This window comes from Urtica dioica, chromosome 9, assembly GCF_054948205.1.
Source record: "Urtica dioica subsp. dioica isolate 48M chromosome 9, U.dioica_male_clone48M_v1_H2, whole genome shotgun sequence".
NCBI lineage: Eukaryota > Viridiplantae > Streptophyta > Magnoliopsida > Rosales > Urticaceae > Urtica > Urtica dioica.
This window is the reverse complement of record NC_142764.1, coordinates 14,947,137-15,091,315: the sequence shown is the minus strand read 5'-3', so window position 1 is coordinate 15,091,315 and position 144,179 is coordinate 14,947,137. Positions and strand designations below refer to the sequence as shown.

The window sequence follows — 144,179 nt, the reverse complement described above, 5'->3', positions numbered from 1 at the left end:
TACCTTAATTATTCAGGCTTTCAATGTGAACGACTAAATTACGTTTTTTTTAAACAAACACGTCTATTTGTAAATAAACAAATAAGTATTGCATACATATAACTATTTGTAAAAGGGTGACATAGCTATATAGTCAATAACTAAAGTTATGAATTTGCAAAATAGTCAATGTTTATTTTAGTGAAATAGCCAAAATGTGTAGTAAGTTGGTTTCAAAAATATTTTTTGAACCCAAGATTAATTTTTTTGAAAGTGATAATTTGCTTATAATAATAGTAAAAATATTTAATCTTGGCTGTCAAAAAAATTTTGAAAACGTAAATTTGACTATTTTACTGAAAAGTTGAAACTTTGACTATTTTGCTAATCAATAAGTTTCATATGGCTATTTTGTACAAATTTTCCTTTGTAAATATACAAACAAATAAAAAAACATTAGAAAAACACTTGTTATTCTTGTTTTTTTTAATAAATAAAAACTTTTAAAAACTATTTTCACTAGGACAAATATAGTCATCCGGTGCGACACCTCAAAAGTCGCACATAATAGTTTATTAGGTGCGACTTTAGGGGCGACAAATTCGCACCTAAAAGTCCGTCGCTAAAGGCATTTCGCACCTAATATGAATACCTTTAGGTGCGACACTTTCAGATGCGACATGCGCACCTAATATCCAAGCTGTTTTGCTGCCAAAAATCTTGAAATTGGCGGGTGATTTCGTATCGGGTGTGAATTTTTAGTAGCGTTTCAAAACATATTTGAAAATATAAATATGACTATTGGTAAGAAAATAAAACCCGCAAACTATTTTAAGAAAACAAATTAATCTATAAACTATATTCGATTTAGTTTTTTTAATAAGTAAATAACTTTGTAAAAACTATTTTTGAAATAAATTCGAAGATAATTATTTGTAAGAAAACAAACCAGTTTCGATGAACGCTAAAATAATTTGAAACCAATAATGACTTTTGCCTCTAGAGTTAGAAATGGGAAAGAAGAAAACTAATTTGAAAATAACCAGTGAAGGCTGAAATAATTTGAAATGGGGAAGATTAAAGCAAGTCGACATGTAATTAATTAAAAAAAAAATACATTAAAAGGGATATAAATGAACGTTGAAATATAACTGATATTTTTGAAAATTGATAAAATAAATCGCATATTTCGATTAAACAAATGGGATACTGTTAATTTTTTCCTGATTTTAAGTGGTTAGTCTTAAATGTCTATATTAAAGAAGAAATTTCGGTTAACTGAGGTTAACCTATAACCGAAATATTAGGTTAACGGTTAATTGTTAACCTAAAAAAAATTCTCTCAATTAACCGAAGTTAACCGAAATAGCACTTAACTTGTATTGTAAAAGTCAACAATGACGGCTGTCTTGTAAACCACCGTATAGCTTCACAAAACTGTGTCACAAAGGCTTTATAATTATATCATATTTTTAATAAATTTATGAAAAAATTCGGTTAACCTCAATTAATTGATAATTTACTCGGTTAAAATTAACCGAACGGTTAATTTTAACCGAAAATTCGGTTATAATTAGTTGTTCAATTAATTTTAACCGGTTAATTTCAATTAAAAATTAAATAAAAAAGAATTGATTAACCGAAATTTCTTCAATAGTCTATATATAAGAATAATGTGACAACTGATTAGTATTTAAAAATATTATTCCTTATTAAAATCTTCTGATAGCAAATAAAATATGCAGCAGTATAAAATATGTCTATTTCTTATAAAATCAGGACGAGTATTAATTACTTTTAAAAATAGAAAGTCAACTATTTTTTTTCAGAAAAAAATAAAACAAAACGAAAAAAATAATAGGAGGACCAAAAAGTAATTCGTTTTAATAAAAATTGTTTAAATAATTCAGATTGGCTAGTTATTCAAAAATATGTAACCTATAGCTATTTCTTGATTGAAATTCTATTTACACGCTGTTAAGGTGTCGCAAACAATGTAAAGTTGATGTATGTGATAACCTGAATTGAATATGGATAAATAAATAGATAATATGTAAACGAAATGAAACAAGATGTGTGTTGATGTCGATTTCAACAATTTCAAATTATAGTATGATATATATATTTGATCTATTTTAAATATGAGTTTCAGAAGACGTCGTATAAGAAACAATTCAGAAATAAAAAGGAATGTAATAAAAGTAGGCAAAGAATAAGTTTTATTAATTACGAAATTGGATTACAAATGCACGAAGTGCCGAGCTCTAGCAGGCGAACTCAACACTAAAAGCAATGTAATAATAATAGTTGAGAGATAAAATCGTAAGCTTTTGCTAAAAATCGACGTCTGATCTTTTATTTATAGACGAGGCAGGGCTTCTTCGCTGAAGACACGTATTCATTGATCTGTCCTCCTCGTCGGGGTTGACCTCGTCTCAGATCCGATCTTCGCGACGTGATCGTCTCTTTGACTGACCGATTCTTCTGGTCAGGTGGACGTGGTCGAGCTTGAAAGTGTGATTGGGCTTGGGTCAATCTGTCGAAGTCGAACTGGGCTCAGGATTGATCCCGTGAATCGATCTACCAGGGATATTGGGCTTTGGTCGGGCTAAAGCCCAACCAAGAGAAATGTTTTTAATAATTGATTTTTTTTACCCCCACAATCAGCCCCCGAATATTTTGAAAATATTTATCGCGGAGAATTCGAACCGCCTCAAATTTATGGAGGGAAATCAAATATTTTGTGACACGTGGCATCATGTGGAGGCGCGTTTCTTCACACGTGGCACGATATGATTGCACTTCATAAGTCGAAGTCGAAGAGTCGCGAGCGTCTGTTGATATCTTTGAAGATATTAAGGGAATATTTTCGATTTGATTCGGTTTATTTTCGAAATCATTAGATTTTTACGGGATTTGGTTAAACATAAAGTGTATAAATAAGCGCGCCGAAGAGTCACTCCATTTCATTTATATTCTCGTCATTTGCGGTAAAAGGTAATTCTCTCTTCTTTTCTCTCTTACTTCGAACTCGAGTTTTCTCTCTAAGTTCCTTGAATTTGTTTAGACTTCGGCTATTTCTTATCATTAGTTCGGCTAGCGAACACAAACGGGGTTATGGCTTCGAGGTTCCTTTGAGTTATCTCAATATGTTTAGAGTGCTTATGGCTTCGAGGTTCCGTTGTGTTAGCGACAGCCCCATTGTTATCACAATAAAGAGTCATGGGTTCGTCGACGTTTGGAACGACTTCCAAATACTTTTGGAATTTTCTAAGGCATACAGCCTCTTTGGATGCTTCGCAAGCAGCCACATATTCTGCTTCCATTGTGGAGTCAGCAATGCAAGATTGCTTGATACTCCTCCACACAACAGATCCACCATTCAGGATGAACACAGATCCTGAAGTGGATTTCCTGGAATCCTTATCCGCCTGAAAGTCGGAGTCGGTATATCCCGTCATAGTCAGGTCAATACTTGAATATGTAAGCATCAGGTTCTTAGTTCTCCGAAGATACTTAAGAACATGTTTAACAGCAATCCAGTGCTTGGTTCCAGAGTTGGACTGAAAACGGCTTACTACGCCAACTTCAAAACAAATATCTAGTCTAGTACAAAGCATAGCATACATGAGACTTCCTACGGCTGAGGCGTAAGGAATTTTTCTCATGACCTCAATCTCTTGTGCAGTCTTGGGAGACTGGTCCTTAGAGAGTGAGACCCCATGCCTAAAGGGTGTTTGGCCCTTCTTGGAGTCTTGCATTGAGAAGCGATCCATCACCTTATCAATATAAGATGCTTGAGAGAGCGACAAATTCCGGTTCTTCCGATCTCGAAAGATTTGGATCCCCAGAATGTATGCGACTTCTCCTAGATCCTTTATATCGAATTGCTTTGCCAGCCAAATCTTAACCTCAGATAACTTACCCACGTCATTACCTATGAGTAATATATCATCGACATATAGTACCAGAAACACAACTTTGTCTTCATGTATTAACTTGTAAACACAAGGCTCATCTACTGACTGCTCAAAACAGAAGCTTTTTACAGTTTCATCGAATCTAATATTCCATGACCTAGATGCTTGCTTTAATCCATAAATGGACTAAAGCAACTTACAAACCTTGGTCTCTTGACCTTCTTCCATGAAACCGTCTGGTTGAGCCATATAAATGCGCTCTGATAGGTGCGTTAATCACGCGTAAACTCCTATCTCCCGAGCTTAAATCCAACGAGTTCTCAAGGGTTTTTATTATCTCTAGAGTGTTTTTGATGGATTTTCAGGTCTATATGGGTTCTACTAGTATTTAGAGTCTCAATATGGAAGAATAAGCTAATCGGAGTCAAAACGGAGCGAAAACGAAGAAAAGAAGCGAAGAAAGCACTTTTCCCAACTCCGCGCGCCGCGAGGTCCATTTCACGCGCTGCGCGGAGTGGGAATTCTGAAGCAAAAGCCACAGAGTCTTACGCGCGAACCGCGCGGAAGCGAAATGGAGGACCGTGCGGCGCACAGGGTGAAGCGCGCGGCGCGCAGTCATCCTAACAGACTTCGTGAACTTCAATTTTATTAGCAATTCTCAGCCATTGGATGAGATTTGAAGGCTTAGATTGCTCCGAAAACAAGCCCATTCATCCTTAAAAAGACAAATCTATTCAGAAGAAGGCATGCATGGAGGAGATAATTTAGAATCTATCAAGAACATCTTTTATTTGTTCCTTAGTTTTTCATTATTTTTCCAAAAAATTTCCAGACTTGTTCATACTTTGTAGCTCAAATTTGAAGACAAGGATTGAGTTGCTGAGTTCTACCATTGCTACGACTTTAAAACAGTGTTCTATTCTCTATCTCTATCTCTTACTTTTTTTAATTCAAGTATGACGTCTTTTGTTTCATTGTTCTTGTGTTCATCTTTGTGTTTGTTTATGGTCATAGTTATTAATAAGAACTAGCCTCATGTAGGGCTATGGTGTAGCGGGTTCATTACGATGTAGGATTCACGATATTAGAATTGTTAGGTTGTTGTTTTTCTCATCACTTTTGCTTAATCCATAACTATGCTTAATGCTTGTATGAATGTCATGAACTCATGCTTGTTTTATGTTCAACTCTAATGCTTGAGAAAGATTAGGTTGTTGTGTTTTTGTGTGGATTACTAGAATTCATTCCTAGGCTAGATATAGCTAGGTTGTTCTAGACTCGTGAGAATACTCTTGTTTTTATGCTAGCCGTGCTTGTTAGGAGTTGAGATCGAAAGATGATATTCCGGTATCGGTTTAGGTTGTTAGAAGCTTGAGAGAGATCTATCAATTCGATTAAAGTGAGTATGAGTAGTGAAAAGTGTGAATCTCAATAGCTTGTTTCTTTTCTTAAATCAGCGAATCCAAGTTGTTTTGTGAACCCGTGAACCATAGTCCTTCCCTTTATCCAATAGAATTTTTGTGCATCTAGTTATTTAATTTTGTGACATGTTAGTAAAATTTTGTGACCACAATCCAATCAACTATATTTAGTTCTATATTAGCTTGTGATTATCGGATTCCTTATTTAGCTAATCCTCGAGGGATCGACTCGTTCTTACGATTTATTACTATTGCGACCACGTGCACTTGCGTGTGCAAGAAAATTCGCAACAAGTTTTTGGCGCCGTTGCCGGGGATTAGTTTTAAATTGCAATTCGAATCATAAGCTTTTATTTGAACTTTCTTTTATTTTTGTTTTCTCATCTATTTTCGTGATTACTTGTGAAGGTGTATGCGAAAATACGGTGAATCAAGCCTCCTACCGATCGATCCCGAAATCGAAAAGACGTGCAAACGAAACCAGAAGGAAAAACAACAAAGGATCGAGGGAGCAACAATGGCCGAGGAACGACCTCTTCTCGACTACGTCCTACCTACCACAAATGGGTATCGTGCGGCCGTTGTTAGTCCAGCCATTGAGAACCGGGGCTTCGAAATCAAAACCGGGATGATCAACATGATTCAACAAAACCAATTCGCTGGAGGCCCTACCGAAGATCCGAACGAGCACCTCGCCAACTTCAACGAGCTATGCGGCACATTCCACATCCAGAACATAAGCGTCGATGCAATCCGACTCCGCTTGTTCTCATTTTCCCTTCGCGACCGAGCGAAGATTTGGCTGCAATCCTTTCCCGCCGACTCCATCACCACTTGGGAGGAACTTTGTGCTAAATTCGTTGCAAAGTTCTTCCCATTCGAGAAGACAGCCCGTTTGAAGAATGCGATCCACAGTTTCGGGCAATGGGAGGGGGAGTCCTTGCATGAGGCGTGGGCACGCTTTAAAGAAATGATGAGGAAATGCCCTCACCATGGGATAGCCTTGACGGACCTACTACAAACATTTTACTATGGTCTCCTCACCTCGACAAAGACCTTAGTTAACACCGCTGCGAGAGGCACGATGCTAACTAAGACGCCATCGGAATTCCATGACTTACTTGAAGAATTGGCGCGTTCCAACGATCAATGCCCGGTAGAGAGAAGACTCATGAAGCCCGGTCCCGCGACCGCACACGCTACCACAACCGGAGACAAATCAGAAGAGTTGAAAGAAGTGCTAGCACAAATGGCGGAGCTTAACAAACAGCTCAAGGAGATGAAAATGGCAGCCAAGGTCACACAAGCCGTACCAGAGACATGTTTTTTGTGTAATGGGGCTCACTTCACCGACGATTGCCCTCAAGCCAATGACGTACATGCCGAGCAAGCCAACTACGTCAACAACTACAATAACCGGGGCCAATATCACAACGCCAACAACAACTACAACAATGGAGGTCGAAACAACAATTACAACAATCAAGGATGGAGAGGACCTCAACAACAACAACAACAAGGGTTCGAGGACAATCGACCTTCACCGGCGTACCACAACCCAAATCAAGGGCATCCACAACAACAACGGGGGTTCCAACCTCAACAACAACCAATTCAGCCCACACCCAAGATCGAGCCAAATGACATGTTCCTAGCATTCATGAATAGGACAACGGAAATCATGCAAAATCAAGAAACCGCGCTCCAAAATCAAATGGCGTTGATCCGGAACATTGAAACACAAGTGGGTCAAATTGCTCAAGCTCAAAGCAATAGACCACAAGGGAACCTTCCAAGCAACACCAACGTCAACCCGAAGGACCAATGCAACGCAATCACTCTTCGCAGCGGGTTAGTTCTTGAGAACTCAAACAAGGGGAAGGAAAAAGAAGGAGACGATGCATCATCATCAACACCACCACAGCCCATGCCTACCTCCTCGACTCCCTTGCACGCCCCCGTGCCATTTCCTCAACGGCTCAAGAACAACAAGCTCGACGAGCAATTCGGGCGGTTTGTTGAGATGCTCAAACAACTTTGAGTCAACATTCCGTTCGCCGACGCCATCGTACAAATGCCGAGCTATGCGAAGTTCATGAAAGACATCCTCTCCAATAGGCGCCGAATCGACGATTGTAGCACAATCACACTTTCCGAGGAGTGCAGTGCTATAATCCAAAGAAAGCTTCCACCAAAAATGAAAGATCCGAGAAGTTTCACCGTACCATGCGCCATAGGGGACCTCTACTTCGAAAAGGCGTTGTGTGATTTAGGAGCTAGCATCAACCTCATGCCATTCTCCATCTTTCAAAAGCTTGGCATCGGAGAAGTGAAATCCACGCGAGTGACACTCCAAATGGCGGACCAATCCATCAAATACCCAAGATGCATCATTGAAGACGTCCTTGTCAAGGTGGATAAGTTCATCTTCCCCGCTGATTTCGTGGTGCTAGACATGGAGGAAGACACAAATATCCCTATCATATTGGGAATGCCATTCCTAGCTACCGGAGGAGCCTTAATCGATGTCCAAAAAGGTGAACTCAAGTTAAGGGTGCAAGATGAGGAAGTCGTCTTCAAAACCATGAAATACTCGAAAGAAAGCGACGATATATTCCGGGTCGATTTTTGTGATGCGGTCATTGACGACCATTCTTGCCGCTCAGATGAGCCCCTTGAGGTATGTCTTCTTAACTCGTGTGATTCCGCTAACGAAATCATTACTTGTGCAACCTTAGAATACGCGAATTACATGGATGGGTTCGAACCCAATAGAAGGAAGTATTTCGAGGAGCTAGGAGAAAGCCCGAAGCCACGCAAACCATCCATGGAGGAGCCTCCGGAGATCGAGCTCAAGGAGCTGCCTTCTCACCTCCGCTTCGCCTTCCTTGGAGCTGAGAAGACTCTCCCGGTCATCATATCCGACCACCTCACCGGCGAGCAAGAAGACAAGTTGTTGCGAGTGTTGCGATCCCATATGCCGGCAATTGGATGGACTCTTTCCGACATTAAAGGAATTATTCCATCTTTTTGCACGTATCGCATCCTCATGGAAGACAACTCTCATCCCTCCATTGAACATCAACGAAGGCTCAACCCGGCAATGAAGGAGGTGGTGCGCAGAGAGATATTGAAGTGGCTCGATGCCGGATTAATCTACCCAATCTCCGACAGCTCGTGGGTTAGCCCGGTCCAATGCGTTCCAAAGAGTAGTGGAATGACGGTGATTCGAAACGACAACAACGAACTTATCTCGACTCGCACCGTCACCGACTTCCTAATATGCATGGACTACCGTAAGCTCAACACCGCCACCCGGAAAGATCACTTTCCTCTACCCTTCATCGACCAAATGCTTGACCGCCTTACCGGCCACGAATACTATTGCTTCCTCGACAGCTACTCCGGATACAACCAAATCGCCATCTCCCCCGAAGATCATGAGAAGACAACATTCACGTGTCCTTACGGCACATTTGCTTTCCGGCGAATACCCTTCGGCCTATGCAATGCACCGGCCACTTTCCAAAGGTGCATGATGGCCATCTTCTCCGATATGGTTGAGCGCACTATAGAGGTATTCATGGACGAATTCTCTATTTTCGGTGCTACTTACGACGTTTGCCTCGAGAATTTGTCTAAGGTGTTAGATCGGTGCGTGGAAGCCAACCTCGTGCTCAATTGGGAGAAATGCCATTTCATGGTAAAAGAAGCGATTGTTCTAGGCCATCGGGTCTCAGCACAAGGGCTGGAAGTAGACCGAGCAAAGATTTCCACGATCGAGAAACTACCTCCACCAATCTCGGTCAAAGGTGTGCGGAGCTTTTTGGGGCATGCGGGCTTCTACCGGAGATTCATCAAAGACTTCTCGAAAATAACAAAACCTCTTTGTGGTCTCCTCGAGAAGGACGCAAAGTTCATCTTCACCAACGAGTGCATGAAGGCATTCATCACGCTCAAGAACAAGTTGAGCACCGCCCCGGTGATTGTGGCACCAGATTGGAGCGAGCCGTTCGAGATGATGACCGATGCGAGCGATTTTGCCGTAGGTGCGGTTCTTGGGCAGCGAAGAGGAAGAGCCTTCCACACAATCTACTACGCAAGCCGAACCCTCAACGATGCCCAAATCAACTACACCACCACCGAGAAGGAGCTCCTTGCGATGGTCTTTGCCTTTGACAAATTCCGACCTTATGTCATTGGCAACAAGACCATCGTCTACACCGATCATGCGGCGATCCGACACTTGATGGCGAAGAAAGATGCAAAGCCGCGGCTCATTCGATGGATTCTTCTCCTCCAAGAATTCGACGTGGAGATCAAAGACAAGAAAGGGACGGAAAATCTCGTAGCCGACCACCTCTCACGCCTAGAAGACCTCACCCACATCCACGACCAAAAGGTGCCTATCGACGACAATTTCCGAGACGAAAAATTGCTAGCAGTGGAGAAGGTGGCAACACCATGGTACTCCGACATCATCAACTTCTTGGTGAGCAACAAGATGCCTCCAGACTATAACCATCACCAGAAGAAGAAATTCCTCTCCGACGTTCGACGATACTATTGGGAAGAGCCAATCCTTTACCGGCAGTGCGCGGATTCAATAGTCCGCCGATGCGTGCCCGACGACGAGATGCTCTCCATACTCAAGCATTGTCATTCTCTAGAGTGTGGATGACATTTCGAGCACAATTGCACAGCGGCTAAGGTGCTTCAAAGTGGCTTCTTTAGGCCGAACCTCTTCCGAGATTGCCGTAATTTCGTCATGTCATGCAACCGATGCCAACGGACGGGAAACATCTCGAACCGGAATGAGATGCCATTGAAGAACATAATGGAGATAAAGCCGTTCGATGTTTGGGGGATAGACTTCATGGGTCCGTTCCCACCCTCCTATGGAAACAAGTACATCCTTCTCGCGGTAGATTACGTGTCCAAATGGGTGGAAGCAAAGGCTACTCCAACAAGCGACGGGAAAGAAATGCTCCGCTTCCTCAAGCACAACATCTTCACACGCCATGGCACACCGCGAGCATGTTGGAATCGATCTAGGGTTTAAGAAAATAATTAACGCTTCGGTAAGCGGCGGAATTTTAAAAAATTTCTTTTACAAGTAAAACAGTTTTTACTAACCTAGACAAGTGCAAGTACATGTAATTAAAAACTAATATGAGCTAGAAGTTTACTAACCTTTCTTGAAGCTTGAACTTTGAAGAAGCTTTTGGAAAGTTTGCAACGCTCGTCTCCCCTCGCAGCACGTCTCTCTTTCTTTCCTCGGCACCTCGAGCAACCACGAAAGTTTCTATCACTAAATCACTCGAAATAAAGGAATTAGTGAGTGGGCACTTTTAAACACTACGACTTAAGAACGAGTCTTGAAGTCGCAGAGCTAAACACTAGGTCGAGTGAGGACCTAGGTGCCAAAACAAGAAAAATCGAAAATAAACTAGAGAGAGAGAAAGGAGTTTCGGCCACAATGTCTAGAGAGAGAGTCTCTCAATCTCTAACTTGTGTGGAATGAGAAAAATGGGAAGAATGAGGCTCCTATTTATAGGAGAGGTCTCACCTTCAATAAGGTAGTTTCCTCTTCTATAGAATATCACATATTCATGAGCCAATTTCCCTTTTTCCTTCATGAGGTGCATGGCCAAGACATATCAAGTAAGTCCTTGGATTTGTTTCCTCTTTTGTTTGCTTCTCCCTTGACCATATTTGGGCGCCCACCTTGTGCATCCATATGCAAATTTGTTTCCTCTTTTTCTTTTGGCAAGTATCTTGATACATTTATGCACAAAATATTCTCTCCTCCTATGGGTATGTTGGGCGCCTATCTCATTCAAGAAAGGCCTTCTAGAAGTTTTTCCACTTGTTCATGACAACATGAAAAAGGCCCATTAAGAATTTAAAATTCTTATGAAATGAAATTAATTCACAAGGCCCAATGATCAAGTCACGGCCGAGTGATGCATGTCATCAAATGACCTTGTCAAAAAATTTATTGACATTCATTTCATCATATGTCTCAAAAGACAAAAATACCCTTTTGACAATTTTCGTTCTTGTTTTGACTTAGCTTCCAATTTAACTATTCCTATCGATGTGATTCGTGACAGTGACCTCATGGACCCAAATAAACAAAGCTTGAGCTAAACACTTGGACTCAAAAGTTCACAAACCTTTTTCCAAGTTTAGCTTAATGCCAACTGACTCCACTAAAGAGCTGACACTGAAAATCTCTCGGTTCAAATGAATTTTCTACTCAAGAATTCGACCTAATTATGATGAGCGGATCCACTGAATATTATCTATGTTTACCCTTCATGAATGTCATCAGCTAGTCGGGATTTACTAAATTACCATTTTACCCTTCTAGCTGTTATTTCCTCAACTCCTTTGTCGCTTGTGAATAAGTTAGAAACAATGTATTGACGAGGAGCTAACAAGTCACATTGTTTCATCCAAAAGAGTCAGGATTCAATTTGGACACTGGCCAGTTCATTTATTCACACTCCAAGGAACAAAGCATGAGGTGACATACATTGCATTTCAGCAATCTTGTACATGAATTCCATATCTATGAGAACTTCACAAAGTTACTCATGACATTCTCACAACTTAGTACTTCACCAATAGGCCCTGTTCGGAATCACATAGTGAGTCCGAACTCTGACTTTCTCAAATGAGAATACTAAGCTGTGAAATGGCATGTCTCATTTCAGGATTAAGGTAAGCATGATGCAATTCATACGTAGTGACTTCGAGACATAAGAGGTTAAATGGTTTGTTCTTATCTTGTCTCTAGAAGTGCACTGGTCAATTCAGTACATTCGGAAGATACCTAGAAGAACTATAGAGTCTCCAACTCTCAATGCCTCATAACCAGACATCATAGATTCTTCTAACAATCATACTGAGGTCAATAGTCCTTTAACCCTTAGATTGCGAATATATCGTTTTAAGCAAACTACGAAGAGTTTGTTCATGCAAATCTACATTTGTCTCTTCGTAAGTTGTTAAGTTTGTTTATGGACTAAAAGACTAAGGTTTTATCATAAAGCTTCAAACAAAGAAAGAATGAATGAACGTTTCAACTTTATTAATAAAGAATAAGCAATTACAAGCAAGAGTCTTCGTAAGACTATATGACATTAAATGTACATAAATAGACACTACTACTCTTCTTGTGGGCACCATTGACAACAAACTCCCACTTGACTCAAAGAAGATGTGTGTAGTCTTTCATGCCTAATCCCTCACGATGTTGGTCGAAGACCTTGTTCGCTAGGGCCTTGGTGAATGGATCTGCGAGGTTGTCCACCGTTGAGATCTTCTTCACTTCCACGTCTCCGCGCTGCACGATCTCTCGAATCAAATGGTATTTCCTCTCAATATGCTTAGAGCGCTTATGGCTTCTAGGTTCCTTTGAGTTAGCGACAGCCCCACTATTATCACAATAAAGGGTCATGGGCTCGTCGACGTTTGGAATAACTTCCAAATACTTAAGGAATTTTCTAAGCCATACAACTTCTTTGGATGCTTCACAAGCAGCCACATATTCTGCTTCCATTGTGGAGTCAGCAATGCAAGATTGCTTAATACTTCTCCACACAACAGCTCCACCATTAAGGATGAACACAGATCCCGAAGTGGATTTCCTGGAATCCTTATCCGCTTGAAAATCGGAGTCGGTATATCCCGTCATAGTCAGGTCAGTACCTGAGTATGTAAGCATCAAATTCCTAGTTCTTCGAAGATACTTAAAAACATGCTTAACAGCAATCCAGTGCTCGGGTCCAGGGTTGGATTGGAAACGGCTAACTACGCCAACGGCGAAACAGATGTCAGGTCTAGTGCAAAGCATAGCATACATAAGGCTTCCTACGGCAGAGGCGTAAGGAATCTTCCTCATGTCTTCAATCTCTTGTGCAGTCTTGGGAGACTGGTCCTTAGAGAGTGAAACTCCATGCCTAAAGGGTGTTTGACCCTTCTTGGAGTCTTGCATCGAGAAGCGATCCATTACCTTATCAATATAAGATGCTTGAGAGAGCGACAGTGTCCGGTTTTTCCTATCTTGAAAGATTTGGATCCCCAGAATGCACGCGGCTTCTCCTAGATCCATCATATCGAATTTATTTGCCAGCCAGACCTTAACCTCAGATAACTTACCCACGTCATTACCAATGAGTAGTATATCATCGACATATAGTACCAGAAACACAACTTTGCCTTCGTGTATTAACTTGTAAACACAAGGCTCATCTATTGACTGTTCAAAGCCGAAGCTTTTCACAGTTTCATCGAATCTGTTATTCCATGACCTAGATGCTTGCTTTAATCCATAAATGGACTTAAGCAACTCACAAACCTTGGTCTCTTGACCTTCTTCCATGAAACCGTCTGGTTGAGCCATGTAAATGCGCTCGTCAAGATTGCCATTCAGAAAGGTTGTCTTGACATCCATTTGCCAGATCTCATAGTCGAGAGCTGCAGCTATGGATAGGAGTATGCGGATGGATTTAAGCATCGCGACTGGCGAGAAGGTTTCTTCATAGTCAATCCCTTCTTGTTGGGTATAACCCTTCGCCACAAGTCGTGCTTTGAACGTCTCGACGTTCCCATCAGGACCCATTTTCTTCTTGTATATCCACTTACACCCTACGGGTTTAATCCCTTCAGGAAGGTCTACAAGTTTCCAGACATTGTTGACATACATCGAGTGCATTTCAACTTTCATGGCGTCAAGCCAAAGGTTTGATTCAGAACAAGCCATTGCTTGGCTATAGGAAACAGGATCATCCATGTCAGAGACGGCTACAAGAGAGTCTCCATAAGACATGTACCTGTCAGGCTTTTGAGTAGCCCTCCCACTACGTCGAAGTACTACTTTACGAGATTCTGATGAGTTAGGTTGTGTTTCAGTTGGGGTAAGAACAGTTCTTACAGATGAGGTAGAATCTTCCTCACCCAACTTTTCTTCAAGCACAATTTTGCTTCTAGGTTTCGCATCCTTCATGAAGTCCTCCTCGAGGAAACGAGCATTCGTGCTAACGAAAGTCTTATCATCCTCGGGACTATAGAAAATGAAACCTTTAGTTTCCTTTGGATATCCAACAAACATGCACAATTCTGACCTACTAGCCAACTTGCTAGTCTTTTGCCTAAGCACATGTGCAGGGCAACCCCAAATTCGAATGTGGCCCAAACTAACTTTACGGCCAGTCCATCGTTCATAAGGAGTACCAGGAACCGTTTTGGACGGAACTTGGTTCAGAATATAAGCGGCTGTTTCGAGGGCATATCCCCAAAAGGAAAGAGGGAGTGATGAGTAACTCATCATTGATCTAACCATCTCCATAAGAGTTCGGTTTCTTCTCTTTGACACTCCGTTTTGTTGAGGGTGTGCCAGGTGCGGTAAGCTGAGAAGCGATACCTTCTTCTTTAAGAAAGTCATCAAACTCTCCAGACATATACTCACCACCTCGATCAGATCGAAGTGTTTTGATCACTTTGCCAGTTTGCTTTTCCACTAAAGCCCTAAAGACCTTAAATACGTTAAAGGTCTCGGATTTGTGTTTGAGCAAATAGACAAACCCATATCGTGAGTAATCATCGGTGAAGGTAACGAAGTATTCGTATCCTCCACGTGCCTGTTGGCTGAGCGGACCACATACATCAGAATGTACTAGCTCCAGCAACTTAGTGGCTCTTCGACCCTTATCGGAGAAAGGTCGCTTAGTCATTTTTCCTTCTATGCAGGTTTCACAAGTAGGTAGTGAACCTATTGCAGAGGCTTGGAGTGGACCATCCCTCACAAGTCTCTTAATCCTATCTAGACTGATATGACCAAGTCTTAAGTGCCAAAGGTATATTGATTTTGTTAGATCAGAGGATTCAGAAAGTTTGATCCTCTTTGGCTCCCTAATTAGATCGTTATCTATTTCGGTGTCTAAAAGAGAATGTTGAGTGAGATAGATGTAAAAAAGACCATTCTTCATACATGCATCAGTGACAAAAGAATTAGAAAAAGAAATACGAATTTCATTCTTTATAAACTTTAAACAATAATCTTGCTCGAAAAGTTGAGCAACAGATATTAGGTTTTTCCCAAAGGAAGGAACATAATAAACATTATTCAAATTTAAAGTTCGATCTCCAAAAGATAACGTCACGGATCCCACAGCCTTCGCAGACACCACGCTTCCATCACCCCACTTGAAGCAGAAGTCGCCATCCTCTAAGCTTTTGCTTTTCCTAAAACCAGTCAAGGAGCAGCAAATATGGTTAGTAGCAGCGGAGTCAATAATCCACGATGATACATTATCAGCTACTAAACAAGCTTCAGTAACAAGTATAATACCTTTTACTTTAGTCTTGAGGTAGGCAGGACAGTTCCTACGCCAGTGACCAGGCTCATTGCAGTGGTGGCACTTGTCTTTAGACTTGTCCACCTTCGGAGCCTTTGGCGCTTTCTTCTTCGTTTGAACCTTAGGTTGGTTCTTCTTCTCGGCATTGCGAGGTCTCTTCTTAGATCCAGAGGTGGAGGCAGTAGCATGTACTTCTCCTTGAGCCCTCTTTTTCTTAGTGAGTGCCTCAGCGGTTTGAAGTTCCTTCATGAGCTCGGTAACAGTGTACTCTAGCTTGTTCATGGAATAATTCAACTTGAAGGTATCAAAGGTTTCGGGGAGAGTTTCCAAGATCATATCTATTTTAGTCTCCCCATCAATCTCAGATACAAGGATCTCCATCTCGTTGAGATAGCTAATGATCAGCATCATATGATCTCTAACGGGAGTTCCAGCCTTCATACGACAGTTCATGAATTGTTGGACCGCTTGTTGCCTAGCTTGACGTCCTTGCCCTCCAAACATCTCATGGAGATTGTAGAGCATATCGGTGGCAGTTTCATAATCACGATATTGTTGTTTCAACACATTGTTCATCGATGCCAAAATATAGCATCTCGCAATCTCATCGGATCGAAGCCAGGCCGCCAAGGCGTCTTTCTCCTCTTGCGTCGAATCATCATTCGTTTGAGGACAGGGGGTAGTGAGAACCCATTTGTGCTTGTCGATAGTAAGGACTATATCGAGGTTACGTTTCCAGTCGACGTAATTGTCGCCTTCGAGTTTATTCGAGGAAAGAATGGTTGAGAGAGGGTTGAGAGACATATTGCCTATAAAAGTTGAAACAAGATTATGATTAGTCTTTGGTTTAGGATTTAAGTTTTATTAAGACTTTTATAAAATCCAAAATGTGTTATAAACCAAACGATAATTTACTCCCTCAAGAGAAGGCCGCAAAAAATCTCCTTTTATAAGTAAATGACATATCATTAATGCTAAGCCAAGATGTCAATACATCTATTTTGACTAGCCACCTTTTAAATTGGTTTGATCACTCACATCCTTTCGCAGAGCCTCAAGGGAGGATTACTAGGGATTGAGCCTAAGTGTGCAACCAACCACTTAGTCCAAAAGGTCAACTTTGAAAAACAATCCCCCAAGGGGAGGCCTTGCCATCATCGTCTCACTCTCGGACGTAGCTCATTGAGCAATGATCGAAGCAATAACGCCTTGGAGTACTCCAATTTAAGTGAGGGTCGCAAGAACGGCTCTTAGTCCCACGTTAATTGCTTCTTTCATTAGTGTTGGGGATTGTGGGTTACAAACAACAAATATAACCCTCCCACTTAGTTTTTGGAGTTGGTTCATCGACTCTTATAAGTTCGGAAACAAATTTCCTAGTTAGAGAGCGACAGAGCGGACAACTAGAAGAGAATCCTAGATCGACATGTTCAGAGTAGTATTAGTGCATAAAGGCACAAGGTACATACTCGATCTTTTCCTATTTTCTATTTCGGGAAAGTGCATGAGGGAAATGTGAACTTCAACTCACTCGAACACTTGAAAGTTTGAGATTACACATCTTTTTATTTTTCGGCTTGTCTACAAAGAGACCTCCCACTCAAATTTTCAAGAGCATATAGATTTTGAACATATGTGATATAGATATAGTTTTGAAAACATTTTGAAAACTTATTTGATTTGGATGACAAAATATTTTCAAGTTTGAAAGTGAAAACGGTTTTTCAAAATTCAAACTAGTTTTGTAAAAACTCAATTTCAATTAAACTTTCAAAAATCAAAACTTTTTAATCTTACACATCATGTTTTTAATCATATGAAAAACATTTTTGCTCGAGAAAATTTTCTCATTAGAGTTCTATATAACTCATGGTAGTGGGGTTTGAAAATCCGGATTTCTAAAAAACTGGAGTTTCAGACAGCCGCGCACCTCGGAGTAAAATCGTCATATCTGGCGGCTCCGATGCCCTTTTCCGCCGAAACCGGTGGCATTGGACAGAGGACAGACAGAGATTTAATTTGATTTAAGAATCATTAAATTTCGATTTCTGAGCAGAGAGTTATGCCACTTTTAATGCGGGTTTACTCCAGCTCGAAGAAAAATAAATAATTAAAGCTTGGTCCTTTTTAAGTGCGAAAAGGAATCGAGTGTAACGGAACGTTTTATGAAGGTTGTTAATGCTTTTATTTGTGTTTTATTAGCAAGGTAATAACAAGGCATAAAATAAATAACAACAAGCATAAAACGATTCAAGTAAAAATAAGAAACTAGCAAGATAACAAAACTTGTCACAAAATTTTACTCGAAATTTCTCAAACCTTTAAAACACGTTTTTCAATATAAAAAATTAAAAACTTTTAGAACTGATTCTAATGTGTTTTAAAAACATCCCAAAATCATAGAAAAACAACATGGTTTTTAATTTAAAGGCAAGAGCAATAAATTAAAAAAAAATCGAAGATAACAATTCTAACTTGTCACAAAATTAGTAAACTTTCGAAAACGATTTTCAAGCTCATAATTTTAAATACAAGTACATGCTAATCTTTGACCATAGCTCTGATACCATTTGTTGGAATCGATCAAGGGTTTAAGAAAATAATTAACGCTTCGGTAAGCGGCGGAATTTTAAAAATTTTCTTTTACAAGTAAAACAGTTTTTACTAACCTAGACAAGTGCAAGTACATGTAATTAAAAACTAATATGAGCTAGAAGTTTACTAACCCTTCTTGAAGCTTGAACTTTGAAGAAGCTTTTGGAAAGTTTGCATGTTCGTCTCCCCTCGCAGCACGTCTCTCTTTCTTTCCTCGGCATCTCGAGCAACCACGAAAGTTTCTATCACTAAATCACTCGAAATAAAGGAATTAGTGAGTGGGCACTTTTAAACACTACGACTTAAGAACGAGTCTTGAAGTCGCAGAGCTAAACACTAGGTTGAGTGAGGACCTAGGTGGCAAAACAAGAAAAATCGAAAATAAACTAGAGAGAGAGAGAGAGAGGAGTTTCGGCCACAATGTCTAGAGAGAGACTCTCAATCTCTAACTTGTGTGGAATGAGAAAAATGAGAAGAATGAGGCTCCTATTTATAGGAGAGGTCTCACCTTCAATAAGGTAGTTTCCTCTTCTATAGAATATCACATATTCATGAGCCAATTTCCCTTTTTCCTTCATGAGGTGCACGGCCAAGACATATCAAGTAAGTCCTTGGATTTGTTTCCTCTTTTGTTTACTTCTCCCTTGACCATATTTGGGCGCCCACCTTGTGCATCCATATGCAAATTTGTTTCCTCTTTTTATTTTGGCAAGTATCTTGATACATTTATGCACAAAATATTCTCTCCTCCTATGGGTATGTTGGGCGCCTATCTCATTCAAGAAAGGCCTTCTAGAAGCTTTTCCACTTGTTCATGACAACATGAAAAATGCCCATTAAGAATTTTCAATAAAATTCTTATGAAATGAAATTAATTCACAAGGCCCAATGATCAAGTCATGGCCGAGTGATGTCAAAAAATTTATTGACATTCATTTCATCATATGTCTCAAAAGACAAAAATACCCTTTTGACAATTTTCGTTCTTGTTTTGACTTAGCTTCCAATTTAACTATTCCTATCGATGTGATTCGTGACAGTGACCTCATGGACCCAAATGAACAAAGCTTGAGCTAAACACTTGGACTCAAAAGTTCACAAACCTTTTCCAAGTTTAGCTTAATGCCAACTGACTCCACTAAAGAGCTGACACTGAAAATCTCTCGGTTCAAATGAATTTATTTTCTACTCAAGAATTCGACCTAATTATGATGAGCGGATCCACTGAATATCATATATGTTTACCCTTCATGAATGTCATCAGCTAGTCGGGATTTACTAAATTACCATTTTACCATTCTAGCTGTTATTTCCTCAACTCCTTTGTCGCTTGTGAATAAGTTAGAAACAATGTATTGACGAGGAGCTAACAAGTCACATTGTTTCATCCAAAAGAGTCAGGACTCAATTTGGACACTGGCCAGTTCATTTATTCACACTCCAAGGAACAAAGCATGAGGTGACATACATTGCATTTCAGCAATCTTGTACATGAATTCCATATCTATGAGAACTTCACAAAGTTACTCATGAAATTCTCACAACTTAGTACTTCACCAATAGGCCCTGTTCGGAATCACATAGTGAGTCCGAACACTGACTTTCTCAAATGAGAATACTAAGCTGTGAAATGGCATGTCTCATTTTAGGATTAAGGTAAGCATGATGCAATTCATACGTAGTGACTTCGAGACATAAGAGGTTAAATGGTTTGTTCTTATCTTGTCTCTAGAAGTGCACTGGTCAATTCAGTACCTTCGGAAGATACCTAGAAGAACTATAGAGTCTCCAACTCTCAATGCCTCATAACCAGACATCATAGATTCTTCTAACAATCATACTGAGGTCAATAGTCCTTTGACCCTTAGATTGCGAATATATCGTTTTAAGCAAACTACGAAGAGTTTGTTCATGCAAATCTACATTTGTCTCTTCGTAAGTTGTTAAGTTTGTTTATGGACTAAAAGACTAAGGTTTTATCATAAAGCTTCAAACAAAGAAAGAATGAATGAACGTTTCAACTTTATTAATAAAGAATAAGCAATTACAAGCAAGAGTCTTCGTAAGACTATATGACATCAAATGTACATAAATAGACACTACTACTCTTCTTGTGGGCACCATTGACAACAGAGCAATCATAAGTGACGGAGGCTCCCACTTTTGCAATCGTCAATTCGCTGCGCTAGACTACCAGAAATTTGGCCTCTAACTACTGCCGAACGTTGTAGTCATTTTAAATCCACTACAGTTTACTGACTATCATCTATTGCACTGGAGTCTTATCTCTTTGATTATGACTCCTGTGTTTGGCTGTAGTGTATCTGTTTTATAAGACTGTAGTTAAAATATATAACTACATTGTTTAGATGTAGTCTTACTAGTGGCATATATAAATACTACATCGTTATGCTGTAGTTCTATAGAACTCAATTACATAAGATAAAAAAACTACAGTTTTAACAAGTAGTCTTAATGGAGTCAATTAGACAGACTACTGCGTTTTTGTGGCATCTATTGCACTGGAGTCTTATCTCTTTGCCTATGACTCCAGTCTTTTCTTTGAAGACTACATTGTTTAGCTGTAGTATATATTTATGAAATTATATTTTTACAATATAGACTACATCTTATTTCTGTAGAGAATTTTTTTAATAAAAATATATATTTAAATACATTTATAATATATAAATATCCAAAAAACACATTATAATAATATCCAAAAAACTCATATTTCATTCAATCAATAATAAATATCATTTACATAAATATGGCATTACATAAATATCAATAATCAATAATAATATCCAAGACCTTTGTATGTTCTCTGCGAGACATAATCAAACTCAGATCAAAATCCCTGAATCAATCCCAGGAAAAAAAAAACGGTATCAAAAGACTTGTACCAATTTCATAATTCAGCAAAATACTCACTCAACTTTGCCAATTGTTGATAGCGTTTAGCTAGTGAGTCTCGGTTGTTGTCGTGGATGAAGTCCTTTGAGGAGTAGACCTCCAGATCGCCGGACCTCATGATTGAACAAGTCGATTATATGTGTTCTGCCATTGTCATTGGTGAAAATATGAAGCCAACAAATACCACTCAAATAAAACAAAAAATTCATAACCGTTAGTTGCTTCAATCAACTTCAAGTGCTAATGTATCTGCCTTGAACCTTGGCTTGTCTTGAACCTTCACACTGTTATTAAAGAGCTAATGTATCTGCAAAATTTAATATACTCAGTCACATGAAAAAATAATTAAACAAAACGCAATAAAGTTTCAGCCTCAAGACATCTCGCCGAGCCGTTGACTTGTCGTTGGCACTGAACAGCCCCTATTTGCCTCGTCGCTGAACCCGAACAGCCCTCGCTGCTCGCCCGCGACTCGCCGGAACCGTCCTCGCTGCATCCTCGTACCTGCGGTACGAGCTCGGAGAGGCATGCAGCACCAACAAGAGAGCATGGTTAGATTAAAAATTGAACCGAGAATACCCAAGTTTCTCGATTCGAAATCCATTCCAGAACAAAGCATTCAGAAATCGAACACTCATCCGATCCTAACACGTCCCACACTCAGCAACAACAACAACAACAACCAGAGCCAAGTTCAAAACAAGTAAATTTTCTAAAAAAAAAACCTACGTTATTCACATCTTAACGAGTCTCCGACTCATCTAAAAACACCACAAAGTCAAATCCGATCATACACATATCAATGCCACACCAAAAACAGAGCAAAAATCCATACAACACACTTCAAAGCCAAGCAATTCCCTACAAATCCGGAACCCCCAAAATCAGCCCAAATTCGTCCATAATTCCAATCAAGCAATAAAGCATGTAATCATCCAATTAATTACTTAAAATCTGAGTCCTAAACATCAATGGACTTATTCAAGCATCACAACATGAAAACCCCCAATTCTTCTCTTCCAAATTTCGGCCAAACTATCCATAAAATCTGAAAACCCTAACTTAAATAATTTCAGCTCACTACAAGCACAAACCGAGTCCAAACACAAGCAACCCACGACATCAACCAAATGAACTCAAAAACCCCTAATTGGAAAACCTAGAAATCGGACTAGAAGCAAAGAAAATGAGCGAAATTCCTACCTTGCTGCTGAACAAACACACGTGATTCTAAGCTTCCTCTACCTCAGATCCGTGCTCAAATCCTTGCAAAGAAAACACGGTCGTAGCCACGCGACTTTCAGAACGCTGGCCGTATAAAAGTCGGGAAAAGAACACATACTATGTTGTCATTTCATTTGGCTTACAAGTTTTGATGAAAGCATGCCGAGAGTAAAAAAAGAATATAATTAAGTTGCAGATTAAGCTGATGCTGACCTGCAATATATGAAAGTACTCTACTTATCGCCTAATATGCTCATTAATAAAAAATTCATGGAGACAGTTACCTTTTGGGAGGGAAGGATAGACTCTGCGGAGACTAGAGATCTAGGCAAGAGAATTGATTAGATCGTTGACAAGTAAGGCGTTTTGCGACGAAGGAACTTGAGATTTATTTGTAGAATCTAGATAATGTCAGCAACACGGAATAAGCAGAGAATGAGAGAAATAAAATTTATGGAATAAACCACTACTTGTTTACTTGAAATGAAGAGGAGCACAATCCTTCACTTTAAAAAAATACAATCCTGGTACATTATCTTGGTCAGAATTTAACACCAATAAAACAACTCAACATACTAAGAAAAAGACCATAATTGCCTACTTAATATATATGAAAGTAAGACGAAATCAAACTGAGAAAACACAATAGCATTACTTGATATCAGAATTCAATCCCAATCTTAGACCTAAAAGCACGGCCAAAAATATGATATTCCAAGTTACAAAAATCAGACAAACAGAGGTCAGAAGCGAGAGAAAAACCACAGTGAATCCAATATCCAAACAATCAGCCAAAGTACGAGAATCATCATCACACATAGATCAACACTCTAGAATCCTAATACCTCAAAAAGCCCTAAATCAATTTGAAATTCAAATCCATAGACCTTGAATGATGTCCTTTACCTTGAATGATGTCCAGCGACCTTGAATCTTCTCCGGCGAGAACCCTCTATTTTTCAGCCGACCTATTCCTTGCACACGTCAAATGTAAGAGACTAAATCAAATCCCAATTCACATAAAATCTGAAATTGACCAAGCAAAAACACCAATTCAATTCTCAAAACCAAGACCCAAAAATCAATTAACAGGTTCAAGCTAAACAACATAGAAAAAACCCAATTTCTTTACAAATTTTTGGCCAAAAAATCAATTAAAATTCAGGAATCCTAACTCAAAGAATTTCAGATCAAGAACAACAACAAACCGAGCCCAATCCAATCCATATACCACGGAAAATCACAGAACAAGCAAGAGAAATAAAAAAACGCCTAATTTCTAAACCTAAATCGAACTAAAAGAAAGAAGAAATTTTCAAATAGAAACTCCTACCTCTTATTCATGAACGAACCACAGAAATTTCTAGCGACAAATTCGAGAAAAAGAATGAAGAGGAATACTCGAGGCCTGGAGATACAAATAGAGAAGGAGAGAGGCTAACCTAGAAAATCGAGGTTGAAGGTCTTGGTCGGCGGTGGTGGAGAGGTCGCGCACGGATAACGAAGATGAAAAAGAAGCATCGAGGTCGAAGGTGAAGAAGGTAGAAGCCGTGGTGAAAGTCGTCGTGGATCGGTGGTGGTCGAGGAAGAGCTAAGCGACGGCGAGTGAGAGGCGTCGAACTTTTTTTTGAAGTCTGTCTCCGAGTAATATTTGAGGGAGATAGAAAGTATATGTGTGAATATTAGAGTACTTCTAATACTTAGTGGTTTTTACTTTATTTTCATATTGGTGGGAATATGAAAATTTCCAATACTTAATCTAATTTGTGAGTGGGAAATTTCCCTCCCACACTCAAATAGTAAAAAAATTTTAATTTTTTATATTTTAAGTATTACAACTCCTTTTTTACCTTTGATTGTAGTGTAAATGTGCCAAAATTTTGTGGGAAATTTCCCTCCATTTAAAAATGGTGAAATTTTGATCATTTTTCATTTTTTGAGTATTACCACTACTTTTTTATATTAGCTGTAGAGAAAAATAGACCATTATCTACAGCTTTGTATTCGACTGGAGTCTAATATAGACCTAAAAAAAGGTGACCGTAGTCTGTATTCAAAGACTCCATTAAAAGGCTAAACTGGAGTTTTAAAAAAACTGTAGTTGTATCCCATATTTCTGGTAGTGCGCGCTCTTTACAAAATATAGTGTCACTCACCGGAAGGCATTGGCGTATCACCCTCAATCCAACGGTCAAGCCGAAGTCTCTAACCGCGAGATAAAGAAGATATTAGAGAAGACGGTGGGAAGCTCGCGCAAGGATTGGGCTCAAAGCTCGACGATGCTCTATGGGCGTACCGAACATTCTTCAAAACTCCCATCGGTATGTCTCCTTACAAACTAGTCTATGGCATGGCGTGCCATCTTCCGGTAGAGCTCGAGCATAGAGCGTTATGGGCGATGAAGTTTCTCAACTTTGACCACGAGGCAGCCGGGAAACAAAGACTCCTTGAACTCAACGAACTCGACGAGTTCCGACACGAAGCATTCGAGAACGCGAGAATCTACAAGGAGAAGACGAAGGCATGGCACGACAAACATATCGTGTCAAAAGAGATCAACCCGGGACAACAAGTCCTCCTATACAACTCCCGGTTGAGACTCTTTCTTGGAAAGCTCAAGTCAAAGTCCGGACCGTTCACTATCACGAAAACATTCACATCCGGCATGTACGAGCTCGAGAGTGCAAGTGGCGAGAGATTCATGGTGAATGGGCAGCGAGTGAAGGCATACTATGGCGGCGTGTTTGACAACGAGAGAACGGTGGCGTACCTTGACATCATCGCATGAGAAAATCGGTACACCGTCAAGCTATTGACGTTAACTAAAGCGCTTCGCGGGAGGCAACCCGTGTTTTCTTTCATTGCATTATGTTGATTTAACTTTGTTAAGATTTTCTTTAATTTATTTGTTTATATAAAAAAAAAAAAACAAGCCCAGCGAATTTTTCCAGAGTGTTATGCGCGGTCCGCGCGCTCAAAAAATTTTGGACCGCGCGGCGCGAGGCCCATTTCGCGCGCCGCGAGGTCCAAAAATTTTGACGCGTCAAAGTCCAGAGTCTAACGCGCGGACCGCGCGAAACCTGTTTTTTTGGACCGCGCGCTCCCGAAAACACTCTTTTAAAAAAAACGTGAAAAATCTTTCCCCCTCATTTCTTCTCCGAAAATTTTCTCAACCCTAACCCATTTTCTCTCCAAATCTCAAAATTTTCTCGAAATCAAACACAAATTTAGAGAGCTAATCACGTGTATATCACATCATATTCAACAAATTTGTGTTTCTCTCCTTGATTTCACCCTCATTCCTCCATTCATCTCCATGAATTACAAGGTAAGATTTCTAAATTCGAATTTTTTTTTGGAGAATTCATGTTGCTTGGACGTTCTAGGGTGTTTGTGATGCATGTTAGGTTGTGGAAATGCCATTTGGGTGTTCATAATTTAAGTATTTTGTTGAAATTGGCATCCACACTAGGTATTCGATGAAATACCCGAGTGAAAATCCTTGCACGAAAATAGACATTTGAGATGTGATTTTTGAAATTTGTGTTTGAGGGGGGGGTAGATAAGTTCTTGATATAACCATTAGCTCCGACACCGTTCACTTATTACATGCCTATTTGTGTAGATGCACCGAGCGTCATCATCGCGTACTCAACCCAAGAGAGTCCGTCGAACGGGAGTCGCACTACCTCGACAATCGACATTGCTCGAGGGTGCGGGAGAAGTGTGGGACGTCATCTCCAAAAAGGGATTGATTCCCGAGCGCACCCTAGAGCCCACTCGACAATGCGGAGACATGGTGGCTCAAATCGAGGCTCTTGGGTGGGGAAATTTGTGCAACATCACTACTCCGGCCTCACCGAAACTTGTACGGGAATTCTACTCCAATCTCTCGGTGACGGAAGGCAATGTAGTTCGGGTCCGGAACGTGAGCGTCAACATCTCGCCGGCCGCTCTCAACGCATATCTCGGCATCTCGGAACCCGAGAATGAAGACTACATCAACCTCACGATCCAACCGCAATGGGAAGAGGGGATCCGTTTGCTTGCATACGCCCGTGCCACATACAAGACGAAGACCGTGCACGGGCAACTAGTCCCAAGCTTCCTCCCGATCTCGAGTATCAACCGCTTCGCCAAGGCGTGGAAATACTTCATTTTTGCCTCAATTCTCCCAAACTTGCGGCCACACCAACTCGACCATCAACGACTAGCTCTATTGGCGTGCATCGTTACGGGAAAAAGGATCAACATCGGGAGGCTCCTACGAGAAAGATTTTTGTTCTGCGCGAGACGTGACACCGATGTCACGCTTGGCCACGGCGGGCTAATCATGCAACTCTTCCTCGACGCCAAGCTCAAAATTCCAAACTCCGAGCAACGTGCACCGCTTGGAACCCCGATCAATGAGGAGAAGATTATGAAGCTTCCGCAATGGAAGCATGGGCAAGCACACCCACGCGGCTGGGGATTTACCGACGTCCCGGAACGCTATCAAGTGGGCCCCAACGCCTCTATCTTTGACGAGCCCGATGTCGAGCAGCCACCGCCACCGGGCCGAGCCGAAGGACCACCGGCGGGGAACCAAGATCTAATGGCCATGATGAACAACTTTGCGCAACAATTGGGCCGCATCGACGACAATGTGCTCACCCTCGGTAACCGGACCAACGTGCTTGGGAGCTTCCTCAACGATTTCGGGAGCGCGAACGGGAGCGGGACGACTTTCATCGAAGTGTCTACAACCAATGGACATCTCACCAACACCAATAATACGCCCCCCCCCCCCCCTCCCGATGTAAGTACCGGTGTCTATCCCGATGTCCCCGTCTATCCGGCCTACTCACAACGCCTCATGGAGCCATATCTTTTCTATCCTCGATGGGAGCCAAGCCAATACGTTCCTCCCGAAGCCGACGATGACAACAATGACAACGATGACGAGGACGAAGAGTATGACGTGAACGAGTAGAGGAGTTCGACCACCCCCGCAAGGTATGTACTTTTCTCCCACTCTATTTACATTGAGGGCAATGTGTGTTCTAAGTTTGGGGGGGGGGGAAGTTTTTCTTGTCTTGCGGGGTGTGTTTGTACATAAATCGGATAGTTTAAATTTTTTTTTTCTTTGTGTGGTTTCTAGTAGAATTTATGCTCAATTGCCAATGATTCACTTGTGATAGCCAATGATATTAAAATCTTCAATCATAGATAGTGAAAATAGACCCATGTGCTACCTTGTGTGAAAGAAGTTAAGTGAGCTATGTTGTTGCCAAAACTAGTCCTAAATTTTGTATGTCTCGAAGCTTAGGAAACCTTGACGAGTAGTCTAGCCAATCGTTTGAACGAAAACACCAAACACACTAGAACCCTCTCTGATCTCTAATCAAAGCGAAATTAAGTGCACATTGATCTAGCGAGGATGATTTAGGCATTAGGTATAGCCCGTCAAGCCAAAAAGCCAACCCATGTTTGTTTATCCTTTAGAACCCACTCACAAAAGGCCAAACACTATCCATTCTCGATACTTAGTCAGAAAAAAAAGGCCAAGCCGATAATTTGAATATCTCACAAAGAACCCCATTGACTTTAGCGACTCTTGAGTGACATGAGTGAATTTTTTCTATTTTATGACATGTTCTCCGACTAGTCTCTATGTGTTTTATAGTCCGTTAGACACCACGCCGGTCATTAGTTATTTTTAATTCTATTGTTATATACCGAAAAAAGGGAAAAAGAAAAAGAAAAATATATCTAAAAAAAAGGTGTTATGTTGGCGTGGTGTTCTATGTCTTTAGAGACTTGTCGTTTGTTTATGTTGAGTCGAAGTTTGGGGGGGGGGGGGGGGGGGGGGAAGCAAGGGAAATAAAAACACTAAGTAAAACGTTCTCGTTTGGCGGAATTTGATGCCAAGAACGTAGGGATGGGTGAGTGAGTGAGCTTCATGAGAGGGTTGTATTTTTGGGTGAGATTTGAGTCGCTAAAGTTAATGTTCAAGCCACTAAAATTTCCTTTCCATACCTTTGACCTTACCTTGAACACTACAAGCCTTTTAAGACCTAATTGACGAGCTAGAAATGAGGTGTGCACATTAGTAGAGAGAAGAGAGAAGATGGGGCATATGGTTGTGTCAAATTGAAACTAATTCCTATTCTTTGTCGATTTTGTGTTCTCTTGATGACGGTTGGAAAGACTATGAGACTAGGATTCCGAAAGTTCACGAGATTGTAAGCATTGTAAAAGAGGTCTAAGGTGATATGAGCTCACGAGATTGCTTTTATATTTGGTAGTCGGTTTAAAAACTTGAAAATGTGGGTTTTCATGTCTATATAATTTGAGTTGAGGCATTGACAAGTGGTTGAGGCAAAAATTTTTAGCATTAAAATTCTATCCACATAGTTCATCTTTCTTTCTTTATCTTTTGACTTGTGTGCGTTTCATTTTCTTTTGTTACTTGAGGACAAGTCACGGTTTAAGTTTGAGGGAATTTGATAGGTGCGTTAATCACGCGTAAACTCCTATCTCCCGAGCTTAAATCCAACGAGTTCTCAAGGGTTTTTATTATCTCTAGAGTGTTTTTGATGGATTTTCAGGTCTATATGGGTTCTACTAGTATTTAGAGTCTCAATATGGAAGAATAAGCTAATCGGAGTCAAAACGGAGAGAAAACGAAGAAAAGAAGCGAAGAAAGCACTTTTCCCAACTCCGCGCGCCGCGAGGTCCATTTCGCGCGCCCCGCGGAGTGGGAATTCTGAAGCAAAAGCCACAGAGTCTTACGCGCGAACCGCGCGGAAACGAAATGGAGGACCGCCCGGCGCGCGGTCATCCTGACAGACTTCGTGAACTTCAATTTTTTTAGCAATTCTCAGCCATTGGATTAGATTTGAATGCTTAGATTGCTCCGAAAACAAGCCCATTCAACCTTAAAAAGACAAATCTATTCAAAAGAAGGCATGCATGGAAGAGATAATTTAGAATCTATCAAGAACATCTTTTCTTTTTTCCTTAGTTTTTCATTATTTTTCCAAAAAATTTCCAGACTTGTTCATACTTTGTAGCTCAAATTTGAAGACAAGGATTGAGTTGCTGAGTTCTACCATTGCAACGACTTTAAAACAGTGTTCTATTCTCTATCTCTATCTCTTACTTTTTTTAATTCAAGTATGACGTCTTTTGTTTCATTGTTCTTGTGTTCATCATTGTGTTTATTTATGGTCATAGTTATTAATAAGAACTAGCCTCATGTAGGGCTATGGTGTAGCGGGTTCATTACAATGTAGGATTCACGATATTAGAATTGTTAGGTTGTTGTTTTTCTCATCACTTTTGCTTAATCCATAACTATGCTTAATGCTTGTATGAATGTCATGAACTCATGCTTGTTTTATGTTCAACTCTAATGCTTGAGAAAGATTAGGTTGTTGTGTTTTTGTCTGGATTACTAGAATTCATTCCTAGGCTAGATATAGCTAGGTTGTTCTAGACTCGTGAGAATACTCTTGTTTTTATGCTAGCCGTGCTTGTTAGGAGTTGAGATCGAAAGATGATATTCCGGTATCGGTTTATGTTGTTAGATGCTTGAGAGAGATCTATCAATTCGATTAAAGTGAGTATGAGTAGTGAAAAATGTGAATCTCAATAGCTTGTTTCTTTTCTTAATTCAGCGAATCCAAGTTGTTTTGTGAACCCGTGAACCATAGTCCTTCCCTTTATCCAATAGAATTTTTGTGCATCTAGTTATTTAATTTTGTGACATGTTAGTAAAATTTTGTGACAACAATCCAATCAACTATATTTAGTTCTATATTAGCTTGTGATTATCGGATTCCTTATCTAGCTAATCCTCGAGGGATCGACTCGTTCTTACGATTTATTACTATTGCGACCACGTGCACTTCCGTGTGCGAGAAAATTCGCAACACGCTCGTCAAGATTTCCATTTAGAAAGGCATTCTTAACATCCATATGCCAGATCTCATAGTCGAGAGCTGAAGCAATGGATAGAAGTATGCGGATTGATTCAAGCATCGCGACTGGCGAGAATGTATCCTCATAGTCAATACCTTCCTTTTAGGTATAACCCTTAGCCACTTATCGTGCTTTGAACGTCTCAACGTTCCCATCCGAACCCATTTTCTTCTTATATATCCACTTACACCCTACAGGTTTAATCCCTTCGGGAAGGTCTACAAGTTTCCAGACTTTGTTGACGTACATCGAGTGCATTTCAACTTTCATGGCGTCAAGCCAAAGGTTTGATTCAGAACCAGCCATGGCATGGCTGTAGGAAACAGGGTCATCCATGTCAAAGACGGCAACAAGAGTATCTTCGTAAGACATGTACCTGTCAGGCTTTTGAGAAGCCCTCCCACTACGTCGAAGTACTACCTGTCAAGATTCCGATGAATTAGGTTGTGTTTCAGTTGGGGTGATAACAGTTCTTACAGATGAGGTAGAAGCATCATCACCCAACTTTTCTTCAAGCACAATTTTGCTTCTAGGTTTTACATCTCTTATAAAGTCTTCCGCAAAGAAACGAGCGTTCGTGCTCACAAACGTTTTGTTGTAATCGGGACTATAGAATGTGAAACCTTTGGTTTCCTTCGGATATCCAACAAACATGCATAATTCTGATCTACTAGCCAACTTGCTAGTCTTTTGCCTTAGCACATGTGCAGGGCAACCCTAAATTCGGATGTGGCCTAGATTTACTTTAAGGCAACTCTATCGTTCATAAGGAGTACCAAGAACTGTTTTAGACGGAACTTGGTTCAGAATGTAAGCTGCTGTTTCGAGGGCATATCCCCAAAAGGAAATAGGGAGTGATGAGTAACTCATCATTGATCTAACCATCTCCATCAGAGTTCGGTTCCTTTTCTCTGACACTCTGTTTTGTTGAGGTGTACAAGGTGCTGTAAGCTGAGAAGCGATACCTTCTTCTTTAAGAAAGTCATCAAACTCTCCAGACATATACTCACCACCTCGATCGGATCGAAGGGGTTTGATCTGTTTTCCAGTTTTCTTTTCCACTAAAGCCCGAAAGACCTTAAATACGTCAAAGGTCTCAGATTTGTGTTCGAGAAGATAGACAAAACTGTATCGTGAGTAATCATCGGTGAAGGTAACGAAGTATTCGTATTCTCCCTGTGCCTGTGTACTGAGCGGACCACATATATTAGAATGTATGAGTTGTAACAACTCAGTGGCACTTCGACCCTTAGCAGAGAAAGGTCGTTTAGTCATTTTTCTTCTATACAAGATTCACAAGTAGGCAATGAACCTATTGCAGAGGCTTAGAGTGGACCGTCCCTCACAAGTCTCTTAATCCTGTCTAGACTTATATGACCAAGTCTTAAGTGTCAGAGATATGTTGATTTTATTAGATTGGAGGAATAAGAAAGTTTGATCCTCTTTGGCTCCCTAACTAGATCATTATCTATTTCAGTGTCTAAGAGCTAAGGTTGCGTGGGATAAATGTAAAAAAGAGCATTCTTCATACATGCATTGGTGACGAAAGAATTATTGGAAAGAGAAATTCTAATTCCACTCTTAATAAACTTCAAACAATAATTTTGCTCAAGAAGTCGAGCAACAAATATTAAGCTTTTCTCGAAGGAAGGAACGAAATAAATATTATTTAAATTTAAAGTACTGTCTTTAAAAGACAGCATCACAGATCCCACAGCCTTCGCCGACACCGAGCTCCCATCACCCCATCTGAAGGAGAAGTCACCTTTCTCTAAGCTTTTGCTTTTCCTAAAACTAGTCAAGAAGCAGCAAATATGATTAGTAACAGCGGAGTCAAGAATCGACGTTGATTCATTATCAGCTACTAAGCATGCTTCGGTAACAAGTACAATACCTTTACCCTTAGCTTTGAGGTAGGCAGGACAGTTCATACGCCAGTGTCCGGGTTCATTGCAGTGGTGGCAGTTATCTTTCGACTTGTTCACCTTAACTGCCTGGGGCTTCTTCTTCTGAACCTTAGGTTGGTTCTTATTCTCGGCCTTGCGAGGTCTCTTTTTAGATCCAGAGGTGGAGGCTCTATGCTCAGTAGCATGTACCTCTCCATGAGTCCTTCTTTTCTCGGTGAGACCTTCAGCAGTGTAAAGCTCCTTCATAAGGTCGGTAATAGTGTACTCTAGCTTGTTCATGGAGTAGTTCAACTTGAATGTATCAAAAGATTCGGGGAGAGTTTCCAAGATCATATCTATTTTGGTCTCCTCATCGATTTCCGATCCTAGGATTCCCATCTCATTCAAGTAAATAATGATCAGCATCATATGGTCCCTGACAGAAGTCCCAGCCTTCATGCGACAGTTCATAAACTATCAGACTACTTGCTGTCTGGCCTGACCCCATTGCCCTCCAAACATCTCATGGAGATTGTAGAGCATGTCGGTGGCAGTATCTCTGTCACGATATTGCTGTTGCAGCACATTGTTCATCGATGCCAAAATATAGCATCTCGCAATCTCATCGGAGCGGAGCCAGGCCGCCAAGGCGTCGTTGTCCTCTTGAGACGAATCATTATACGTTTGAGGACACGGGGTAGTGAGTACTCATTTGTGCTTGTCCACGGTAAGGACTATGTCGAGGTTATGTTTCCAGTCTACGTAGTTCTCGCCTTCGAGTTTGTTTGAGGAAAAGATGGTTGAGAGAGGGTTGAGAGACATTTTCTAAAAAGAGTTGAAACAAGTTTATGATTAGTCTTTTGGTTTAGGATTTTAAGTTTGTTCAAGTTTTTAGGATGAACAAAACAGAGAAAAATCCAACGGTGTTATGAACGAAATGACATTTTACTCCTTCGAGGGAAGGCCGCAAAAAGTCGCCTTTCATAAGTAAATGACTCATCATTAATGCATAGCCAAGATGTCAATACATCGATCTTGACTAGCCACCTTGTAAAAAACGTTTGATCGCAGGGCCTCGAGGGAGATTACTAGGGATAGAGTCTAAGTGTGTAACCAATCACTTAGTCCAAGATGTCAACTTTGAGAAATAATCCGCCGAGGGGAGGCCATGTCTTCATCGTCTCACTCTCGGACGTAGCTCTTCAAGCAATGATCAGAGCAAAGCACCGCTGAGTACTCTTATTTAAGAGAGAGCCACGAGGGTGACTCTTAGTCTGGAGGCACTAGCATTTTTCATTAGTGTTGGGGATCGTGGGTTGTAAACAACAAGTATAACCCTCCCACTTAGTTTTTAGAGTTGGCACATCTTCTCTTATAAGTTTGGAAACGCATTTCCCAGTGTATAGAGAGATATAGTGGAATTCTAGAAATTGAATCTTAGATCGACATGTTTATAGGAAGAGCAGTGTTAGTGCATAATGGCACAAGTTACATACTCATACATTTTCCTATATTTTCTACTAGGGAAAGTGCATGAGGGAAGTGTGAACTTCTAACTCATTCAAACACTTGAAGTTTGAGATTACACATCTTCTTGCATCTTTTCGACTAGTCTACGAGGAGACCTCCCACTTAATTTTTCAAGAGCAATAAATTTTGAACATAAGTGATATAGATATAGTTTTGAAAATATTTTGAAAACATATTTGATTTGGATGACAAAACATTTTCAAGTTTGAAAGTGAAAAACCATTTTTCAAAATTCAAACTAGTTTTTTATAAAATCTCAATTTCAAGTAAATATTCAAAAATCAAAACTATTAAATCTTACACATTATGTTTGAAAAAACATTTTTGCCCAAGGAAATCTTTTCATTTGAGTTATAGAACTCTTGTAATGGGAGCCGGGATTCATAATTCAAAAATTAAATTTTCAAGAAATCATTGAATCACGGGCAGCGAACACCTCGGAGTAAAAATGCCATAAACGGTGACTCCGATGTACAATTGAGCTAATTCTAACTGTTTTGGAAAGTAGACTCACATACCTTTAATTTGGTTGAAGAACCATTCAAATCCAAGTTCCGAGCAGAAAGATACGTCCCTTTTACAGTAGGGATTTTTTTTAAGCTCAAGGAAAACTTGACAGAAATTCGGTCGGGACTTAAGTGTAAAAGATTTAAGTGTAACGAAACGTTTTATTGTGTTGTTAAGTCTTATTGATGTGTTCTATTAAAAAGGTAATAGTATAGCTCAAAAGAAAATAACAACAAACATAAAACAAACGAGTAAATAAATAAAGCAAGCAATACAATATTACTACTTCATAAATTTACCCAAAATTCTCAAACTTCTCAAAACACGATTTTGATTATGCAAAAATTAAAACCTTTTCGAACTGATTCTAATGTGTTTTAATAGCATCCCTTTAGTGTTGAAAATTAACATGCATTTTAATTTAAATGCCTGAGCAATTAATTAAAATCTAAAAACAATTCTTGGAAACTCATTACCCGGGTAAAATTAAGAAAACAATTTTCATACTCATAGTTGAAATTAAATTACATGCACATGCTTAAACTTTGACCATAGCTCTGATACCATTTGTTGGAATCGATCTAGGATTAAGAATAATTTATCTCTTCTTGCAAGCGGCGGAATATAAAAAATTCTTTAAAACATGTAAAACGATTTTACCTCATAGACAAAGTGCATGAGCATATAATTTAATATAAAAAACTATAAAGAGTTTTTACTCGGTACCAACCTTGTTAGAAGCTTGAACGTTGAGAAGCCTTTGGAAAGGTTGAAACGCCCACTTGACTTGTCTCCTTCGCGTCTTCTTGAATCCGAGTAACCACGATAGTTTCTACCACTAGAGTCTTTAAGTTTATCAAGGATTTAGTGTGTGTGCACTATTAAACACAATGACTCAAGAACTAGTCTTAGAGACAAAGAGCTAATACCAAACACTAGGTCTAATGAGGACCTAGGTGCCCGATTTGTATCTGCCCGAACCTCGCCCCTTGGAACCTAAGTACGGGCAGGAAGACGCCCGGCCTACCCCGAAGACACGATCGCGCGAGCAGCTCTTAGAGCTCATGAAACCTCACTCTGATGACCAGAGTGCACCACCGCGCCTCTTTCGACCTGTCCACTTTGCCCATGGGCACCCCCATTTATCGGAGCCGATTCATCCATGTGCTCCCCACTACGATCTGAGCCCAGCACGACTAAATCTCTCTCTACGTCCCCCTTCCTCGGCACTGGCCGACACCATTGGCGTATGGGAATGGGAGGCTGCAGACGCAGGAACCACGACATCCACCGGTGGAGGTAGGGGAAGATCACTCTTAGCCGAAATGGTCGCGGGAGGGGACGTAGCTGGCTCTCGACCAGCTTGTCTAGCGGCTTAAAGTTCATGTTTGGTATAGGACCTCCACGAATGGCTAAATCAGAAGGTTTTTTGGTAACAAATCAAAGAACAGAAATTGCCACTCGAGGAAAAATGGAGGACACATACCTTCTTCTCTGAAAATAATGTTTTTGTCCCACACCCGAAAGAAGAAATTGCTGGTTTGTGAAACTAGGCCACGTAGTTCTCTGCCCCTGAAAGGATTATATCCTCCGCTTGAAGGTATCGGTAATATTTTCCGGAAAAAAGGATTCTTTGAAGAAAACAATATGCCTATGATCAGTAGAAAATACCCAAAGAAAATGAACAATCATCGTTACCATGAAGAAGAGACCAAGTCCCCCTAACCGGTTGAGACAAGGGTCCACAAGAAAATTTGTCAATTTTAAAGAAAAAGAAATCTATATCCAACTCTAAATCTTTTCCGAGCAATCTTGTTATGACAGTCATCCCCGACCTAGCAACGCAATAAAAGGTTCCGGGGGTCCAAGTATTTCTCCTAAGAGTCAAAGCACGGAGAAGTTTCACTTAGATAGAAAAAAAAGATGATACAGAGAGAAAAGTTATGTATTATGATACAAAAATTCTCACAATTTACGAAAGGATATAGAATTTAAAATATCATATTGATGACTTAGAAACACTTTGTACGAGGATATTACGGTAATTTGTATAGTCAACTTAAAAACACTTTTTCCAAAAGCTAAGAATCCTAACTTTTCCATCTCATGTACAAAATCTAAAATCGCTTTTGAAGTTTTTTTGTAAAAACAGTTTTGCCAGACACCAGATAAGCAGTTTAGTTTTTTCTAAAAATAAAAAGAGGGCATTTTAATCGCAACCAAACGCAGCCATGGTCACGCGAGAAGTAAGCGTGAGTCGAGGGCATTTTTACGAAGACGCTGTTCTTGCCGTGGACTTGATCACCATTGATGATAAAGCCAAGCCCACAGTCCTTAAGTCTCTCTTATTTGACTTGGATGCCACTATACACACTCGTGATGTCACTATCGATGGTATTTTTCCGATGTAAGTCTATCTTTTATTTTATTTTATTTTTTTATAATTATTTTGCGTTGCATACCATGGGAGATGGGACAACGAATACTGATTTTCATTTGTTTTTTTACAGGTCAACACCATCTGGGTAGGAAATCGATTTCATGTCATTGTAATCATGTGTAGACCACCACAGTGTGATTCTCCCTTCTGGTTATGGCTGTAGAGAGTTTTGTTTGATGAAATATCTTTGGTTAAGTGTGCGTTTGTTGCATACATGTTACGGTCATCGTGATATGTTTTGTTCTCTTCATCAAATTAACTTTTGAAATTTGAATACATGGTAACGCTATATTAAAGTGCTGGTGCATTTTTTACCTTTGATTTGGAATGACCTGTTACTTCTATGATCAGCTTCATGTCCTCGATTTCAACCACATTTAGTTTGATACGTTCTGGTTGGTTATGCACACATTATGAGCAGGGAAACACTAGGTAAAACTAGGGGATGGCATTTTTACCCGAAACCCGTTAGCCCGTCCGTTACCCGGTCTTAACGGGTCGGGTAATACCCGTTCAAAATGAGTTAACGGGCTAACGGGTATTACCCGTTAGTATTTTAGCGGGTACGGGTCGGGTAGCGAAAATGTTAAACCCGCCCCGTTAACCCGCTAATCCGTCCGTTAATTATTTTTATGGAAAAAAACTAGATATTTTTTTTTAAGAAAACATTAGATTACATCATTATGAGTAGGTTGTTGTTTTGATTCTTATTAAAAATTATTTTTTTTTATTTTTTTAAACGGGTTAACGGGTTAGCGGGTGCTCAATTTTGACACCCGTCACCCGGCGGGTATACCTGTTACCCGCCCCGTTGGGGAAACCGGGTTAACGGATACGGGTTAACGGGTATTTTAATAGGCGGGTACGGGTACCGGTATTGGTGTACCCGCTAAAACCCGTACCCGTTGCACCTTCAACTTGGTCCCGTGGGCTGAATTATTTAGAGAGGGCTCTTTCGTAAGTTTAGACCTGCTTATTAATAAAACTCATCTTTCAGCCAATCACAAGTCTAAGCTTCCTCAGCGATGAGAGATTAGGTTTGGGAAAGACTAAACACTCTAATATCATGGTTATTGGGTTGTACCATCTTTTCAAGGTAATATTATATAGTAATACTTTTAATCTGGTTTTGGTAAACACTAAGCATCCTAAGTTCAGGGTTATTGGACTCTAATCTGTTCAAGGTTATTGGACTCTACCATCTGTTCAAGGTAATATAGTAATACTAAAACGTACAAATGACAAATGATTTTTTTTTTTTAAAGAAACATCAGGACTTTTATTGGAGAACTCGGCAAAGCCGAAAAGTAATACAAAAACCAAAAACCCCAAACAAAAGCAAAAACAGACCAACAAGCCGTGGCTCGACCTAGCCGGCACCAAAACAATAACAAACCCCTACGCAGAGAGGGTTACAAAGCACTGGCCCAATCCCAACCCAAAACTTCTAAAGAAAAAGGCTTTAAAATCATTACAGGACAAAAAAAGCCACAAGGCGATGAAGTGGTTGATATTGTCAGTCAAACTGTTCAGATTCCAAACTCCATCATTGAAGGTCAGCTTATTCCTCGTATTCCATAAACACCATAGACCCATCAGCACTCCGTTCTTCGTTGCCAAAATCCACTTATAACTTCGCCCATGCGAATCATGAGCCAGCAACAGCTCCTCGATAGAGACGGGCCAAGAAACGGGATCCAACTTGTGAAACAGCCAACGCCAAACTTCAGTAGCTACACAACACCCGAGGAAGAGATGTTCAACATCCTCACTCGCTTCGAGAGATAAGGAACATATGTTCGGCATAAGCGAGGTGTGGGGGTTAAGCTTTTGGATGCAATCGGCCGTGTTCACTCTCTTAAGAGCCACCAGCCGGCCAAAAATTTGGACCTTGCTCGGAACTGGAGATTTTCACACAGCCTCGAAAAAGGGAACATGGACTGAAGAGGCAGCGAGAGAGAGATCAACGGTCATCGACTTAACTGAAAACTCAGCCTCGTCACCAAGCCACACACGACGGTCTTCAATTCACTCACAAAGTTTAAGCGAATCCACCACCCCCATCAAATCAACAGCTTCGATCGACTCCTTGTTTGTCAAGTTTATGGGAAAGTGAAGATCCCAATCCACCTGACCTGGAGAAACTAGAGAGGTAGACGTGAACCTGTTTAAGAGGGAGCTGCAACGAGCATAATCTAGCCAGACTCGGAAACCGCTCCTAGAAGCAAATATTTCCAGACCATATATCCTCCCAAAAGCACACCACTAACCGGTCGAAAACATTCCACGAACATCGGCAAAGGAAATCCTATCGGCAAACGATATTGACCGCCACGGGCTGCGAAACGTACGATCAACCGAGTCTCCCGGGTCCCACCCATTTTGATGAAGCCCGTAAATAGATCTGATAACCTTATGCCACATAGCATCTTCTTTGAGAGGGACATGCCACAACCACTTGGCAAGAAGGACGGTGTTCCTGTCCAAAAGATTCCCAAAACCCAAACCACCTTTATCTTTAGGTAAGCTCGAAAACAGCCATCCTCATACCCTACCCAGAAGAATCTCTTTATAACCTTCTCGATGTCATCGGCGACTCCCACCTCCATTTTAAAGATGGACATAAAATAAGTCGGATGCGCAGAGAGAACTGTTGGGAATTATGCATCCCTATAACCGTGCGGAATATAATAAATTGCAACTAGCTAATTATTATACGATTATAAATAAGATTAGATTTGCTAATTGAATTAAATAAGCATGAGAGCAATATTTTCAGCAACTGATAAGTGGCCGTGGTTTAAGAGAACATATAGATTTGGGCTTAGGTACTGATTCTTCAATCTAGTTCTTCAAGATCGCGGTCTGAGCTCCAACCACTCGATTCTTCAAGCTTTAGCTCCGATATGATCTCCGATAATGATTCTGAATCTTAGGGAACGATGATAGGACTCTTCGTTGTTTGGATCTCCAAGTATGATACCGTAATCTTCCTAAACGTAATCTCCGGATGGAATAAGAAGAAAGTGTGGGCTCACTGGTTATCTCACTACGACTACTGATTTAGGAATTCTGGTCGTTACTTGTTTATGGGATTCGAATAACGAATTCCGAGGGAGGGAGGAGAGGAGAAAAAAATTAGACCCACTCAAGTTTGTGATGGACAAATTTTTCCTCTTTCTTGGTGTATTTTTTGTGTTCTCCATAACTTCTATTTATAGTGGTAGAACGGAGATATTCTTGGTAGTTTTCAGAATATATAATTCTCTTATATTTACTTCTTTAAAGTAGTTAAGCATCAACCATTGAATATTGACTACATATCCTACTTTTTCTCTCATCCATAAGATCAAAATCCAAGATATTATATTTTCCTTTTAAACTAGAAATATATTTAAATGAGAATAAAATGCAATATCTTATTTCCTTTTTAAATACAGAGATAATATCTTTCCATATATTCTCTCTTTTATTTAAATAATTAAAGAGTAAATATTGGGTATATTTTCCCAAATTAGGCGTCCACATATATAATTACTGGGCCTAGGAATTCAAATTTTACAGTATTCACAAGGTCTAACTTAAAATTCAATTAGTTATTTACTTGATCCAACAATAAATAATTAATTCTACAATAAATAAGCAGATAGAATAATTTATGAATGAATGTTGCTAATCATATTACAACTGTGAGATTGTAATAATAATAAATATTATTACTCGAGAGTTCTTATCCATCTTTACCATAGCCGAATCGGGGACTATCGACCTAGTAACAGAAGCTCATACAAATCCGATTAAAAAGACGAAACAGTCATTTCTCTTTTTCAATCGTTTCTTCAATCTTGTTGATACTCCAAAAAATAATCAAAAACTCCACTCTTCTTTTTACTAGAATTATATTTTACTCATCATAAGAGTGTCCACTGATATAGTCAGTACGTGATCAGAATCCTCCAGTTTCAACTCGTATCGAAAAAGATCAATTTTTCGCATATGAGCTCTAAGCATCATTATTTCCCCAACAAAAGATTCTTTCGTATGTTACTTACAACAAAAGTGCGTGCAATCAATCGGTTATGGAATCAAACCTTAGGTGAGTGAACATTGACTTTCTTTCAGGAAGGCTCGATTCCGTTTATGTGAATCATCTTATGCTCATATCATATCCCGAACTCCCAAGACATAAGTATCCCGGCGTCTCAGTAACCTTTAACGAATGAGTCAAAGAGTTTGGTAATATGACCTAGAGGTCCATGATAACTTCATAATTTAGATGTAGTCTCATTGTGACCAACATAGCGACCCTGGTTAGTTTGTCGTAACGGTACTTCAACGACAAATCAACAACCAAATTTTGTCCAGGCCGTACACTTACCAAAAGTGAAGAATGCTCCCACCAAATGATCAACTTTCACTTGTGTTCCACATATATGATTTTAGATACAACTTTCTAGGCATGTATCAATCATCAACCACGTTTTAGCTCACCGCCCGGAACTTAGATGCCCAACATGTAATTTAATTTAATACGGAGGCTATGGATGATAATTGTTATATAGATTTTAATTTAGAAAACAACCCACTGATCATAAATGCTAATAAAGTAAACTTCTTATTGAATTCAGTAATCATTCATTTTTTATTTATTATCTTCAGTGGGCAATATTCTCAACCATCTCCCACTTTGACCAGAGAAGATAAGGTAATATCCTTAGGCCATTTAATGTTTAGCCATCATACAACAGACGACCTAGATGTCTGACCAAGATTGAGATTTCTGCTTATGTCGTTTCCGAGCACTCAACAATCACGAAGAAAACAAAGAGAAAAATGTGTTTGATTTGATTTTATTATGTGGATCTCAAATAAACGTCGTAACATAAACGAAAGCAAGCATAACAAGCTTTATTAATTTCGTAAAAAGATTATAGAGCAAGCTCGTCTATTTTGAAACAAGTAACGAACTCAAGATTACAAAGTCATGCAATACGAACTAAAAAGGGTCTATCGTGCGTAAAAATAACATGCTTATTCTCTTGTGAGAAGAGAATAATTCTACCCTAACGATGTGCGAGATCTTTGGTGACACGTGTGATGATTTCATTCTTCGCTATCTTGATGAATGCCACGTCGTCTTATAACTTGGATAGGTTTGAAAGAAATTGTCAATCTTCCTGGTATGTAGGCGCGAATATCTCTTACTTCGACTTCGTCACGCCTTGATGGTTGAATTGTTCGGAATTCGTGGGATAATTCAAAATAAAATCCGAATATATCCTTCACAGATTATTAATTGTTATTAATTATTTAAATAATTAATATTGGCAATTAATTAAATAAATCTTTATTGAAGATAACAATTCGGGCTTTTGATGAGATTGGGCTGGACACCCCAATTACACATTTTAAAGAATGTCGAACTCTGCCTCTACAATTAGCCCCCGATGTATATAATATTTGAAGAAAATTATATATGCCATTTTTAGCGGTATTTTGGGTGGGAATTCAATATTTTTGAATATTAAATTTTTGTATCTGCATCATACGTGTCTCCTCGAAAATGAGCCACACACATAACTTGCATCAAATCGGTTACATCAATTAATTTCTTTTTATTAAATCTATTCAAGTTTCAAACGCAATGATGCAATTTTTTCGGGAAGTGGGTTTTAACCACTCACTATAAAAGAAATCGAAGGGTCATTTAAAAAGATTACTCCATGTTGTCGGCCCGTCTCGAGCCAACAGGATTAAAAGGACCCTATGAGCACGCACCGTCACCGGGCCGGACGCCCCAGGCATCACAATGGGAAGTCCCAGATCGGCCGACCGCCCAACGCTCGGCTACTCGGCCAATCGGCCGTCCAGACAACAGTCCGCATCCGGGCAGCAGCTCGGCCGGCCATCCAGCAGACGCTCGGCCAGTCGGCCATCCGGACAGCAGCTCACCCGACCATCCAGCAGCTCTCTTGGCCATCCAGTAGGTGCTCGGCTAGTCGACCATCCGGGCAGCAGCTCGCCCGGCCATCCAGCAGGCGCTCGGCCATCCGGGTAGCAGGAGCTCGGCCATCCGGGTAGCAGGCGCTCGGCCATCCGGGCGGCACCACGCTCGGCCATCCAGCAGGCGCTCGGCCACTCGGCGCCCGGACCACTCGGCCATTCGACGCACGGGTCACTCGGCCAACGGCAGATCGGCCACTCGGCCATTCAGCCAACGGCCGACCGACTACTCAGCCGTCCAACCTCCAAGGCATCCCCAAGCTCTATAAATATCGAGCTCGGCCCTAACCAAAAGGTAACCGAAAATCTCCTCGTGCTTGAGTACCCGAAACGTTGTTGAAGCCTTAGCTGACTCGTTTAACTCAACGCGAGCGACGATCCTCTAAACACCTCTACACTCCACCTCAATTCTCCTAGTGTTGAGCGTCGGAGAGGTAAACAGAGGCGCCCCCTCTGTTTCCCCCTTGTAGTTCACGTGTTCTCTCTTGTTTCAGGTTTTCCGACGAACGCTTTCGATGTCCAAAGCTAAGACACGACTTGGGATACCAAGTCTGACACACTCAAGCCCAAACGCGACTACTCAGTCCGGCCTTGGGTCGAACCGTTTGAGGCTTCTCAATCATTGTCCGAAAACGAGCGACAACATTTTGGCGCTAGAAGGAGGGGACTCCCGACTTTAGCAGCTCGTTCTTCCCTCCACTACATTTCATTCCGCACACACTTTTCAAGATTGCCATCCAGAGATGAGCAAACGGGTCGCCTGCAGCGGAGGCCGTGACCTTCCTCCTCCCGTCGGTGATGGCGAGAGCCTCGTCGAGTAGGCAAACCAAAGATTAGCTGAGTTGTTAGCAAGACCCGGCGTGAATAGGGATCTTATCTCGCGCCTCCTGGGCCGCGAAGGTGAGGGTGAAGATTCACAAGATCACGACTATATCGAAGACGATGCGGTCGAAACATTCGAGACGGGTCAGTCGTTCACCCGATCGTCGATCGCTCACGGCCACGAGGGGGCGCGCCCTCACTCAAGAGGGTACCCTGGAGCGTCCGTGTCTAGAAGCCAAGATTCAAGCAAATTCCACGAGCGTGCAGTCTCGAGATCTTGAGAGGGATGCTCTAGATTCACCGTGCACGTCCGACCTTCTCGAGGAGAAGATGTCGCAGACAGCCGAGACGTTCGTTGAGGACGACGTCCGGACAATCTTCCCACGCCGAGAGTCGTGGGTACCGTGAATGGGAATCTAAGAGATCCCCTCACATCCCGAAGGGAACCTCAAGAGGAAGACCTGAGGGAGAGGCTCAACAATCATCGTGGGACCACCGGGGGAGTCACCATGGGACGCAACCCGCCTAACGTTGTCGACAAAGTGTCCAACGAGAGGCGTGTTGTCACACCCACGGCCCCGGCCCTCGGGCCCACCAATGATTTGGACATGATAACGATGATCCAAAGCCTTCAAAACCAGATCCTCGAGATACGAGAGTTGGGGGCAGGCGCTTATGGGCCGCACAACAGGGTGAAGACATCCTATTCGCCATTCACCGCCCAAGTCCTCACACGACCCTCCAGCGGGAACTTCAAGTTACCCACGATCCCTCCATTCGACGGGTGGTCCGACTCCAACTTTCACATACAATATTACGAGACGTGGATGCTGATGCAGGGGCAACCCGACGCCACCCTCTGCCAGGCCTTCAGCTTGACCCTCACTGGCTCGAGCTTCGAATGGTTTTAAAGTCTCAGGCTAGGCAGCATCGCGTCCTTCCAAATGCTGAGAGAGGCGTTCCTAGCCAGAGTCACCACGCTCGTGGCACAAAAGAAGCCAAAGTCCTTCTTATGGACTATAAGGTGGGAGAGTGGCGAAACCTTGCGCGAGTACCTCGCTAGGTTCACAAAGGAATCACATAAAGTTGAGGGCTTCGACGACAAGGACGCCATCACTGCTATAACTGAAGGGGACAAGACGAGTGACTTCCTAAAGTCTATCGTGGGGAAAGCCCCGAGGGACATGGCTGAGCTAATGGCGAGAGCCAGAACCTACATGGGAATTGAAGACTGCCTTGAAGGGTGAAAGGGTGGCGATTATAGCAGCTGTCGTCGAGACGAGCGAAGCGACGACCGCCCCGAGTCACGAAACAAAAGGAACAAAGTTAGCCCGGCCCCTAACAGACGCCCTCCCCCGAGGTCGCGATAGCCCCTCGTCCACCTATACTTCCATAGTCTTGCCGACTTGATCGGCGAAAATTCGGTTTACCAATCGTTGGTAAGTAGCTCCCGCATTCTTAAGGCCAAAAGGCATGACCTTGTAGCAATAGAGGCCTCGATCAGTGACGAATGTTGTCTTTATCTGATTTGGCTTGTGCATTCATATGTGGTTGTATCCCGATTAGGCGTCCATGAAACTTCATAGCTCATGTCCGGCGTCGATCAATTGTTCGATGCGCGGGAGTGGAAAGCAATTGGGCAGGCTTTGTTAAGATCTTTGTAGTCTATACAGATGCGCCACTTCCCATTAGGCTTTTTAACCATGACCACGTTGGCCACCCACTTGGGGTACTTGGCTTCTCGTATGAAGCCAGCGGAGAGAAGTTTTTCAACTTCTTCGTTTATTGCTAGGTATCATTTGGGATTGAACGCGCGTCTAGCTTGTACTTTTTCGGCAATACTTTTGTCGTCGTTCAACCGGTGCACAATCACATTGGGGTCTATTCCAGGCATGTCTGCATGAGTCCACGCAAAGACATCCTTGAACTCCCGAATGAAGGATGCAAGTTGAGTTTCGATGGCAAGAGGGAGTTGTGCACCGATCTTCACAACCTGGTCAGGTTTGGCTTCGTCGAGAAAGATCAAAGTGAGATCATCGGGGGTATCAACCTTCAACCTCTCGATCTCATCACGGGGAGCTAGCTCCCCCAATTGTCGTGCGTCTTTTTTATCACACAAGTAGTCGTCTTCCAGCTGGTAGATCGTGTTAACCCTTTTTTCAGCGGGCTTGCCATCCACACCTTGGACGTAGCCTATCCTCGCTTGGGTTTGATCACCAGCCATGACGCCAATTCCCTCATCGGTGGGAAATTTTCACCAGTAGGTGATATGTGGATGTGATGGCCCTTAGTCTGTTGAGCGTGGGTCGCCCAATGATAACATTGTCGGGAAACTCCTGGTCAACCACAAGGAAGGGGACCATGTGAACGACTTCAATACCTCCGACAGTTCCGAAGGTGAGCGGCAAATCGAAGATTCCTTCGATCATGACCTTTTCTCCTGTGAACCCAAACAAAGATGTCTGGATTAGGACGGGGCAGAGCCCCTCGAGCTTCATGCGCTCTAGGGTGGTCTTTAAAGATTATATCGGTTGTGCTGCCGTTATCGATAAGGCACTTCTATATTGACACTTCCACAAAACGATCTCACTTTTTCAACCAAATTGCTCCATCCATCATATCTAAGGTTCTGAAGGAGTGACTTAGTTGTTGCGTTTAAAATATCTTGAGATTGAATCTGCAAAGCATGCTAGTGATCTCTAAAATTTCTCTCATCAGATGCATAATGAAGACAAAGTAATAAGAAGTCATTGTCTCGTAAGCTAAACCTGCTTCACCATGGTTATGAGTATTTCCATCATCAATGATGTTTAATAACACTTCACATATTGCACTAAACATTTTAATTATACTAGAAATTGATTTAAAGTGAGAAGTCCAACGCGTATCACCCGGCCTTTGCAAAGAACCTATCTGGTTAAGGTCTTTCCCACTTTCAAGCTCTTCAATATTAAGCAAGTAGGCAATATTTGAGGCATGAGCATCTTTAAGTTGATCGTTACGCTTACATGATGCACTCACAATATTGACAATAAAAGTAAGCTTAGTAAAGAAAAAACTCACATGATAAACTTCTTTGGACGTCGCAACTAGTGATAATTACAGACGATGAGCAAAACAATGAACATAATAAGCATACGGGCATTGATTTGATACTAAGGCTTGCAAACCATTCCATTCTCCACACATGTTACTTGCACCATCATAACCTTGCCCGCGTATAGATTGCACATCAAGACCATAACGAGTGAGCATCGAGAAAATACCATCTTTCAAAGTCAATGCTTTAGTATCTTTGACATGAAGTAAACCAAAAAAGCGCTCTTTTATGCAACCATCCTTGTCAGCAAATATAAATACAAGTGACATTTGCTCCTTTTAGATTCATCTCTAGCTTCGTCCACAATTATACAATACTTCGCACAACCAATCTCTTCCCGGATATACTTCTTTGCTTTACTTGCCAAGACATGTAATATATGCTTTTGTATCTTCGGTGATGTATACGACGCGTTTCATGGAGCTTTATCCAAAATGTTTGCTACATCATCATTTAAAGCTGCAGAATATCTCAACAATTCTAAAAAGTTTCTGCGATGTCTTGATGTGCTAGACTCATCATGGCCCTCTAAATGCGCATGCCTGGTATGCAAGCCATTTAGCTACTTCAATGGAGGTTTTAAGACGAAGTCTATTATCTATTATATCTTGTGATATAAAATTCTTGAACCGGTTTGGAATATGAGCAGACTGATTCAAGAGATCTGACAAGGCATGTTGTGCCTTTTGATGAGGAGAATTATGATCCTTTCCAACATGTGCCACCAATGAACAATTTTTCCCTCCCACTTTACTCCACGTCCGAAACCCATTAACAGTGAATGCATTGGATCCTGATGGTCCATCTTCTTTATGAAATAAGAAGCATAGTAGACAAAATATCGCATCTATTGCAGGAGAATATTCCAACCATGATGAGAAGCGTGTAAACATAGATGACTAAAAACTTCGAGAATGTTTTTCACCTGATTTTGGATACATAGAAAGTATAGGCTAATATGGTCCATGCTTAATATTAGCTCTTCGAATTTCGTCACGCTTATCAAATGGATACTTCCATATTTGTGATCGTAAACCTGGATCACGTTCTAATTTATCGACACCAAATTCAACAACAACTTCAACTCTTTGCAATTTTGAAGCATGATCCTCATAATGTAATTGACTATCTGAAGATGAAGATTCAATATTTTTTCTTTTGAAGAATGAATGAATTGTGGGTGTTTTCATCTGAAAAAAATATAATAAATTAAAAAAAATAAATGAAGTTGTTTCCGCATGGTTGTCAATTGCAGGTGCTCTGATTTGCGGCACGAAGTGGCAGAGAGGTAGAGCGCAGAAGTGAACAGTAGAGAGAGAGGAAGAATAGAGTTTTTTTTAAATTTAAATAGGGAACATTAACGGAAGCCCCAGTTTTTTTGGTTATAATTATTTTTTTTATTTATATTTATAATTAAAATATTATTATTTTCTGGAAAAGTGGAGGTGGTCCGGGCCACCCCCGTAGCCTACGTGGGTCCGCCCCTGCCTAACTCAATCATGTCTGTCGACTCGTTAAGGCCCTATATGGGCTCAAACAGTCACCACATGCGTGGTACGAGAAGTTACATGCTTATCTTCACACTGTGGGCTTTACAAATAGTAGAAATGACACGTCCCTCTTATACTACAACTCGATAGGTGTGTACCTTTTTCTACTTGTCTACGTGGATGATATTTTCATAACTGTGAATGAACCCTCTGAAATAAGGCGTGTGATTGGTGACTTGAATGCCAAATTTGCTGACGTCACTACTTGCCACTCCAATGATATATAACACCTTAGTGTTAGGAATTCTTGCCCACGAGAAGATACTTATGTAAATTCTCGTTGAAATTATTGATAAAATAAAGTTTGACATTTATTATCTATTTAAATTGAAAGCGTTATTTCTTATTTATTGAGATTTATTAAACATTCATTATTCCATAGCCTCCGTATCTAACTGAGTCACGTGCTGGGCACCTGAGTTCGGGCGGTGTGCTAAAACATGGTTTTAATTAACGTAAGCACCTGAGTTCGGGCGGTGTGCTAAAACATGGTTTTAATTAACGTAAGCACCTGAGTTCGGGCGGTGTGCTAAAACATGGTTTTAATTAACGTAAATCTAGATCTTGTCATATAATCAATGAATTAATTAGCTCATGATTAGCGTAATTAATTACTTTTCCGCAATTATATGGTTATATGGGAGAATCATCCCTAACACTTAGTTGGTAGGCTTCAGTACTTAACATTCACGCATCCTAATCAAACATTCACGCATGCTGAGTTGACTTGGCTGTCACATGTACACCACCTCAGCGTGCAGTTAGTTAGCACATGCGACGAGCACACGCCTATACGTGTCGTGCATTGGTTAAGTTAGTTACAAGCTTGACACACACACAACTCAATTGTATATGTATTGTTGAATGTAATCAAACTACAACTAATGAGAATCATTTACTCTCTCTCTCTCTCTCTCTCTCTCTCGCTATCTCTCTCTCTCTCTCTCTCTCTCTCTCTCGCTCTCTCTCTCTCTCTCTTTCTCTCTCTCTCTCTCTTCTATGTGGGCAAAACCATTGTTATCATGAAGTGTTATAATAAGTGCCAAATGTGTGAAACTCATATATTTATTATCTACTACTACACATTATAAATCCATACCACTTTTCTTTTGAATAACAAACTTCATTTACTCAACTCAAAATAAAGTTCTTGGGAGTGTCACCACCGACAGTTGCATGACATCACGTTTTTTTTTTTTAACCGTGGGCGGAACCACGGGAGAATTATATTAAAACCCTCACTTAAGTGGCGGAGGAAAACCGTGGTTACAATCACGAGATACTACCCCGAAGGTCATGAACATGAGCTACCTTATTACAACCACAGGGGTGAAAAACAAAAACCAAACTATCAAATCTATGCAACAGCAAGTGGATATCATTAATAACCGTACCTAGTTCCGTAGTCGGTGCCACGAGCCGTCGAATAGTCGATATAACTTCAAGTCAATCGGATTGAATAATAATCTTAGACCACCCCATCTCTAAAGCAAAGAGCATACCTTGAAGAACCGCCGACGCTTCCGCAATTTGAGGAGAGAGCCCAAGATGTATAATTTTAGTTTCCGCACCTAGAATCTCTCATCTATCATCCCGAGCCACGATACCGAGACTTATCCGCCTTTCATCCGCACGAATGGCCGCATCCACCGAGATTGCCACCATATCCATCGGCGGAGGGTCCCAAGCTTTTGGCTTTGGTCGGTTGTGCTCGCCCTTGGTCCCATAACAAGCATCCCAGTAATCCCGAATAAATCCCTCGGACCATTCAAGAAGAGCTCCGGGTGTCCACACCTTCCTCCCCGAGCACGCATTATTCATATGATTCCAAAGTTCCCACATAATAATAAGGAAAAACTCAAAATCACATACCTTCAGTGTTGTCGAGGCAAGGAGAAGAGAGCCGATGGTATCCTCGGGCCGAAGCTTCCTTACTATATCCTTGAACCCACCAAGCTTCCACACCTTTTTGGCCCAATTGCAGCCCCAAAACACGTGAAAGATGCTCTCATTATCCACCCCACACACCGGACAACTAGTCTCCGTGGTGATATGGCGACGGCAAAGCTGCGTGCGAACCGGAATCCATCCCCTGCAAACCCGCCACACAAAACTCTTCACCGGTGGAGGGATCTTAAGGCTCAAAAGCTTATTCCACCATGTGATATTCCCTGACAGACTAGATGGCCCCTCCAAAATGGTCGCCTCCAAGGCGACTCTATACCCACTTCTTACCGAGTATTCCCCATCTTTAGTGAAATGCCACCTAAGCATATCCGGTCCACCACCTCTTCTTTCCGGAATACTCAAAATGGCTTCAACATCCTCAGGTGAGAACATAGCAGAAATAAGCGGAATGTCCCAAGCTCCGGTGACATCTTTAAGCTTAGAAACCCGCATCTCCTCCGGAATTGGGCCCGCATCCCGAAGCATGAAGGTCGGGGGCCGAGGAATCCAACGATCACACGAGACCGACGTGGTTTCACCATCTTCAATCCTCCATCTCGATCCTCTAAGAATGATCTTTTTTTCCCCAACAGAGACTTCTCCAGATAAAGGACACGGTCGAGTTGCAAGAGGCATTGAGGAGGTCCCCGTTCGGGAAATAGCTTTGATGGTACACCCTTCCAACGAGGTTATCCGGCCGTCTGAGGAGGCTCCATACACTTTTAGCAAGCAGAGCTTGGTTGAAGATACCAATATCCCGAAAACCGAGTCCCCCGTCGGACTTGTGTCTCGTAAGCTAGGACCACTTGCACCAATGGATTTTTTTGGCTTGAACCGTGTCCCCCCACCAGAAACTAGCGATAGCCGAATGAATTCCGTCAACGAGTCCCTGAGGGAGGCGGAAACAGCTCGCCACATATGAGGGGATAGCTTGGAGCACCGCTTTGATAAGGGTTTCTTTGCCCGCATGCGAAAAGGAGAGTCCTCGCCATGAGCTAAGCCTGTCCCAAATCCTCTCCCTGATGAACGCGAAAATATCGGCTTTCTTTCTACCTACCATCGTGGGGAGTCCCAAGTATCGGTGATGACAAGTGGTGACCGACACCTGAAGTAGCTCTGCAAGCTCCGCCCCTAGCCCTTCATCCACATATGAACCAAAACAAATGTCAGATTTAGCATAATTAATCAACTGACCTGAGGCTGCCGAATACATCGCAAGACACCGCACAACCTCTTCGCACTCCTCCTTATTGGCCTTGAAGAACATGATGCTATCATCTGCAAAAAAAGAGGTGAGATACACAAAGGTCCCACCTACCGAAGCGAGCCCCCCTGATGAGTTGATGGGCTTCTCGCTTCCGGAGAAGACTCGAGAGCCCCTCAGAGCAAAAAAGGAAGAGAAACGGCAACAGCGGATCTCCTTGGCGTAGCCCCCTCTCCGGAATAACACGACCACGAACCTCCCCGTTAATGTTGAAGGAGAAGCTCACGGACGACACACAGCTCATCACCTTTTCGATCCACCTCTTATCATATCCGAGTTTAGAATCACTCGAGCTTTTAATATGATTTAGTAAACACGAGTGTATCACCTAGACACAACACCGTGAGAATGAAAGATCCCCTCGTGACCGGCGGTTTTCTAAACATGGTGGTCAGTTCCATTCGGAAGGGCTTTTCAAATAGTAATTTATGTACTTGTATTTTATTAATTTCAGCATGACTTCGAATTATAATCTCTTGAATTATAAATCCTCTAGTGTGAACACAATAAAATGAAATAATATATTTTGGAAGATTCCATGAATATCTCTTTTTACTACTATAAATAGGGGTTCATGGGAAGACAAAATTAAGCAATTAATTTGTGAAAAAATTCGTGCATTCTAGCCTCCCTTGGCCGTGCACTTCTGCCTCTCCCTCCCCTCGGAAATTCGTTTCCATTCTTAGTAAAATAAGAGCGAGATCTCGAAACACCTAGTTTCGTGATCTAGTGAGATAAAGACTGTGCACACTCATCTTTCTTATTCGCCTCGGAGATTACGTTTCGGAAGACTAAGGTGTCATCCTCGAGTCCTTCATCAAGACGACGCAAGGAGTACGAGATTGGTTTAGGAGCGTTCTGTAGTTGAACCGAAAATCAATGTAAGTATTCGTTTACTCTTAAATCGGTTGCTTGACATATATGCTCTCGTATAAAATTAATTAACGTAAATCTAGATCTTGTCATATAATCAATGAATTAATTAGCTCATGATTAGCGTAATTAATTACTTTTCCTCAATTATATGGTTATATGGGAGAATCATCACAACACTTAGTTGGTAGGCTTCAGTACTTAACACTCACGCATCCTAATCAAGCATTTGCTCACAGGGGCGTGTGAATGTAAAGCATGCTGAGTTGACTTGGCTGCCACATGTACACCACCTCAGCGTGCAGTTAGTTAGCACATGCGACGAGCACACACCTATACGTATCGTGCATTGGTTAAGTTAGTTACAAGCTTGATACACACACAACTCAATTGTATATGTATTGTTGAATGTAATCGAACTACAACTAATGAAAATCATTTACTCTCTCTTCTATGTGGGCAAACCATTGTTATCATGAAGTGTTATAATAAGTGCCAAATGTGTGAAACTCATATATTTATTATCTACTACTACACATTATAAATCCATACCACTTTTCTTTTGAATAACAAACTTCATTGACTCAACTCAAAATAAAGTTCTCGGGAGTGTCACCACCGACAGTTGCATGACATCACGTTGAACTTAGAAGGGTTACATGTTCGAGTTATATTTTTTTTTTAACAAATTATATATCTCTAGTTTTAAATTGAATTCAGTCCCTAACATTGACTGCATACCGTACATATACCAAATAATATCAGATTATCTGCACATTATTTCAGCGTGTCCCGCCACGTACGCTTGTCTTCAAGTGATTCGTATATATTCAGCTACATGTTCATTTACTACACCGTATTTAATAAATTGAATATAAAATAAACAAAGACATAATAATAATAATAATGGCATGAAGGAATAGAGAATCTTATCCTCTTCGATGCCTTATAAATTTATAATTAACCTTGATATATCTAATTTAGTGGCCCCGCAAACACGACGTCCCATTTATTAGAGTGTCCTCTTTACTCAACGAGGAATGATGACTTTTAGCTCCACTTACGTATAAAAATAATGCAATAGTAGCCATTCCTTTTATAAAAAATAAATAAAAAAAAAATAAATAAAAAATAATACTGCAATTTAGTAACCATTAATCATGATGAAATAAAATGCTTCTACTACTAGCTATATATTTTATTTAAACTCATAATAATGTAATATCATTGCTCCTTTTATTATTCTTCTTCTTCTTTTAAATCAAAACCTCACGTAATAATATTGCTTAAAGCATCTTGTAAAAATATCAAAGCACCAAATGTATAACATATCATAAAGTACTAGAGCAACATTCTATTTCACACATGCATCATCATCATCATATACACAGATACAGCATACAACATTACACATAATGAAAAGAAACGAAAAATAAACAAGTGATCTACAATACTTTGATCACATTAAACCCTAATAATTGTCCTCGTTTCCTTATTACATCCCACACAACACTAGATCAACAAACATACAAACAAAGAAACGATCCAACGGTACTAGGCAACAGTAATCTAGTGTGGGTGTTTGTTGGCGAGGTTGCACTGGGTCCTAACCTCTCCCTGGGAGCCGGTGAGAGGGTTGTTCTCGGAGAGTATAGTGATGGCTCGAGAGAACTCCTTGAAGAAATAGGGCTGGCTCTTGGCCATCTTTTTGACGTAGGGTTTGGTGCGAGGGTCGGTGGCGAGCTGGTGGTCGACGAGGAGGAGGCCCTTGTTGTCGAGGATGTTGCGGTAGTAATTGTTGTCGAGAACCATCGGAGTCCCGCGGTCGTTCCTCACGTATTGGACCGCCTTCGGGTCGGGGATCGCGTCCGGACACTTGTACAACATGTGTTCCACGTGGCCCGGGTTCAGCTCCGGGTCCACTTCCGGGTACAGACGGTGGACCAGCTTCACGCAGTGGGTCCGCCCCACGCTGTGGGACCCTGTGTAAAATCCATTTATTCATTATTGGTTTAAATCAATACTTATTTCTAGTGTATAATTATATATAAGTATGGGATATTATTAGCAGAAAGAAAGAGGCATAAAGCGCATCATTCAAAAATTAGGGCTGTGTTTAGTATAATTTTTACATATTTTTTAGAGGTATGCCGATTTTTACATATTGAGAGTGCTAGGAAGCAAGTGTACAGCCAATAATTCAAACTATTTTACTTAAAGTGTATATTAATAATAATACTAATACTTTCTCTTAGTTAAGTAAGAGAAGGAAAAAAAAATTACGTTAATCGTACCAAAAATTTTTAATTGTTAGATAAAAATTTAAAGTTAATTAGCCGACACTCTGCCTATTGACTTGTAGTGAAATGTGAATTAGAAATAAAATTTAAGCTGAACCATGACGTCTTCCAATCCATATATGTTCCAACACCATGATGTTATATATATGGTTACTTTAACCAAAGTTGGGTCCGTAAAATAAAATATAAAGTGGGTGGATTTGGCATAGTACACAGCGACAATGAGTGGCACTGAGTTTAGTTTGTAACTTTGTATATATGGTACTTCTTTATCTTATTTAGGTGGACCCTAAGTTATGTGGCAGTGGCAGTGGCACGCGTCAGTGAACCAGGCCTGCAGTGAACTGGGCCTGCACTTGCTTTGTTTCTATATATATAATATAATATATATATACAATATATATACAGTCATACTCATGTAACTTATGGCTAAATGTAGGACCTTTTTTGGTTTAAGTAATTTATTGAAAAAATTATATAATATCAGCAAAGAAATTTGTGTATCACAAACAATAATTGAGATAAGGACATATAGATAAAAAAAAAAAAAAAAAAAAAAAAAAGTTTGTAATAAAAACTTTAGGTCAAGAATTTTTATTTACTTTTATCTTTAAAAGTTTAGCATGGTGGTGTTTTGTTAAAGAGATTATCGCCTTTACTTACAATGTTTCCTTCCTTTTGTAGCTAGCATGTGAGTATAATATCAAGTGTGGATAATACGAATGTTGGTTGATGATAATTGAGTATTTATAAATATATATTATTATTTTTGTGTGCGTGTGAGGTTTACCTAGCAAGGCAACAAGACCAGGAGTGTCAATGCCCATTTTGGCAAACCTGTCGAGAACAACAGTCATGGTCTCATTGTGGTCAGGCAAGTATTCCTCTAATATTTCTGCTCTACTTTTCCTTCCATCTCTTCTTCCTGTTTTTAGAGCTATGTACGGCCCTCCAACCTGAAAAATATATCCTACTATTTACATCTCAAAATATTCTGATTATAAACACAAAAGACTAAATAAAAGTTTTTTTTTTTTTTTTACAGATATTGATAGCATATTATATACTTAATAAGCTAGAACATGGGGCAGAAAAGTGACTTACGGAGACAATGCCTTCTCTGGCGGAGAGGACGAGAATATCAGCACAAGAAACTACACGTGGACACTCTCTCTCTAGAGCCTCCTTTATGGTCTCAATGTATCTGAAATTCCTCATCCCAAAGCTTCTGTCCATTTCCTTCTCCGACAAAGACCTCCGAGTAGAGTCCAGTAAAAGCGAAGCATCGCATGACTACATGCATGCGTAAATATTACAGTAATATCAGACACATATTTATGTTATGTACACACACAAATAAAGATAATGAGAGAGAGAAGAGAGATTACCTGAACAGCACAGTCATGGAAGATATTCCTGATCCAAGAGAAAGCCGTGTTCTTGTGGCGTTTGTAAAGAAGCCTGACTTGCTCCTTGATGATGTCCTCGGCTTGAGGACACGTGTCCTTGTAGAAATTCATGACAAGTCCAGGCTTGTTGTTCGACTCTTCTTCATTGCTTCCCTCGGCAGAGACAACACTCACGGCGCACAAACAGCCCAGCGCAACCCAGAACAAGAGAGCTTTAGAAGAATAACCCATGACTGTGTTTTTGTCTGCCTCTCTTTTAGAAGAAGAAGAAGAAGAAGAAGAAGAACAAGAAGAAGAAGAAAAGTAAGAAGCAAAAGCTTGCTTGCTTGGTCTTCTTTTGCCACTATCAATGGTGTCCTTAAATAACGTTAAAAGGGGACAGCTTTGTCAATAAAATAAAAAAAAAGGAGAGAGACTTGTCATCATATAATAATGGCAAAGTTTAAAATTTACAATTCAGCAAATCTGAAATACTCTAATTAAATAGTATAAGGTAAAGGTAGAAATAGACCTGGAATTGGGGAGGAAATAATCTAGTGTATAAAACCATTATGATATTAAAAACTCAAAATCAATCGGGATGGTGTATTTTGCAATCAACGGTACAAAACTACAACATGCTATAGTAATATATAAAGTGATGAAATGAAATTTGGAGTTTTGTGATTTTGATGCATTTGGCACTCAAAGACGTACGCAGTTAATTACTGTTGGCATTTACTGAGCACTAACTGCTATGAGCCTCGAAAGTTTGGCAGTGTCACTTAATTGAGTGCTTGTTTTTGCATGCATGTGCATAATATATAAACTGTCTCCAAAAAGAGGTTATGAATAGGTATACCACTTGTCAAGTTTTCTATAATCTGTTTCTAGACGGTGCCAAGCAATCTGATCATTTGAATGTAATATACAACGTTATTTGATAATAAAAAAAAAATACAACAAGTTATTTGATAATAAAAAAAATACAAGTTAATGGATAAAAAAAATACAAAAAGTTTAGAAAACATGCATATAGTTAAATTATTATATATTAACAATTTAGATTTTCTTAAAAAAAAAAAAAAAAAGAGGGAGAGAGAGAGAACAATTTAGGCTTAATTACAAATTATTTTTCTACTATACATGTATTTTTCCATCAAATTTTTCTATTCTAGATTTTTATTTCTTCTGTTAATTATTGTTTAGTGTAAAATTTCAATTTATTATACCTATTTTTTATGGCACTCTAGCAAAGCAGCTATAATCTATACAGAAATATTATAATTTTAATTTGGCCTACGTTTTGAAAGTTTTAGTTAAATAGTCATAACATGTTATTCAACGTTAGTCTTTTACCCAAATATCCTTAAATTGTTATCGCCTATTTTGTTTGTAAATTAAAAAAATAGGAATACGTGATTATTAGTTTCCATCATAACGAGAAAAAAAAAAAAACTCAGGATATAAAAATATCTTGAAGAATAAGATGAAGACTGTCACCTATGAGCGAAATCAGTTCGGTTCGGTTCGGTTTTGGACCAATTTGAAAGCCGAAACCGAGTATTCGTTTTCAATTTTTTGGTCCAATGACCGAACCGAATTGGACCAAAACTAAAAATCGGTTAACCGAAAATTCGGTTAACTAGTTCTCCAAAACCAATAACCAGTTTTATGACCATTTTTAGAACTGGTTATCCAGTTCTGAAACTGGTTAACCGAATTTCGGTTAACTAGTTCTAGAACTGGATAACTAGATTACGCATTTCATTTCTTTCACCCGTTTTGCGATTTAAATCTCTTCAAAATAAAAAAGTCTAAGTTCTACTCATCAAAATCAAAATTTAAAGAGTTTACAGTCACCCAAATCCAAGTGGAAAAAAAAATCTCCAACAACATAAAAAGATCCGAAATGTCACATGTTTAAGTTAAAATAAAAACATCATTCGTGCTTTAATGGTTCTTCAACTTCCACAAGTTCCAATTCCAAACACCTACAAAAGTTGGTTAGTACATACAAAGATCATTATTATTTCCAAAAAAATCATATTAAAACAAGTGTTACATATTCTAAATTGCATTCTGCACATAAGCTTTTGCGTTAGTCACATCAAATACCTTTTTATAGGCATGATCAAGTTACACTTTGAGATGTTTGTTGAGATGTTTCGGTTGCGAAAAATTCACCCTCATCTAAAATAAACAATATAAGTTAGAATAAACAAGGATATATGTATTATAAAAATTCATTATACATATAATGATGTTAAAATAATAAAATAATACTTACCGGAAACAACTTGTTTAGAATCATTGAAAGCCTCCACTTCGTCCATGTATTCCCGCAAGACCACGGGATCTTTGTAAGAACTTAACCAACTTTTGGTGCAAATCAAAGCTTCCACCATTTTTGGAGATAACGCGCTTCGAAAAAGATCTAGAATATGACCACTTGTGGAGAATGGCGATTCAGACGCAACAGTTGACACCGGAGCAGCAAGAATGTCTCTAGCCATGCGCGATAGAACGGGATACTTGATGAAATTTATCTTCCACCATCCCAACAAATCAAAGTAGTCTTCTAGATCTCCTCCCAATAACTCTTCACAATCTTCAATCAAATACTTATCAACTTCATTTCTTTCTCGTCCACCACGTTGTGGATGTACGGATAGAAGAATTATTTCTAGCCGTCTTTGACATTGGAAACCTTGGTATTGTTGAAGGACTTTCCTCAAGGATATAGGCTTCATACATTTTCCGGAGAACGTCCTCGGCTAACTTCACAATTAAGTTTTCTTCATCTTCACCAGAAAAAAGATCATGGGAAATATGCTCAATGTAATCAAGCTTGTACCTGAAAGTGTGTGAGAAAACTCTAATTAAAAATGCAACAAGGTTGATAATATAATACCTTGAATAATGTATTAGTTTGTAACTCGGGTCTAGAATGACCGCAACAAACAACAAACGATTCATCTTTTCTTGTCTCCCCCAATATTTATCATACTTAGCTCTCATATTTTGTGCCATGCCACACACTACGCGGTCATCAGCTATGGACAACTTTTTCAAGTATTCTTTCGCTTGAACAATATCTATCCAGTAACGGTTGGAGGTGAGATGTAATGAGCCACTAAGCTGTAGAGTTAGCTCATAAAAGCTTCGCCAAAAATCCCCAAACACTTTTGCATTTTCCCAATCATTCTCGTTTGGTGCATCGTCGTTTGACTCTTCAAAATAATTTTAATAATGAAGATCATCTTTTGATACTTCATATCAGCCTCTAACATCAAATAAGTAGAGTTCCATCGCGTAGGGACATCTAAACATAGAAGATCCAAGATACAATTGCTCGGTTGCCGCCACTTCTTTGAACTTGGCTACACGTGTCGGAGAAGATCTCACGTATCGAACGGTAGCTCGAATGGAGGCAAGCGAAGGTTCCAACTCTTTCAAGCCACCATTGACCACCAAGTTGAGTATGTGACACGCACATCTTATGTGCAACCACACCTGTGCTTATCTTTAATTTCTTCTTTAGTTTTTCTATGGCCGTGTCATTCGAGGAAGCATTACCAACAATAATTGAGAGTATCTTTGATATCCCCCAATCGTTAAAGCAAGATATCCCCCAATCGTTAAACATAGAAGATCCAAGATACAATTGCTCGGTTGCCGCCACTTCTTTGAACTTGGCTACACGTGTCGGAGAAGATCTCACGTATCGAACGGTAGCTCGAATGGAGGCAAGCGAAGGTTCCAACTCTTTCAAGCCACCATTGACCACCAAGTTGAGTATGTGACACGCACATCTTATGTGCAACCACACCTGTGCTTATCTTTAATTTCTTCTTTAGTTTTTCTATGGCCGTGTCATTCGAGGAAGCATTACCAACAATAATTGAGAGTATCTTTGATATCCCCCAATCGTTAAAGAAAGCAAGCAATTCATTAGCTATGGAATCTCTTTTGTGACTAGAGATTTTAGCAAACGAAATGATTGGCGTCTATAATACCCATTCTTTGCTAATCCAGTGAGCCGTTACGCACATGTAGTTGATATTTTGAATAAACGTCCATGTGTCGGCTGTTATGGAAATTCTATGTTGACGTATCTCTTCCTTCTATTTCATTTGCTCCTCCAAAAAAATACTTGTAGATATCTCGCGCAACGGGCAAAACGAGCTATATCTCTGAACATTCCTTTACTTGTTTATGAGTGTCGGGATGGACTTAGCTCGAGACAAGTTAGAATTTGTCGTTGGTAAAAAACCTGAAAAGGAGTAAAACTCTTCCACGACCCTAGTATGATCATGTGTCACGTAATCTTATTTAGTATAACGTTTCAAATATTGTCAAAATATACGATAATCCCCAAATTTCATTCGGGGGTTTAGAATGCATGAAAAATCATATAAGAAAGGAATCTTTGAAGTTCCCCAATGCTTAAAAAATTTTCTGTTATAACTGTGACACGTGGTTGAAAGATTTCAAAATGATTGCAATCGTGAAGATGTTCGGCAATTTTTGTAACACTGTGTATTGCTAAATAAGATGTTGGTGTATAAACGGCGGACAATGACATGTTTCATCATAAAAAAAAAGTGAAGAAAATGAGTAAAGCACTTAGCTACTGCGATGTCTGCTTTGGTTATGTCATAGCCTCCATTAATGTTCACGTATTTATGTGTAACCTCTACATATCTATCGGTCAAGAAGGAATTCAACATTAAAAATGTTGAGTTTCACCTAATCCTACTACCGGTGTGGAAGGTCCTCTCGTCAAGACCGTAAATAAAAAACGCCTCTTGAGTTTGTCTCTCTCTGGGTTGAACTGCTTATCCAAGCTATGACTTCTCTAATCTTACTAATACACTCGTCAAAATGCCTAAATCCGGTTTTCACTATAAGGTTTATGATATGGGTAGCACATCTTTGGTGTAAAATAGTCTTGATTGGATATCACAAGGCGTAAAGCTCTCACCATGGAATCGTTGTTGGTGGCATTATCAAGAGTTATGAAAATTATTCTCTCACAATAGTTCAACTCTTCTATAACATCAAGAAGGATTCCTAGTATGGAATTTGTTGTGTGACTACCCTCTATTCCTATTCTTTAAAGGCTATGATCCTCTTGTTTAGATTCCAAGCCTTATCTATGTTATGAACTACAACAGACATGTAGTCCATTTTGGCATTTCCGGACCATATATCAGAAGTGAGCGCTACATTAAACCGGGTAGACATGAAACAAGCTCTAAGTGTGTCTTTTTCTTCTAATTAATTTTTCATAATTTCTTTACGGAGAGTTTTTTTTAATAATATTAATATCAGGAAGTAGATAATGTACAAATCTATCAAAGCCTTCACTTTCTACGTGAGAAAATGATTGGTCAGTGGAAACTATGTATTTAACAAGTTCTTTTCTAAATTCAATGGAATCATGGGTAATTATCTAAGATGAAGAAGATCCGGCCTTGATGAACATCTTGTAGTGGTGGCACAATGACGAAGTACCATGAGTAGAAGAGTCGGCTTTGATAAGCTTCCCACATTTGCTACATAGATCCTTCTTTCCTTCGTCATCGTGGGTCTCCTAGAAGTATTTCTTTTCTTCTTTGGTTGTTGAGCTTGTAGATTTTCTTGGTCTTCGGAATTTGGTGGATCTTCATGTGGAGGAGGTAACTCGTGTTGAGGTAGTTGAGGAGGTGATTGGTGTTGAAATCTACGAAGTTGTTCTTGATATACGAGGTAAGGGTCTTCGTGTGGATGTTCGTGGGAGCTAGAAAGTTTGTCATAAACGGGACGAGGAGGAGGATATTGCGTATAATATTGTTACTGAATTGGACGAGGAGGAAGTTAAGGTTGTTGTGAAAGAAATTGTGGTAGATATTCTGGTTGGTAATGGGAGATCGGAGCGAATCGGGCATTCGAGAGGGACATTTGGAGGATGTCATTGTGGTGGTTGGTATTCGGTGTTTTCGTAATTGAGAATTTGAGAAAGGTTTAGCCAATTTTGTGAAAATTGGTGTGGTGGAGAGGGTTGTTGAACTTCTTCGTGTAGCTCATCTTGTTGTTGTGATTATGACGGCATGAGAGTACGACTAGAACTTCGACGTGATTCACGTGAACCTCGACGAGTTATTATCTACCCTATACATAATTTATATACAAGTATCAATATTTTTATGTGCATTATCAATATTTTATATAGATAGTGTCAAACTTTAGCTGTTTTGTAAAAAAAAATAAAAAAACAAAAAAAAACCATAGCTATTTTGATAAATAAATAATAAAGTGAAACTTGTTGTATTAATTAACATGCTCAACCCAAATTAGTAGGCTAAACTATCTTAGGATTATAAAAAATTAAGAATTTAGGACAAGTTTGGTTTGGTCAAATTTGAGGTTTCAAATCATAAAATAAAACTAGACCGTTTTAGACATGTTACTCGTGGGATTCGCAAGGTTCGAGAACGTTCCGAGAACATAAGATATCCAGCACCGAGTTCGAGTCAAATAGACCCGAGAACTCTTGAAGGTTAAGGAACGATCCGTTCTGTGAGATGATGACTTGCCAGACATGATATGTATTTATAAAATATATTTTGTAATATTAATTTAAGTATATAATATACATTATAATTAAAACTATAATATATATTTATATGACTTGAAACTATATAATAAATTTTTTATAAACCTAATTATTTATAATAAATTATATAAACTTAATCATATAATAAATTAAAAGTTATAAACTTAACTATATAATACAAATTACATAAACTAAACTATATAAAAAAATAGAATATAAACTTAATTATATAATATAAAAATTTATAAACTTAACTATATAACACAAATTACATAAACTAAACTATATAAAAAAAAATTAGATTATATACTTAATTATATAATAAAAAAAATTATAAACTTAACTATATATTATATATTAAGAGATTGTTGTAGAGAAATATTTGTGGAGAATTTGAGAGTTTGAGAGAGATGAATGTTTGATTTGTGAATAAAATGGTAAGAAATTGGATGTATTTATAGAGAAATAAATAAAAGGGTTAAAATTCAATATTTTTTGTAAAATCGGAAGTCCAAATGTTCAAATAACGGTCATTTATTTTCAGCCGTTGATTTTACAACTATTGCTCATCTAACGGTTGAGATTATTTTAATAATAAAAAAAACAAAACAAACCAACATTCAAATGCCACCCAACGTCTACCTAACGCATACAATATCGCATGTCATTTCCGACACATCCTCTACAATTTCCGACAGTCCACGGAAGCATTTTTACCGTTTCCGAGTCAGACAAAAATCGGCAATTCCGTCAGACAACGCAAAGCATTCAGAAGCCATTCCTTTGTGATGCCGATCCAAATGTCAGCCTGAAACTCAACGCTCCTAGACCTTATATCAAATGATTGATATTATACACACACACAAAACCAAAAAAAAAACCAAAAAAAATAAATAAATAAAAAAACCAAAAATAAAAAACAAAAACAAAAAAAATAAAAAACAAAAAAAAAATAAAGGAGGGAATTTAAATGGCGATTGGGGTCCATGAGGCACTCTCGCATATAATGGAGAGACTTTTCGAACGTTACTACTCTCGCTCGCGTGGAAATATACATTTTGACTTTTCAAACTTTTAATGAAATGGATCTCGAGGCAGATTATATTATCTAGCATTATGTAGATCTGCAGGTAATTAAGTGATTTTGTTTGATGATTTATTAAAAGGGTGGAGTGAGAAACAAGTTTCCTTAGTGAAGAAATAAAATGATTTTTTTTTCAACAAAAGAAAACGGTTGATTAATGCTTGAGCGACTAGCGGACTTTTTTAAGGTTTTCTGTGCCCTTGTTATTTTGTTTACCCGAGATGGTAACAAAAATACTCAATGTTTAGACAAAACATTACTTGTATACTCATTCTTTTTTTTTTTTGCAAAAATACTCAAAATTTTAAATTTAGTTACACGTAAATACTTTGACGTTAAAAATTATGTTTAAACTTAATGGTCCGAGTAGTAACGGACCCACTATAACGTAACATGTGGTATTTTTGCTAAAGAAAAAAAAACTTTGAGTATAGAAGTAATGAGCCTGTTTGGTACAGATTAAATTCGCCAGTTTTTGTTTTTAGTATAAGCAAAAACGATTTTGGGTGTTTGGTAAAACTACGGTTAGAAAAAACTTCAAAATCGCTTTTGGAATTTGTACAAGATTCGGAAAAGCTACGAATCGTAGCTTTTTTAAACATCGTTTTTAAAAAAGCAAGAGAATTACTTTAATATCCTTAGTCAATTTTTTAAATCCCTAAATTATCTCCTAAACTCTCTAACTAAAGAAACCCGGCCACAGAAGAAATAAATACACGTTTAATTAGTCTGCATATAATTGAAACAGAATAAAAAAAAACTACCTTCTATAAAATAGCAAATATTTGAATTGATCTCTTATATACGAGATTTACTCATTCAGATTACACAACACAGCAATAAATACCCTATACATGCGTATTTACAATTGACTAAGCTAATTTGTTCCTAAAAATGTGATATACAGATTTGACTTCAGATTTGATCACGTCCAGTTTAAGTATGTGGAAACAGTTGCACTTAATTACCCAAACCTGTGAGGAACAACGCAGTGAAGCTAGGCGGTCTCATTTTCATCTCTGCATACGTGTTTGGGGAAGAAACTGAACAGAAAAAGAATCAAGTAAACAAGTGGTAAGCTCTAATCATACTATGCAACTTTTTTACTGTCAAAATTTTTTCAGGTCACGTGTAATAACTGAACTTTGGTGGCTCTCAATTTTTAGGACTAACCATATTTCGGAGATTCAGAGTTTGAAGTTGACGCAGAGGAACTTTTACTGAGTTATTCCACAAACAAGGTAAATTATTTTCCAATGTAATTAGCTTGTAAAAAGTAACCACAAAACAGATAACAAACTTGAAAAAAATGTCTACATTTCCATCACAATTCAAGTCCTTTTTATGTTTTCCTATTCAAGCCCATCTTCAATTTATCATTAATAACTTTTATCAGAACATATTACTACGATTGTGTCAAGTGAAAAAATTGAAATCCGGCCAGAACCAAAACCCAAACGCAACACAAACGCAATTCTATTCAATAACGAAATCAGATATCTAACAACCTCGAAACAAAAAAAAATAAGCTTAAAACCCTATATTCAATCGGATTGAGGAATGACATAACCAAAACCCCCAAACATAAACCCTAAATTCATTTTGAAGAATAATCGGATTTGAAGAAAAGAAGTAGAAACGTTTGATGAGGCTTACAAGGTGATGAAGAAGATTGACAAGTTCGCGGAGACGCATTTGGCGCTGCGGGTCGAGTACAGAGTGATCGGAGAGCTGATGAAGCGGCTCAAGTCGGCGGCGTCTCTGAAGGATCGGTTCATCCTGGAGCAGAAGATCAACCGAGCTCTGGCGCTGGTCCACTGGAAGACGACATACTCTTGGAGGCTCGCTCGCTCGCTCGTTTCTCCGGCGATGTAGGCTCGCTCGCTCGCTCGCTCTCTCTCTCTCTCTAAAAACAATGTCGCTCGCGATTTTGGATGTGGGGAAAGAGAAAAAAAAAAGTAACTTCGGTTAAAGATAAACCATTGAATGAGTTAAATAAAAGCGGTGCATGTGTTAAAAAATTAACTTCGGTTAAAAATTAACTCATCTGTATACTTATATCCCAAATTATTGTATTGTTATATATTAGTCAAAATAATAATATTATTATCTATATACTCTATCTGTATATCAATATACTCATAATGAATTATTTTGAAAGCTGATGTAAATAAATTTCATATGTTTAACCGAAGTTAGTCTCACCATCGAGTGAGTTAAGTAAACTAGTGTGTATATTTTACATTTTTACTATAGAAAGAATTAAAATAATACATTTTTTAAAAAGAATTAAAACAATTAACCGATTGAAAGAAATAATACATTTTTTCAGTTTTACTATTTACTATTTCATATGTTATATAATAGAAATAATTTATTTTTTAAATTTTATTTCATTATTGTAGTAAAAATTTATTTGAATTAAATGTATACTTGTAGATGACTGAAAATCAAGATACACGACCTCGAACAAAGGCAGTATGGGATAATGATGCCGTTGAAATCTTATGCGACGTATGTATTGCGGAGATTGAAGCTGGAAATCGACCGGGAACAAGCTTCACCAAAGTAGGATGGGAGAATATGGTGAAAAATATTTCCGAGAAAACACAAAGGGGATACGATAAAGCTCAATTCAAAAATAAGCTGGAGTTACTGAAAGGTGAATGGAAACTCTGGAAGCAGTTGATCGGAAAAGAAACTGGCCTTGGATGGAATGGTAACAATAATACCGTTGACGCAAGTGAAGAGTGGTGGTGTAGTAAAATAAAGGTTTGTATCGAATATCAAATAAATTTACAAACTTAAAATTTATATTATAACTAAGATATCACTTTTTTGTAGGAGAATAAAAAATTTGGAAAATTTCGTAAAGAAGGCATTTCTCCCGATTTCGAAGATAAACTGGATACGATGTTCAAGGATATAGTTGCAACTGGAGCGTATGCATTTTCATCTACAGCTAACCCTCGTCATTACGATGGTAGTGAGGCATTTCCTAGTGCTGACATCTTAGAAGAAAGAAGTGATTAATCAGAGGATCCTGTGACTCAGCCAAATCTTCAAAAGGGTGTTAATAACAGCAGCAAAAATCCCCTAGACATCAATAATTTTCCAAAGTTTAAAAAGGCAGGTGGATGGAGCAAAGTTAGTGGAGCAGCTAAATTATCTTCTCAAATCGAGCGTCTTGTGAAGGCGACGGAAGAGCGTAGCGACACCGTATACGTAGTACGCAAAGAGATGCCTGGTACTAGTAATACTGAAGTAATGGAAGTTGTTTCGTCACTGCCTGGTATTGTAATCGGACATGCAATGTGGCTTTTTGCGACCGGACTATTTCAGAGTCGCGAGAAGAGAGAGATGTTTGCAACGATGAAAGATCCACATATTCAAAGTTGTTGGCTCACTTAAGAGTATAATCTAGTTTATGGCTCTAATCCAGGAGGAGCTCCAAATATTTCGCGCGTTTGAATTTTTAATCAATTGTATTAAATAAGTGTTCTTATATGAGAACTACATTCATTGTTTTGCATTTTTTGTTTATTTTGTTTTACTATAATAATCAAACAATACGAGAATGTTAGTCTCGTTTATATTCCTTGGTTACTTTTTTTTGTAGTATAAATAATGTTTACATCGAATGTTATTTAGTCTTATGTTATCACATATTTGTTTTCAGGAACAAATGGATATCACATCAGACGATGAGTTCGACATTGTTGCCAAAAAGGAACATAACGAACATAGTGTTCTTATACGGAAAATTGCTACATACATACATAAAGTTCCTTGTATGGATTAAAAAAAAACGGGCATATTTTTCTTCAAGAGATATTGAGGGGAAACAGAATTCGGTGCCAACGACTGTTCAGAATGGAAAAAGAGGTTTTCATAAGTTTGTGCAATAACTTGGAAACAAGTTACGGTTTCAAAGGTTCAAGACATATGACTGCATTGGAGATTTTAGGAATGACTCTAATGATTCTAGGACATGGTCTAGGAAACCGGTTAGTGCAAGAGATGTTTCAACATTCTGGTGAGACGATAAGTCGATATTTTTCGGAGACGTTGGATATATTATGTCTCATGGGAGCCGATGTCATAAAATCTGTAGATCCAGAATTTAAGAGTACTCCCAAAGAAATAGCAAACGATCCAAGATATATGCCACATTTTAAGGTATTATACTCATATTTTTGTTATTTATTTTCATCGATACTTTGTTATAAATTAATTGAGATATTTTTTTTTTAAGGATTGCATTGGTGCTATAGATGGTGTTCATGTTCCAGCTTCTTTACCTCAAGCAGATCAAATACCGTTTATCGGTAGAAAGAAGATTCCTACTCAAAATGTTATGGCTGTATGTGATTTCAATATGAAATTCACTTTTGCGTATGCTGGTTGGGAAGGTAGCGCTCATGATTCAAGGGTATTCTCTGCCGCTCTTCGTGATACTGAGATTAACTTTCCAAAACCTTCAGAAGGTATGACTTTAATTTTTTTTTTATAGCTTTGTCTTGTATACAGTTTAAACTAAATCATTATATTCAACTTGATATGTCACAGGAAAGTATTATCTGGTTGACGCTGGTTATCCTAATTTGCCTAGATATCTTGGTCCGTATAAAGGTCAAACATACCATCTGGAGCATTTTCGTGCAAGAAGAACTCAACCTACTACAAGCAAAGAAATCTTCAATCGTGCACATTCTTCTCTGAGAAGCGTCATCGAGCAGAGCTTTGGAGTGTGGAAAAAAAGATGGAGAATCCTGAATGTCATGCCGAGTTATCCATTCAAAAATCAAGTAAAAATAGTTATCGCAACTATGGCATTGCATAACTATATTCGAATGCATGCAAGACAAGAGATGGATTTTGAAATATTCGACGAGACAGAGGGCGATGACGAGGGGGATGAAAATGACACAACTGAAGATCAAGATGAAGATTGTCAAACTTCTTCGAGTAGTATGGACAAGTTAAGAGATGAGATTGCTGCAAGTTTAGTAGAAACGATAAATTTGTAGTTTACATTTTTGTCAATAATTAAAAACTTTATATTAAAAATAAAATAAATTTGTTTCGTCCATATTTTTCTAGTTTGTAATTATAATTCATATATATGCATATAAATAAGCATATAAATAATTATTATTTAATTTATAAGACCATGTCTATTTTAGTCTTTTGACCATAATATATTTATTTTACCAAACGCTAAATCAGCTTTTGTTACCAGCAACAACTGTTTTATAAACAGTTTACCAAACACCTGTCAATTTTAAAAAAAAAAGTTTTTTTTTTAAAACAGAAACTAAAAGCACTTTTTAAAAAAACAAAGCTGTGTCAAACGGTGTCAATATTTTGATCAAATATTGAGTATTATTGTCGTCATTTCCCCTGTGTCATTTCTCCCTTTTTTTAATCACTTAGTAACATACAGTCATATCATATAAAGGCGTATGTATGTCTGAAGGATGAATTTGCTATTCAAATAATTTACCAAAGCCAATATACTGTTAAGGATAACTTTTAGTTTTTTTAAAAAAAAGAATAACTTTGCTATTCTAATAAAACACCAAAGCCAATATATTCTAAAGAGTACAACCTAAAAGAAGGAAGATACAAAATATAGAAAAATGTGTAAGCATTTTTTTTTTCCTTTTGCTCATATGGAACAACCTTGTGTAGGAAAATTATTGTCCACACCTCTATATATCGTATTTTAGTGAAATATCAAATTAGATCATTAGTTTTTAAAAATGTCAAATTTGTATCATCTATTTAATTAAAATGACAAAATCATACTATAAAATAGATAAATGTGCAACGAATCTTCATTTTATTTACTTTATTAATGTTAACTCTGGTATAAAAAACCGAATCAAACTTAATACCAGTACTCCAATCTCAAATTCTCAATTTTGAAGTAAAAAATAGTCTTAAATAGAAATAAAGTAATAGAACTCATACTTCCAAAAAGTTGATTTTTTTTTTTCTGCGTTCGGATTGTAACTCTGAGTTTCGAGTTGACGCTCGAATCAGTGATTTTGATGTCTATCACCGTCAATTTTTATGTCAATTTTGATGAAGCATTTATATTGAGTTGCACATCTAGCAGCGTACTAGCTTCCAAATCTGTTGTTATAGTTGTTACCCCCACCGACACTTTATTTTCTTTGGCAATTGGATTTTAGTGCCTCACTAAAGTTTGTAAAGGTCCTATTACTAGCGCGACTCATTCTGCTTTTTTTATGAGCCGCCCATGGGCTTAATAATAACTCATCAGTACTACTCCCACTTGAACCCTTCTTTATGAAAGCTAATAATACGCTTAACTTTTTATGAAAGCTGATAATACGTTTACTTGGCATAGAAAACTTTTTTTTAGTTTACATTTAATGGTAAAAGGTAGATGTAACAATTGTACGAACAGACTTGGAATACAATGTTAATTAAGATTGAATTATTTTTATATTAGACGAGACAAAACCTCAATAAATAAATAAATAAGTAAAATTACAAATTATAACGAGGTGTTGAAATTATAGGTGAATCTAAATAATCTTGATTGTGTGAGTGTTTAACATTCTCCGTTGGATGGGGTTTTTTTTTTGTTTATGAGTAGGGGTGAAAATTGGACGTGATTTTATCAGTTTTCACAGTAAAATTAGAAATTATAACGAGGTGCTGAAATTATAGGTGAATCTAAATAATCTCTTGATTTGTGTGAGTGTTTAACTTTCTCCGTTGGATGGGGTTTTTTTTGTTTATGAGTAGGGGTGAAAGTTGGACGTGATTTTATCAATTTTCACGTTCTAGACTGAAATAACTGTCCGCATCGTGTGTTGTTTTGGGTGGTTATTATTGAGTAAACCGTTTGGTCTTTTGTGGGTTTTGAACAGATATATATATATATATATATATATATATATATATATATATATATATATTTACATAGTCATTGTAAACGTTAATTCGACTAGTCTTATTGTAACCGATAAATTCTCCGATGTTCTCAATTTTGTTAATCGATCATTGGATCTTAATTTATGATCCGAATAATTTCTCGTTCGGTGTTACCTCGAAACTCTTTGTTCAGTATATATATTGTTCGGTGTTATCACGTCAGTTACATATTATATTTCTCCCTTATAACAAGTGGTATACAAAACAAAAAAAAAAAAATTATACTTTTGAAGAAAGAGGTCCTGTGGATCAAACTAAACCATTGATTATTCTTTATCTCTTCAATTATATACGTTGAAAATATGGCTCTAGAGTAGTTTGATATTTTCTCAACTTATTAGGCAATTAAATATAGAGCACTGCTATTTTCCCAAGGCATCAATGTGCAAATCAGGGGTGAGTCTCACTCATCAACGTCAAAATTCAAATAAGTTAAAGATTACCCTTAATAAAGCACTACAAAAATTAACATCGGTGAGTAATCTGGCTTAAGATAATTTTGGTGACTTTAAGGAATACTAATTGATATTACTTGGATTTTCAAGACCAGATAACGTGTGATTCCGGAGATTATTACAAATTAATCCCTTGACCCTCGAAACTGAATAGAATCATAACTACGACTTTACTCACGCTGAGTAAATATTGGATATTTCCCAAGAAACACATTTTGGTAAAAAAAATAATAATAATAATAACGAAGTACCAGTTCAAGTATTAATTTTTTTTTTCTTTCTATCTTCTGCTGAAGCCTGAAATCCTGAAACAAAGAATAAATTATAAGCAACTTGTCGTTGGATATTGAGAGATTCATCCACGTATCATGGACACACCAGCCATCTGTAGAATGTTATCTTTTTCCTACTATGTAGAATGTTATTTATAAGGTGTTCCTGTTGGAAATAAAAGCATTAATTAAATAAGGGATTTGATGATTTAAAGCTTTTATTTTAAGTTGTTCACTAAAAAATGAAATAGTGTGTTGTTGTTGAGAGAGTGTGCATGTGAGTGGGAAAAAGTCTCACATGAAATAAACACAAAGGTTTTGAGCACCTTATATATGTTACATTTAATAACCATTAATAAACAAGTGGAGGTAACATGTGGATGTGAGGTGGAAATGAGGTAGTATATCTATGCCACCTTTCACTCTCGCATCGCCGCCCTCGCTGGTGTCGTCACTGGCGACAGCGGCGTCCGGCTCGGGTTCGGGCTCGGGCGTAGAGACTTCAGTGGCGCTTTGTAGACGCACTTCGGGTGCTTCTGTTCGTCAAACCTTTTCACGAACATGTACGATTTCTTTATAAACCGAGTTCGGTTTCAGAAATCGTAACTGGTTTTTTACGAACCTGTTTTCTCTCTTCCCTGAAACACTTTTCCAGAAATCGTTCTTGCCTATTTTCGGATTTCACTCTGTCTTAGTGCAGTCCGGAATAAGGCTTGTCGTATCCTGCGGTATTCTTTTTCAGAACTTTAAGACACTTTTGGGGTACATGAAATACTATAAGGAAAGCGTTTTCATGCGTGATTCAAGCCTCGACGTCTTCAACTTCGAAGAATTTTCTAACAATCTTATAGTATCTTGTGCTATGGCTACCGAGGCGTCTGTTTCAAGTCTGAAAGTGATGAACCAGGACTTCGTCAAGTTGGATCGCTTCGACGGCACCAACTTCACCCGCTGGCAGGACAAGATGCAGTTCTTCATTACCGCCATGAAGATCTACTACGTGCTGGATCCGACGTTGGAGCCCATTCCGGAGCCAACGGACAAGGATGATGAAGAACTCAAGGCGGACCGGAAGAAGCGTCAAGAGGACGAATTGCTGCGCTGTGGACACATCTTGAACACACTGTCTGACCGACTCTACGATCTCTACACCAACAATCCATCGGCGACAGAGATATGGAAGGCACTCGAGTACAAGTTCAAAGCGGAAGAAGAAGGTACCAAAAAGTTTCTTGTCTCGAGTTACTTGATTTCAAGATGTTTGAGGATAAACCAATATTTGCTCAAGTGCATGAATTGCAAGTTATTGTCAACAAATTGAGAGCTGTGAAGATTGAACTTCCAGAGGCCTTTCAGGTTGGTGCGATTATTGCTAAATTACCCAACTCGTGGAAAGGTTGTCGCAAGAAACTTCTTCACAACACCGAGGACTTCACTTTGGAACAAATTCAGAAACATCTTCGAATCGAGGAGGAATCGAGGATGAGAGAGAAGACCACGAATGCCGGAAGTTCCAAGGCCAATGCGGTGAGTGCTAAAGGCCAGAGGAAGTGGAATGACAAGGGAGGATCTTTGGGTTCCAAAAAGGACTCGAAGAAACTCAAGCATTCCGGTAAATCCACATTCGGTAACAAGCCCGTACCCAAGATGGCCAAAGGGGATTGCTATGTGTGTGGCAAACCCGGTCACTATGCTCGAGATTGTCGACACCGCAAAACGGGTGAGAAAGAAGTCGACGCCACTACGATCGATGGTAACATAGTCGCTATACGTTGAGCAAACTCATGGCGGTCAAGGGCAAGATTCAAGGGTGGTGGTACGACACTTGTGCTACCGTTCATGTCTCCTATGATAGGGCTGCCTTCAAAATCTATTCTGAAGTCAACGATGGACAAGCGGTTCAGATGGGAAACGAGCATCGCTCTCAAGTTGTCGGCGTCAGAAACGTGGATCTCAACTTCACCTCCGGGAAAACGGTTACTTTGACCAATGTTCTCCATGTGCCGAATATGAGTAGAAATCTTGTTAGTGGTGATCTCTTAGGTAAACCATGGATCAAATCTGTGTATGAATCGGGCAAGCTTATATTGATCCGTAATGGTGTATTTGTTGGCAAAGGCTATTCCAGTGAAGGGATGGTCAAACTTTGTATCATTGACTATGTTATTAATGAAATTTCTCCTTCTGCTTATATGCTTGATTCTGTTTCTTTATTACATAGTAGATTAGCACATATAGGATTTAGCACTATGAAAATATTAATTAAATGTGGTTTAATTTCGTGCGAATCTGATAAATTAGATAAATGTGAAATATGTGTGAAATCTAAAATGATAAAGAAACCGTTTTATAGTGTAGAAAGAAATTATAAGTTGTTAGATCTTATACGCTCTGATTTATGTGAATTTAATGCCATGTTAACCCGTGGGGGAAATAGGTACTTTATTACCTTTATTGATGATTGCTCTAGATTTACATATGTGTATTTATTGAAACATAAAGATGATGTTTTTTATGCTTTTAAGGTGTATAAGGCTGAAGTAGAAAATCAATTAGGAATTAATATTAAAGTCCTTAGGAGTGATAGGGGTGGTGAATTTTTTCCTAGTAATTTTAATGCGTTTTGTGAAGAAAATGGTATTGTTCATGAATGTTCCGCACCACGTACACCACAACAAAACGGTTTAGCCGAACGTAAAAATAGGACACTTCTAGAGATGATAAATGTCATGTTAATGCATTCTGAATTACATTTTAGTTTGTGGGGTGAAGCTTTACTTTCTGCATGTCATATTTTAAACCATATTCCTTTAAAGACAACCCAAATATCTCCGTACGAGGTATGGAAAGGGCGAAAGCCGACTATTGGGTATTTCAAAGTGTGGGAGTGTCTAGCCTACTACAAAAACATGGATCCTAAAAGGACCAAATTGGGTCCTCGAGGGATACGAAGTGCTTTTGTTGGCTATGCTACGAATGGTAAGGCATATAGACTTCTAAACTTAGAATCTAATGTCATAGTAGAATCCCGAGATGTGGAATTTTTTGAGAATCTTAACTCGAAAGAAAAGGAATCTCAAAATTCCACTAATGAAGAACCTCGAGAGGAAAGTTCTTCTAGGGTTGTTGTAGAACAACCCGAACTTCAGATAAGCAAAAGAGTCCGTAAGACTAATGATTTAGGACCTGATGAAATAGATTCTCAACTTATTTCTTTTTACCTAATAGAGGGAAATAGAGATAGTTTTGCTCGAAAGATTCCTGTAATTCTTCTCGTTGAAGATGATCCTAAGACTTATCATGAAGCCATGGCTTCTCGGGATTCTACCTTTTGGAAGGATGCTATCCAAGATGAAATGGATTCTATTATGTCAAACCACACTTGGGAGATTGTCGATTTGCCCAAAGGATCGAGACCCACTGGGTGTAAGTGGGTGTTTTGAAAGAAGTACCATAGTGGTGGTACTCTTAACACTTACTAGGCTAGATTAGTAGCCAAAGGATTTCGACAACGGGAAGGAATCGATTACTTTGACACATATGCACCGGTAGCAAAGACAACAACAATTAGAGTGTTTTTTGCTTTGGCTTTTTTGTATAACCTCAATGTTCATCAAATGGATGTCAAGACGACATTTTTAAATGGAGATCTCGATGACGAGATTTACATGGAGAAGCTGGAAGGTTATGTGCTTCCGAGTAATGAACAAAAGGTTTACAAACTTGTTAAATCCTTATATGGATTAAAACAAGCACCCAAACAATGGCATCAAAAGTTTGACTCGGTCATACTTTCGAATGGATTTGTTCCTAACGTTTGTGACAAGTGTTTGTACAAAAAGGTGTGTGGTATCCTTGTGATCTTCCTATGTCTCTATGTTGATGATATGTTGATCATTAGCAATAAGATGAAAGGAATATTAGAAACGAAGAGGTTTCTATTTTCCACTTTCAAAATGAAAGATCTTGGACAAGTTGATACTATTTTGGGTATCAAGGTTCGTAGAACTAGTGGGGGTTATGAACTTAGTCAATCACACTATGTTGAAAAAGTGCTTGATAAGTTCAAAAAATTAAAGTTCAAAGAGGTGATCACCCCCATTTGATCCAATTGTAAAACTCGAAAAGAATGATGGAAGGGTTGTGGTTTAATTGGAATATGCTAGTGTCGTTGATTGTCTTATTACTTGATGCAATGTACTCGACCAGACATAGCATTCGACGTTAGTAAAATGAGCAAATTTACTAGCAATCCAAGTGCCGAGCATTGAAAGTCCATTGGGAGAATTTTTGGATTTCTTTTGAAAACCAAAAATCTTGGATTTCAATACGGTCAGTTTCCTACCATACTAGAAGGATATACTGACGCGAGTTGGATATCGAGTGTCGGATATAACAAATCTACGACAGGATGGGTGTTTACACTTGCCGGAGGAGCAATTTTTTGGAAATCAAAGAAACAAACGTGTATTACTCATTCGACCATGGAATCAGAGTCCGTGGCTCTGGTTTCCGCAGGTCAAGAGGCTGAATGGTTGAGGGATCTTCTTTTAGAAGTTCCATTGTCTAAAGAAAATATATCAACTGTGTCGATACATTGTGATAGTCAATCAACTTTAGCGAGAGCATACAGTGAAGTGTATAATGGAAAGTCTAGACATATTAGTCTTAGACATGACTGTGTGAGAAAATTGATCAATGATGGAATCATTTCGCTCACATATGTGAGATGAAGCTTTAACATTGTTGATCCGTTCACTAAACCTCTTGCAAGAGATTTGGTGAAATCGACCTCGAGAGGTATGAGTCTTAAACTCCTTGAGTAGTGATCTGACAATGATGGCAACCCAACCTAAGGTTAGGAAATGACTAACATTAGGTTTAATGGGTACGAACAAGTCATTAATTTGGATATTCATGACATTATATAATAATGTTGACTGTTACAACGGGAGGTTGAGTTTCTTCACTCTTAATGAAGTTCAGTCTTGAGGACTAGTATATATAATAACAGAGATGTTGTAAGAACTTCACCTATGTGAATTTCGGGATGGTGCCGTCCCAAAGTGAGACTTGGAGTTTCTCTCGTGAAAAATTCACGAGACAGAATGAGCACATGGCCATTAACGGTGCTAAGTGTGTGATGTAGGCAAAGAACACTAAGGGTGTGTGTTGAGTAACACCGACTTTGTCACAAGGAAAATAGCTTCAAAGCCTAGCTACCTAATTTCCGATAAAGTCTTGTGTTGCTTATACTAAGGATAAGTTCAAATCGAAATATATTTATCTGTACTAACACTTTTTGTTTCTCTTCTGGATTCTATTTTCTCTTTTCTGAACAAGTGGGGCATTGCTGAAAAACAAAAAAAAAAAGTTTTAATTAAATAAGGGATTTAATGATTTAAAGCTTTTATTTTAAGTTGTTCACTAAAAGACGAAATATTGTGTTGTTGTTAAGAGAGTATGTATGTGAGTGGGAAATAGTCTCACATGGAATAAACACAAAGGTTTTGAGCACCTTATAAATGTTGCATTTAATAAACATTAATAAACAAGTGGTAGAGGGACTATGCCATGTGGATGTGAGGTGGCATATCTATGCCCCCTTTCACTCTCACATCGCCGCCCTCGCCGGTGTCGCCACCGGCGACAGCGGCGTCCGGCTCGGGCTCGGGCGTAAAGGCTTTAGTGGCCATGTCGTTTGCGTCTGTTCCTGTCGTTTGAACGAAATTGTGCTTCTGCTCGTCGAACCTTTTCACGAACAGGTACGATTTCTTTATAAACCGAGTTCGGTTTCAGAAATCGTAACTAGTTTTTTACGAACTTGTTTTCTCTCTTCCCTGAAACACTTTTCCAGAAATCGTTCTTGCCTATTTTCGGATTTCACTCTGTCTTAGTGCAGTCCGGAATAAGGCTTGTCGTATCCTGCGATATTCTTGTTCAGAACCTTAACACTTTTGGGATACAAGAAATACTATAAGGAAAGCGTTTCCATGCATGATTCAAGTCTCGACGTCTTCAACTTCGAAGAATTTTCTAACGGTTCCTTGTTTCAATCAATACTATTATCTCTCTCTCTCTCTCTCTATACATATATGTATATATATATACATATATGTATATATATATATATATGTGTGTGTGTGTGTGTTTGTGTTTGTGTGTGTTTCTTGTGAATTGTAAAATGAATAAATAAATAAATTCCAAAGAAAACCTTGTGTATTTGTCCAAGGAGTCCCAGTGGGTCCAAGGATAAGTAAATTCGAATATGAGATTGAAAGCTACAACTCATCCACCTTGCTATTTAAACTTTTCTTCAGGATAAGAATGTCAAATGAAATTTCTGTAATGTGACACCATAAGAACTTGTGTCAAATTATTTATTTTGCTCCCTAATATCAGCATGGGCATTATTTCTTTTATCTAAAACCCATGCAAAAGTAACTACCCTCTTTCAAGTTTTAAAAAAAAAAAAAAAAAAAAAACCGCCTACCCTAAACCCTAAAAACAACTAAAAATAACTACCTTCTTTACATGTTTCTTTGTTCCTCACTATTTCGCTTTTTTGCTGTTTTAAAACTCTAGCGTTCCTTAAAAAAAAAATTAAAAAAAAAAAAAAAAAAAAAAAAACAAACAAAACAAAACAAACAAACACTATCGTTGGAAGCTATATTTAGTGTTTGGTAGCAAGTGAATGATACAATTTGAATAAGTTATCTGCCCTGCCGTACCTTTTCACAAACTTAATTCCCCTAATACTCCATTATCTGTTTTTATTAAACAAATACCTATTTTACAATATTTTTTTGTTATTTATTTATTTGACTCTTTTATTTACAGTTTTATTATTTTATATAGCTTTTAATAAGGTATTTATGAAAAGTTTGAAATTAGGACTCTTATTATTTTTTTCTTTTGGATGACTCGTGAGTTGAATGGTTACATTTTGAAGTTTGATATGATGTTGTACCGTCATTGGACATTTCGTTTTGACGTCACTTTCTTTTTTTTCTCAGAGTACTCATATAGTCGTATGTAACGCTACAACCTTTTTAATTAACCATTTCTAATCAATTGAATAATATTATTATTATAGCTCTCCAAATCCGGTAAAAAAAAACTCTTGTCGCACAATGGCTTCAACACAAAGTTGACGCATTGCTTTACATTTTTTTAGCTAGATTACACCGTAGATTTTATATATCTACTACACGTGACCTTGTCTTCGTGATGTGGGGATTCCAAAACTTTTTGCATCGATACGTACAGAGTCATTAACTTATGAATCAGACACATTAGACTCGCTTCGATCTTCACTCTTGACAAAACCGATTAACCACTTCAAAATAGACAAAAATATTAGCTATAAAAAAAATGGGTTAACTCTTTCATTTTATATCTTAAAAAGCCTGGAAAATCTTAACTAAACCCAAATGCCCCTTGAGAAGAAACTATGAAATTTCCAACTAGCATCTATAGAATGGAGGTTTTACATTGCACATCGACGACAAGATGGCGAATATGCGGTGCGTACCATTTCACTCTCTCGGAATGCTCTACAGAAACTTCCCAACACAGACCTGTATTCAAATACACCATTTCAACAACTTTTGTTCCATATTTCAGTTCTTCGAGTGCGATGAAAATAGGCATACCTTCGTTTACAGCGATCTTGCTTATCGAGCTTGAGACATGTTGGATCCACGAAGCCTCTTCCGTGTCCTTCACATTCCCATGTATGTGCAGCATTCCACCCTCAGCCCTGTTACAACCAACAATTTCTGTGATAAATAATTATATTATTGCGAATCATGATTTTGATTTTCTGAGGATGAAAAAAAATGCTGAATCAAAAAAAGGATTAAGGAGATATCACCACCTCAATGCCCTAACTGCAGTGACCCAACTACCCTCACTCGTTGGAATAAGACCAAGACAAACTCTGTCAGCCACTCCCTGTAACATAACAGTTGGCATTACTGAGATAAAGCTTGGCAATGTCAAGAGATTTACAATAAGAGCAACAGTATCACAAATTTATAGTATTGAGTCTCCAGGGTGCATTACAGTCTCGGAAACACTCTCCCCGATTTTACTTTCTCGCACAATATTAATTAAAATAAAATAGAAATCAACCTCACAAAGTTTTTTTTTTTTTTTTTTTTTTTTTTGGCAATGCTTTTAACGTTTTTTTAATATCATGAACCAGAAAGTAAAATAAAACAAAACAAATATCTACCAGGTTCATAAGTTAAATGTATACAATCTGAAATATACCTTGGGTGCTGTAGCCCTGTTATCTCCGTCGAGTACGATACAGCGATCCGCCACAGAATTCGACTGTAGATTTCGTTTGAGTGCCTCAACAGCAAAAGGGTTCCATTCACAGGCGTAAACTAGTTTAGCCTTAGCCCTGATTCAATGCAAGTTATGATTCCATCATCAACAAAGTAAAATCAATTAAGATTGTCAATATTTATAAATAATAAATAAGAATGAATCGGATTGATTGTATTGACCATCCATATAAATCAAGCTTTCGTTTCTTCTTGAAAAATAATTTAAATAAATAAAAAGGCAGGAGAAGACGCTAGATGGATCTTTGGAATAGGATATGTTTCTATCGAGTCTTAGGACCTCAAGGATAGTATCGTAATTAGAAATTAACAGGTAGTTAAGCAATTATTTAGTATCAATAAGAGGAGAGTGAAAGGGAAACTCAGGCATGTACAGTCAAAATCAAGATGTTTCCCTTGGGAGAGATCAAGCCTCTCGAAAGCTTGTAATATCTTGTTTTGTCCTATTTTGTGAGGAATGGAATATTCAGGGTCTTATCATTGAGCTTTCATAAACGTGACACCCGAGTATTGGTTTTCACAAAGCCAGCACGAAGATTCATAATTACAAAACACTACACAGATTCTCCATATGCTAACATGCCACTATGGAAACTGTAGACTCGGGACATCACTGACACACGAACAGAGATGGAAGAACCCTTAAGCTTAAATTTTTAGCACAGCAAAATATATATGAAAAGAAAAACCCAACATATGGTGATAGCATACCCAACAAGAAACGGTAGCACAAAGTATCCAATGCCAGCAAACAAATCCACAATAACCTCATCTCTGCAATCCAGATTAGCCATTCGGCGCTTCTCGGAAAGGTTACCCCACGAGAACATGCACTTCGTAGCATCAAAAGAATAAATTATCCCATTTTCTCGATGGTCAACCCACCCACTATCCCCGACAAGAATCTCCAATCTACTATCTCTCGTGCCCGTTGCTGCAACCCGCCCCTATAATCATATTAACAAAAAAAAAAAAAAAAAAAAAAAAAAAAAGAGAGATAAATGATAATCAATCAGAAAGGGTACCATTTGAACAACAAAAAAGCTCTACATAATTTGAGAATTAGATTGTGGATCAATTTTAACTTCGATGGAAAGGGAAGAAGGAAAAAAAAACATGCTTTGCCAAACTAGTGTTCATGTGGGTAACTAACCTGACGAGCAAGGCGGCAAGCACTAAGCGACCTGGCAACCGTGGGCCAAAGGTCTTCCTCAATGGAATTCCATAACGAATTCGTGAAAGATGATACTGGAAGCACTATGATATCTCCCAAACGCTCCCATCTTGGATTAAAAAAAAAAAAAAAAGGGATAAGTTTTAAGCAATATATTGACTTTTTTTTTTTAATGAAAATCAGCTCCAACAACAGCAATAAGTATAAGAAGGTTATTGCAGAGAAACGTTCATCCTAAGCATAAATATTTTTTTTAAACAATTTTCGTACACCCCGGTATTTTTGTATTGGTTGGATCATGACCGAAAGGAAATACAATGGTAGATATCGAACATTCGAGAGGTCTATGCTCTTCCAAATACGAATTTCTTCCTTACATGGACTTTCCATACAATATTCACGCCCGTTTCCCTCTTAAATCTCCCTTATTTATAGGCTATAATATATTTTCTAATTATTCTATATTAACCCCTAGCTTATCTACTAATTATTATAATACCCTCAAGCTCTCAGGTCCTAACAAATTTCTGACAAACAAATGGGTAAGTGAACCTTGACTAACCAATGTCATGTTAAAATAAAAGATGATGTAGAAAAAACACCTTGTGGGTAGCTCCTCTAGAAGTGTGGCAGGGAGGTTTCTATCCTTGACTAGAGACGAAATAGTTTCATGCAGTATTTGAAAGGGAGATTTGGCGGTTTTCTTTACGTTAAGCACTTCATCTATCATAATAGTGGCACCACATTCTTTAAGAATGTCCAAGGCCTGCAAGCAGGAGAGATCGTTGAAAACCGACCCATTCACCTTAACGGGTAAATGGCCATTCAGCCCTTCACTTTTTATGCCCGACGAATGAAATATGCGGCAGAACTTTTCGTATATGGGAAAACATATATGTATCCCATCTTCACAAGAGTAAACCTTCCTTGCAAGATCTAACCACCCAAACTTCTTCAATACATCCTTTCCTGTCTTGGCATATTTTCTCTCTAGCCTTAGAACCCAATACGAGCAAGCATGAGTTTGATCCCCATCGTCAACATCCGTTAATTTACCATCTAATTCCATTCCGGGATCAATGGCTAAAGTCGATAGATGCTCAGTGTGCTGGTTTTGAAAACCTTCCCCAATAGTTTTCCCTTCGTGCATTCTAGAACCATCCAGAGAAATCAGGGGAAGCAAATTAATCTTCACGGGCTCGCTAAACTTTGTCCCAAAGGCATAACAAGCTGCCCCGCCGCCAATCATAACAAGCTCATCACCGACTACGCTGGCAGTGCTGCGGAGGAACAAAGCCTCTCCACTTGACTCAAGCTTCACGTGCCTCCATGCTTTCAAACCGACGTTGAGGATTGATAGCTCCTGAAAATGTTGACGAAGAGGGCAGCCGCCAATAACGCCAATGTAATTTTCGTACACAAACATTGAATGCGAGAACCTTGCATGTGGACCTCTTCCTGCGATTTCTTCCTTTTTCCATTGGCATGTTTCTACATCGAAGCTGTATAAATCTCCAAGTGCTTTATCACCGTTATATCCTCCAAACATATATAGTCGGGATCCAAATGCCACCATGGAATGAGAATGCCGAGCACTAGGCTTTTCTCCCTTTACACTCAACTCTTTCCACTGCATATTATTTGTGTCGAGGACATGAACAGATGAAGAGATCTTGTCGTTGTTTAGACCACCAAACACGTATATCAATGTACCCACAACTGCTGCAGCATGGCGATGCCTGTAAAAAAACGTGATAATGGAGTTTCTTAAATAAGTCAGATTTTCACTAGTCATGTGACATATGTAAGAGACAAATTCAACTCGGTGATTTCTCGCAAAATTAAAATAAAATAAATAAAAAGTAGTCGAGGATTGTAAGAAAGAAAATATAAATTTCCCTACATAAGGGTAACTTGCATTTGGGTTATTATACTGTAACTCCTTAATCTAAATTCGGGACACCCCAAATCGAGAAGTGAGTCAACATCAACGGAGTAATCCTTTATCGTTTCTGAATAACTAATCTATGTTATCATTTATGTTCAAACAATATGTAGAGCAGTAGAATAACAGACTAAAGCACATTTTCTGGTACAGTTATAAAATGTCGACGATTGCACAATGAACATTTATCTCGAACAATTTGAAGAACAAAACATCTAAGCTACATTTTGTCAAAGACACGCAAATAATGCGACAGATGAAAGATAGTAAATGCCACAGATGGGCAAGCAAGGGATAAGTTACCTGGGTGGGAAAACACAGCCAGAGCATTCTAGAACCCTCCATTCATTTTTAGATGTGTTGAGGACCCAAACCTCACTCAAAATATACTCGGGACCGGCTCTCCCTCCAATCACAAACACGTCACGTCCCACAACACAGGCCGTATGACCCAACCGTGGAGAAGGACGACCGGCTACATTGTTTGCCTCCAATTTCGCAGTTATGGGGTCAACCAAAAAACAATCATTTCTTCTTCCATGTCTTCCCATGCCACCAAAGCCACCGAATATGAAAACTCGGCTGTGTATTTTATCGCCCAATTCACAAGCTGAGTGACCCCAAATAAAAACCTTTTCAACAGGTTCCCCGACAACGTCCATCTTAACAACAGATAGACTAGAACTAGAAACTGCATCGAACCCTGCCAATGTTTTTAAAGACTCAGACTTTTTCTTTCACTTTAAAAGGATAGTTTCCCTGCAATATAATCGGTATTAGTATGATATAGTACCACCCCAAACTACCAAACCGCAATTAAGCTTCAATTTCACTAAGCTCACAAGTCCTATGCTTACATGTACAGTATATCAGTTCTAAGTCACGTGTAGCTCAAACAGCTTAGATAGATAAACCACAAATCAATCAAATGCAATAAATTGACTATACACTGTCCATAAAACTTCAATCTAATACCAAGAAAGGGCTATAATATATCAATTTACCTAAACAAGAACCATCTTCTTCTCTCCCTTCTGGCTCAGCCTCTTCCGACGAATCATTCGCACACTCTAAAGCGGGACTTGCAGAACCAAATCCACCACTCTGCAATAAAGCTGCATAAAATCCATCGGTCCTCCTCTGATTTGCCTCCATTTTCCCATTCGCGACCCTAACAAGCCACCGAACGTACTCGCGAGAGACGAGAATCTCGCAATCGCTCCCCATCGGAACTTCAAGCCGAATCGAGCACCGAATCGCCACGATCACGCGCTTACCAGAGCCAGTGATCCCAGACTCTCGGAATCCTGAGGCTATTGCCGCGGAAACCAGAGACTGCGCCGAGGAAACGTCTCGGCACTCGACGGCGAGGATGAACGGCTCGAATCGGAAGACGAGGTCAGAGGGTGGCGAATCTCCGCCGGAGCGCCGGACCGGCACGGCGGGGAAGAGGATGTCGATGACGGAGTCGGGGTCGGCGGGGTCGTGGGTGATGAAGAGCCATGAACCTCCTAGGGCTTTCTTCTTCGGCTTCGATGGCGGTGAGGGTGAGGGTTGGGAGAGGATAGAGATACGGCCTGAGCACGAACTTGTGGTGAAGTAGGAAGGGTGGGAGTTGATGACGTGGATGAGGGGGATTATCGGAGCGTCCAACGTGCCTTTCGGCGATTTGTCTGTCTCCGAAGAGCCCAGTGACGCTAGCATCGCCGCTTTTCTTCTCTCGAACTCCATTTTCTTCTGATTCTCTCCAAGTCGCTGCGTTTAATGAAAAACCCTCCCGAAATGTCGTAGCAGGGAAGAGAAGGGTTTAGGCGAGGGTAGTTTGGGGTTTCTAATTGATGCCAAGTGAATTTTTTTTTTTTTTTTTTTTAAATAGAATATAAGATGATGTTGTTTTGTAGACATAATTTAAGATGAGTTCATAAAAGTTATTAACCAATGAATAACTGTTATGATGGTTTTTTCCTTGTCCGAAAAGCATGAAAGCTCAACCAAAAAATAAAGCACGGTGAGCCCAGTCCAAAAAACAAAGCAGAAAGCTCGAAGACTTGATCGGATGGCATGAACCAACCCGCTTCTATCTCAACAAGCGGGGATCGTCCGAAGCCACCCGCTTCTATATCGAAGAGCTGGACTCGTCCGAAGCCACTCGCTTCTATCTCGATAAACGGGGATCGTCCGAAGCTACCTGCTTCTATCTCGAAGAGCAGGGCTCGCCCGAAGCCACTCGCTTCTATCTCGACCAGCGGGGCTCGTCCGAAGCCACCCGCTTCTATCTCGACCAGCGGGGCTTGTCCGAAGTCACCCGTTTTTATCTCGATAAACGGGGCTCGCCCGAAGCAATCCGCTTCTATCTCGACAAGTGGGGCTCGCCCGAACCCTTCGCTTCTATCTCGAAAATTGGGGCTCACCCAAACCCTTCGCTTCTATCTCGAAAAGTCGAGCTCGTCCGAACCCTTCATTTCAATCTCAAAAAGCCGGGCTCGCCCAAATCCTTCGTTTCAATCTCGAAAACCGGGCTCGCCCGAGACCTTCGTTTCAATCTCGAAAAGCCGGACTCGCCCAAACCCTTCTTTCCTATCTCGAAAAGTCGGGCTTGCACAAACCCCTCGTTTCAATCTCAAAAAGGAGGCCTCACCGAAACCCCTTGTTTCCATCTCATAAAGGGGGCCTCGTCCGAACCCTTCGTTTCTATCTTAAAAGGGGGGCCTCGCTCGAACCCCTCGTTTCTATCTCAGAAAGGGGGCCTCACCCGAACCCCTCGTTTCCATCTCAAAAAGGGGGCCTCGCTCGAACCCTTCGTTTCTATCTCAAAAAGAGGGCCTCGCCCGAACCTTCATTTTCATCTAAAAAAGGGAGCCTCACCCAAACCCTTCATTTCCATCTCGAAAAGGGGGCCTCGCCCGAACCCTTCATTTCTATCTCAAAAAGAGGGCATCGTCCGAAGCCTTCGTTTCCATCTCAAAAAGGGGGCTTCGCCCGAAGCCTTCGTTTCCATCTCAAAAAGGGGGGCCTCGTCCCAACCATTCGTTTCCATCTAAAAATAGGGCATTGTCCGAACCCCTCGTTTCTATCTTAGAAAGGGGGCCTCGCCCGAACCCTTCGTTTCCATCTCAAAAAGATGGCCTCGTCCGAACCCCTCGTTTCCATCTCATAAATGGGGCCTCGCTCGAACCCTTTGTTTCTAAGAGTTGGATCCCGACTCGTTCCATTCTCGAACGACGTAAAATGCTTTGTGATACTCGCTGTCCCGTTTGTCAAGGGGGCCCGAAAACGATTATCCTCTCATTTTGGGGATGAAAGTGAGCACAGAAGGTATGGAAACTCGCTGGGTTCGATCACGCCACATGGAATCTCCGCCACAATGACCCCACAAGCATCCTTATCACCGCCAAGAATTCCCTTAAGGTACACGACTTTGAACTCTTTATTACTCTGATTTGGGAGATGTGGAACCATAGGAATAATGTGGCGATGGGAAAAAATTCTTGGAAACCTGAGGAGTTGCTTGCGTGGACCGCTGACTTTCTGGAAGAGCACCGACAATCGCAGACTGGACATGAAGCTGTTGTCCCTGCGTTGACGGATCAAAAGTGGCCCCCGCCTCCGCCCGGCACCATGGCTGTGAACGTGGATGCGGCTGTTCATCCGGGAGATGATGGCTTTGGGACGGGATATATTATCCGCTACTCCAATGGCTTTGTTGTTGCCTCTGGTATTCAACCGGACTCCCAATCCCTCTCTCCCCTCCTTGCGGAGGCTGCAGCCAACGGAGCGTCCCGAGTGTGTCAACTTGGCTGGGATAACGTCATAGTCCAGTCCGATTGCCTCGCGGTGGTGAACTCTATTAATGGCTTGAATGGCGATGATCCCCCCTACTCAATGGTTAATACGATTTACTGTTAATATGAAATAATTAGTAAATCGTATTTACTGTTATATTTACCATAGAAACGAATGATTTACTCAATGGTTATTACGATTTACTGTTAATATGAAATAATTAGTAAATCGTATTTACTGTTAGATTAACTACAAAATGTTACGGTAAATAAAATTTACTTTTGTTCTTGTTACGATAAATAAGATTTACTATTGTTCTTATTACGGTAAATAAGATTTATTGTTTTCTTGTTACAGTAAATAATATTTACTATTGTTCTTGTTACGGTAAATAAGATTTACTGTTATTCTTGTTACGACAAATAAGATTTACTGTAGTTTTTGTAATTGTTAATTAGATTTACTAATTTTTTTGTTATGGATGATATTATTTACTATGATAGTTAATAATATTAACCTAATGGTATAATTGGAATATTGGAATGTTGTCATGATAAATTGACTATTTTTCTAAATATATAAATAGTTGGGTTATAAATTTTAAAATAGGGGAATCATTTTGGCTAGTTCTTTAGCCGTCCCTATAATAAAAAATGGGTCAAGCGGCTAAATGGCCAAATAGAACTTAAGGATTTGCAAAATAGCCAAAGTTTATCAAGTATAAGCAAAATAGCCAAACTGCGATTAATCCAGGCAGGATTTAATTTAATCCAGACAGGATTTTTGGATTAAATTTAATCCAGGCAGGCCTGGATTAAATTTAATCCATAGATTTTATTCAGTCTTAAAATTTAATCCCCAACCTTCTTCGATCTCCAACTTCTCAGACCTCCTTCCAGTCACCGCAATCGCACAGATCTTACCTCCCGTCGGACTCTCCGTCACGGCGGCGAAGGCGAGGAGATCGACGGAGATTCGGGACTCTCCGTCACTCTACGGCGACGAGGAGGGCTTCCTCGCTGGAAAGGTTAGTCACCGGCATTTTCCCGGCGCCGTAGCTCCTGCCCTCCCTCGCCGGCGAGATAGTCGCCGCCGCCCGCCACATGGCCGACCACCGCCCGCGGCCGGGCCCCGCAGTGCTGCGCATGGGAGTCGAGATGGTCCTCCCGGTCGACAGAGAAGAGACTGATCGGTTTCGTTCCGGCGAGCGAAGAGTCGATCGAAGGTCTGGAGAGAGTGGTGGCTATTTTGCCTAACCTAATGAAACTATGGCTATTTTGCAAAAGTCATAGTTTGAATTGGCTAGTTCATGCCATTTTTTCATAAAAAAAAAAGAAGTTATCGATGGGATTAATTACAAAGGAGGGGGACAGCATCGGAAAAAAATTACAAAGGAAGGGTTTAAAAGTAATTTTCAAATGAATTTCGGTTTTACGACCACACGGTGTATACTTTTTTACTTCCTGAATCATTGACGCTCAGAGAAAAGAAAAAGAAAAAAAAAGGAAGAAGAGAGAAAGAATCGCACAGAGGCGATTTTAGAGAGAGAGCGAGAAGGAAAAAGAGGTGGTCGGGGCTTGTATGCGTGGTAGGTTCTTCTTAATCTCGTCTTATATATATAATATAATAATAATAATTCATGCCTTCTTGTAACGCCATAAACTGCTAGATTTCCAATTCCAAAAACATGGTTACGTTTCAAGTTGATTAATTTCGTATTTGATAACAGCTCTCCAGATGCTCATTGGCGGACAATTCAATGCTTCCTAGTTTAATTAGGCAAAATTTTGGAGCATTATGGCTAAGAAATCGATACTTGTTTTAATGATTTTGCATCACTGATGTGATGAATTGAAGAATTCGTGACGGTTCATAAAGTTATCTTTGGAATATTGGCTCTCTGGATTGCAAAATGCCTTCTTGTTCAAATGAAAAATCTGATGAAGGTGGGTGTGTAGGAGATGATAAGGATGTATCTGCGGACCCGAAAAACTTGTCTGCGTGTGACGAAAGACCATCAAAACTCGCAGAGGAAGTTGGGTGTGTAGGAGATGATAGGGATGTATCTGCGGACCCGAAAAACTTGTCTGCGTGTGACGAGAGACCTTCGAAACTCGCAGAGGAAGTTGGGTGTGTAGGAGATGATAGGGATGTATCTGCGGACCCGAAAAATATGTCTGCGTGTGATGAGAGCCCTTCAAGACTCGCAGAGGGAGACGAGGGTGAGGATGTGGAAGAGGAAGATGAAGATGTGGATTTTAATCCCTTTTTAAAAGAAATGCTCTCACCAGAAGCTTCATCGAGTTTGAGCTCCGAGGTCGATGGTTTAGACGGCGATGCTGTTGAAAGTAGCCTCGTGGGACTTCATTTATTAAGAATTGACAGCAATGGACATAACGGCGATGGAGAATCTAGGCATGTTGACGAGGAGGTCATAATGCAAACGGCTGTTTCGACTGAGCGTGTCTGTGAGAAGGATTGTCAGGAAATTGTGGACACTGAACAAGGAACTGAGGCGGCTCAAGAGAAGGACAACGGCTCGGGAAGTGGAACTGATTTTAATGATGCTGTACGAGGAGATCCGGGTATTATAACAGATATCCCAAAATCTGCAATAGATTTGGATACCGACGATGCTATCTGCACAAGAACTCGTGCTCGATATTCTCTAGCAAGCTTCTCGCTCGATGAGCTCGAGAATTTTCTTCAAGAAACTGATGATGAAGACGACCTTCAGAACGTTGATGACGAAGAAGAGTACAGGAAGTTCCTAACATTTGTTTTGAATGGCGGGAATGGAGATGGGCTATCAACTCAAGACAACGAAATCGTCGACGATGACGAGGATAATGATGCGGACTTCGAAATAGAACTCGAAGAGGCTCTTGAGAGTGACGATGAAATCACAAAAGACGACACCAAAACTGAACACGAGAGAGGAGGGCGTAGACCACAAACTAGGCAGATTAGGCGCCAAAAATCCAACGGCCAGAGTAAAAAAAAGGCTTCAGTGCCGACCAAAAGACCACTACGACCCCTTCTTCCAGTTTTACCAAATGGGCCTGTGTCACCGTTCTCCGGTCAGGATGGGATGTTGCCCGAAGCAACCCCGGGCAGTCTGTCTTCTTCGGTGCAAGACGGCTATGCCAGTGGATTCACTCCCCACCAAATTGGGCAGCTTCATTGCTTGATTCATGAGCACGTTCAGCTCCTCATTCAAGTGTTTTGTCTGTGTGCTCAAGATCCTTCCCGGCAGCACATTGCGTCCCAAGTTCAAAAGCTGATTTTCGAGATGCTCAACAAGCGCAGCGAAGTGCAGGAATGGAAAAACGCGCCTTACCCTAGTATTTGCTTTTTCCCTCAGTACCTTTATCCCTCTGTGTCTGAAGATGTACCTAAATTTTTGCCAATTCCGTGCACTTTAGACACAAATGCGACGGGGGAGGTGTATCCTCCGAGTAACGAAACTACTCTGCAGAACATCCACCTTTCAGAAGGCATGTCTGAACGAGCTCCGACCGGTTTTTATTGGGCGCCTTACATAAACGGACATGTGACAACGATACTTGATGTTGCACCACTTAGTTTAGCCGGAAAGTTTATCAATGATGTGAATAAAGGTATTATGCCGTTGAGGTCTTGAGAGTCCGTTTATAACTTTTCATTTGATAGACATTTTTACATGCGTATGTTGCTCTAAGGGTTGAATCTTAAAGCATTTTCCATTGGTTTTGAATTATTTAGCCGTCCAAGAAAGCCGAGCACGGAATATTGAAAGTCGTTGTGAAACTCGGTTTGAGAAAGAGCCTCTGTTCCCCCTTTCTGAGAGCCAATTACTCACTCAAGCTTACTCTGAAGTGCCATCTTCTTCAAGTCAACAACCACGCAAGAAGACTTTGGCTGCTACACTTGTTGAAAATACCAAGAAGCAATCAATTGCTTTGGTCCCTAAAGAAATTGCGAAGTTAGCGCAGATATTCTTTCCTTATTTCAATCCAGCATTCTACCCACATAAACCACCTCCAGCTACTGTTTCAAGTCGGGTTCTGTTCACTGATTCAGAGGATGAGTAAGTTCTGCGCTTCCTCCAATTTTTTTTTTTTTTTGATGATTATGTTCTGATTCCTCTCTCTCTTGAATATTGTTATTAGCTTCAAGCATTTAAGGTTTTTGGCTTAGAGCTAAGGGACAAACTAATCGCTTGATCCTTGTAATATATCGAGATCTTATCTAAATGACCTTTTTATGATGGGTTCCCATTTTGCCAATGTCACAGTAATATAATAATAGTGAGGTTAAATAAATTCAGCTATTCAACAGATTGTTAGCACTGGGAATATGGGAATACAACACCGATTGGAAAGCTATTCAACAGCGATTTCTTCCTTGCAAATCTAAGCATCAGGTAACTTATTTTGAGACTATTAATGCGTTTAGCAACATTTTGGGATTTTGGAAACAAAGTAACTAGTGTGTGGTCAAAGGGGTATTTTCCGTTTTCTCAATACTTGGGACATGATTAACTTTTGTACTGCCCGCTGGCTCTTGGTATCATGAACTGAAGTTAAAGCTTTTTTTTTTTTTTTCTCTGGTCTCAATCAAGATTTTTGCCTAGTGCCCTCTAGGTTTGTACCTAATTCTTTTTTAGTTTAGTCTAACAGTTATGTAGTAAACAATGGTAAATGATGAAACAGCAAGTTTTGAGGTTGATATGTTACTAGCAAGAATGAAAGGTTTAGGTATTAGCCTAGTAAAAAATCATATAATTTGATATAGCAAAAAGTTACATCAAGAAAATGAATACATCCTGTGAGTTGCTAGCTCAATAGAAAGCCAAATGCGGTCCCTTTGCAAACCTTTTATCAGAAGCATCGTCGATTCTGAACCAAATTGCTCTAACTTTTGGGTAGCGTAGAATGGAAAAAAAGATCATACCAGTTTGAGTTTGAAATGTACCCCGAGTCCCATGTTGTTTTTCTTACGAAGTTTTGATCTGAATTTGTTCTAATCTATCTGATGTGGACTTGTTTCTGCTCCAGATTTTTGTGAGACAGAAAAACCGTTGCTCATCCAAAGCGCCGGAGAATTCAATTAAGGTACTGAAAACTCTATATGGTACACTGAAAAGATACCTGATGTTTCGCTAATATTTGGAGCCAAATGATAATTTTGTGACTTGAATAAAGCTAATATTTTTTTGGCAGGATGAATAAAGCTGCTTACTGTGTTTTTGTGTTCCCTCTGACTAAAAAAAAACATCAAATTATGTTTGATAACTGGGACTAGATATTTCTAATTATATATGTTTAATTTCATGACTGTTTATTATAGATTACTCAGTTATCTATAAACATAAGAGCGATCTTTTATTTCTACTAAAAAACTAGAAACGCTCAACAAATTTGGGTTGCTTAACTTGTTGGAATGCCTTGTTCTATGTTTCTCACAAGTCGTTTTATTCATGCAGGTTGTAAGGAGGATGAAAACTTCGCCGCTTACCCCGGAAGAGATAGCTTCTATTCATGAGGTTATCTTTTTCATTATGTTTTTTTTTTCTTCCTGTTTATTTTAACCAGACCTGTAGACACGTTACATTTATAACTTTAGTGCATACTTTACATAGTGCTGAACCATCAGACTCATAAATATTTTATGGGCATTTGGTTTGATATATGACAAAAATTATTCAGGGGATCAAGTATTTTAAGTGCAATTGGAGTTTGGTGGTGCAATACGTTGTCCCACATAGAGATCCGTCCTTATTGCCCCGGCAATGGCGTCTTGCTCTTGGAACTCAGAAATCATACAAGCTCGACCCAGGAAAAAAAGAGAAGCGGCGATTATACGAAAAAAAGAAGAAAGAAAGTCATCCTGGATCGTCAAGTATCCAAAATATAGAGGTCTGTTTCCCTAAGCTAAATAAGAATTTTAGCTGTACCTGAACCTGGACGATTTATGCGTTAGTTAGAGCTGGAATACCTGTGTTTTTCTCTCGGTTTATGGGTCATTGAATTTTTTCTTTGTGACTGGCTGAACACTCAGGTTGAAAGAAACGATGTTGGAAACATCAATGCAGAAGAAAGCGCAGGCAAAACTTATGTTCACGAGGCATTTTTGGCCGATTGGAGACCAATCGACTCCAATGCACACAGTTTCTCAGCGGTTCATGCACATGTGGGCAATTCTCAGCAGTTCATGCACCAGAATCCTTCATTTCCTTTTCCTGGTGTTAGACAACCTGCTGAACCAAACGGTTCAGCCTCGAAAACGACTCCGAATACCCTTAAACCCCAATTCTTTTTGCCGAGATATCGTGCCCCCAAGCCTTATGGTAAAAACATGGTCAAATTAGCGCCAGATTTGCCTCCGGTCAATCTTCCACCTTCGGTTCGAATAGTCTCGCAATCGGCTTTCAGGGGCTCTCAGCTCGGTGCACCGTTACCGGTCCCAGCTGTCATGCAGAGAAGCCCAATGCCCAAGGAAATTTCGCAGACCCCGCGCCTCACAAAAGCAAGTGAGAGAAGGATAAGCGACACCCATGCAGAAGATTCTGAAACCTGCAAGGAGAATCACGTAGAAAGAGACGAGAGAAGCAACGACTCTGATCTTCAGATGCATCCACTGCTGTTTCAGTCCATAGAAGACAGCCATTTACCCTATTACCAGTTGAATTCCAATGCTAGCGGTTCTGGTTCCTTCAGCTTCTTCTCGGGAAACCAACCACAGCTAAATCTAACTCTCTTACACACTCCTAATCAAGAAAATCAAGTTGGCCTTCCTGGTTCATTGCAGTCCACAGAGTCCACTTTGTTATCAAAGGGCATTGACTTCCATCCACTTTTTCAAAGAAGCGACTACACACAACTGCAATACATGCCTAACACTGAACCACGTTATACAGCCAAGAACACCCGGAAAGCCAATGAGCCTGATTTGGATTTCCATCTAAGTTCCACGTCTAGAAAGGAGCGTGGTAACGACGAAAGAGCACACAAGGGAGCCAAATCAAGGTCGGACGCGCAGGACTCTGTGTTTACCGAGGACAATCAAACTAGCGACAGCTTGTTTGGTCGGCATTCCGCAGATTCTCTCCCGAACAGTAGCGATTTTGGCTCTGGTGACCGCTCTCCTGTTTTACCAGCTGATGATGTTCATGGGTATCTGGGTGATATCGGTGACCAATCTAATCCAGGGATTGTCATGGAGCAGGAAGAATTAAGCGACTCTGATGAGGAAAACGAAGAAAATGTCGAGTTTGAGTGTGAGGAGATTACCGATTCCGAGGGAGACGAGGGATCGGGTTGCGAACAAATAACTGATACGCAGATTGAGGTGAAATTACTGTTCTTACCTTCTTCCTCATCTATTTTATGTGAATGTTGGTGTTAAATCACAAAAAGTCACAGGATTTCAGATGAAAAACCAACCTATGTTATACATAAACTTCACAAAGATTCTTTTGATATATCTAAGAAACCCGGTTCTATTTCAGACGACCTATCGTTTATTTTCTTATACCGCATCTTTCAAGGAAATTATTCATGGTATACTTTTACAGATTGTGTAGTAAATGAATCTATTACAGATTGTGGTAAATGGCCAGAGTTACGCATATCTGGTCTCTCATATTATTTCCTTTTCTGTTAACAGGAAGGTCTAAATCTCGCCTCTGAAAAACCAACCACAGAGAGCGAGCCAAGAACTAGATCCCATTCTCACGGAAAACCCAGCGATCCAGTAAAGAACAGACCTTCATTAGAATTAGGTTTGAGAAGCCAGGGAAAAGGCAAATGCAAAGACGAAGCAAAAAACTCGTCGTGGCTGAGACTGGATTCTGTGAGCACGACAGGGAAGGAGGACCAAGATCCGACCAGTGACCCAGATCACGGCACCAAAAGCTTGGCTTCGTCTCGCCCGAGCAGATCTTGCAAAAAGAAGAGCCTAAACGCAGCGGTGGAACAAAGACGAACAGTAAATAGGAGTCGGCAAAATGGGTCGGCGCCTCCTCGGAAACCCAGGAAGCGAGCTCGTAGGAACGATGCTAGTTTTAACATAGAATTGACTGTACAAAACACAAACTGCAATGCTGAAGATAAACTTTCTTAGCCTCCGGAGGGTTAAATAATCCTAGCCCCGGCAAATGTTTTTCTAGCTGTATATATTAGATATGTGTGTGTGCGCATTCTTTTTAACCCCATATTATCAATCTTAAATTTTGAATCACAAGTATAGAGAGCTTCACATCTCAATCTCAAATGGAAAATCTAGTGCATCTGAACCTGATTTTTTTGAAAGTTTTTCGAAAATAGAACAACGAAAAAGAGAAAAGTCTCACCGGATAAATTTTCATTAAATTACGTGTAATTAGTTCAACTTCAAAGTGGACGGATTAGCTCTCAGTCAAACAACGGGCAATTAAATTCGAGTGATCTTTATATCAAGTTGCAAATGCCACGTCAGAGAGAGTGGGCCCATGGTAAAACAAAGGTCTGGACTGAAGTGCTCCAAAATCCTTATCTCAAGAAATCTCATCTTCTCTCCCTCCACTCGTTCCCTCCAAACAACCCACCTCCAAAAAAAAAAAAAAAAGAGATAAGCCTTTTTCATTCACTCGCTCCAATCTTTACACACATACTCACAGAGAAGGATCGTCGGAGACCAAGTAATAGTCTCAGAAAAAAAAAATGGCTTGCTCAAACCTGGCCACAATGTGGGTCCCAACAAAGGCCGATCCGACGGCCTCGGCCCTCTCCTTCCGCTCCGTCCTAAACCCCTTCCAACTCTCGTCCTCTTCCTCATCCTCCGTCGCCGGAAAACACTCCACGGCCGTGCAGTGCAGTCTCCGCGACCTCCGCGACCGCATAGAGTCCGTGAAGAACACGCAGAAGATCACGGAGGCCATGAAGCTCGTGGCCGCCGCGAAGGTCCGCCGCGCTCAGGAGGCGGTGGTCAGCGGACGGCCGTTCTCGGAGACGCTGGTGGAAGTCCTGTACAACATCAACGAGCAGCTCCAGACGGACGACGTGGACGTCCCTCTGACGAAGGTCCGACCGGTGAAGAAGATCGCGCTGGTGGTGGTCACCGGCGACCGGGGGCTCTGCGGCGGGTTCAACAACCAGATCATCAAGAAGGCCGAGGCTCGGATGAAGGACCTGAAGGAGCTAGGGGTGGAGTTCACGGTGATCAGCGTGGGGAAGAAAGGGAACTCCTACTTCCTCCGCCGTCCGTACATCCCTCTGGACCGGACTCTGGAGCAGGGGAACCTCCCGACGGCGAAGGAGGCCCAGGCCATCGCCGACGACGTGTTCTCTCTGTTCGTCTCCGAGGAGGTGGACAAGGTGGAGATGCTCTACACCAAGTTCGTGTCGCTGGTGAAATCGGAGCCGGTGATTCACACTCTGCTCCCTCTTTCCCCCAAAGGCGAGGTGTGCGACATCAACGGGACCTGCGTGGACGCGGCGGAGGACGAGATGTTCCGGCTGACGACGAGGGAGGGGAAACTGACGGTGGAGAGAGAGGCGTCGAGGACGGAGACGCCGGATTTCTCGCCGGTGCTGGAGTTCGAGCAAGATCCGGTGCAGATCCTCGACGCCCTGCTTCCTCTGTACCTCAACAGCCAGATCCTGAGGGCTCTCCAGGAGTCTCTCGCCAGCGAGCTCGCCGCCAGAATGACCGCCATGAGCAACGCCTCCGACAACGCCTCCGATCTCAAGAAGGACCTCTCCACCAAGTACAATCGCCAGCGTCAGGCCAAGATCACCGGCGAGATTCTTGAGATCGTCGCCGGAGCAAACGCCCTAACCTAGATACCTCCCCTATTTTTCCCTCTCCCTCTCTCTCTCTATCTCTCTCTACATATATATGTATATGTTACCAATTGAAAGCAAACCATTTTTCTCCTTTTTCTTTTCTTTTTTTTTTAGTTTTTTTTACACTCGATCATTGATCTCTCATCATTCTCAGCTCAGATCGATGTTTCGTTGTTAGTTCTCTTATTTTTGAGTTTATAAACGTTGTGCAATGACGGCGAGAGATACAGAAACTCCATGCAGGGCTGTGTGTATTTTATTTGGAGCCGATTATTCAATAAAACTATATTATTTTATAGAGGACTGTTACTGATTAAAGAAGCTAGTGTAACTTGTAAGAAACAGCCCGAAAACGAATATATTAGTCGTGTCGTTTTTAGAATGGAAGAGAATGTTTCCTTTCCTCCGAAACAAGCTAAAGGTGAATTCTCGATGGTTATTAATTTGAAAGTATTTCACGGTAACGTACCATGTTTTGATTTTGCTCCCACATTTTTGTCCAAATTTGTAAGGATGTTCATGTTCTTTGAAACATTAAAAATAAGCGGGAGTTATGGGATCTAGAAACTTATAATTGGAGTTAGTGTCTATAGATGTTGGACTTAATCCACTTATGCAGACCCAATATTGAAGGCCAAGATGAAAAAGTAAAACGATGTAAAGTAATTCCGGTTCATCTTAAGAATTAGCTACTCATTATAAGACTTAGCTCAATGACAGACTCATCATGAGATCAGCTTAATGCCGAACTCCTTGAATGGATCAGCTCAATGACGACTTAAGGAAATAATTTGAAGAATTGAAGATATAACCGGAGTTGATGAATGACGTCACAAATCAAGAATTCAATGCGAATATAAACCGTTAATATTTGCATTTATGATTGTAACAGTCGAATGTAATGTAGTATAAATATGTGCAAAGAGGATCAAAGAACGAATCTATTTTTTTTCCCGACACTCACTTGTACTCGAATCAATCAATACAAATTATACAATTCTTTTTTAGCTCCATTTCTTTGTTCATATTTTTATTTCCAAGTTCATTGTTCTTATTTCGTTTTGTTCTTCTAAATATATCAATTTCAATGTTATAGAGGATTCAGAATCCTAAGACAAGAACTTAGGCTATATCTCTCTTAAAATAAATCGAATTTCTTTGTCGAAATTCTTGATTGTTGACTTCGGTGAAAACCGCATCAACAATGTCATTACTCATATTTAACATAATTAGTTTTATTGTGATTAGTTTCGCTGACGCAGTTTGTATCGACTGTGATATGGAGCTTTTATTGTTTTTAGAAATCAAGAATTGGTTTCTAATACAGCCAGTGATAATCTTAACTTTTTATTTCTTCTACCAAAATGATGTTTAGTAATCAATCTAGTCCGCGGCATCGCATGAATTTGTAGTCGCGGGTTTACTGTTCACCATTCTTGTTTATAAGTTTCTACTGTACAAATATGAAATGAAGTATATGAATAAGAGAATTCATTAGCACACAAATGTAAATAGCATTTAAAGTATTTCTCTGTTCATTTTTCATTCATTTGAAATATTACGCAAATGATTAAAATATATTATTTGTTTAGATCCAACTGTTAGATCCGAATATCACGGGTGAAATCCATCACCTAATTCCACGACCGAATCATGTTGAACATTGGAGAATCATAAACTAAATAGCGGAAGCGTACCTGATGAATCCATGACGGTTGGTCTTCCAGATCAACACGTATTTCTTTGAGAGTCCCTTCAGTTCTCTCTGGCTCACTCTGACGACGGGATATCAAGAATGATAAGAATGTTACGTGTGACCTGGGGACCAGCCGTATTTATAGAGAAACCCTAGGTTACCCTAGTGGGCTTCCTATTTCAACCCATCACTGAAATAGAAGCCCATAATGAGTCTACACATTAAAGGCCCACAACCTGTTAGATACATTAAAGCCCAATAACCGTACACCAAATTAGATCACTTTTAACGGGCCATCTTTATTAACAGTTTACAATACATAATTATTTAACATATAAGCCCAACGTTGGATTAAAGATCCAACATATTGGATCAAAGATCCAACATATTGGATCAAAGATCCAACAATCTCCCACTTGGTCTATATGTTTAACCTTATAATTATGTATCGCAAAAATAACCGAAAGAGCTCAATTTTACTGTCATTACCAAAATGTATCTCATAACCAATCCGGTCCATCAACCATATCAACATAGGATCAAAGCGGCATTCGCTACATCTATCGTAGTTATACCCATCAATGGTCACGTATATCGATACAACTGAACGACATGGATCATGAAGTGGATGTGTAGTATGGAAATTTCATGTTATGTGACCTCAACATGTCTATTTCCATTTGGTCCTCCTTAAACCTTAGTGAGATCAAACCATATACTAGAAAAAACAGAGTCTAAATAAACCAAAACTTAATTTCTGCAGAAAACCTCAATAATCATAAATAAACCAAATATGTCTATAACATAAAAGCACTAAAAATAGCAAAACAACAAACTCCCACTAGAACTGAATATCCTGAGCTGAAATAACACCCATATGAGCAGTGTGCTCGTGAAACACTTTGGGTGGTAGTCCCTTAGTAAGCGGATCCGCAATCATGGAGTTTGTTCCGATGTGCTCGATAGACAACTGTCTACTCTGAATTCTTTCTTTCACAACCAGGAACTTGATGTCGATGTGTTTCGACTTCGTGGAGCTCCTGTTGTTGTTGGAGTATAGTACAGCGGATTTGTTGTCACAATATAACTTGAGTGGTCTATCAACACCATCTATTATGCGCACCCCAGTGACAAAATTCCGCAACCATATCCCCTGATTGGACGCCTCATAACAAGCTACAAATTCTGCTGCCATGGTAGAAGATGCTATAAGAGACTGTTTAGCACTCTTCCAGGAGATAGCACCTCCAGCCAACAAATAAATATAGCCTGATGTAGATTTCATACTGTCTTGGCATCCAGCAAAATCAGAGTTAGTATACCCGATGATCTCGATCTGATCTGACCTCCGATATGTGAGCATGTAGTCTTTTGTTCTTTGTAAGTACCGCAGGACCCGTTTAGCTGCTTTCCAATGGTCCATCTCTGGGTTGCTTAAATATCTGCCTAACATCCATGTAATGTACGCAATATCCGGACGCGTACAAACCTGAGCATACATTAGACTTCCTACTGCCGAAGCATAGGGAATCGTCTGCATTTCCTTTTCTTCAAAATCATTCTTAGGGCACTGATTGAGACTGAATTTGTCTCCCTTAGCCACAGGAGTATCACCTGGTTTACATTCCTGCATGCCATATCTTTTTAGAACCTTTTCGATATAGCTCTTTTGTGATAATCCAAGAATCCCCCGAGAGCGATCTCGAGATATCTGGATTCCTAATACAAAAGAGGCGTCACCAAGATCTTTCATCTCAAAATTCTTAGCTAGAAATCTCTTGGTTTCGTGCAATAAGCCTATATCGTTGCTGGCAAGCAAAATGTCATCAACATATAAAACCAGAAAAATACACTTACTCCCACAGAACTTATGGTATATACATTCATCCACCAAATTCATTTCAAAACCGAACGAAATAATCACTTGGTGAAATTTGAAATACCATTGTCGAGATGCTTGTTTGAGTCCATAGATGGATTTTTTAAGTTTGCAGACCAAATCATTTGCGTCTTTGGACACATAATTTTCTGGTTGCACCATATAGATTGTTTCCTCGATGTCACCATTAAGGAACGCAGTCTTCACATCCATCTGATGTAACTCAAGATCAAAATGCGCCACTAATGCCATTACAATTCTAAAAGAGTCTTTCGTGGAAACCGGAGAGAAAGTCTCTTTATAGTCGATGCCTTCTTTCTGTGTGAAACCTTTTGCAACAAGACGAGCTTTGTACCTTTCCACATCACCTTTCGAATCCCTTTTGGTCTTAAATATCCATTTGCAACCAATGGGTTTCGCACCTTCTGGTAATGGTACAAGGTCCCAAACGTCATTATCCTTCATAGATTTCATCTCTTCGTTCATGGCATCGATCCACATTTGAGAATCAGAACTTTTCATGGCTTGAAGGAAGTTGATAGGATCATCTTCGTTCACTCCAATGTCATCCTCATGTTCTTGAAGAAATACAACATAATCATCTGGTATTGCACTTCTTCTTTCTCTGGTGGATCTTCTTAATGGCATATGTTCTTGAGGTGGTAGAGTTTGTTCTTCTGGAACAATTTGTTGCGCAAGGGGTTCCCTAATATTGTCTTGAATTGAGTCTTGAACAATGTCAGGAGTAAAGTCCTGATCATTGTCAATGTCACCTATGGGAATATTAACATATTCCTCTTCCAAGACAAATTTTCTTACCGTATCTCCCCTTGCAAACTCGACATCCTCAAAGAATTGAGCATTTCCTGTCTCGAAAATTGACCTAATTGTGGGATCATAAAACTTGTACCCCCGGGATCTCTCAGCGTATCCAACAAAATAGCAGCTCACAGTCTTTGAGTCCAGTTTCTTTTCATTAGGCTTATAAGGCCTTGCCTCAGCTGGACATCCCCAAACGTGCATATGTTTTAGACTAGGCTTTTTGCCCGTCCAAAGTTCGTAAGGTGTTTTGCTCGCTGCCTTAGTTGGAACCCTGTTAAGGATATATGCTGCAGTCTTTAATGCTTCTCCCCAGAGCGATTCAGGTAAAGTAGAATGACAAATCATACTTCTTACCATGTCTTTAAGCGTTATGTTTCGTCTTTCAGCAACACCGTTCATAGTGGGCGAACCCGGCATAGTGTACTGTGGGATGATACCGCATTCCTCTAGGAATTTAGCAAACGGTCCTGGACGTTGTTCACCTGAACCGTCATATCTACCGTAGTACTCACCACCACGATCAGATCTGACGATTTTAATTCTTTTACTGAGTTGATTTTCAACTTCAGCTTTGAACTTCTTGAACACGTCTAGTGACTGTGACTTTTCATGAATGAGATATATGTAGCCACATCTTGAAAAATCGTCTATGAACGTTATAAAATATTGCTGACCATTCCAAGCAGATGTTGGAAAAGGTCCACAAATGTCTGTATGAATAAGTTCTAAGACGTCCAAAGTCCTGTTGGCTTCAAATCTCCTTTTATTGGTTTGTTTTCCTTTTATGCAATTTACACAGATGTTGAAATCCGTGAAATCTAAGGGATCTAGAATTTCGCATGACACAAGTCTCTCTATTCTCCTTTGAGAGATGTGACCTAATCGTTTGTGCCATAACGCGCCCGAATTCTCGCTAGTTAATTTTCTCTTTACACCTCGAGTACTTAAATGCAAGGATTCATTAAATGAAACATTTATCTCAACAGAATATAGATTATCGTATCCTGATAAAGAACCGGAACCAACCATATTTGAACTGTGAAACAAACTAAATTTTCCATTCTCAAATGAACAAGAATAACCACATTTGTCCAAACAAGAAACAGAAATCAAGTTCCGTCTAAAAGACGGTACCACAAAAGTTTCATCAAGATCCAAATAAAATCCAGTCTTTAACAATAATCTAAATTTTCCAATTGCTTCAACTTCAACCTTCTTGCCATCGCCCACATAGATGTATCTTTCAGCATCATTTGGCTTTCGGCAATGGAGGCAACCCTGCATAGACACACTGATGTGAGTGGTTGCACCAGAATCCATCCACCAGGTGTCCTTAGGTACCGAAGCTAAATTAACCTCAGAACAAACCAAATTAAGAAGCATACCTTTCTTAGCACGCCAAGCGTGATAATTAGCACAATGCTTCTTTACATGCCCTTCAGCTCGACAGAAGAAGCAACCAGTCTCCTCAGGGTTATCTGGTTGCTTTTGATGTTTCTTCTGAGGTGCTGTATTCGCAGCTTCCTTATCCTTCTTTCTTTTCTTTCCCTTGTCCCCGCTCTTAGAGGTTGAGGCTAGGTGAGCACTTTCTGTCTTATCTTGCTGCAACCTTTCCTCTTCCTGAACACAATATGAGATGAGCTCATTAAGAGACCAAGTCTCTTTCTGACAATTGTAGCTCACCTTAAACTGGCTAAATTGTGTTGGAAGAGATATCAGAACTAGATGCACTAGCAAGTCCTCAGAGAGTTCAAGCTTAAGTGCTTTCAGCTTTGAAGCAAGATGAGACATCTCTAGTATGTACTCCCTGATATTGCCTTTACCCTTATACTTCATTGAAATCAGACTTGTCAAGAGCGTACCAATTTCAGACTTTTCGTTCTTGACAAACCTTTTCTCAATATCAGCGAGGAACGCCATAGCGGTTTTGATACTATCGGACATTGTGCCCCTGAATGCTTCTGGAATGGCCTTCTTCATAATCATCATGCACATGCGATTCGATCTCTCCCACTTTTCCATCTCCCTCTTGTCATCAGAGGTACTCTGGTCCATAAGTGCCGGAGGAGCTTCAGTTCGTATCGCCAGGTCAAGATCCATGACCCCGAGAACAATCAGCAAGTTCTCCTTCCATGACTTGAAGTTAGAGCCATTCAGCAAAGGAATTGAATTGATGTTGGCAGAAATATTTCCAGGAGTCGTAACTGATACAAAGAACAATAAACAAATAAACAAACAAGCTCAGATAAAACCTAATCCGAAACTCAAAAATTCAAATTCAAATATGGTAAAACCCATCTCAAGATACCGTGCACTCCATCAATATTATGTCTTTGGACAAGAATAATAACTTGTAAGTGATATCTTGGTGCACTAATCAAATACTGATAATAATGAACATATCAAATAATAGATCTTCCTTTGGGCCGATCTAATATTCACATGTAAAACCGAAGAATCATCACGTATTTATTAGCGCAAACATACATGCAATAAAGTTAAACATTTACCTTCCTTTGGGCCGATAAATATTCACCAAAAAATTACACGTACAAAACATTTTATATTTTAAAATAAATAAATTTCCACAAGAGAGGTCACTTTGGTGACATGTTGCGTTAATTAATTTATTTTAAAAATATATATACTAAATAATACCATGATTTTTTTTTTTTTTTTTTTTTATATGTGGGCTAAACCCACAACTTAAGCAATCAAGGCCCATTAGGGTATTAATCAACGCAGCTACCCTTTTGCACGTCTCTGCCTGATGCTTAAGAATCCATATACCAAACTGAATAAAATATTTTAATATGCATAGCTGATATACCGAAACCTAACAACCTGGAGAATTCTTTGTCACGATTTTCTATAATACTGATTATATCAAAGAATTGAACCAGGAAACATTAAAAGAATAAGACAAAAAAAAAAAATGTCTCACGCACATTATTAAAACAAAACTGAAAACAAGAGTCTGGTGTATATATGTATATACTAGAAACTGATATCAAACCTGATGAACAATATGCCAAAAAAAAAAAAAAAAAAAACTTTATACAGAAACCTATATTATAGAAATTCGTGCAATATAGTATACAACCACTGATGAGTTGTAAAAAGAACAAACATTCGATTAAACATAATTCCTGATGATATCAAATAAAAAATACCATGACCATAAATTGCACGAATTTCAATAAAACCCAAAGTATCCAAAAAAAATGATAAGCAAAAGACTAATAACAAGACTGAAAGCCTTATACCGAAATTGAAACTATTATGCATATGTATATATATGCGATTGAAAAAAGATATATCAAGAACTGAAGGATCCATAAAATTAAAGCCGACAATCATCGATTTCTTTATTCCGAATTTCCCCAAAAATTCAAACATGATAGGCTCTGATACCAATTGTTAGATCCGAATATCACGGGTGAAATCCATCACCTAATTCCACGACCGAATCATGTTGAACATTGGAGAATCATAAACTAAATAGCGGAAGCGTACCTGATGAATCCATGACGGTTGGTCTTCCAGATCAACACGTATTTCTTTGAGAGTCCCTTCAGTTCTCTCTGGCTCACTCTGACGACGGGATATCAGGAATGACAAGAATGTTACGTGTGACCTGGGGACTAGCCGTATTTATAGAGAAACCCTAGGTTACCCTAGTGGGCTTCCTATTTCAACCCATCACTGAAATAGAAGCCCATAATGAGTCTACACATTAAAGGCCCACAACCTGTTAGATACATTAAAACCCAATAACCGTACACCAAATTAGATCACTTTTAACGGGCCATCTTTATTAACAGTTTACAATACATAATTATTTAACATATAAGCCCAACGTTGGATTAAAGATCCAACATATTGGATCAAAGATCCAACACCAACATGAATACTGTGTGATAGTGCGTAATATTTTGATCTATGAAATCAACATTTAAGATGTCGATGATTTTCTAAATACTAATTTATTTTTTCGATGGAAATATAGTTGGTCAATAGAAAATGCAGAATAAAATTTGTGAAACCCCTAAAAATAGCCATTAAGAGATTAGAATTTTGGTATTGTAAAATTCTATATTACAATTATATGTCTATATGTTGTGTATGCTGTGATATAAGTAATGCTTTAGCCATGACGATCTTCTCCTAATAAAATAATTATCGGAGAGAAATTAAGATAAATTTGTGTGATGTTAATTTAAGTCTAGTTACTAGATGTTTTGTGTTACGTACATGATTATCTCATGTATATATATATTAGGTAGTTAGAGGTACAAATATTTGTTGATAATATATATATATATATAATAGGCATAAACTTTTCACATAATACAAAAAGTGATAACATTTATTTCTTATTATGATCACTGCTCAATACTTAATATGCATATGTATATGTATATGTATAGTAATAATTATAACTCTTGCTGGCTTACTCTGTGCCAACAAAATAATATATTGTCCTCATTATTCTCAAATATTTAGATTTCTTAAATATATGAAAAAAAATAAGAAAATAAATATCTTAGATTATGATCTGATGGATGAGAGAAAAAGTAGGATTTATAGTCAAGATTCAATGACTCATGCTTAACTACAAAATAGGAAAGAATAAATGAGAATTAAATATCTCTATGAGCTTCCGAGAATATCTCTATTCTACCACTATAAATAAGGGTCTAAGAAAAAACAAAAAATAACTCAAGCTAACAGCTAAAATCTGACCAACTCTCTCTGTTGACCGTGTGCTCTCTCTCTCTCTCTCTCTCTCTCTCTCTCTCTCTCTCTCTCTCTTTCTCCCTCGAAATTTCGTGATTCCATTCCCATAAACATGGTACGATCTGAAATCATAAATCAGAGTCGCAATGGGATTCAGAGTGTGCCCACACTTTATTTTTATTCGTTCGGAGATTATGTTTCGGAAGACTAAGGTGTCATCGAAGCGAATCGAAGGAGATCCCGAGAGTTTCAGAGACATCCCGGAGGTCTGATCGTAGAAGACGACGCTAGGAGGTTGAGACGAGACGAGAAGAATACAAGAAACTCGAGGAGATCCTGATTTAGAAAGCTTAAGGAGAAACCCGTAAGTTTTCTATAACTTGTCTCTTTTAATTGGTTGCTTTGTTAGGAATATTGTCCACTAGAAGATGATAATTACTAAAAAAAGATACGAAGTTACATTCTTAGCATCATATGATTAGTGGGTTGATGTCTGATAACATTCATAATAAATAACAACTATCATCCATAGTCTCCGTATCAAATTGAATCGCATGCTGGGCATCCGAGATCGGGCGGTGAACTAAAACTTGGTCGATGGCTGATATGTGCCTGGAAAGCCTTATCTAAAGTCATATATGTGGAACATGAGTGAGGTTTGATCACTCAGTGGGAGCATTATACACTTGTAGAAGGTGTACGACCTGGACAGACTTTGATTTGGATAGATGCGTCGTTTAAGGACCGTTACGATGCACTAGCCGTGGCTGCTTATGATGGTCACAGTGACGCTTGATCTATTTATGGAAATGCTGTTTATTTGTTGCTAGATCAAGTAAATAAATTTTATATTTTTTTTTGGACAAGTAAATATGTGTTGAATGAGTTTAAAGCCATTGGGCCTTGAAAAAGCAAAAAATTGGGCCTCCATACCTTGGTATAAGCGATTATTGTACTGGTTGTAGAACAAATATTTTTTCTGTTTTTCTATTCCTAAATTAAAGGAGAAAATATTAGAAATATGATTGTCCTATCTTCTCTCCTAATATTTAGGTTAAATATTAGGAGAATATTTAGGAGAATATATTTTCCTTAATTTTCTCAACAACAAAATATTTTATACTGTTGTATAAAATAAAATCCTAGATACTGATCTGACGGATGAGAGAAAAAATATGATTTACTTATTGAGATCCAATGACTGAGATTTAATCCACTAGTGTGAACACAATAAAAGGAAATAATATTTTCTAGGATATTTTGGAATATTCTATAAGATACCTTTTGAACTGCTATAAATAGATGGTTGACGAGAAGCAAATTTTAACCTAATTTGATCATAAATTTCGTGGCCTCATATGCCTAGGGTGTGCCGACTTTTGCTTCATCTCCCTCCCCTTGGAATTGCTTTCATTCTATTCTTACAAATAAGAGAGAAAGATCGAAAACACCCCATTTTCAGATCTAGTGAGATACAAGGTTGCCCACTCATTTGTCTTATTTTCCTCGGAGGTTACGTTTTGGAAGACTTTGGTGTCATCACATCGAGTCTTTGAAGGAAGAATTCCAAATCTGATCGTGTGAAGGCTTGTACGTTCAAGACAAAGATGGATTGTGAAAACTTTCGGTTCGTGAGACAAAAACTGTAAGTTTTCTTAAACTCGTCTTTCTCATCGGTTGCTTGACATATTGCTTGCTCTCATTAAATAACGTAGATCTATATCTTGTATAAATAACCATGTTTTAATTAGCTCTTGTTAGCGTAATTTCATTGCTTCCGATGCATCATGGTTGTTTTCTGGTGTCGTTTAATCGAGTGAATCACAAACAAGTGGTATCAGAGCTAGTTGATATACATTTTTAATATGATTCGTTCGTGTGATGAAGTATAATATAGTTTGAATGGATTTATATTTTGATATGAAATTCTAACAATTATGTATATTGATATGTGAATTTTGATTCGTGATTTGATCGTAGATTATTTGATTCTCGCTTTCTTAGATTTGTTGTTAAACCCGAAATTCAAAGGGTATGGGTTTTTGTAATTCTTATTAAAATACTTGATGTAATCCGATGGTTGTGAAATTCGAAGAGATGTCTACCCACGGTATGAAGAGATGACTGTCCAAGTTTCAGCTCTAACGGAGGTCGGATGATGGCGCTTTGACGAAGAAACCCGATTTATTGACATCTTTGTCAATAAACCACCTACCCCTTAGAAAATAGGTCTCGGCCCATTAGCCCTCCCGGCTCTTGGTCCGAGCTCAATTGTTAAGCCTACCTTGGCAAGTGGGCTCAAGGATTCGACCAGGTCGTAGTCCGTTAGCCCGGTGCGCCTAAGGCCAAATCGTTTAAAAAAAATTCAATTTTTGAAGTTTTAATTAAAATAATTATATGGGCCGAGCCCTAATATTTTTTATTTAAAACAAATGAAAAATAAGTATTCTTGATATCGATTTATTTTTCTATAGGACATTGAATGAGCCTTTATTTCATTAATTAATTTTTGAAAAAGTTAAGAAAAATAAATAATCTTGAATTGATTTATTTTTCAATGAGACATTGAATGTGCTCATATGAATCTATGAACTAATATGACTGAGTTCATCAAGTTAGATTTATAAAAATCAAATAGGAAACGATCAAACAGAATCAAACCATACTTGCTTGCTCTAGCTTGTTTACTTAATTACTTATAACCATGCTTGTTAGCTATAACTTAGAAATTGTTTTGTGGGTTTATGCTTGTCATGGGTTTTCATTTATTATATTAAATTATCTAATTGGATTAGGATAGTTTTGATAAATGAGTTGAATGGATCAGAGAGCTTTGTCACCAAGCCGATAAGAGGCTAAGCTTGGGGGTTATTAAAAGACTATGTGTTCCCTCCTCGCTGGAAGCTTTTCCGTGAAGGAATACTATTAGGATAATCAAGACTAGTTGTCACGAATTCCTAAACACTCGAGCTTTTAATATGATTAGATAATTCGAGTGGATCACCTAGATTAAAGTTAATGCTAGGAGAAAAATAATAATGCTGAAAGTATATTGAGTCGTAGACCTCCAACATTGCCGCAATACCGTGAGGATGAAAGATCCCTGCTTGATCGGCTGTCTTTTAAACATGGTGATCTGCTCCTACGGACAGGCTTTTTGTGTCTCTAGCGATAGGTGATGGAGTTGAATTCGGCATGTACTGGCTAATGCGTGAATCCAACCGGTGGTTGCTCATGTGGTCGAAGATTCCTAATTAGTTGGTAGTTAGTGAACATAGTCACGATGTTTCATGAACCACGATTGTTCACTAATTTGAGATGGTTATCGATTTTCACTAGGTGCACTCCGTGACGCCACCATAGTGGGACGGACTATGGTTATTGGTGGATTCCTATGGAATATAAAAACTGGGTTCTTTTCTTTAGTATTTTATCCCGTGCTTGGTTGCATTATGTTTTTATTTTCCTAAATCTTATTGATAGCTTGTTTCTTTTCATATTGCTATATATATGTGCTTTTATATTTTTAGTAATCATGTCAAACTCTGTTATGGCCCTGTTGTCGAAAGACGTCCTGACTGGTGAGAACTTCCCAAAATGGAAGTCTAACCTGAATATTGTGCTAGTGAGTGAAAGCATTCGCTTTATCCTCACTGATGAGAGACCTTTTTTTCCGACATCAAATTCATCCCGATCGCAGAAGGATGATTTTGATAGGTGGACTGTGGCTAACAACAAAGCCATAGCCTACATGCTTGCGAGTATATCTGATGCGTTGCAAAAAAAGTTGGAAGGTAAAGAGACTGATGTGGAGATCCTCGACTCGCTGCAGGAAATGTTTGGGATGCAGAGCGAGCAAGCCCGCATTAAACTCACCCATAAGTGCACAAGCACTAGGATGATTGCAGGCACTCCTGTGAGAGATCATGTCATGAAGATGACTAATTATTTCACAAAAGCTGAACTCCATGGGGCTTTGATGGATGAGGTCACTCAGGTGGGAATTATCCTGAATTCCATTTCGAGTGACTTCATACAGTTCACGTCGAACTATATCATGAATAAGTTGACTAATGGACTGCCTCAGCTATTGACGAGTTACAGACTTTCAAGTCTATTACTTGTCAAGGAAAGAACAAAGGATCGACTCTGTATGCTGACAAAAGTTCTTTGCCGAAATCCAAGAAGAATGTGTCTTCTGGAGCTGGGTCATCAAAGGCATGTCCTAGTACTTCGAAGGGGAAAGGCCCCGCTAACAAGGAAAGGAGAAACTTCAAGAGAAGTGGAAAAGGAAAAAAGAAAAGAAGCATGAAATTGTGTGCAATTGCCACTACTGCAACACTGAAGGCCATTGGAAAAGGAACTGTCATTTGTACATAGCCGAGCTTGAAAAGAACAAGAAGAATGCTGGTATGGTACCTTAAAATTCATGATATCCTAAAATTATTTTTGAGGATAATTATTCATGAGCATACTTCTTTTCTTATTGCAGAATAGATCTAGAGGAACACGATAGTGTTGGTGAGCTTGCTGAGCAATGTCGGATTCAAGCTCGAATTATTGAGAAGCTCATGCTCCAGTTCAAGATCTAAAATTTCCCGCTAGATTTATTACTTTCATTTTGGATTTATTTTTTTAACATGAGAGTGGTGTCACAAATAATCCGAGGTTTTCTGGACTGTAGTCTTTTATGGCTATTCCAGATAGGATGAATATTTTCTTTCTTTATGTTTTATTACATTATATGAACATATACATGTGTCATTAAATATTTCTCTACTCATTTATGAATTGCGATAAATTGCCTTTATGATATTTGAATATCCATAAATGCATAAGCCTTAATTGAATATAAAATATGAAAGACCGTGTTTCCGTTCGTTAACAATATTGGTGCACAAAATTATATTATTTAAGTTAAATAATATCTGTTAGAATTTTAATTAGCTTTTATTGCTTTAATAAAATTACTGTTATAAATGTATTTTATGAAATAATAAGAATTATTCAGTACTCTGGTAGTGTCTAAATAATTATCTCATATCGATAAATGATTTGTGTGATTACGAGATAATAAGATAACACAACTTTAAAGTTAGTGTTGATGATACAATGATTGAGTGGGAGGATCTTTATAAGAACCTAGACATTCTAGTTCAGTAACTAAGTGGGAGCTTCCTTGAATGGAACTTAGTCACGAGAATTGATTAAGTGGGAGCATCATTTATTGAATCCTAGTCACTATAATCATATTATTGAGTGGGAGCATCTTTTAGATGATTCTAGCCACAATTGTTCAAAGGATTAAATGAGAGCATCTTTAAAAGAATCTCCCCATTATTGAACAATATAATGAAAGCAATGTCCTTCATAGGACTGTTACCATCATTTATGATGGAATCCTTTAATGTGGATTAATATTGCTATCATGACAATAATATGAATGGAAATGTAATTAATTATTGACTTTCCATAAATAATCAATAAATAAGTGGGAGCATCTTTAATTAGAATCTTGCCGCTATTGAACGAAATTAAGATAGCTTAATCCTTCACAGGATTTTATGCATCATTGATTATGTGATTATTAATTGAATATAATAAGCTATTAAATCGTACAATAAATGGAAGTATGCATTACTTGCCATTAAATTGAAAGCATCCATTAATGGATCCTAGTCTTTAAATCATCAACATCTTTCCTTTAATGAAAGAATTGATCTTTATTAATAAAAAACAAACTAACTTGTCTTAAGTCATTAAACCCTAATTTAGTAGATCAATCTGTCAAGTTATTAGCTTGAAGGATTTGAGAGATCTATAAATTGAACAATGAATGTGTTCGAGCATTAACCAAGTGGAATGATAATTGAGGGATTGAGCCCTTGAGAAGAGACATTTGCAACGATGTTGCTCTTCTCTCTGATACCCCGAACCAATTCATTTGGGATCTTATTTAAATAAGATGAACTGTCCTTTGAGGAGCATGTTCTATTGACTTGTTGACATTGGATCTAAGTAGTTAGGAACTACTATACCTTTTATGATTAAAAGGTAGATCTTTAAAAATCAACAACTAATCATGATGGCTCATGGATTTTTGTTATAATCGATATTCTTGGAATGATCGATGTTTTTATTTTTATACACGTATCATTGAGATAGTTATTACCGTTGGATAATAGACTTAATGATGACACGATTGACTGAGCTAAAACAATTTCTGAAACTTGAAGTTTAGAAACGGCAAGCTCATACCATAAATGTCTCAAACATACTTATTGTGATAAGGTATGAGCTCAAAGGTGAGGCTAAGGACATTGTCAATAAAAGGACTTTAACTTAACTCTTTTGACAACTTCGTATTTCCGAGAATACTAACGAGTGTTTTAAACACTATAATGTTCTGAAAATAGTGAGATACTTAATTATTTAATTGTAAACCCTTAAAGTCATGTATATTGAAATATTACTTGACTAACAAGGATGCACAATAAATAACCAAGTAATGGAAGAAGTCAATAAAGTTCTTATTGAAACATATTTAATCTCACTATGGTTAGTGGTGATGAGATCTGAGCATGCAATTGTGCAAATTGTTGAAGGCACCAATAGATGTACACCAACGAATAGGGTAACTTCGTATCTTTAGATATAAAGTCCGGTGTATAGTCTAAAGCATACAAAGTGTTAAAGTGCTCTAAAGTAAATTGATTTACTAAGACATTATGACTTGACCTTAAGAGGTAAGTAAAGAACACTTCCATGTTAGCATGGACTGTGAATATATATTTGGATGTAAGTTGAATCGACATAATTTGTGGAGTATTATAAAATTGAGAATTCATGGGAATCTCAATCCTGGGTCAAAACTTCTGAAACTATCTCTCGGATGGCTACAAATAAATTGGCTCATGGTAACTAATCTTCTCTGGTCAAAGTGGGAGATTGTTAGGAATATTGCCCATTAGAAGATGATGATTGCTAAATAAGATAAGAAGTTACATTCTTAGCATCATATGATTAGTGGGTTGAGGTATGATAACATTCTGAATCAACAACAACTATCATCCATAGTCTCCGTATCAAACTGAATCGCATGCTGGGCATCCGAGATCGGGCGGTGAACTAAAACTTGGTCGATGACTGATAGGCGCCCGGAAAGCCTTATCTAAAGTCATATATGTGGAACACGAGTGACGGTTGATCACTCAGTGGGAGCATTATACACTTGCATAAGGTGTACGACCTGGACAGACTTTGGTTTGGATAGATGCGTCGTTTAAGGACCGTTATGATGCACTAGCCGAGGCCGCTTATGATGGTTACAGTGACACTTGATCTAATATCCTGAAGTAATCATGGACTTCTAGATCATGTTACCGACTTCTTTGACTAACCACGTTAAAGGCTAGTAAGACGCTGATCAAATATGTGTCTTGGCAAGTCGGGACATGATTGTAGAAGAAAGTGTTTTACAGATACGGAATCCAGCCTTTCTGAAAGAAGGTAAATGTTCTCTCACCTAAGGGTTGATTCCAGAACCGATTGATTGTGCACACTTCCGAAGTTAGATTACGTTCGGTTGAATCTTTCGCTTGGGAAGCAACGATGCTTAGGGTTTATATGTATGTAACGAGAAAGGTATAACTGAACAAATTGACCTATCTCGATACGGGCAGAACCTGGAGAATCATGATCACGTACTGACGAAATCATTGGACACTCGTTACGATGAGTAAATATAATTATAGTATTAAAGAAGGGTTCAGTCTTGGATTACACGGTGGAGTATTGAAAGAGACTAGACAATTCGATTTGAAAAGAGAACGGAATATTTTATCTTTTATCGAGATTGTTAAGCTTCTACTACTAGGTTCATCGTCCCCGATTCAGCTCCGATAAAGGAGGATAAGAACGTTAATATAATAATATGTTTTATTATTATAATCTCACTTGCTGTAATAGTGATTGACAAGATTAATTCCAAAAAAGATATTTTTGGAATTAAATTAATATTTATGGCAATACTGTTTATTTGTTGCTAGATCAAGTAAATAAATTTTATATTTATTGTTGGACAAGTAAATATGGTTAGATGAATTTAAAGCTATTGGGCCTTGAAAAAGCAAAAATTTGGGCCTCCATACCTTGGTATAAGCGATTATTGTACTGGTTGTAGAACAAATATTTTTTCTGTTTTTTTATTCCTAAATTAAAGGAGAAAATATTAGAAATATGATTGTCCTATCTTCTCTCCTAATATTTAGGTTAAATATTAGGAGAATATTTAGGAGAATATATTTTCATAAATTTTCTCAACAACAAAATATTTTATACTATTGTATAAAATAAAATCCTAGATACTGATCTGACGGATGAGAGAAAAAATATGATTTACTTGTTGAGATCCAATGACTGAGATTTAATTCACTAGTGTGAACACAATAAAATGAAATAATATTTTCTAGAATATTTTGGAATATTCTATAAGATACCTTTTGAACTGCTATAAATAGATGGCTGATGAGAAGCAAATTTTAACCAAATTTGATCATAAATTTCGTGGCCTCCTATGCCTAGGGTGTTCCGACTTTTGCTTCATCTCCCTCCCCTTGGAATTGCTTTCATTCCATTCTTAGAAATAAGAGAGAAAGATCGAAAACACCCCATTTCCAGATCCAGTGAAATACAACGTTGTCCACTCATTTGTCTTATCTTCCTCGGAGATTACGTTTCGGAAGACTTTGGTGTCATCACATCGAGTCCTTGAAGGAAGAATTCCAGATCTGATCGTGTGGAGGCTTATACGTTCAAGACGAAGACGGATTGTGAAAGCTTTCGGTTCGTGAGCCAAAAACTGTAAGTTTTCCTAAACTCGTTTTTCTCATCGGTTGCTTGACATATTGCTTGCTCTCATTAAATAACGTAGATCTAGATCTTGTATAAATAACCATGTTTTAATTAGCTCTTGTTAGCGTAATTTCATTGTTTTCGCTGCATCATGGTTGTTTTTTGGTGTTGTTTAATCGAGTGAATCACCAACATGCTTGAGATATATGCTCTCATGGTTAAATTAATTAAACAAAACTAGATCTTGTTTTAATAACCATTAAATTGATTAGCTTAAGATAGCGTAATTAATTATTTTTCAGCACGGTTATTATTTTTGGGTGCACAATGACCAACACAAAGTTTGTCGGAGAAGTTCTGTTGGTACTAAGCTCTTCTCGCTCCGCCGTTATATCCTGGGAGGTAAATTGCTCGTCGTTTCCAGCACCGTGGGAGAGCAATATTATTTTAAGGAAACTGTTGAACGGTCTTCGGTGTTCTTCGTCTTTATTTCCATCATAGTTTTTGTTGTCGGTGGTTTTCGGAAATTATAAATTTCTCATGACTTACGAAGAATTCCGCGTCAAATTCCGATTTCAAGATCCCAACGGGCCGGGCCACAAAAATAATCATCAAGGCCCACTTAAAACAAGCCAAGGCGAGCCTGCGCTCGCTCGCGTTCGCAACCACGCACAACTTAGGCTGCGCGCCCTGCGCCATATCGCAGAAGACGCGCCCACGCCCGACATGCGCAGTGAGCGTACTCCTAGAAGCCCCCCACGTGCACACTTCAAAAAAGGAGGCGCGCACGCGCGCTCGACAGTTTGGCGCGTCATAGTGTAGGAGCGCATGCGGTCTGCTCCCGCGTCCCCTCTCAGTGAGGGAGATAGATACTTCATGTCTCCTCAAGATCACTCACTCTTAGAGTTCTGAAACGTTGCCAAAGATTTTCTGCACGCATTTTCTATAATCGAGCGCTTAATCTCATGCTCATGGCTGCCCCTGGGATTCTCTACTGAGAATCTCCCTCATCTTCTGCACACGGCAGCGCTCGAGATTCTCTACTGAGAATCTCCTTCATCTCCAACGCACACGGGTGCGTCCAGAATTCTCCACTGAGAATCTCCCTCGTCTCCAAAAGAGAAAACACACATTCTCTTTCAGGTCACTCGATTCTAGAGTCCTGAGACATTGTCGAGGATTCCTCCACGCTCCGTCTCCTCTGTCGAGCACACCATCCAGGCTTAGCGCCTCAAACAGCATATACACGCGCATTGACTATGTCATGACCTGATCCCGCAACTCGAGTACGTAGGCAGCTCACAAGAAGTGCAGTCATCTCCCATTCACCCCATTCTCTCCTCAGAGAACGCCTCCGGGTTAGGGGTCGAGACTTTCGAGTACCCACAGTTGGTTCGGGTGGGGCCACTTGGTCCGGCCTTGGGTCGAACCGCCCAAAGCTTTCCACGTTGCCGATTTTCGAACAGTTTTTTTTGCTACCTTGTTGTTGTTTATTTATTTTATTTTCAGCCATATTTTTTTAGTATAGTATTTAATTATTTTTTTCTACCAAGTTTGTCTATTTTCCTGCAAAATAAATATTATTTCCGTAATATTTCTAAGATTTTTTTTCACTTTTATTATTTGTTGATCCACCACCTAATGTTTTCGTTAAATAATAAGTTGTTTAAAACGTAATGCTATCAAATTAATGTTGTAGACAATGACCACTAAAACTTCTATTGACATTTTTATCGAGCTATAGACAATAGTATATGAAACCTGAATTTTTAAGAGATAAATTATAATATAAGTATATTGAGAAACTATACTAGATAGCTTTGAGATGTAGAGATGGATGGAGGCTTGTCATGGAGAAACTCTCAGGCGTGGAGGAGCCCTTTACGCAAACACGGATTGGATCAGGTCAAACGTTGCTTAGACATTGCTCGATAGAGACACTCGGGCGTTGGCCTCGGTGGTTCGGGGTAGACCAATTGTGGGATTGGCTCATTAGGAGTCCAATCGCCTACTAATACGAGCCTTAGTATGACGGCGTACATGTTTGGTGGAGATGAACTACCATGCATCTTAAAACTCCTCTATAAAATTGAATCACATAGCCCAAATGCTTATTCAAATTAATCGTTCATAAATTCTTCAAAGTCACTTCCCCATCTATGTGTGACTTTTTGCATTTTTATCTCCCTCTTTTTCATTCCACAATATTAGGGATGGCAACGGGTACGGGTAAAGTCGGGTACACATATTCCGTTACCCGTTACCCGGATCCGTTTACCCGGATTTTGAGACGGGCCGGGTAACGGGGATACCCGCCGGGTAAGCGGATTAAAAATATTAGACCCGTTACCCGTTTACCCGGTTTAAAAAAAAGGTAGCGGGTCGGGTAGACCCGCTTACCCGTTTATACAATAAAAATCCATCAACAATATAAAGTTTAAAAATAATAAAATTTAGGTGAAAAATATCAAAGTGCTACTACAATGTAAAAAACATTAAAATTCAAAATAAATAAATAAAAAATACAAAATAAATCTTCATTGCAAATTGATCATCTTCATTGTAAATTTGGTCATCTTCATTGCAACATATAAAAATTTATTATCTTTTTAAATATTTAAAAGTTAACGGGTCGGGTCCCGTGTAACCGGGTACGGGATGACTATTCCGTTACCCGTACCCGGACCCGTTAAAACCGTAACGGGTATTACCCGTTTATCCAAAAAGAACGGGTATTACCCTTTCCCGAATAAATCGGGTAACGGGCCGGAACACGATAACGGGTCAAATTGCCATCCCTACACAATATTACCAATTCATAGTGATTTACAACCACTCTTTAAGCATATATTTCTCATTAATATTAGCTTTGATTTTGAGAAATAATTATTTGACGTGATACCTCTGGTTATAAAGAATGATAATCTACTCTAAAATATATAATATTATAAGTAGATTCACTCAAAACATCTACCCATATATATCTGCTAAATAATTAATATTATATAGTGTTTAATACCACTATTTTCCAAATAACTTACGGTGATTTAAGCCCTTATTGAACCGGTTGTTGGATTATTACTATACAGTATTTTTTTTCTTCATGGTTTCAAACTTACAATGATATACTTATAGGAAATATTAAATAAGCATATGATAAAGCTTCCATAGTACATGCCCGTGAAAGCTTAGTGTCACGCCTTGGGACAAGCTGACGGCTAACTCTTTTACTTTTTTATTCCGCAAAAAAGAAAAAGAAACTTTTCCTTTATATGAAAGTGACATGATTATTCACATATCCTGAGTCTCCAATTATTCTCCACCGTCCGATCCATGCATGGGAAGTTCATTTTTAATCTATATACGAACATTTTTTTTGTTTTTGTTTTGAACCTATTCTATGAACATTATTAACAAACGCAAACCTGGCTCAGATTCTCATTCTCTTCCGAGCTTCTTTACAAGCAAAATATACTAAGCCTATAGAAGTAATAATAATAATAGATTATTAGTATTGACTTTATAGATTAATATGGGAATATTTAATTAGTACATGCATATACTATTGTGTTTATAATTTTTTTTTTAAAACAGTTTATAATTTTTTTTAATTATCGTATATTTATTCTGATATTTTAAATATTTTGATTAATTTAATTCTTTAACAATAGCATACATTAAGTTTAAATGGAACACAGTATATACAAATAGATTAGTATAATTCCGATATATAAATTAGTATAATAATTTTATTGTTTTTATTTATGCATAATTAAGTTTATATTTTTTTTATAATTTCTCGTCTTTTTTATTAATATATTTATTCATAAAAGAAATCATAGCCAGACCGATTTTGTGAGAGTCAGGGAGGGTCACACATTTAAAACGCAACAAAAAATAAGTAGTGTGACTGTGAGTGAGACTAATAAGAAACTTTTTGTGATTTACCTTAAAATTAATAACAGTATCAAATGATGAGCAAAGACCTTTACGTCAATTAATAATACAGTTTTCCGAGCGAGTGCGTGCGAGGAAGGTTTTGCGTTCAATCAAAGCATGTTGTCCGAATAGGAAGAAAGAGTAATAAAACAAAATTCAAGCAATAGACATTTCGACATTCCCTTCCAAGAACGCGGCCATGGACGTAGCTTCTCTTCAAGCTCAAAGGCCAGTTTGCTTCACAGATTCGTTTCAAGAGAGGAACAGCTTCGTGCTCAGGCCGTTTCAACACCGCAGACTTTCTTGTTTCGTACAGGCGAGTGAAAGCTTGTTTTCTTTTTCTAATTTATTTATTTTTAAATATTTTTTTTGGGTTTCTGTTGTTTGTACTTTGATACTGCTTCTGATTGAGACCGCTGGAGTCATTTTAGTACGGAGTTTGGGAATTCGAGGAAGCTTTGATTTGATTAGGTTTGTGGGTATTGATTGACTGCTTGCTTTGTTTACCGTGTGAAAAGAATCCAAGAACTAATTCCTCGGTATCGCGATGACGATTTTTCACTACGATCCAGCAATTAGCCTTTTAGGTGAATCAACGAATGTGTTTTATACCAATTATTCGAATTTCAGTTTTCGTCATCATGGCCAAAAGTGCAATACTCTAGTGGGGTTTCGCATCGAATCATTGCTACTTCGGCAGGTAAAGTTGGTTTTAGTTTCCCACTTCTACTTTTTAAAGTTCTTGAGTTGTGTAGATAGATTGTGTAGTGACTGGCTTTTTCTTCTTTTGGTACTTTTTTTTTTCTTCTTGAAACCTTATACCCTGTTGAAAACTTCAGATTTTTCAAAAAGGAAACCTCGAAAATCGTCGGCTTCGCGACCGAGCGGCTCTTATTCAAAGGGGTTTGGGCCAAAATTGCCTTCGGGGACAACAACCACCCAAAAGAGGGACCCGAAAACTGATGTGGACAAGAAAGATGTTTCGGGGCCTGGAAAAATCGTTCTTGAAACGAAAATCGATTCAGAGGAAAAACTCGAGGAGGAGGAAGAAGAAAGGGCCGACGAATCGCCGCTGGTTAGAGGAGAATCAGAAAATAGGAGTATTAATCCGGCCACTGATAACGAGAACGTGAACGGAAAAATAGCTTCCGAAAGAAAGTCGGAAATGGAAGCTAGAAAGCGCTACGAGGATATCGCGAGGCTGGCTGAGGAGAGACTCTTGGCCGGAGAAAAGATGTTTGTATTCCCACCGGCCGTGAAACCCGGCACAGACGTGGAAGTGTTCCTCAACAAGTCTCTGTCTAGTCTGAGAGACGAGGGAGAGGTTCTTATCATGGGCGCTTTCAACGACTGGCGCTGGAAATCTTACACCGCAAGACTCAGCAGAGCAGAGGAGACGAAAGGGGACGATTGGTGGTCTTGCCGTGTCCACGTCCCCGACGAAGCCTACAAGATGGACTTTGTGTTCTTCAACGGTCAAAGCGTCTACGACAACAACGAGGAGAGAGATTTTTGCGTGCCCGTCGAAGGTGGAATGGACGCGTTTGCCTTCGAGGATTTCTTGCTCGCCGAGAAGCTTAGAGAGTTGGAGAAGATCGCGAAGGAGGAAGCCAAGAAGGAGCGAGAAGCGGAGGAGCGGAGAAGAATCGAGGCCGAGAAAGCGGCCAAAGAAGTGGACAGAGCTCGGGCAAGGAAAGAGACGGCCGAGCGAAGAGAGAGGTTGCGAGTTTCGATCGATAGGGCGTTGAAGTCTGACGACAACGTTTGGTACATCGAGCCGACTGAATTCAAAGGAAACGACTCGGTGAGGCTGTACTATAACACAAAATCCGGTCCTCTTGCTCAGTCAGAGGAGCTCTGGATTCACGGAGGGCACAATGACTGGAGTGTCGGATTAACCATTGTTGAAAAGCTGTACAAGTCTGAATTGGAAGGTGGTGATTGGTGGGTCGCTAAGGGTATGGCTGTACACGAATAATTCAATTTTCTATAATTGTGTGTTTTTATTTTGGTAATTCAAATTTGAGGGGTTTTTTTTCAGTGGTTGTGCCTGAAAAAGCGTTTCTCTTGGATTGGGTCTTTGCTGATGGGCCGCCCCAGATTGCGAAGGTGTACGATAACAACCTTGGTCGGGATTTCCATGCCATAGTTCCAAAAGGCGTTCCCGATGAGCAACACTGGGCTGAGGTTGAAGAACAAATATATAAGAAGCTCTGGGAAGAGAGAAGGACGAGAGAGGAAGCAGAGCGCCTGAAGGTGAAGCGATCGATCTTTGCCACATAATTTAATCTAGAATTGTCTTGATTTCTCATTGTCTCAGGCAGAGAAAACTGCACGCATGAAAGCCGAAATGAAGGAAAGGACCATGAAAGCGTTTCTGCTGTCGCAAAAGCACATAGTCTACACCGACCCTCTCGACGTCCGAGCTGGAACGACAGTCTCTGTTTATTATAACCCGCGCAACACAAATCTACATGGAAAGAATGAAGTTTGGTATAGAGGCTCGTTTAACCGTTGGACTCACCGAAAGGGTCCGCTTCCACCGCTGAAGATGATTCCTACAGATGATGATGGACCTCATGTCAAATGCAATGGTGCGTTAGATTTTATCACCAAACCATCTGTGAAAAAAGTGAGATTCTTTATTTATTATTTTAAGCTGCTTTTTCCTTCTTCTTTTTTTTCAGTAAATGTTCCGTTGGACGCGTACATGATGGATTTCGTCTTCTCGGATAGGGAAGATGGTGGTACCTTCGACAACAAGTATGGCATGGACTACCATGTTCCGGTTTCCGGAGGAATTACGAAAGAGCCACCGATGCACATTGTTCATATTTCCGTGGAAATGGCCCCGGTTGCAAAGGTAAAAAAAATATATATATATAAAAATTATTGTGGGCCTTCCCTCCTAGTAAGATGTTGATATATATGAAAATAATTATATATATGTTATACAAGCAGGTTGGAGGGCTCGGTGACGTGGTGACTAGTCTGTCACGAGCAGTGCAGGATTTGAACCAGCACGTCAATATCATTCTTCCAAAGTACGATTGTTTGAACTTAAACAATGTAAGCTTCTTCTAACATGTCCCCTTATGCTTTTCTTTCTCTTATCCTAAATGGTTTAGCTTGAGAATTGTTTTTTTTTTGTTTTTGTTTTATGTCTTTGCTGGTATTTAGGTCAAGGATTTCAGCTTCAGACGGAGCTTCTCATGGGGCGGGACTGAAATAAAAGTATTTTCCGGGAAAGTGGAAGGGATATCAGTCTACTTTCTCGAGCCCCAAAATGGGTATTCACATCTCTTACGGATTCCCTTCTAAATTCACATTGTTATTCCCAAAATGGATACTGTTGCAATCGAGTTTCTTCTTCGTATAGATTATTTTGGAAAGGCTGTGTATACGGTTGCAGAAATGACGCCGAGAGGTTTGGTTTCTTTTGCCAAGCGGCTCTCGAGTTTCTACTCCAAAGTGGAGCTCATCCCGTAAGTCTAGCGAATTCCGTCTCAGATGATCTCATTCTTTAACGTTGGTCTTACTTTCAACAATGTTATAGGATATCATCCATTGCCATGATTGGTCTAGTGCACCGGTCTCGTGGCTCTTCAAAGACTATTACATGCATTATGGTCTTAGCAAAGCTCGGATCGTCTTTACAATCCATAACCTTGAGTTCGGGGCTGCCCAAATCGGCAAAGCTATGGCGTACTCAGACATGGCTACCACTGTGGGACTTTTTTTTATATATTTTTTTTATATTTAAATTCACTTGAATCTTTCTTCATATTTCTTTGTAGATAGTGTTTGAATGAGTTGTGACCTATTTGCAGGTTTCTCCGACGTACGCGAGGGAGGTCTCTGGGAATCCGCTAATAGCGCCTCATCTACATAAATTCCATGGGATAATAAACGGAATCGACTTGGATATATGGAACCCCTATAATGACAAGTTCATTCCTGTAAGTTAGCCTGTTCTTTGATACAAAAATCTGATTATTTTAATGGAAGTTAATCCCATCTAATTAATTCGGTCAATGTGACCCACATCCACTTTTCTCAAACCGATCCACTATGATGATCTTTGAAGTTCAAACTCAATCCAAAAGTACAAGCATTCAAAACTCGAGCCCTCAAAATCTTTCTAGCTCTTGTCTCTCTTTTGTGTTTCCCTCTTCATTGAACTCGCTCACAAACGCACAAGTGGTCCCATAGAAACACTTTTTACACTTAGTAACTTGACAATTAAGTTAAAGCTAAATGATTTAACGACTCCTCTTTTACACTTCTTTGCTTCCCTGTCATATGATCAACAACGATGTGTAACACAAAATTCATGCGATTACACAGGTACATTACACATCGGAGAATGTCGTCGAGGGCAAAAGAGCGGCCAAGGAAGCCCTGCAACAAAGGCTGGGTCTCATGAAATCCGATCTTCCTGTAGTCGGTATCATTACTCGATTGACACATCAGAAAGGAATTCACCTCATAAAGCACGCAATTTCACGTACTTTAGAGCGTGGCGGACAGGTTTTTAGCAGATTTGATTCTTATGGAGATTTGGTGAAGCCATAATGGACTAACTAATGTGTTATTGTCGTAGGTTGTGCTTCTTGGTTCGGCTCCGGATCCTCGTATCCAAAACGACTTTGTGACTTTGGCCAATCATTTGCATTCTTCTCGAGGAGATCGCGCTCGCCTCTGTTTGACTTACGACGAGCCGTTGTCACACTTGGTATGTTCTCTCTCTCTCTCTCTCTCTGTTAATTTTATTTGTTGAAACTTATCCGAGTTTCGTTTCAGATATATGCTGGTGCAGATTTCATCCTTGTTCCCTCGATCTTTGAGCCGTGTGGACTGACCCAACTTACGGCAATGAGATATGGCTCGATACCTGTTGTTCGAAAAACCGGGGGTGTGTACTGTACACGTGCGCATTTAATATTTTACAAGTTTTGTTCGATGAAATAGTTATTTACCTGTTTCCAATCCATCACCACAGGGCTTTACGACAGCGTGTTCGATGTGGACCACGACAAGGAGAGAGCAAAGGGACAAGGTCTGAAACCAAATGGATTCAACTTCGACGGAGCCGATTCTGGTGGTGTTGACTATGCTCTTAATAGGTGATTTTTTTTCCTCTTTAGTATCGAAACATGTTGTCCTTTGATTATAACTCTTAATTTCTCTCTTTTTACTCTTGTGAGTATATAGGGCAATATCAGCATGGTACGATGGACGAGAGTGGTTTAACGGGCTATGCAAGACGGTGATGGAACAAGACTGGTCTTGGAATCGCCCGGCCCTCGACTACATGGAGCTCTATCACGCCGCCAGAAAAATCACTTAGCACGAGGTTTTTATTTTTTATTTTTTCGTTGCTGTATATCACAGTAAGATCATGCCGGCTTGCAAGTGTAGTTGTCAGAGTGAAACTGCAAGAAATAGAATTCGAATGATCTGAAAGCCTTGTGACCAAAACATGTTTCACGTTCAATTTTGATCTTACACACTCAAAAGATAGATATGATGATAATAAAGAGAAGGAAAAAAAAAAATCTCTTGAAGCTTGTTGTCCAAGATAAGGAGATCTCTAGAGTGGCAGACAAGCGAAACCCGAATTTTGATTCTGGTAGGATTTTCCACTTGAAAAGTGTTCTGTTGGAAGTGAAAGGTTAATGTACTTGCAAAAAATAAACTTTGTTCTCATACTAGAACTATGCTAAAAATCGTAGCGAGAGGGACATCGATCAATACACTGAATTTATGAGTCGAATACCAATTGACAGCAAAATAAAAAACTGTTTATCCGAATCAGTATCTTAACGTCAGGATTTTTCAAATATGTGGCCGGATTTTTGGCAGACATGGACGATAAGTAGTGGAATATATAGTGACTTGAATTTGAATTATAAAAAAGCTCAGTGGGTTCTTTGCCATTGGGTTTTCGTGGTCCTACTTATCTTCAGCAAAGAAAAAAAGTGGGATATGGTCATATGGGGTCTGAATATATAGTATCTGATTTATTACACTTCAAATCAAATAGAACCCTTCTCCTTTTTTTTCGTTGATTAAAGCAAAGTTCGTTACTCAATGATTACCAAATCTATGTGGTGATAAAAGTGAAATGTTTGCCACTAAAATGATCTTACTTTTCTAAAAAAAAAATGATCTTACTAGGATCCCACGGAATTGTACATATCGTTTTGAAAATCTGTGGTTGCATTATTTCATTTTTTTTTCCTACTTGCAGCTAAACACACACACACACACACACACACACACATATATATATATGATTATTTTTAACTAGCACAAAGTGTGAAATCATAACTGCTTTTATATACATATATATACACATTTCAGTTTATTATTTTGAATATATAAAGAAAGATTTTATCATGGACGAAGGCTCCGATTCCAAATAGCGCAGAGTAGACACGGGCCTAATATAAACTGTATAGTTAGAAAGAAATACAACAAAATTCCCAATGGCAAACGTAGCTAAAATAGGGGATACTTTATGAGCGCATTAGTGTAACCGTATTAATTATTATTTTCTTATCTATAATAATGATGAGTAAAGAAGATAGAGAAGGGAATAAGGCGTTGACCCACAAGCCTCTCTTGGGTCATTTTCCAAACAGACCTGATTTGAGTCCTTGAGTAGACCCCTCAAAACAAATACCCCTCTCATCTGACTCTCCTATGCATATATAATTATTTATGTATTTCTTTTTTTGGTCCCACCCTTTTAAACCCTTCATTTTAGCCCCAAGTGTCCCACCATTAACGGTTGCTTCACCGCCTCTAAAAAATTATGATATAAAAATGAAATGAATTGAAAACATATATCATTGATACACTTAAATAATTGTCGGTCAAAGATTTAAGGTTTATTGGAGCGATCATATTCTATATCTCAAAACTCAAAAGGGTAGTCTTGTTATAAGCTAACGTGACGTCTCGATCTTAATGCATGCAAAATTCTAGTTTGAGTTATACTTAACATTATGGCAGTAGTAATAAACTAGAATTTGTTTGTTTGTTTCAATCCCTCATGCATTATGTAGTTGGTTCAATTTCAGCCATATAAAAAAAAAAGTAAGCAAGATATAATCACCAATCTCAATGTATGTAGATGTATTAAAGCACTCTCACCAACGCCTTCTTAAAAGAAGTTACGTAGAAAGAAGCTCACACACAAACTCACAACTTTCTTTTCTTACTCATTTTGCTTTGCACACAGACAGCTATTTGCTGAGCTTATAGGGCTTAGTTTTTTGGTGGTTGTGTAAGTTGTGGATAAGGTTACGGAAATCAGCGAAGCGAAGGTTTTGGCTTTAAAAGCCAATAAAAATGACAGCCTTTTTTTTTTTAATAAAAAAGACAGCTTTTTTCAGATGAGCTTTTTCAAAAGATAAAGAAAGAATAATAATCCAAAAAGAAGTTTATGTATGTGTACGTGTCACGCGATGAGGCTTAGGCTGTTAGAAGTGGAAGATAGATTAAGAGATTTGGTTGCCATAACCGGTAAAACAATAGCTGTTTGTGATTAGACCTAATTGTTATTGGTAATATTAATAGTAATAGTAGAGTTACTGTTTACTTGCTAGTTAGTCTCCCGATAACAATAACTTTCTGTTGGCTTCTATTTTTTTTAAAATACATATTTATTTTTGCAACCAATCAAATATTTTCGACCTTTTTCTCTTGTAAATTGTAGTGACTGTGTGACCAATGATACCATCTGAGAGGTGTTGAAATTTGTGGGAAGTGAGATTCTCCTAAAAAAAACCATCATTTTTTTTTTTTTTTTGCAGTATGAGGCTTCTGTCTTCTATATGGGCCACATCCACAAGAGTCAATTTGTTTGAATAAGTAAAAAACAAAGATGAAAAATGAATTCATTTTATGCCAACCAATCCTTGTCATTTTCCTTTCTCTCTTTTGCTACATGACTCTGAGAGAGAGGCCTTGAAATCTGTGACCGTTGGTGAATGGTGAAAAAGGAAAGTTTCTTCTCTCTCTCTCTCAAGTGTTGAGGGTTGACACTTCTTAAGAAGCACAATACATAACATAACATAAACCATTTGAGTTATTATTATTATTTCATTTTTGCAACAACAGAAGAAGAAAAAGTCCAACTTCTTTTTGGAAGGTATTGAAACAAAGGCAAGGTAGATTCCTGCTATTATTCCCATCTGCACCTTCATTATGCTTTTTAATTCCCAAGAAGAAGAGAAATAACCTAAAATATATCTATACTTGCTCTCCAATTAATATAAATAGATACATCACTCAGAGTCTCAGACTATTAATTTTCACACTTTCTAACTTCCTTCCTTTTTGTTCTCTCTCTCTCTCTCTCTCTCTCTCTCTCTCTCTCTCTCTCTCTCTCTCTCTTTTCACCTTAAAAGAGACAGCCAAAAAATGGAAGATTGGAGTGGCTTTGGAGCAGTGAGACCATCGATATCATCGTCAAAAAATAATGAAGAGTTCGAAGAGGAAGAAGTGTTGTGGAAGAGCATTAACAATGATGACCATCAAGACCGTCCAAAACGCCACTCAGCAAAGAACAAGAAGCTCTCGGCAATCTCACCCTCTTCTTCTTCGTTAGTCACAACAACAAGCCCAAGTAAAATCCCAAGAAGAGCTTTCAACAACAACAACGAGACTCAAGCATCGTCAAAACAAGTGGGCCATCAATCCTCAGCTCCCATGAAAATCCCAGACTGGTCAAAGATCTACGGCAAGAACAACGACCTTGACGACGACGACGATGATGGTATCAACAACAAGAATGGCTATCATGATGAAGATGATGATGGTGATGGTGATGATGATGACATGGTTCCACCACATGAATGGATCGCTAGGAAGCTTGCGAGGAGTCAGATTTCTTCCTTCTCGGTGTGTGAAGGCATTGGAAGGACTCTCAAAGGAAGAGATCTCAGTAAGGTGAGGAATGCCATTTTGACGAAAACCGGTTTCTTAGAATAGTATTATTATTATTATTATTATTATTAGTGTTGTTATTAATATATTTTTGCGTTATCAACAAGAGTACTATATGACATTTAATTTTGCTACCGTGTACTAGCTACTCTTTTAGACCCGGGTCCCATGGTTTATTTATTAGTATTTATTTTTGTAAGCTTCATTATTATTGTAGTACTAATATAGTATGTGTGGGTGGTTTAGTTTAGTAACGCCAGTTGAAGTAGATCATCAGAGTCATTATAAAAAAGTAAGAGTCAGACTTGCCTTTCTTGGTGCTCTTTAGGGGAGCTTCTTTTTTTTTTTTGGCGGCCTGTGCAATTTTGTCTTGAAGCAAGGTACGTATGATTATTAATATGAAAGGAAATTTATATCTATTTTACTTTTATTTTTATTTCTTATCTGTATATTTCTATGATTGATTGATCTTAAATTATGAATGACCTACTATCCACTTGCTTTGGCTGTATATGTGGATAGTCGTCATCTCTCCTCATTATTCATGTTATGATATTGATGTCGTCATTTTTTCATTAAATCATGGAAAAAGACTAGCTTTCTAGTTTCTCGTAATTTTTAGACCCTATATAATCTTAACCCTAATTAGCTCAAACCATCATAACATTAGCTAAGTTATTATGAGTTTGTTAATGTTAATATGTTTTCTTTAGATAGAAAAATATCATAGAACTTACATCCATATGATGTGGCCTTTGCCCTTTACCCTTTGCCACAAGTTGTATCACACTAATTCATGGGGTCTACATTAGATGAACTATAACACACCTTCCACTGTAATATAGCTATCGTGATCATTTTAATAATACTCATGCTATACCTGTAATTTACATAGATAATAAAGAGCAAACCTCCTCCAAATTTTGTTCACGGACTATCGTGTGACTTTGTTAGGCGTCGATACTACGTGACACGCTCTTAGATTCTCTCTCTCTCTCTCATAAGATTAGCACTACTAAAAAATGACGAAAGTTTATATCAAATATATTCTACACAAGTTTTCTACATATCTAGGATTGCTGGAGATCTTAATTATATTATGAAATCAAATTCAAACCACAAATTTCCGTTCTAGTTTCATGTGGATCAGAATTTTGTTCCGATCGTGCACTTGGATAGAGTGGAAGAACAAAAGACATTATAGCTTAATTTTTATGTTTCTTTCAATGGGAGCCATTGAATTTCTAACCTTTAGGGATCTAACGGCTTATAAAATAGTGTCTTTAGAATAATAGAAGGTAGTTACACCATCGATGCTATCTTACCCATTATGTTAGAAGTTATAGTAAAATATTATAAGAAATATTTTGACGTGTACAATATATTCTCTTAGTAAGTTATATTCATAACAAGAAAATCTCAAAGATAAGCCTTAGGTGATCTCCATAACCATGATGCGAAATGCATCAAACTTAGAGATTTTGTTCCAATCATAGTGCAATATATTGGATGCAAATTTTGAGGCATTCTCCAAATTTGCATCTCAATGGAATACTGGTGATCCATAGATAGATCACCACTATCCATAGATGCATATATTTTTTAATACCTAAGTTTTTAATGATTCTAAAATTGATCATGATTTTAATTTTTGTTATAACAACTTTGTACCTAATTAATGCATATATTTTGTATCATTTCTTGACATGATTGCTTAAATTATTAATTGGATATAAATATTTAAATGTATTCTAAAATACATTAATTCAAATACAACCCATAAAAAAAAACGACTACAATTACGTCGCAATACTACATAGATAATTGAAATAAAATAACAAATACAACAAAAAATATTATTAAAAAATTAAGGACAAGCTTCATACTTTCGTGCTACTCGGACTTATGTGTTTTTGTACATATTAAAAATAACACACACACACACACACACACACACACACACACACACACACACACACATATATATATATATATATATATATATATATATATATTAATATGAAAATTTTAATTTTTGGGACAAATTTGTAAAGTATAAAAGTAGTAATAATTCTAGAGAAAATAAAGTGGAAAAGAATATACCTAAAATATTATTTAAGGAGATGTAAAATAGAGCTGGGTTTGAAGTGTAAAATACTATTCATTAATACCAAATGTATTTTGCATCAAAAATTTGCATCATGGTTATAGATTCTTTTACCTAATGCATAGCTTAAAGTGCATGCATATAGATATATTTGTTTATATTATTTTTACAAGCGAGTAGGGTATTGTTTCTACTTTGGATCAGAGATATGTGAAAAATCGTATTTACTGTTTTGTGATGTCTCTTAATGATGTTTTTAACAAGTTATGTAACACCGGTGAATTTGTCAGATTAATTAAAAAAAAATAAAGATGTAAATAAAGATACAAAGAATTGATAACTCAGTTCAGCAAATCGTGTCTACGTTTGGTGGGATACAATCCTTGTGGAACTTTACTATCTGTAGAATAAGTACAAACCGGTCCAATCTGAATGATCACCTTTCAGATGCCCTACTTTAAAACTATCTTAGTGGATTCCGACTCAGGCTCTCCCTGGGATCGAGTCCACTCACTTCCACTCTCAACTCACTCACCAAGTGGTTGATCAACGTTTATAACAGTACATGATCTACAATATCACGATTACCAAATTCAACTTTATCAATTTTCAAGAGGTGATAAAAAAACAAGACATAATTAAATCACACAAACAACAAAGTGTTTTCTCTCAAGAACTCTCATAAAAACTCTAAGTGCGTAAAAAGACTTTTAAGGGCGGACTTTCTCTTTTATAGAAGTCGAAATCTAGCAGTTGACATCTTGTTAGGGTTTCTCAATTTGATTGTTAAATTCTGATTCAGTGGAAAGAAAATCATAAGCGAATCGAACAAAATAATAGACTTACACGAAATATCAACAAAAATCTTTTCCAAATAACATATGTTACTACTAGATGTTTTAACAATTTTGAAAACATCTCGAGACGATTTTTTTAAATACAAAAACAGTTAATTTAATGTACAGTATGTAAATTATAATATGTGTGCGTGAGTAAATTTCTTAACCTAATTCACGAGAACTTATGGAAGTAGCGAGAAATCTTTTTTATATGTAAGTACCATTTTACGACACTGGAGAAATGATTCGTCTCTCACATATTATTTAGGGAATAATCAACAGTACTCTGGTTTCGTTAATAATGCTGGCAAACAAACGAAAGTAATTATGGCATACATCTATGTGTATAATTGAACTGTGAGTGTGTGTATCCCACGAAAAATTAATTAATTAATTTTTTTTTTGGCCGTTGGAAAATCGTCAGTGGGGGTGTAAAAAAATAAATCTCTTCGGTCGATAAATTTGGCATAAGAATAATGGTTATACTATTTATTACGAATGCAACAATTGACGGGTAAAACAATGTGTGGTATATGAATATCGATACAACTTTGATGGTACCGCAAGCTCTATTTTCAACTGAAATAATTTGATTTGGTGAAGGTTCTTCTTCTCTTTCACTATGCAGCTCCACTTTTCATATATTAAATACCTCAAAGGGTCCACGCATATCGTGCTTGTACGTATATTATCAGATAAAAGAGTTTAACTTAAATTGAGTGGATTTTCTTAACTCTTCTTTTGATATTAAGACATCAATCTCGTCTATACAAGTTATAAATATAATTATTTGTATTCATGTAATATTTTAAGCTAAAAGTTATCTAACTTTAGGGTTTTTTTTTTTGTACTAACATATTATGAAGGGATTTTAAATTTTGTGATTGAATATGAAATGTTGTAAAATGATATATATTCATTGTTTTAGAAAGTTGACCGTTTTTTCAATTATTAAAATAAAAATATAAAGACTAAACTTTAATCAAAAGGAAAATATGATATAAACATTATAAGGCCTAAGTAAATAGACTTTATTTTAAGAGTAAGCAAACCATTTATTTCTAATATAATTTATCTTTCTCAATAGAGTGTTGGGCTATCCCTCCTATTTGGAGAGGCCCAAATTTTCTGTGGGTAGTGACCTACGCGTATTCCTTCGCTTCAACAACAACAAGGAGAAAAAACGTGTGTCGAGGTTGAGAAATTATATTATATATATATATATATATATATATATATATATATGAAGTAGAGGAATCCTCTCTACTAATTGAACATTTTTTTTAAAAAGAAAAATAAGAGAGTGGACCCTAAATATAATTAATGTTCATTCGTACCGATTTTTTTTTATCAGAAAGATAAAAATGTCTTCAAAAAATTTTAAATACATTTTTTTCAAACCTAAATATTTCTGGACATGTCTCTATATATTTCTTTCTCCAGATTAAAATATATTAATTATTTCGCAGCAACGCATATAATATACTGCTTGTAAGAAATAAAAAAAGCATAAAATTCTCATAACCCTTGTTTCTCAGCGTCGTCAAATATGAGGTTGTGCAACTATTCACCATTGGATTATGAAAACAATTTAATCAAACAATATGGAATTGATAATGATCACCTCTTCCTTCTGGCTAAAAGTAACTATATTCTGTTATGAAATCAAAATTTTGAAAACACCAAAGCACAAATACTTAGCTCGACCATCAAGAACAACATATAGAGAGAGATATATATATAGATAAATAGTATATATATATATGTATATTCATATATATATATATATATATATATATAGAGAGAGAGAGAGAGAGAGAGAGAGAGAGAGAGAGAGAGAGGGCAGCCATAACTCATAAGAAATTAAATTAATTAACTATTTTCTCTCTTTGGTTATTATACCTAAATTCAAACTAGTTTTAACATTGTAAGGTGTTAAGTGATCCTAACCTTTAGTGATACTACTAGACCACCTTGGCCAAATTCAAACCATCTCTTGACTCATCAGATGCACAACCATGCTTCAACAAAACACCTCACGACTCATTCATGAGTTAACTCCTAACCATTTTAATTCAAAAGTTCATAATTTATGAAATAATTTCAAGTGCCATTTTGTTATAATTCTTAGCCTTTTTAATTTAACAATCTTGGCCAATTATAAATGTGATACAAGACCATAATACAACAAAATACTTCATTTGACATTCATGAATTGATACATCATCAATCTCCTTCCAAAGTTATAAAACCATTAAGACATTGCATGTGTCAATTTGTGATAATTATTTGCGTTCGAATTAGATGATACACGAGCACTAGATAATTATTTGCGTTAAAGTTATATGATACATGACGATTTTGGTCAAATCTATTGGGTCTGTCATGCTAATCAATATTTATTGAGTCTATAGGCCCAAATAGAATTTTTTTTTATAGAAGAAAGTTTGACCTAAAACTTATTTAGGATGAGAAGTAACTTAAGTATAAAGGTTTTTTTGAATTAAGTTCCAAAATATATTTTGGACTTTATTTTGTGCTAGTTAAACATATCCTAATATTTTTATATAGTGTTGAGACTTCATCAAGCCATGTGAATAAAGCTTAAGATTAAAGTTTCGGACTCAAAAGTACACAAACTTTTTTCCGAGCTTATACTCTTGATATTGCCCGACTCCTCTAAAAGAATGATATCGAAAATCTCTCGATTCATACACATTTACATTTTTTATTTGATGTAACACCCTAATTAAATACATTGGTTCACATAATACTTATCGATATTACCATTCGTCGATATAAATAACTAGACGGTATTTACAAATTATCGTTTTACCATTTTAGTTATAACAAGTCCACAAAACAGTTCTAGATTTTTTTAAGTAAAGTTTGGGCCAAAAATCAAATTTAAGGGATTTATTAGACTCCATTCAAATTCAAAACAATAGTTGTTAGATTTATATACACTACAATAAATATAAAAAAGTCGTCCAAAGATTAAAATAAAATAAAAAAATCGCTAAATTTTCACTAACTTCAGAAAAGGAGGGAAATTTTCCACTAACTATTTCATCTATTTCATTTAGGCGGTAGAAAAGTCCAAAATTGACCAAGTGTTGAGTATATAGTATATTCACTTAGGCTAAATTTTACAAACGCCTTTTTAACATCACGCCATAAAAAATTACATTCCCACGATTCACCACCTCTTGTCGTTGTCCACCGTCCTCGCTGGGCACTGCGGTAGAGTCACTCGTCTTCTCCCAAACCATCTTCGATATTATAACCTAAACAACATCTTAGACATCACATCACAACCCAAACAACAATCTTCGACTTATTCGACTCGCACAGACCACCGTCCATCGTCATCGACGCTCGCGGATGCCGTCGACTTCTTCGGTATGAATTTCCCCTTCTTCTTCTTCTTAATTCGAGAATGTTTTCATTTAGGGTTTGTTTTGTTTTGCGATTTGGGGTTATTGGTCTAGGGATTTGAGAAATTTATGGATTTCATTCAAGAATGTTCTTATTTAGGGATTTCAATTCTTTGGTAAAGGCTTGCAAATACTTGGGATTTCATTGCTCGAATGTAAATACCTGGGATACTTGGTGTTTTCACTGTTTTCATTGCTCTACAGTCATATTTGTTTCTTATATCGCTTATGTTTCCTCTCTCCAACATAAGGTTTTGAAAATTCTGTCTCAAACACACAAAATCGTGCATATAAGATTATGTTTGGTTGCTTCGATTATGTCTCAGCTTCTCTGCATGTACTGTTTCTTAGATTTTGTTGGCTTTTATGTTTTTGTATGTGATTTATGATTATCTGTTTTATCTATGGAGTGTGAAACATCTCTGCATGTGTTCTGAGTATGGGACTTGAACCATTTTTGAATTGTTTCTGTAAATTAGATATTTTTTTGTAGTTCATCACCTATGATTATAATGGTCAAGAATATACTGTGAATACATTTGTGTGTGTGTTTTATTATATGCGAAGGTCTCTGTGTTGCTGATTTGGTGTACTAAAGATTGAAGTCTTTTTAACAGTGGTCCCGTCATTAAGTACATTAAACCCTTATACATATTCGATATATTTGTAATATTTTTATGTGCCTACTTAACAATTATATTCGTGTTTATCACTTGGAGGTTGGTCAGGCTCGTCAAAAGCTCTCAAGAATTACAAGAAGGATATTAGAAGCGGTGAAAAGGAATTCTGGCCCTTCTGCTCCTTTGGATAGTTCTTGAAGAGGAGAAGAACGAACTATTGATGGTAGTACAAAGTAAGTACTCTATTACTTGTCTCATTTAATGTATTTTACTTTCTTCTTGTAGTATTAGCTAGTCAATGTTGATTAAAATAACACATTTTTACATAATTGATAAGTCATGGTTGTTTTCGGATAGACACTCATAATATGAATATGGTGTTGATACTTTCTTACAGTTTACTAAAAATAACTCACCTAATTTGGATGTCATACTAGGTCCGTGTAAAACGTGTGGAAATATGGCATCACATTCGTTGGAAATAGTCAAAGATCACCTTTGTTGTAATGGTATGAACAACACTTATGAAATTTGGATATGCATAGTAAAAATTTCAGTTGTAGCAGAAGTAGTGAAGAAGAGGTCATTCCCGAACCTGATGTACATAGTTTTTTTTGAAATACAACGATGATGTTAATATTGTAGAAATGGTTAAAGCTGCTGAAAATATTCTATAAAACGATTCTGTCAAGTTTATAGAATGCATTGAAGATGCTAAAAAGCCACTTTATGAAGGTTGTCATAAGTTTACTAAGTTATCTACCTTGGTAAGAGTATACACTTTGAAAGCCAAACACAAGTTTCAACGAGTTGTTGAAAATGTTGGATGACATGTTTCCGAAAGGAACCAATGGCACAAATCTATCTACAAGGCCAAAAAGACATTATGTTCATTAGGTATGCGATATGAAAAAAAAATTCATGGTTGTCCTAATGACTGCATTCTATATAGGAAGGACAAGATAGATTTAGCAATTTACCTCGTTTGTGATACATCTCGATGAAAAGTCCCAAAAGGGTCTAGGGATCCTAAAGTAGGTGTGCCGACAAAAATTTTTGTAGTATTTTCCCCTAATACCCAGATTTAAAAGAATGTATGGTACACCGAAAATTGAGAAAGATCTGACTTGGCATGCGAACGATATATAAGTCAATAGATACTTGAGACATTCAGCCTATGCAGCTACCTGGAAGTTAATAGATCATACATGGCCTAATTTTTCTGATGAACCCAGAAATCTTTGGTTGGCTCTAGAGACTGGTGATAAATCTGTATCGTTCTTTTAGTAGTCGGCATAGTACGTGGCATGTGACATTAGTTACATATAATCTTCCTCCGTGGTTGGTTGTATATGAAGAGGAAGTTTGTTATGTTCACGGTACTGATATCGGGTCCAAAGCAACCAAAAAATAAGATTGACGTTTACTTGGAACTGCTCGTGGAGGACTTGAGATTGCTATGGGCCACACCTATCAAAGTTTTTGACGCTCATTTAAGAGAAAAATTCACGCTTAGAGCTGTTCTACTATGGACGATGAATGATTTTTCATCTTACAGAAATATGAGTAGTTGTGTTGTAAAAGGCTATAAGGACACACACGGCGTGTTTCTTAATCACAGTAGGAAGGTCGTATAACGCAATTTCTCTGACTGGCGCTTTCTGTCATCGTTGATGCCCCCTCGTTGACTGTTCAAGGCGGTGTCTCTCTCTGTACCATCTAAAAAAGACTGAAACTTAGTGATCATGATTCATAAAAAAATTTCGTTATAAAATCTTTGAAATATGAGAATTAATCTTGTGATTTGAATTCGGTTGTCCCATTTTTTAAGCGGTATGCATTTATGCCCGATTCTAATTTTGTTTTAAAATTAAGTTCATTTTTGTGTGTAAAATTAAATGTTAATATGGGGTATTACTAGAAGAAAAATATGAAAGAAGCATCGAAGCACATAATTATAAAAATAAGGAGAATTAAGGCCATTTTTACATTAATCTTGAAACATGTCCAATTTGATTTTTGTTTACGTTTCCTCAAAAAAAAAAAAAAATTGTTATGTCGTTGGGACCAACAAAACAAATTCTAATCTAAGACTAATTGGGCTTGAGTTTTATTTTTAAAAAATGGATATGGTTGTACCATTTTTTGAGTGATATATCTAAATTCTATTCCAAACTTATTTCCAAATCAATTATCTTTTTCAGCGTAAAATTGTATGTAAATGTGAGGTTTTATTAGGAGAAAAACACTAAAAGGGCATAAAACCGCTACCATTCTAAAAGTTTTAAAGTTAGGGGCAAGGGCAAGGGCAAGGGCAATGTTACTTTCATTTTCATGCCTCTCTCTCTCTCTCTCTCTCTCTCTCTCTCATTTTTGCGTTTGGGTAATCAATAAGTTGTCGTTGGGACGAATTGTCGTTCTGTCGTTTGGGTCCGATCTAAGACCAACGGGCTCGATTTCATTTTCATTTTATTCCTCGTAATATTCACACTACATAGACAACAAATTATTAGTGGGTCATATTTTCACTTTTCATTCTTCTTCCTCCTCTTCCACCCAAATATTTAAAGCTCTAACATTTTATTGTCTGTCACAACAATGCTGACCTTAGGTGAATCTTAAGTCTTTTTGTTTTTCCTTCCCGTTTTATTGCACTTTATTTTCTGTTTACTAGAGAGAGAAGTGAATGAGTTTCCAAAAATGTCGGCGAAGAGCAAAGGAGGAGATTTCGTTAAAAGAAAAGCTCTCTCTCGGAAGTCAGCTCTTTTGCTTTGCTTTGCCTGCTTCTATGTTGGAACGTTCTTCACTAACAGGTGTTTCTTCTTTTACTTATTCAGTTTTCAACCACTCTGCATAGCGAATTTTGCTGCTACATTATGTGTGTTTTATTTTTTATTTTCATTTTTTTTATGGGTAAGGTGGTTCCAAATGGGTTTTCAGAATTAGGTAGGTTTTCGCTACCAGCTTACACTTAAAAAAAAAAATAATAATAATAATAATAATTTGTGAAGTTATTTTATGATTCAATCGTCCTCAAGACTAGCAATTTTTTAGTACACTATCCTGGAATATTGGTTTTATATGTTATATGATAACAGTGATGCATATTTATGAAGGCTTGTTAATCCGTATTATAACATACCACATTGAGCTTTGTTTTGGTGTCATGTATGAGACAACATATTACATTGTGATGACAAGATATAAATTGTTTCATATCAGGATATGGATCATGGTTCCTGAAGCTGGAAATATCCAAAGAACATCTGAAATCAGAAATAACCAATTAAATTTAAAACTGGACGACTGCGAAACGGAGATTGTAAGTGAATGAAATAACACACACACAGTCGCATATTTCAAGATGATTAACAAACTCAGTTATTTCATTACACTGGATCGATTCGGTACTAATTTTATATGTGTGCCCAAATGTGATTGTCAAGCATACATCAAATGGCAATCTACAAGATCTTTCCAACACTCAGCATGTCATTCAGTAAGCTATTTTTGGTGCCTTTTTTATTATAATTTTGTTTAGCTGTACCAAACTTGATTTGTTGAAATAGAATTCTCTGATTCGAGCAAGAAATGGAAAACACAGAATTTTAAATAAGACTGTCTCGGATCTGGAGATGAAGCTAGCGGCTGCGAGGGCTGTGCGTGCTTCTGTGAATACAACCGATCCGAAATCTAAAAACCCCGATTCCAGCGAATTAACTGCAAAAAGAAAGTATTTGATGGTCATAGGAATCAACACGGCTTTTAGTAGCATGAAACGAAGAGACTCGATTCGCATGACTTGGATGCCAAAAGGTGGTTTGAACTTTGAATGCCATTCTTTGGTCGCTTATATATTAACCATGGCGAGTGAATTGGTTCGGATTTGAAATAGATTTTTTCCAGGCGAGGAAAGGAACAAATTGGAGGAAGAGAAAGGTATAGTCATACGTTTTGTCATAGGTCACAGGTAAGCTTTTGTGCTTTATCTTCGATATAATGCTTGTGACCTTTTAGCATGATAGTCTCTCGTCTTGACCACCGGATTTTTTTTTCACCGACTGTTAGTCCGACTCCTGGAGGTATTCTCGATAAAGCCGTTGAAGCGGAGGAGAAAATGCATAGAGATTTCTTGAGGCTGGTGATTTAGCAACCCATTTCATTTCAAGTTTCTTTTTTTTTTTTGGTAAGGAATTCACATTTTTTTTTTTTAAATGTGTACATTGAATACGCAGGAGCACATCGAGGGCTACATGGAATTACCAGCAAAGACAAGAACTTATTTCACGACCGCCGTTGCTCTGTGGGACGCGGAATTCTATGTCAAAGTCGACGACGACGTTCATGTGAATTTAGGTAAATTCCAAATCAGCTCCCTCTTTGCTCGATCGAACCATTGTCCCTGATATTTATTTTGGGCTCTCTAGATATGCAGTCATATGAAATCACATTTTTTGCCATATAGCCAATTTTTGGAAAATTAAAGTAAATAGCCACGAGATTTTATTTACGTGGCCAAAATGACTCATTTGCCCTTATTTTAATGTGTAAATAATCGTAAATACACGTGGAATCATAAGGGAAAAATTGGAAAGCCGAAACGAACCATTAGATGCCACCTCACCGAAATGGCTATTTACCTATAATTTATAAAAGGTTGGCTATGTAGTAAATCCCCTAGTTTTGGTGGCTTTATAAATTTATATATATATATATATATATATATATTTTTTTTTTTATCCCATTTATTGCAATAGGAACACTCGGGATGACTGTGGCTAGGCATCGTGCGAAGGCTAGAGTTTATATTGGTTGCATGAAGTCCGGTCCGGTCTTGGCTCGGAAGTAAGTGTAGTGCGTACTCTCTTATCTTTTCCTTTGTTTCATACTCAAAAGAATACAGTCTGACTGTGAAAATATAGGGGCGTGAGATATCATGAGCCCGAGTATTGGAAATTCGGTGCCGCGGGGAATAAGTATTTCCGCCACGCCACGGGCCAACTCTATGCTATCTCCAAAGATTTGGCCACTTACGTCTCAATCAACCGGTGAGTAGTTTATCATTTGATTTGTTACCCCAAAAAAGAAAAAGAGAGAAATTTGAAAAAGATGACTCACAAGTCAATGAAATTGGATTTCTGTCCAAACCCGTAAAAAATTAGAAAAATATGACCCGTTTGACCAAAATACCCTTATTGACTAGGAAAATACAATGTTCAGCCTCATATGCTTTTTTGCTTCCGGCTGCAGCCATACACTGTATTTTCTTAATAATTGGGTATTTTGGTCCAAAGATTCATATTTTTCAAATATTTGACAAGTAAAAACCCAATATCATGACGTATGAGTTGTGAGTCATGTTTTAGTAAAATTTGTCAAAAGAAAAGATATCATACGAGTCTCCAGAGAGTTCATGAAAAGTGATTATCAGAATGCAAGAACTGAAATCGAGACTTCGAACAAAGCTACTCGGTTTGATCTCTTTGCTGTTGTGACCAAACTATGTCAGGAATTTGCTGCACAAATATGCCAACGAAGATGTTTCGATTGGATCGTGGTTTATCGGTCTAGACGTGGAACACGTTGACGATAGAAGACTATGCTGTGGTACTCCGCCAGGTAAACTCCGCCTTTCTATTCTCATACAAATTACTAATATAACCCTGTCCTCTCTAACATGATCAATAATAACAGCACGTTGTAAACACAAATATGTGAGTGCAGACTGTGAATGGAAGGCAGAGGCAGGGAGTGCTTGTGTGGCGTCGTTTGATTGGCGATGCAGCGGAATTTGCAACTCTGTCGAGAGGATCGCGGATGTTCACACCCGATGCAGTGAGGACCAGAGTGTTTTGTGGAATACCACCTTCTGAGCAGTACTGTACATGTAACATGATATACTTATACATAAAAAACTTTTTCGAGGAATAATACAGGCTTACATTACATTGTTCGTTAAACTTGATCACTGCTCATGTCATATAATAAATTGGCGTGTTTTATGTATATATTTCGGTTGCGCTTTTTGTTGTTGTTGTATTTTTTGTTTTTGTATTTTATTTTATTGTGGGAAAAGGATTCATGTTAGAGCTACTACGATAAAGGTAATAATAAGTGAAAATGGTATGATAAAAATGTTTTTCTGTAGAGTGTAATCTTCAAGTATACCAACCAAGTTTCATTTAATTGCTTAACCATGTCTTCTCCATTCCGGTAATAATGCCATTTTGTCCATACATTAAATAATAAGGTGGTAGTTGCTTTAAGTAGCCTATGTGTTTGTACTTTTATTTCAAGTTGCGAAAATAGCGTTTTTAAGTTAGTAATCTCTTACTTTTTTGTTTTTAAGTCGTTTGTATATAAGGGAAAATAACAAATATATTAAAAGCCATAATTGAATAGACAGATCAATGTATATAAGTCTGTCTATATTGATCATCAATCGGATTTATTGAATACTCTGTGTTTTAGCGAAATATCGAGTTAAATTTTTTGTTTTAAAAAATATCGAGTTCATACCATCTGTTTAGCTAAAATGACAAAATTATACATTGAAATGGATAACACTGTCACAAATGTCCCTTTCATTGATATTAACTCTTATATAAGAAAAACCGAATCAAATCCAAATCAATACCCTGACTTCCAAATTCCCAATTTTGAAATAAAAATAGCCTATAATTGAAATTAAATAATAAAATTCATATCTCTTCAAAGGTAACTTAATTCTGTGTTCGAATTGAACTTATGAATCATGGATTCTCTGTTCGAATATGTGATTTTGATGATTATCAACTATCGATTTTTACCCATTTGCCTCTTTCTGTGTTCTTCACGATTAAGAGACTGTTGTTTACCTTTTAGTTTTTAAATAAATTACATATATGACGCGAATGAATAAAGATAATTGGTGTTTACATATAAATATTATAGTCAACGTCAATGTAAATTCAATAAAAATTCAAGAAAAAGAAGGTTCGTGGCACTGTTGTCTATTTGAGGGTATAATTTCGTCATTTCAATTAAACAGAAAATATGAACTCGACATTTTTGAAAACCAAATGTTATACTCGACATTTCACTAAAACACAAGGTATGTATGTGTCATTTTCCCTATATTTAAGTATTTATTATTTGCAATTAATTTATAAAGAAAATAATTATTTACTAATTAAAAAAAAAATACTATTTTTGTTAAAAATTAAAGTAGTCACTACTTTGAAAATGTTACATTTAAAAAATGTTATTTTTTTTAATTTCTCTAATAATTAGAAAAAGTAGGCTAATAGTTTATAGGGAAATTGCCGCAAATACTACCATCGTATAATATTTTTCCTATTTTTCACAAAAAACATAATTTGGCCAAATAAACTACTAAATCTTGGAGAGAGACTATTTTATAACCATTTTTATCTTTGAACCACAAATTTTCTTACAATCTCACACCAACTCTTTTTACACTATGACAAATACTGTTTTCCAGTGCGGAAGACTTTTGGGTGTGACTTTTCGCACCTAAAAGTCGCACAAAGTTATACCTTTTTACCCGCATATATAAAGCGTTTTGGAGATAATTTGGGTGCGATTTTAGGTGCGAAAAATCGCACCTAAATGTGTTACACCTGATAGTCAAGACTTTCAGGTGCGACTTTTCGCACAGACGAACATCAGGTGCGGACTTTCAGGTGCGACTTTGTCGCACCTAAAGTCGCACATTTTACACTTTCAGGTGCGAAAAAAGTCGTACCTGATGCATTTTTTGTATTATTGTTATGAGCATTTAATATTGACATTTATTAGAGAAATGACGTGAGCTAGGCATTTAACTATGAAACACACACAAACACACACACACACACACACACACACACACACACACACACTCTCTCTCTCTCTCTCTCTCTCTGCTGTAAATCCCGTCTCCTTCACCCAAACTCTGAAACCCTCGTCCAAGCTCCGCGCACAAGGTCTGACATCAGATCCTTGCCCAAACCAAAGCTCAAGGTACGTTGTTTTTGCCTTTACAAAATTTTCTGTGGTTTAAAAAGTTCTGTCGTTTTTATAGGTTGTTTAAATGTTCGGTTTGGTCTGAATATGCTTAAAGGTTTTTTAATGAAGTTCATTATTTGTTGACTTTAGATGTCAATAATTGCCATCCAATGTTGACAACTATTGTCAACAAATAGTGAACTATTTACTCATAGATGTCAACAATTGATGGATATTGTTGACAACTATGTCAACAATTGTAGATATAGATGTCAACAATTGATAACAATTGCTGACATCTATATCTACAATTGATAACAATTATTTACATAATTTTCAACAATTACTTTACATGTTTCATGTCCGCGCGCCTAGTTTTGCGACGCCGTCCAGTCCGCGAACATGGTTCAAGCTAGGGTTTGGACTCGCGATCCCAACAATTCGATCATAAATCCGATCAGGATCGCGGAGCTTTGCCTATTCTCGCTGTAGAAAGGACTTCCTAAGGCCGGATTTAGCGGGAGAGAAGTATCAGCGGAGATCTGAGGCTCTTCGGTGATGATGGATCGACGGAGATCTGGGAGAGGGAAGGGAAGGTGGAGATTGTCTTGATTGCGTTGGCTGAGATTTTCTTTTGCTTTATGGTTTGGATTAGGGTTCGATGGAGGATTGACATTTGGGACACCATTGGTGGAGCTCCGAGGAAGAGAGTGCCATTGGGAGAGATGAAGCGGATTTTGAAAGAGCTGGAGATTTGTGTGCGTGGTTTCACAGAGAAAGAGGGCTTTAGAACGACTGAGAAGAAAATGAGAGAAAGAAGAAAAAATAAATAAATAGAGGAAAAAATTGTATTTGTACATTGGGTCACTAGTATTTTTGTCCGAATACTGTTTTGGTGGAAAATGGGAAAAAAAGTTATGAAATGGTAGTACTTGAGGCAATTTCTCTTTATGTACACTTGGGGCCCTCAATGAACCCCTTTCCGCATCAAATTTTGTCGGAATACAAAATAACGATTTTTAGGTGCAAATTGTCCAAAATAGCAACTACATTAAATCTTTTCGAAAATAACATTTTTTTTTCAAACGCCAAACAATTATTGACCTTATAAATGAAATTATAAACAGTAAATAAAGTTAGATAGAGCCCAAAACAGTAAACAAATTTAAAACAAATAAAGTGAAAGTTTAACTTTAACTTTTTTTTTTGTAATAGTAAATTTATACATAATATTCTTGCGATAAAATACAAAAAACGGTTACCACAAGCAATTTCCACAACTCTATCCCCAACCTACGATTCCATTTGGGCTTTTTATTCAAACCCAATTCGTCAAATACACCGTTAAATAATTTTATATCATAGAAATCTATATTTATAGTATTTTCTTTTGTTTGTAGTCTTGATCAAGGAATTAAATTTCGTGGAATGACGTCGAAATGACGTCGAAATTCCGATTTTTGGACATTACCGGTACAAAAATGACCATTTGTCGTTTCGCGTATTTTTTTGTCGACATTCCCCGGAATTTCGACCGTGCCCACATTATTTCTACGCCTTCTGTGCAAAATCAACAATATTTTCGTCATTTCTTTGGAATGTCGCCGAAATTTCCGTGTTATTCCCACTGTTTTGTGTCGACAGTTTGAGTTTGTGATGAAATCGAATCGTTTTGATTTTCTTGGAAAAATCTTGCTGAATGGAAGATGTATATTTATGTGGTTCACATATGTTTTTCTCAATTTTTTTTAATAGAATCCAAATTTATTTGATATTTGAGATTTAGATTTCAAAGTTAGAATTTATTGTTGTTTTTTATAGAACCCGAATTTATTTCATGTTTGAGATTTA

General features: G+C 38.4%; 8 protein-coding genes, 1 long non-coding RNA gene and 1 pseudogene across 13 annotated transcripts; 8 read left to right on the top strand and 2 right to left on the bottom strand.

The window, feature by feature from the left end:
- The first annotated feature begins 24,772 nt into the window (after nucleotides 1-24,772).
- On the top strand, nucleotides 24,773-25,210 carry LOC149385210 (uncharacterized). Its single transcript, XM_089626274.1, has one exon. The coding sequence runs from the start codon at nucleotides 24,773-24,775 to the stop codon at nucleotides 25,208-25,210; it is 438 nt and encodes a 145-aa protein (XP_089482400.1).
- An 11,371-nt stretch (nucleotides 25,211-36,581) lies between these two features.
- LOC149385209 (uncharacterized) lies at nucleotides 36,582-37,017 on the top strand. Its single transcript, XR_016301151.1, has 2 exons — nucleotides 36,582-36,717; nucleotides 36,821-37,017. It is a non-coding gene; the product is annotated as an uncharacterized LOC149385209 (long non-coding RNA).
- Nucleotides 37,018-53,643: 16,626 nt separating this feature from the next.
- On the bottom strand, nucleotides 53,644-56,365 carry PRXR1 (Peroxidase superfamily protein). Its single transcript, XM_089625116.1, has 4 exons — nucleotides 55,998-56,365; nucleotides 55,714-55,902; nucleotides 55,400-55,565; nucleotides 53,644-54,291 (listed from the first exon to the last, which is right to left on the bottom strand). The coding sequence occupies exons 1-4, from the start codon at nucleotides 56,247-56,249 to the stop codon at nucleotides 53,879-53,881; spliced, it is 1,020 nt and encodes a 339-aa protein (XP_089481242.1). The 5' UTR covers nucleotides 56,250-56,365; the 3' UTR covers nucleotides 53,644-53,878.
- An 8,979-nt stretch (nucleotides 56,366-65,344) lies between these two features.
- On the top strand, nucleotides 65,345-68,712 carry LOC149385207 (uncharacterized; annotated as a pseudogene).
- Nucleotides 68,713-78,461: 9,749 nt separating this feature from the next.
- Nucleotides 78,462-84,660, bottom strand: LOC149385206 (Met-10+ like family protein / kelch repeat-containing protein). Its single transcript, XM_089626026.1, has 9 exons — nucleotides 83,862-84,660; nucleotides 83,161-83,560; nucleotides 81,515-82,651; nucleotides 80,892-81,021; nucleotides 80,450-80,685; nucleotides 79,659-79,794; nucleotides 79,261-79,337; nucleotides 79,037-79,143; nucleotides 78,462-78,961 (listed from the first exon to the last, which is right to left on the bottom strand). The coding sequence occupies exons 1-9, from the start codon at nucleotides 84,586-84,588 to the stop codon at nucleotides 78,855-78,857; spliced, it is 3,057 nt and encodes a 1,018-aa protein (XP_089482152.1). The 5' UTR covers nucleotides 84,589-84,660; the 3' UTR covers nucleotides 78,462-78,854.
- Nucleotides 84,661-88,091: 3,431 nt separating this feature from the next.
- On the top strand, nucleotides 88,092-94,869 carry DUO3 (Homeodomain-like superfamily protein). Its single transcript, XM_089626641.1, has 9 exons — nucleotides 88,092-88,228; nucleotides 88,370-90,260; nucleotides 90,385-90,709; nucleotides 90,961-91,045; nucleotides 91,680-91,736; nucleotides 92,108-92,167; nucleotides 92,331-92,540; nucleotides 92,683-93,972; nucleotides 94,291-94,869. The coding sequence occupies exons 2-9, from the start codon at nucleotides 88,553-88,555 to the stop codon at nucleotides 94,744-94,746; spliced, it is 4,191 nt and encodes a 1,396-aa protein (XP_089482767.1). The 5' UTR covers nucleotides 88,092-88,228; nucleotides 88,370-88,552; the 3' UTR covers nucleotides 94,747-94,869.
- A 313-nt stretch (nucleotides 94,870-95,182) lies between these two features.
- On the top strand, nucleotides 95,183-96,747 carry ATPC1 (ATPase, F1 complex, gamma subunit protein). The gene has a single exon (XM_089626642.1). It carries the CDS (start codon nucleotides 95,325-95,327, stop codon nucleotides 96,444-96,446), a length of 1,122 nt encoding a protein of 373 aa, XP_089482768.1. The 5' UTR covers nucleotides 95,183-95,324; the 3' UTR covers nucleotides 96,447-96,747.
- Nucleotides 96,748-118,328: 21,581 nt separating this feature from the next.
- On the top strand, nucleotides 118,329-123,945 carry SS3 (starch synthase 3). Its single transcript, XM_089625550.1, has 16 exons — nucleotides 118,329-118,694; nucleotides 119,009-119,078; nucleotides 119,218-120,336; nucleotides 120,420-120,634; nucleotides 120,699-120,972; nucleotides 121,066-121,241; nucleotides 121,340-121,447; nucleotides 121,559-121,668; nucleotides 121,758-121,863; nucleotides 121,935-122,105; nucleotides 122,209-122,337; nucleotides 122,726-122,908; nucleotides 122,982-123,113; nucleotides 123,182-123,293; nucleotides 123,381-123,504; nucleotides 123,593-123,945. The coding sequence occupies exons 1-16, from the start codon at nucleotides 118,578-118,580 to the stop codon at nucleotides 123,726-123,728; spliced, it is 3,282 nt and encodes a 1,093-aa protein (XP_089481676.1). The 5' UTR covers nucleotides 118,329-118,577; the 3' UTR covers nucleotides 123,729-123,945.
- Nucleotides 123,946-126,347: 2,402 nt separating this feature from the next.
- On the top strand, nucleotides 126,348-127,951 carry LOC149385202 (uncharacterized). 5 transcript variants are annotated; one of them, XM_089625037.1, is made up of 3 exons: nucleotides 126,348-126,558; nucleotides 126,799-127,339; nucleotides 127,583-127,951. In XM_089625037.1, the coding sequence occupies exons 2-3, from the start codon at nucleotides 126,812-126,814 to the stop codon at nucleotides 127,598-127,600; spliced, it is 546 nt and encodes a 181-aa protein (XP_089481163.1). In that variant the 5' UTR covers nucleotides 126,348-126,558; nucleotides 126,799-126,811; the 3' UTR covers nucleotides 127,601-127,951. The 5 variants fall into 5 exon arrangements, with proteins under 5 accessions (XP_089481163.1, XP_089481162.1, XP_089481161.1 ...); XM_089625036.1 differs by having other exon boundaries at nucleotides 126,348-126,539; nucleotides 126,805-127,951; XM_089625035.1 differs by having other exon boundaries at nucleotides 126,348-126,539; nucleotides 126,799-127,951.
- Nucleotides 127,952-136,847: 8,896 nt separating this feature from the next.
- On the top strand, nucleotides 136,848-140,444 carry LOC149385201 (putative beta-1,3-galactosyltransferase 2). The gene is made up of 11 exons (XM_089625751.1): nucleotides 136,848-137,152; nucleotides 137,562-137,661; nucleotides 137,786-137,838; nucleotides 137,944-138,155; nucleotides 138,246-138,309; nucleotides 138,408-138,480; nucleotides 138,575-138,695; nucleotides 139,097-139,184; nucleotides 139,262-139,387; nucleotides 139,849-139,958; nucleotides 140,064-140,444. Exons 1-11 carry the CDS (start codon nucleotides 137,040-137,042, stop codon nucleotides 140,210-140,212), a joined length of 1,209 nt encoding a protein of 402 aa, XP_089481877.1. The 5' UTR covers nucleotides 136,848-137,039; the 3' UTR covers nucleotides 140,213-140,444.
- Nucleotides 140,445-144,179: the final 3,735 nt, after the last annotated feature.

Excerpts from the sequence above, each read along its gene's own strand:
- LOC149385210 (XM_089626274.1), top strand. The coding sequence starts at position 24,773 with ATGGCGTGCCATCTTCCGGTAGAGCTCGAGCATAGAGCGTTATGGGCG.
- PRXR1 (XM_089625116.1), bottom strand. The coding sequence starts at position 56,249 with ATGGGTTATTCTTCTAAAGCTCTCTTGTTCTGGGTTGCGCTGGGCTGT. Across the intron at positions 55,903-55,997 it reads TCCATGACTGTGCTGTTCAG|TCATGCGATGCTTCGCTTTT; the intron begins GTAATCTCTCTT and ends GCATGCATGTAG. Across the intron at positions 54,292-55,399 it reads TGGTCTTGTTGCCTTGCTAG|GGTCCCACAGCGTGGGGCGG; the intron begins GTAAACCTCACA and ends GATTTTACACAG.
- LOC149385206 (XM_089626026.1), bottom strand. The coding sequence starts at position 84,588 with ATGGAGTTCGAGAGAAGAAAAGCGGCGATGCTAGCGTCACTGGGCTCT. Across the intron at positions 83,561-83,861 it reads AGAAGATGGTTCTTGTTTAG|GGTTCGATGCAGTTTCTAGT; the intron begins GTAAATTGATAT and ends AAACATTGGCAG. Across the intron at positions 79,338-79,658 it reads ACAGGGCTACAGCACCCAAG|GGAGTGGCTGACAGAGTTTG; the intron begins GTATATTTCAGA and ends GTTATGTTACAG.
- DUO3 (XM_089626641.1), top strand. The coding sequence starts at position 88,553 with ATGCCTTCTTGTTCAAATGAAAAATCTGATGAAGGTGGGTGTGTAGGA. Across the intron at positions 91,046-91,679 it reads CTTGCAAATCTAAGCATCAG|ATTTTTGTGAGACAGAAAAA; the intron begins GTAACTTATTTT and ends TTTCTGCTCCAG. Across the intron at positions 92,541-92,682 it reads CAAGTATCCAAAATATAGAG|GTTGAAAGAAACGATGTTGG; the intron begins GTCTGTTTCCCT and ends CTGAACACTCAG.
- ATPC1 (XM_089626642.1), top strand. The coding sequence starts at position 95,325 with ATGGCTTGCTCAAACCTGGCCACAATGTGGGTCCCAACAAAGGCCGAT.
- SS3 (XM_089625550.1), top strand. The coding sequence starts at position 118,578 with ATGGACGTAGCTTCTCTTCAAGCTCAAAGGCCAGTTTGCTTCACAGAT. Across the intron at positions 122,106-122,208 it reads ACTCAGACATGGCTACCACT|GTTTCTCCGACGTACGCGAG; the intron begins GTGGGACTTTTT and ends ACCTATTTGCAG. Across the intron at positions 123,114-123,181 it reads ACGAGCCGTTGTCACACTTG|ATATATGCTGGTGCAGATTT; the intron begins GTATGTTCTCTC and ends GTTTCGTTTCAG.
- LOC149385202 (XM_089625036.1), top strand. The coding sequence starts at position 126,812 with ATGGAAGATTGGAGTGGCTTTGGAGCAGTGAGACCATCGATATCATCG.
- LOC149385201 (XM_089625751.1), top strand. The coding sequence starts at position 137,040 with ATGTCGGCGAAGAGCAAAGGAGGAGATTTCGTTAAAAGAAAAGCTCTC. Across the intron at positions 137,662-137,785 it reads ACGACTGCGAAACGGAGATT|CATACATCAAATGGCAATCT; the intron begins GTAAGTGAATGA and ends GTGATTGTCAAG. Across the intron at positions 139,959-140,063 it reads ATGCTGTGGTACTCCGCCAG|ACTGTGAATGGAAGGCAGAG; the intron begins GTAAACTCCGCC and ends ATGTGAGTGCAG.